General features: G+C 41.9%; 1 protein-coding gene across 2 annotated transcripts; it reads left to right on the forward strand.

Annotated features, from left to right (window-relative positions):
- Window positions 1-49,766: 49,766 nt before the first annotated feature.
- On the forward strand, window positions 49,767-119,619 carry kitlga (kit ligand a; the record flags this gene model as incomplete). Of its 2 annotated transcripts, XM_084334775.1 has the most annotated exons (10): window positions 49,767-50,019; window positions 107,261-107,371; window positions 108,006-108,062; window positions 108,786-108,938; window positions 109,099-109,288; window positions 110,259-110,318; window positions 112,818-112,930; window positions 114,775-114,875; window positions 115,984-116,044; window positions 116,170-119,619. In XM_084334775.1, exons 1-9 carry the CDS (start codon window positions 50,005-50,007, stop codon window positions 116,009-116,011), a joined length of 828 nt encoding a protein of 275 aa, XP_084190901.1. In that variant the 5' UTR covers window positions 49,767-50,004. The 2 variants fall into 2 exon arrangements, with proteins under 2 accessions (XP_084190901.1, XP_084190902.1); XM_084334776.1 differs by lacking the exons at window positions 115,984-116,044; window positions 116,170-119,619 and having other exon boundaries at window positions 114,775-114,879.
- Window positions 119,620-144,179: the final 24,560 nt, after the last annotated feature.

The raw sequence follows: 144,179 nt of genomic DNA on the forward strand, positions 1-144,179 counted from the left end.
CGGCCAGATCCTCCCAGGCGGCGGTATCGAGTACCCTTTGAAACATTGTATCTTGGCCTGTGGGTCGATCTAATGGGTCCGGGTCGTTTTATTTTTTTTCTCAAGCTCAGCGTTTATAACGGTCGGATTGAGAAGAATCAAATACTCCCAATGCATGATGTGTGGTGGATTATGTTGGCGACACGATGGACATCAATACTTGGAATGGCGATCAGATAGTTGGAATATTCTTTTTGGGGTACATCCTAGTCAAGGTAAGGGCTATAATGATATCAATCTTGCGTTGATCCAAGCATGTCTTCAATGCGATCCGACCGTGTGTGTGTAACGTTAGTCCACAACGTATGCTGTTGGTGGCGATCAAAGCATCAAAAAATTACACCCCCCCCCTTTCATGCATTCATGATGAAACATAATACCTATGATATAGATTTGATTTGAGAATAATAGCGGGTCCAGGCAAGAAACGGCAACGGTTTTAGTGTAATACGTGCATAAGGCTATTGCTCAGCATTTCGGGAATTACCCCAGACCAATCTAAAACCATACTCATATTCACCACGGTATAAAACGGGAATGTATGGATGACATTTTTTTTTCTTTTTCACATATTGAATGATAGATACTCAATGTCAAATGGGCCATAGTATTGTATCCATAGATATAATATAGAATATAGTTATAGCTCTACAAACAAGGTGACTCACTCCTATCTTTTAAACTTTAAAGCATCGCAGTGCTACCATAGGGCTAAGGCTAAGCCCCGGCAGTCAATGGTCTCATTCACCAATGGACTTACGACAAAAAGGGCTTTCTCTTAGGGCCATTTGAGACCTTTTCGGGCAAGACATGAATATAGACAATAATTATAATATAATATTAATTATATATGTTTTATTGGGACGGTTGGTGAATCCCAAAATCGGCCCGAAAAGGTCTCAAAGGGCCCTAAGAGAAAGCCCTTTTTGTCGTAAGTCCGTGGTGAATGAGACCCAATTGTGCAACTAAGGGTGCAATTGTCCCCAGACCCCCATGGGAATTATCCAGATCTAGGGTTAAAGTGTGCAAACGCACGGATACACTTCCCAAAGGGCTCAGCTGACCTACCACACATGAATTTCAGACACGGGAGAATGTTTAAGAAACAATAAGAAATACTTTATTACAGGAAATATATATATATATAGCATACAAGTTCATAAACCTAGACAAATAACTACTAACTAACCTAATCTCAAAGACCAGTGCCCGTAGGCCTAGGGTGAATAAAAGAGGAAGCGCTTCTCTACACTGTAGGGCAGGCCAACCCCAAGCTGCTACTCCCACCCCCACTATCTGTTCTGCCCCTGAAGCACTGCACATGTGGGAAATGGTGCCGATACGGCACCCAGGTCTGGAAATGGTCACGAACTAATCCAGAATCACACTGCACACTACACTACAAACATAGCCTGAGAATATAAATACCACACATCTGGTCTCAGGGAGTCACAGCACATAATCAAGTACTATTAGGAACAATACACACTGGTGGCACACAGCAAAGATAAGGGGGCATGTCTAGGGTAGTGGGTATGGGGTGCTATGAGGTTTAGGTCTGGGGCCAGAATGTTCCTCCCACATCCTAGCCTAGGTTGGGGCAGTGAAAAGCGCTGGTTGGTAGACAATACGACAAAAAGGATATAACGCGGCCCGGAGGCGCGTGGGCGGGGAGGGTATTTCCCCCCCTCCCTCTCTCTCCCACGGCCCCGGGCTGAAAAGCGTTCCGACTGGGACCGGGGAATAGGGTACTTCTTAGTACAGAGCAGACCAGGGTAATGCGGGAGTGTCCTCCTGGCAGCAAGGAAATAGCACAGTTAATTACACACGTCGAGCTCCTACGTTCATGTGTTAGTCAAATGGCCGCCCCGTTGTACTGCTCTCCAATGAGTGGGCCCATGTTAATAGTAGCAGCGTTTCAGCATGCGGTGCTCTCAATTCTCTTCAATTGTAATGTCAGTTTGTATTATCCAAAGTTCCTTAGCACAGTTCATACTGTATATTCCTTTTACTGATAGCTCTGGAAACAGTACATTCATTCGGCGCAGATATACCAATACTTTGTGTTTACTCACGGCGTGTAGCATGGCTACAATGTCTCTCTCTTGGTTTCGGCTCCACTCGTTCCCCAGAGAGAAAATGAACACAGCAGGCTTGGAGCAGTAAGTGTCTTCCGTGGAACAAGGCACGAGAGAAGGGTAGCGTGTCCTCGTATCTCCGCAGTTCCGCGTTCCTGGTGTCGTCCGTGCGACTCTATTCTGCCTACTGCCAAACACGAATCCTCCTTTCAACAGCGCCCTGTCCTTCCGGGCACCGCCCCTCCACGCCAGCCAGCCAATCCAGGGAGGGAGACTAACACAAAGGGATTGCACAGCTTTTTCTGACGCTAAGCCGGCACAAATAGCTCTGAAACACAGTTTGCTATTCACAGAGGAGGCGCAACGGATGAAATTAGGTGGTAACTGCGTTCCATCAGCATTGCGTCCGGTGCTATTAGCGTGTATTTAAATGAGGTAATATGGGCAGAACATGTTCCCCTTTCTATGCAAATGAGCCTCGTCCAAAAACACTCCCAATTCATTCCAATTCACAACGGCCGGCACAAATTGCACCACGCAGTTAAAGTGACACACCTAACGTCTTCAGAGATCTGGTGGTAACTAAGGCCATGTCCAGACGAAACCGATTTCGGTCGTATCAGTCAAAGTATTTGATCGTATGCACCTTTCATCCACACGGAACTGCTTTGTGGCAGCCTGAAGACGCTATTTTCTGAAACCGGCTTCCAGAGTGCGCAATTCTGAAGATGCTCCCCTTGTGTGGCCGTCTTTACAAGCGATACGAGTCTTTTCCTGAACCGTTGACACGATAGCTCACCTCTCCCATAACCCGCATGTGCAAACTCAGCCAACATCACAACCACCGTCGACAACAGATTGACATCTCCGTTACAGTGTTACAGAAGCTATTGAGCTTGATCCGGCTTTTACAGCTAAATGTACTTTTTCTGAAAACCCAAGTAGTAGCCAAGCACATACTGTTCCATAGCATACGCCTTCAGTTGATCATGACAAATCCTCTCTTACCTTGACGATTAAAAAGCCTCCATCATTTAGTAAATAGTATTCCCATGGCTGCTGTTGAGCTGTAGCCAGCGAGCTAGCATTGATGCTATGCTATAACCATTAGCTAAATAGCTAACCAACTAAATACAATAGACAGTGGTATCCTGAGGTAACGTTAAATACAGACAACTTTTGCTACAATTACAGTGGTATCCTGAGGTAACGTTAAATACAGACGTTTGCTAGTCGAAAGGACTGGACACAGGGACAAGTTAAACATCAATCAATTAATTTAATACAACACAGGTAGTTTGAGCTGCCTCCGACCGCACCACGGGGCTATTATATTATATACGGCTTTGAGCTCTCTCTCTCTCCTGCCGATTAAAATCCGCAGCTCTTCCTCCTCCTTTGCGCAGTGGTGTCGTCTCTCTCCTATCCGTTGGAAACTAGCGTCAGCTCAAAAGCACAGAACCGGACGACACAAGTTATCGAAAACAATGACAACACTTCCGGTCGGGGGTTTTCAAAATAAAAGAGCGACGTCTAAAACAGGAAAGACATTTATTTTGTAAATTTGTGGCATGCACTTATTTCTTGAAACTATTTCGTTTTTACGGAAACCTAAATGAAAACGAAAAAGATCAAAATCGTTTTCGTCTGGACAAAGCGAAGCAATGTGTAAAAATGTGGGTGATTTTGCGCGAGCTCCCACACGTGCGCCCGTTGTTCAGATCGACACAAGATTTCTCCCTGTGATAGATCTCGGCGGGGGGCACGACTTCCCAATGCACTTCCATCAGCAAAAATGTCGGGAAACGGTCGGGCGCGACGTGTAAAAACCTCACAGATTTTGCGCAAGCTCCCACACGCTCGCCCGTATTCCAATCCGCGCAATAATATTTATGGAGTAGATGTCCTCGTGGGACACAAGGACGGCGATATTAATTGAGGGGCGGATTCGCGGTGATTCTGCACCATGCAAGGTCTGCACAAAATAATTGATCATTTATCATATATTTGTCCATGTTATTCAGCAGTAGGCTATTATGAGCAAACTATATTCGTTAGATTGGACATTTTGATCAATTATTTCAAGCGGAGAATTGAGAAAATAAAGAAAGAAACCCATTATTATTTATTTATCCCAAATTAACATTCTGACGGCCTGTCTGCAGGCAGTCGGCCCTGTGCACGTCGCTATACATTAACAATCGTCTATTATAATCACAATTTAAGCATTTTAGAGCAAACAAAATTCGTTAGATTGGACATTTGAAAACAGTCTCGAATGGCCAAAACATGTCTGGAGATTATAGCTTGCTAACGTTACCACTTCTTTTCACCAGTTAACCTGAAAGGCGTGCTGATCAGCAGTAATGCACCGTCATGATTGTGATAAATAGACTGATTTGTTTATGTAGCCTATATTAACTTATTGACTGCCAGGGATTAGCCTTATCCTGTAGTAGCTACCACCACCTCTGTAACTGATGGGAGTCGCTCACCTTGTTTGCAGGGCTATAACTAAATATTATAGCTATGGATGCAATACTATGGCCCATTTGACATCCGGTATCTATCGTTCAAGATGTGAAAAAGGAATATTTTTTCCATCCATACATTCCCGTTTTATACCGTGGTGAATATAAGTATGGTTTTAGACAGGGTGCGATCCACGAGGGGAGCCCGGACCGCTATAGCTCCCCTAGATCAGACATCAGCTCCCCTGCAAACTTGATTTGCGATTTTTTGGGGGGTCTCTAAATTACTATTATATATTATTCACTGACAGGAGGCGGGAATCGGATCATCTACAGGCGCAATTACACCTGCGGCTGGTGCTGCTCCGGTGGCCGTGGGGACTATTATTAGTTAAATATAAATCATTGTTTTGAGATTCACGTCACTCACAGTGGTGACTGTGGTGGGCGTCAGCGTCACTGCAGGCAGCCAATGTATCGATTCGTCGCAGCCAATGTAAATGCAGCAAGCAAATAAATGTAGCCTATTAGGGTCTTCAAATATGATATGAAATATGGGCGCGTTTCCTAGTGGTCGAAGCAAGCTCAGTGACTCGTCAGTCGAGAAAATAATGCTTGGGACCAGGAGTATTTCATATTGTTAGTAAGTCAGGAGTCTGAGAGATAATCATCTCTATCTAACTAAATAGATACTTTTTTTTATCATGGAATGTGCTGTGGAAGCCCCGTCCAGACGGCCGGACGGTAAGTGAGTTGTCTACTCTAACTCTACTCTACCTACTACAGGCTACAGACTAGTAGCGTCTGCGATTACACAGTCCGACTCCTGAGCACTCCTCGCTGAGAGGCGCGCCGCACCCCCCCGACCCCCCCCCCGCCCCCGACGCGGCTCACCCAAAGATCATGCTATGGGTCGCACACTGGTTTTAGAGCGGTTTAGGGTAATTCATGGGAGGCTAGTAATAGGCAGCGACGCAAATTATACTTAATCCATTGGCACTTTGTCCCTATACATGCTACAATAAAAAATTCAAATGCATATGATCGGTATATTATGTTCCATCATGAATGCATGAAAGGGGGGGGGGGGGGGGGGTCGTCTCTGATTTATTGATTGTCAATAACGGCATTTGTTAGTACAACAGCATACGCTGATCAGGGCGATGGCTATGAAAACAATGCACAACCAAGCTGAAATTGACGTTAAATTGCTCTTACCTGTGGCCGGTGAGATTCCAAAAAGAATATTCCAATAATTTGATTGCCATCTGCTAGATCGTATGTCCATTTGGGCCAAGACATAACCCACCACAGCATAATGAATCGGGGGTCCAGAAAGGTATTCAATGCGATCGGGTGAAGCTCTTGATCCAGGCTACTAGAAATGTCCGCCCGGAGGACTTTCATCGATGCACAGAGAGATAAACTGAATCTCAAAGGGAGTGCAACATCGGCCGCATACCACCAGGCGGCGGTATTGGACATTTGCGATCTCAGACCCATTCCCTATGGTTACACAGCCTTCCTGGATGGATTATGAATGGAAATAGCTAATAAAAGAAATAACAATCAAATAACGAGTATACTCGTTGTTAGCGTCCAACGATTGGCGGCCAATAACGAGTATACTCGTCGTTGGCGGGGAATGAGTTAAGCAGCACATATAAATGATGAACTAACTTAGTTAATTAATAACTAACATAAATAGCATGGTAATAATATGTAGATTATTGATCAATGAATGTATTGATACATTAATTTATATTACAAATGATACACCAGTAGAAGTCCTGTTATTTCCTCATTGTGAACGTGCTGCGTGATTGTCGCTCGAAAATCTCCTGCTGTGTGGGTTCTCTCATTCATAACAATGGAAGCAATAACAGCAATAAAAAGAATAATAAGAGCTTAATTCCCTCTCCCTCATTTCAGGTTTATTTTCCCCCTTCCTGATATCTGCCAACAGCGCTGTCAGGTGCAAACTGCTCCGCGAGCAAACTGCGCTGGAGAAAATCAGGAGCAAACTGCACAGACATATGGGCGTGTTTGCGCTAGTATCTCATCCGCGCAATGTCCTTAGTGAATGGCTCGCAAAGACGGAGCAGATACCGCTCGCTAAACTCTCGCAATTAAGGGTGCAATTAGCACCACGCAATCCATTCTTTGTGAATTTGCCCCTAGGTGTCTCAGCCACCCCTTTATTAAACAACCCCTCTAATCTAACAATAAATACACTATTCCTGTACCTGCTATTAGCCTCGTATTTCTCGCCATTTTAGGGTAAATAGCTAAAGGTAATGCTGCAGGTTCACGCCTTCCCGAATCAGACATAAACAACAGGCTGGTCATTCAGTCATTCAATATCCATGTGATTCTTGGGCCTTCTGTAATGCACTTATAAGCAAATCCTTGAATTAAATCAGGTAATCCTGCTCGGCACCAACTGTAGTTTCCAGACTCGTGGTGCTTCCTGTTGACAACACAATGTAGGTTAGAATTGGGACTGTTTGTGGGTAGCTGTCCAGTTGCATGGTATACATACACAGATTCCACATTACAGTCGACTGCACTGCATCATGGACTCCTCACATGACCCTCCTGACCTCATGGCAGCTTTATGGAACTCCTCCATTGAGAAGAAGATGAGGAAGATCACGTTTTTTAAGTTTCTAACAGAAGGCTTTTGACTTTTGCTTCAAACTGACATCTGAGAAACAAGATTCTTAGTGCGGATACACTGAAAAGAGAAAATATTATTTTGCCCAAGATAGTCAGAATGGGGAATTTGATTTATAATCTAAAAGAGTTTATTCAATAACCATTATGATATTTAAGTGCCATTATTTACTTTAATTTGATTTCAAACCTTTATTTCCACTCGAAAAAAATCATTGAAGTTGCCATAATTTTCAATTATGTCAAGTTACAGGCAAGTAAAAATAAATAGGTGAAACCACAGATAAAAAAGAAAGAAAGAAATCTGTTAAAACAGTTACATATAGAATAAAAGACAAAACACATGAAATATAAATAAAGCTTACATATTGGAGCAGGGAGGTTTGTGATCATGATTTTAAATTGTAGATAGTTTAGAGTATGGGTTTTTAAAGTGTGTTGAAAATCATTCCAAGCAGTTCGGGCATTAAAATAAAAGGCTGACTTTACAAATTCAGACTGTACTCGGGGGACCTTAAGCATACCTTAAACTGAGGAGACTCAGGTCCTTCAATGTGTGCAATAGACTGCTGCAGTAGTTTTACCAATATAGTAGCCAGCATCCTCTTTTTTGCCGTTGTATGCTGGGAGGGTAACATCAACTCAAGGGACACAAAGTGAACAAGTTGGTGAGGAAGGCTAGCTCTGTAGTGGGAGTTGAGCTGGTCAAACTAAAGGTGGTGGCAGAAAGAAGGATGATAAAGAAGCTGGTCGCTAACCTGGAGAACCCCTCCTACCCTTTCTGTGAGGAGCTAGTCAAGATGAGGAGCACGTTCAGCCACAGACTCATACCACCCTGACACTCCTCTAAACGCCTTGGCCAGTCCTTTGTGTCAGTGGCCATCAGGCTCTACAACCAAGGCCATGGACTGCTTACTGCAGCTGGAGAATTAACGACAGTAGAACTTGGGAACTATTAGAAATGTCTGATTCTTAACCACTAAACCCTACACAGACTATAATGTATATTATGGCCAGTAGGGAATACAGACCCTCATCTTCACCTTTGTGTATACCGTTGAATATTATTTATAGTTTATATTCAGATTAAATGTTTTATTGCCTGTATTTATTTTTACATATATATTATGACAGATGGGGTATCAGACCCTCATCATCGTTGTGATATAAGGTAGTAGCTTTCTGACAATGGCTTCATAGATAAACTAATACCTATGTTAATTTTGAAATGCCAAAGCAGAAGAGCCGCATTACAAAACAGGAATGTTTGTGGGTAATTGCATGTGATAAACAACTATACCTCAACAATTAATGGCTCCTGGCCAATGTTCCAAAGCAGAAGAGCAGCATTACAAAACAGGCATGTTTGTCGTAAATTGCTGTCTACAATGATTTATTGCAGGTATTAAACAACTGTACCGCAAAAATGAATGGATCATGGCCAATGTTCTGATGGAGAGATTAAGGCATGACCGGATGGATTCCTTGAAACACGTCAGGAGTGGCAGCTCTGGTTTGGAGTTGGGTGACGTGGTCAAAAGGGCAAAAGTGTAAGGAAGTTGGTGAATAAACGGAATGACTGAACGTGATGAATGATAACGTTCAGAAAATAATGGGAGTATTTCCAGCCACCAAACTTGACGGAAGCAATGGTCAAGTTCCATGAAGCTGCCGTGACGTCATGTGGGTCATGTGAGGAGTTCAAAATGCAACACAGTCGGCTGTACTGTGGATGCCTTCTAGCCATTACCGCCCTGTCTTTGGCAACATTACCGTAAGTACAGCACCGGTAACCAACTAACCATAACTTGTTAGCTAGCAACATCCTGGCGATGTGGCAGTCCTTACATCAGCATTTTATCTGCCTCTGTTCTGTTTCCCCCTCGAAATGCTCAATATGTGTGGTCCATGCTCAAACTATTGAGACACTAGGGCAAGTGTTACCAAGACAGGAAGGTAATGGCTAGAAGGCATCCACATTACAGTCGACTGCACTGCATCATGGACTCCTCACATGACCCTCCTGACCTCATGGCAGCTTTATGGAACTCCTCCATTGAGAAGAAGATGAGGAAGATCACGTTTTTTAAGTTTCTATGTAACAGAAGGCTTTTGATTTTTGCTTCAAACTGACATCTGAGAAACAAGATTCTTAGTGCGGATACACTGAAAAGAGAAAATATTATTTTGCCCAAGAGAGTCAGAATGGGGAATTTGATTTATAATCTAAAAGAGTTTATTCAATAACCATTGTGATATTTAAGTGCCATTATTTACTTTAATTTGATTTCAAACCTTTATTTCCACTCGAAAAAAATCATTGAAGTTGCCATAATTTTCAATTATGTCAAGTTACAGGCAAGTAAAAATAAATAGGTCAAACCACAGATAAAAAATAAAGAAAGAAATCTGTTAAAACAGTTACATATAGAATAAAAGACAAAACACATGAAATATAAATAAAGCTTACATATTGGAGCAGGGAGGTTTGTGATCATGATTTTAAATTGTAGATAGTTTAGAGTATGGGTTTTTAAAGTGTGTTGAAAATCATTCCAAGCAGTTCGGGCATTAAAATAAAAGGCTGACTTTACAAATTCAGACTGTACTCGGGGGACCTTAAGCATACCTTAAACTGAGGAGACTCAGGTCCTTCAATGTGTGCAATAGACTGCTGCAGTAGTTTTACCAATATAGTAGCCAGCATCCTCTTTTTTGCCGTTGTATGCTGGGAGGGTAACATCAACTCAAGGGACACAAAGTGAACAAGTTGGTGAGGAAGGCTAGCTCTGTAGTGGGAGTTGAGCTGGTCAAACTAAAGGTGGTGGCAGAAAGAAGGATGATAAAGAAGCTGGTCGCTAACCTGGAGAACCCCTCCTACCCTTTCTATGAGGAGCTAGTCAAGATGAGGTGCACGTTCAGCCACAGACTCATACCACCCTGACACTCCTCTAAACGCCTTGGCCAGTCCTTTGTGTCAGTGGCCATCAGGCTCTACAACCAAGGCCATGGACTGCTTACTGCAGCTGGAGAATTAACGACAGTAGAACTTGGGAACTATTAGAAATGTCTGATTCTTAACCACTAAACCCTACACAGACTATAATGTATATTATGGCCAGTAGGGAATACAGACCCTCATCTTCACCTTTGTGTATACCGTTGAATATTATTTATAGTTTATATTCAGATTAAATGTTTTATTGCCTGTATTTATTTTTACATATATATTATGACAGATGGGGTATCAGACCCTCATCATCGTTGTGATATAAGGTAGTAGCTTTCTGACAATGGCTTCATAGATAAACTAATACCTATGTTAATTATGAAATGCCAAAGCAGAAGAGCAGCATTACAAAACAGGCATGTTTGTCGTCAATTGCTGTCTACAATGATTTATTGCAGGTATTAAAAAACTATACCACATGAATGAATGGCTCATGCCCAATGTTTTGATGGAGAGATTAAGGCATGATTGATTGATTGATTGAAAACTTTATTAACAGATTGCAGAATGGGTACAATACAGTACAGCTCAATACACACAATTGTTAAGGGGATGCAGACCAGAGAAAGACTTTCGTCTTGTTTACATCAGGGTCCCCCAGGATGGATTCCTTGAAACACGTCAGAAGTGGCAGTTCTGGTTTGGAGTTGGGTGACGTTGTCAAAAGGGCAAAGGCTGCGAGTGTAAGGAAGTTGGTGAATAAACTGAATAACTGAAAGTGATGAATGATAACGTTCAGAAGATAATGGGGGTATTTCCAGCCACCAAACTTGACAGAAGCAATGGTCAAGTTCCATGAATCTGCCGTGACGTCATGTGGGTCATGTGAGGAGTTCAAAATGCAACACAGTCGGTTGATGCCTTCTAGCCATTACCGCCCTGTCTTTGGCAACATTACCGTAAGTATAGGACCGATAACCAACTAACCATAACCTGTTAGCTAGCAACATCCTTGCGATGTGGCAGTCCTTACATCAGCATTTTATCTGCCTCTTTTCTATGTTTCCCCCTCGAAATGCTCAAATATGTGTGGTCCATGCTCAAACTATTGAGACACTAGGGCAAGTGTTACCAAGACAGGAAGGTAATGGCTAGAAGGCATCCACATCAGGCACGTGCACACATAGAGGCCAAGGGGTGCCTGAGCACCTGCCTTTTTGAGCCTCATCAAAAAAGTGCCCCTTTTTTTTTTTTTTTTTTTTTTTTTTTTTTACTGTTACGCATATAGACTGCCCTTCCAACTGAAAAATGTCAGGATAGAATCAAAATATTAGGTAAAGAGAGAGAGATGCCCCATATTCCATTGCAGTTTGCACGGCCTCTTCAGCATGCCTCTCCGCGGACCTATATATTTTATGCATAGCGTGGGTGGTGATGATGATCATGATAGAAACCGCTGTTGAATGCTGGTATTACACTCATTGAGGGACACAAAGAAGTCAAGTCCGATGGGATTTGGGAATCTCAAATACAAATCGGGATTGGAATAAAAAATGCATTTATATTAAACAATACAGAATATACAGCACTTCAAGTTCAAGTTCAAGTTCTTTCAAGTTCTTTGGGGTCTGTAGGGTAAGCACTTATTCCCTCCCCCCTGAACATTTATGGAGATGTATGGGCCTTTTAAGTCAGTGATAAAAGTGTCTTTCAAGGATAAGTGAGCTCCTGCACTGATTATTATAGTTCAATATTCAATATTTGATCACCAAAACCCCCCAAAAAGCATAAAAAGGGGGCCCCCCGCCCGAAAAGGGCCCTTACAAATCGCGCTTGTGAGCTACGCGCGCTCGCTTAATATATACACACAAGTGTAGTGCCCTTTTCAGCCTTTGAGCACCTGCCCCTCTAAAGTCCTGTGCACGTCCCTGCACATACATATAACCGCATGCAATCATTGCTTGGGTCCAAAAATTTGGCATAATGGGCCACTGAAGCATAAGCAATATGGCCTTGTGCATTATGACGTTAAGCATTGTGGTATTATGCATTGGGCATTGAACGTTTTGCATTTAGGCATTGAAGGGGCACTTCACCCAAAAACAATGATGATTTATTTTCCACATAATCTCACACATATCCAAAAACAAACATTAATTTAGTTTGAAAGTTATTGAAAGTAAATTAGTTTGAGTATGGCCACCAGTGACGTCATCAGGGACATTGAATCTTTGTGTTGTGTTAATTACAGCTTAATGAAATGATAAGGGTAGCTGTCCCTATAAGACAAGGTATTGCTATTTTTCATCCTACAGTACATCATTTCACGGAGCTGTAATTAACACAACACACATGTTTTCTTCTTGAGGTCATGAATGTGCACAGCAGATTGTATGGCAATCCGGCCATTACTTTTCGAGATATCTTGTTCTCAGTTTGGCCTGATGGTGGCGCTAGTGGAAAGGTGATGAAATGTATTTCAAAAAATCGACATGTTAACTGATTGATTGAAAACTTTATTAACAGATTGCAGAATGGGTACAATACAGTATGGCTCAATACAAACAATTGTTAACACTAGCACAGCCGACAAGGGGTCAAATGACCCCTAGGCATTTTCAATAAATGTATCCTCGTCACTCGGTCGAGCTCCAGCTCTGTCACTCAATGAAAGTACCCGTTTTATCTGGCACGGTTTCTGAAATTTCAAAATGACTTCAGGAAAATGTAATTAGAATGTTATTCCACATATATCGAATATATATGTGGAAAGTCACAGCACTTTGCGAGCGTCTAGCGCAGGGGTGGCCAACCCATGGCTCGCAAGCTGCATGTGGCTCTTTGCCCGTCAATGTGTGGCTCTTCCATCCAAAAAAAGAAAATAAAATTATAATATTTTTATTTACTATTATTTTATTTCAAAAAAAAAATTGTCACTCAAACCTGTGGTAAACCTCATATTTTTATATTAAGAGGTAATTATATAGTTTACACTGTTTATTTTTCTCATATTTCTCATATAAGCTGTGGGGTCATCTGACCCCTTCCGGCGGGAATCAGTGACATTTTCTCCATGGCTGTGCTAGTGTTAAGAGGATGAAGACCAGAAAACCCAGTAAACCCAGTTTACATCAGGGTCCTCCATTTTCAATTCATCAAGACATTTATGACATACAAGACATTCTTACTGTGTAAGAAAAAGAGATCATACAAAAATATATACATCCGAAGGGGAAGAAACTGTACATTGGAGGGGGTCGGTGGGTATCGGGGGGTGGGGGGGGATTTTGTCATTCACCGGGGCCATTTTCTATTTGCAGCCACCCGTAGGTGCTCTTTGAGAGTGGTTTTGAAGGATGGTAGGGATTCACATTCCTTTACGGCTGTGGGTAGGGCGTTCCACATTATTGTGGCATAATTGCGAAACGTGTTTAGTCCCTTGTTTGAGCCAACTCTGGGTTGAACATGATTTGTGGAGCTCCCTCTGGTGTTGTGGTCGTGGTATTCACTGACCTTTAGGAAGTATTTCGACAGGTACATGGGTATCTTAGTGGTGTAGTGTATCTTGTAGACCAGGCCCATTGCAAGTTGCTGTACTCTGTCATCTACTCTAAGCCATGCTAAATTGTCAAAATGGGCAGGGGTAAGGTGGGTTTAAGGAGTAAGGCCAAGCAGTAGTCTGACCAGTTTCTAATGTGATGTTTGTAGCCTTGTTTTTAGGGCCTTTGAGGTGCTTTGGTACCATGAGGTGCAAGCAGTATGGTTTTCATCAGTTGTCAGATGTAGCATATTAGCATAGCATACCGTCAGATGTTTCATATTAGCATCATAGCATACCGTCAGATGTTTCATATTAGCATAGCATAGTAGCGGATTAGCATTTAATGCCAATTCATTTGTATGTCCTTATTGTAAGCATATTGAGTCCGCTAGCATAACTTGCTGATTGAATTTATCGACTTGAAATTTGTTTTAGAAAAGGAACTTTCTGTGTAGCAGGGAACTTAATTAGCTAAACATGGGAGAGAAAGACAAGACTTTGCATGAGTTAGTGTTAATTTTTCCGCTGTAAACCAATGCAACTGTATGTCGTCTTGTAAGCCCATGTGGGCTGAGCACCTTGAGTCCCATCAAACTGTCAGCTGTGGCCCATCTCCCAATCTGCAATACTGATTGACATTCCAATTATTATTATTATTATTATTATTATTATTATTATTATTATTTTTTTTTTTTTTTTTTTTTTTTTATTATTGCAAAACAAAAATTATTAAAAGTCAGTACTCAACACACAATGCATAATGAAACTAACAATCAAGGTGGCTAAAATGACATGCAAGTACAGAAACAGAAAACAAACAAAAAAGTCTATAATAATATTTTACCGTGTACAGTGTATATCCAACGAAATGACCAATTATACCAATGCCTTATACAGGATATACCCCTAATACCTATTTTCTAAAACCCTACACACATATGCTCCAGCTCGAACCCCCCCCTCCCGGACCCCTCCTTGGATAGTACCTCCATTATCCCTCACTCCTAACCAGACACTACCATTATAAGCTAGCTTTTATTCTCTCCACCACTTCTAACCACATTGACATTTTGGATTCGTTGAGACCCAGAATTCTTGCTGTAGATATTTCTTGATAAATCACATCGAGATATGTAAGAAACCAAACCTTCCGGCACATTTTTTCCGGTTGAAACCAGCGTGATGCGATCAGTTTTTTAGCTACTGTGATACCCGATAAAACCAATCTCTTTAGCTGTGGATTTACTGCAAACTCAAAAACATCATTCAATAGTAATACAGAGGGGTGTACTGGTATATTCCAAGATACGAGTTTTGATAATTGATGGGTCACATCTTTCCAGAATGCCTTAACTGGTGGGCAGTCCCAATACATGTGCATAAATGTCCCTTCGTCTCCATTTGTACATTGGGAGCATTTTGAGTCTTGTTTAAGGGGAGACACTGCAGGTGAATAGGGTAAAAAAATTTACTAATAGATATCACAATGAAACTTCCCCAGTTGATTACTTATATTAAGACAAGACTTTTTTGTATTACAAGTTTTCTGAAATTGTATGTTTAAATATGCAAATGAGGCATGATCTACTTAAATATGCACTAATTTGCATATAATTCCAGGACAGAAATCTGAACATTGGATAAAGCCATTTTCAAAATTATAGTTTCATTTTGTTGACATATTAGAGCCAAAGGTTATTACAGAGGGGATTTTGGATATCTCTTTTTATCACTCCATAAATCAGAAAATACTCCATTCAGTCAATTTTTATGGTAAAATTCCATATTTCGCCATGTTTTTAGGAATAAAATGTGATATAAATCAGGGTATGAATGCGATATCAACAAACCCTTCTGTAAATACCTTCAGAACATAGATATGAATAGAACTGGAAGGTTTGGTGTATCTGAGTGCTACTGAAGTGGAGATTTCTGGCTCAGAGTATGAGGAAAAACTCTTAAAACGAATTTTTGGGAAAACACCTTCAAAGTTCTGTATTGTAAAATGCCATATTTTTTTTTTAAACAGATATTTACAAACACAATGCCTAATCAAACCATTAGTAATAGACAACCTAAACACATGCCTGATAACTGAATAATAATAATAATAATAATAATGATGTTATTGAACTGAACAGAACTACACACAGGCTACAAACAGTGTAGTACAGTGTAGTACCCCCTAATAGGCAAAGAATATTTGAATAGATATCACTATGAAACTTTCCCAGTTTGTTATGTACATATAAACTAAGAAAAAATATATTGCAAGTTTTCTGAAATGTATGTTTATATATGCAAATGAGGCACTTCCCCATTAAATATGTGCACATTTATGGATGCAATAAGGCAAAATGAAGTAAAATAAACAAACTAAATGTGTGTTATTGACGTTTTATTGTCACTAGTTTCATAGAAGACATGTTTAGGAAGCAAAATATAACAAAATCTCAAAATCAACAAAAAAAGTATATTTGACTATTCACCTGCAGTGTCTCGCCTTAAGACCCATTCTGTTCAGTCTTATAGGAGTCAAGTATGTCCTGTGAATATAGTTAAGATTGATTTGTTGATGGTCCGGGTTCCTTGATGTAAGACGGACATTTGCCCATGCTTCTTGCCAATCAAAGTCACTTTCCAGGTCTGGTATATCCCTCCTCCAGACAGAGTCTAGTTGGAGGGTTTCATACGAGGACGTTAGTAATTGATAATAAAAACCTGATACAAAACCTCTCGATGTCTCTCTTTCATAGAAGAATTTGTGGTATCTGTGGTGTTCAACTGGTATGTCTAACATTCCAATTATTACATTGATCACGAATCAGCTTTCCTTCATTCCTCAAGTAGGCCTACCCCACTTCACTGAGCAGGTGATGACCGATCCACTGAATGACAATCTGGCACAATGTGCCACACTGTATTATGTGCAAGTTGTGACATATATGTGACACGTTGCTGCACTTAACCATCCTGGATCTGGGAGGGACTTTGAGATAATCCCCACCCAGCAAGCTATTGTAATTATTACTTTGATCACTAATCCGCTTTCCTTCATTTTTTTGTATCTGATAATGATACTATGTACTAGTGTTGTCAAAAATATCGAAAAATCGATACATATTGATTCTGAATATTTAAAACGGTTTCGATACTCATTTCCCGAAATATCGATATTTAATTATTCATAAAAAATACAAATAAATTAAAAAAGATTTAAGGAAGTTGCATTGTTCATTTCAATACCTGTAATAGTACAGTAGTCCACACACACACACACATGTGCATTCTTTTCTTTCTTTCAATCTCCCGTGTGGCGCGCGGCCGGCAGGTACCCCCCCCCAAGTGCCCCCTCTCTCTCCCTCCCTCCCTCTCTCTTCCTTTCTCTCCTTTCTCTCCCTCTCGGCTCTCTCTTCCTTTCTCTCCCTCCAAAGCGCACGGCCCGCAGCTCCACTCGCTGTCTAGTCTAGGTAGAATGCGGGCGGGCATTAGCTCCAACCACAGAGCCAATCGCATCACTGTGCGCCGAATGACGTGACTCAGGACTTCAAATCAAAATGACCCGGTTTACTAGAGCACGAGAGGGGCTGGGCTGAATCGGAGCAATCCGCCAATATGGTATTTAGACCCTAAAACACATTGATACGAACTCCTATTACTATAATACAATGCTAGAGACTGAAAAATGACATTTATAATGCATAGCCCCTTTAAGTCGGAATATGACTGTAATAACAGTTCAGTTTGTCAGGTACATGCAACACAGATTACAGTGTTTACATCTGTCTGCTTGAGAAAATACCATGTTCTGCAATAAAAATGATTGAAGTGAGATGAACAGTTATTTTTAAATGTGTGATCTAAAGATAAACAAAGGGTTTTAAAAGTGTTATATTTATCTTCTCTTATAGTACCAGAGAGAAGCTGAGGAGAATCAACCAGCAACAAAAGCAAAATTTGTTAAAATATATATATATATATATATATATATATATTTTTGGTATTGATAATATCGATAATATCGATACTTTTCAAGGTATCGTATCGAAGTCGAAATTCCAGTATCGTGACAACACTACTACGTTGTCAGATCAGCAATATACTCTTGTGAAGAAAGGGGTGTCCAGACATGCGCTCCTGACTTTCTTGCAAGTTTATTAACAAAAGCACACAATGACTGCTTCTTAAAAACACTTGCTGTCGCTCAAAAACACTGGATGTTTACAATAATTCAAGGTTTGAATCGGCGTTCTCCAAACTAATCTAACAAGAATGTCCACTGATCGTATCCCGTCATTAGCAGCGTGGATATAGCTTATCCTTTATCGATGGGGCACACCATCTGACGTAATCTTCTTCTTCTTCATCATCATCATCATCTCTTTCAACTCTGATCTAGTGTCTTGATGGCCCTGTATTTGTAGCAGGCCAGGGTCCAGCTGATGACATCACAGCTAGTGACATCATAACAGGTTTTCCACAAACAGTTAGTTTTCAGTTTGAAAATGTAGGAGTGGCTTAACGCTAACTGCCCTGCTGAAGACAGTATCTCTTTACAACTCATTTTAAGACTAAAACATTGTTACTATTACAATTACAACAGATGATATATGAATATTAAGGTACTTCTCTCAAAGACACATAGTTCAACATAACACATTAACTGTTTTGTCCCAGAGTAAATCACAAAGCTGATATTCACATGAGTTATTTCCAGTTCAGTGTATGTATACAGCATTTCATATTATTTGACTTATTCAACTTGTTTACCTAGATTCATTAAAGTCTTACCATGCTTTTCTAAATAATCACATTTATTTAACACTCGTATTAGCTATTTTGAAAAATGATTCTCCCTTAACCCTGTACATTTGGCTATAAACCACTCCATGTTTACTATCAAAATGTTTCCCTGGTTAAACACATCATTTCAGTAATAATTGTACTTTAATCTGGTTTAAATTGAATATGGAAAAATACATTTCTAATGTGTCCTAAGTTCTAAACATTATCTCCTTCTGTGGTCTGGGTCTCAGCGGAATTTGGCTTTTCACACCTCTGAGAGAAACGTTAGGTTATGACTATAACCAAGTTCTGTTAGTAGTGGTGACGCTCGGCGTCACTCATGCACTGTCCTCGCACGTGCACGCACACTGAATAAAAGACCACAATGTACCTTTATATCCCAATATTTGTCTGACCACACCCCTATCAGCTTACCCATATAAGCAGGGGTGGGGCCACCCTTTCGCCTCCTTCCCAAGCTTTCACCACAAGGCGAGATCAAGGGCTGCAGCGGCGTCGGACGCCGAGCGTCACCACTACTAACAGAACTTGGTTATAGTCATAACCTAACGTTCTGTATCGTAGTGGCTCTCGCTCTGCGTCACTCATGCACAAGGGAGGCCGAGCGAGAGCCATCGGCCGACAAATACACCCCGCTGAAGGCCCCCCACAACCATCAGATCAGGGAGGACCGAGCCCCCCCGACCCCCCCTAATGGAGGGCACCCCCCCTATTGGAGGTTCCCGGGAGGGCGACGGACCCGACCGTGCGAAGAGGCACTCAAGCAACTCAACGCACAGGGTGAGCAGACCGTGGCCTGACCCCACGACTACACACACGCACAACCCGCATGCCACCCGGGAACGAACGGAGGGAACAACCTCGTTACTGCCCCCAGAATCACGGGGTCAAGGGCAAATCCAACCCCGTGGCAAGGCCGTAGCAGCGGAGCGCGAAGGAAGACCCAGACCCACTGAAGGGACTGGATCCCCTGGAAAACGGGGGCCCGGAGAGGTCAATGACGCCAGGCATCAAGACCCCACCAGGCGGTCACTTAGTGACACCGCCCCCCACATCGCCAGCGTATTCGGATAAGGCCCCTCCAAGAGCGGGCCCTTTCCCCCCAATAGCACACCGCCTGGTACACTGACCCTGCAAAACAGGCAGTCAGCATGGCCGTAAGCACACAAAAAAGGTTAACCAACGGAAGCAGGCAGCGCACCGGGGAAAACCAGGCAACAGGCTGTAACCTGAGCCTGGAGCACTGCGGATGAGACAGGCGCCAAAGGAGTCAGCTGAGAACAGCCCCCCCGGCGGAAGGGGCGTATGCTGGCGTTGTTGCATGACCAAGCCTCCATTTAAAAAAAAAACCCACCCAGAGGGGTTGAGGCAGAGAAGGCCGACATGATTGGCAGACGTCATGAACGTGCAGGGGCACCCTCAACCGGGTAACCCGGGAGTTGACACTACTCCAACACACCAGGGAATCAACCACCTTGTCATTACCCAATGCGGTGGTTGTTCCTATAACCCCTCAAGAAAAAACTCCAAAACACACCTGCGGGTACACACTGGCTATACCGCAGTACAAGTGTTTCAGTTTTCAAAAAAGGGTTATCCTAGGACTACGGGTCGACGAAACATTACTTCGGACCGGGCCCGGCGATACGAGAAGCACAGGGTCACCAGAGGAGGTCAAAGACCACCCCAACAGGCCCCTCTTCGCCATGCGTGAGAGAGGAGCGAAAAGAATGGAGAACCAGCCCCAAGCACACCGTACTTGGTATTCCCAGGCGGTCTCCCAACCAAGTACTAACCAGGACCAACCTGCGTAGCGGCCGAGATCTGACGAGATCGAGCGTGTACAGGTTGGCATGGCCGTAAGCCATTACGACAGTGCAGAGTACAAAATGTACCCAACCAGGGTCTCCATAGCGCTTAACCCTGTGACACCCGGACCGACCTGGCATTATTCCCCCTGAAAAAAGCCCAAGTCCCTCAGGGTACCAGAACAGCAGATCTGCATCCCCGGCGGACAACGGGTTTAACTGACCTGGACCAGCGTGACCAGAACCAGTCCCGTGCCCTAACCACGCCGACATGCCTACTCCAGGAGAAGGGGCAGATAAGCGTGTTGATCTTAAACATGAAAAGAAGGCGCCACCCAGATGTTCGGTGCGAACCGCGCCCGGTGGCCCACCCCCAGGGCGTGAGACCCCTCTACATGTTCAGATCCATTCCGTCATCATCCCCCAGATATGAACGAGAATCCGTCGACAACCAAAACAGGTCGTCGGAAGAGGAAAAACCTCCATCCCAGTTGCTTTATAAAAACGCTGTTTTAACCTCAAGCAACCAAGGCGTGCCAGTCATTCGCCTGATCTTCAACAGAACACCCCGAGCTAGCACTATGCGTGCGTCGGGACACAACCACATCAATGAACAGGCTATTTAGACCTGTCATTGAATCCCCAAGGCGCCCAGGGGAACGACAAGAGGGGTGCGATGCTTCCTAACTCCAACCCTTTTTAATAGAAAAGAAGGAAGCACCAACAGCATGTATCCCAGTCTACACAGCCGGGGGTAAACATTTTTTACATTTTTACATTCCACCACCCTCCCATAGAGAGGAGACGGAAAACCCCAGAGAGACTTCCCACGCGAGCTGTACAGATTGAAAAGAATATATTGCACCTTGAGCCATGTAAAAGTTTGGTTTTAGGGCTCTCCGGGGAGGAGGCACTGAACCCATACACACTCAATAATCGAATTGAATCGAATACACACACAATAGAGTAGGACTCCTTCTTGAGGTTCCACTCACCTTGACAATCTGAGGAGGAGGCACTGTACTCTGAGGAGGCTCCCTCACATGGAAGGAGAGTCCTAACTCACAGAGAGCCCGAATAGGAGCTTCGTGAGGAGGAGCCCTGACCACCCCCCGAAACAGATCCATCATATGGACCCGAACAGCACACGGAAGTCCTACCAACAGAGACGCGCACAGTGACGTACTCTATGGCGGGGGAATTTCTGCTGTGCACACGCCCAATATTCCAGGGCGTGGGACCAGGAAACCCCCCCCCCCCCCCTCTTACCCTGTAACGTGCCTAACAGCAACGTGACAGGAACCTTGAAGGACAGGAGGTTTTAACCCCTGCCCATCAAAGAAGGGGAGAAAAGGATTACCAGTTCACCCCTTTACGACCCCACACCCATGATACGATGTAATGACAAAAAAGAGTATGACGCAGTCATAGTCAGCTCCATGAAACGTCTAACAGCTTCACACAGCGCATGTGCTAACCTGCCATCTGATTTTTACTAAGGAAAAAACACAGAATAGAGAAGGCCCTCTCAAGAGCCCCGGTACCAGACTTACACATGTGCTTCTGTGGCCAACCCAACCCAGTTGTAGGTCGCACGACACACACAACCCTTTATCACCTACAAAAAATGGCAAAAACACACTACAGAGGAACGCCGTTTTTCATAATGAGAGAATACATAATTCTCGATTAGTATCGGCCACAGGCCTTGCTAAGCACACACGAAAAAGTGACCAATCTTTTCTTTAGGAAAATATAGTTTTTCAAGCGGTTAGCACAACCCCAACAACTAAGCTAAGGGTTACATCGTATCCCTACCACACAGTGACACAATATAGTGTAACAACATGTCTGAGAGGAGGGTGAAGAAGTCCCCAGGGAACCGGGGGGAAAAACACCCCTCCTACTTTACCCTTAATACGGCCAGTTAAACAGGTAAACCTGTTAATATGTGAACACACTGTTCATTGTCATTACAGGCTGAGAAAAGAATCATTCTTTACTCATATGTCACTAAGCATAGCTTTATAGGTTAGTTTAACCCCCTTAGTTGTGAGTACACGGTACATGAACACACAATGTGTCTCAACACAACAAACCAGATCATTTTCACATCTGTAACAAATAACCCGATTTGCATGGAGACCAGTGACAAGACAATTCACACATAACTCGCGTCGTATCCTAAATGTAGTGCAGCAACACTCGTTTTGGAAAACATCGTTATTTACAAAACATTTAGAAGGGAAAGCAAGAAGAAGTGTTCAAGGTCTGGTCAGGACCCTTCCTACCGTGAGCGCAGATCAAGCGAAACTGCAGTCTCTAACAAGGCACCGTAGTAAACACAGCCGTCCTGTGTTGTCGGCATGGGCAGCGTCGCCGCTCCATCCCGCCGCTATGGTCCCCCTTGTTGACGCAGTCCTCGCCGGCTGGCCCCAGGGTAGGTTCGACTAACATCCTCTGTCAAAGATGACGTCGTAGTCAGAGTGTTTAAGCATGTTATAGTCTCAGAACGTTCAACAGTGTAGCATTAAGCTAACGGCCGCACTCGGCCGATAGCAGCAAGCTAACATTACCTAGCCTAGTGACACAACAGGCTCCTGGTAAACACAGCGATCTAGCGCCGCAGCTAACAGCTGACTGGCTAACACAGTAGGCCACAACTAGCACACAACCTAAGCAGCTATCACCTGAACTCGTACACAACGATATAACAAGTCACACTCAGACAGGCCGCCGTTCTGAAACCCTCCTCACCTTTTAAGAGAGAAGAGAAACGAGATGTTAACAAAGTTTTACAACAGTGATTTTACCATCCGGCGGAGACGGTACAATTCCATCTGGGCTGTAGCCGACTTGAACATGGATTTTCCGATAACGATCATCCATGCTCACATTTCCTCGTTTAGGGTATACTCTCATTTGTATATGAAAGACGGGGCCTTATACGGTGACAGAGAAGTACCCACACGTACAGAGATCCTGGGATCACCAGTTACTGGTCGTGTGGCCCACTAGTTGCTATAATGGGCTTCAAACCAGGATCCTCCGCCGTCGCCTAAAGGCTGAACAAAGGACCCTAATCTGGGGCCAGTTTTCGTAAACATTGTCAGCTAGCCCCCATAGCACTAACAGACAAGTGGAGCTCGCAAGCAAAACATTACTCACCAACCTGGAACCCACCGCTTCTCACAACAGCGGCGCGTCCTACAGTCCAGCTGTGTCGCTGGAAGGTTTTACCGCAACCAGCCACAGCAAGGAGGACTGCAGTTGAGAGGCATGTAGCGGCATAAACTCCCAATACGAAACCCGACGGAGGTGTAGAATGATCATCATCTTCCAGACACTCCAGTACAAAGACAATATCGCCGTATTTTCTCGAATATAGTGAGAGAGAAAATAAAGATATGATGTCAACGTATCTCTTGTTTTCCAACTCTTCTCCTACTAACAACATCGTCAAGTGGGGATCTACCGAGGCACTTCCTTGTGGTGAAAGTGAGAAAGGAGGCGAGGGGGTGGCCCCACCCCTGCTTATATGGGTAAGCTGATAGGGGTGTGGTCAGACAAATATTGGGATATAAAGGTACATTGTGGTCTTTTATTCAGTGCGCGTGCACGTGCGAGGACAGTGCATGAGTGACGCCGAGCGAGAGCCACTACGATACAGAACAGCTGATTGAGCCTGCTTATATGCAAATGCATTTGTCTCCCTTCCTCAGTTCCTCCCAGCATGTTCTGATAATTTGCATTAGTTACAGAATGAGTTATTAAGATATATACTTTATCCCACATAATGCTTTGAAGATGTATTACTTTGAATAACTTTTTTTTAAAAGGCTTGATTCAACCAGAAGCTTTATTTCATGATTACATTTTAAGTAATTTTCAAGAGCAGCATAGTATAGCTACTCACACAACACTGTTGATACAGCTGTTCATCACGTATACATGTGATTTGAATGTTATCACCGTTATTGGCCGACTCATTGTTCCGAGTCTTCAGGGGTGAACCACATCCCCCTTCCTTCCGCTGTGCGTCGCCTTGAAGCTCGCTGAGGTGTTCTGTATAAAAAACTGGTTTCTGTGGCGACATCCTGGCTCGCGTGACCTGGGACAGCTGGTCCCCATATTGATCCAGCTGTTTAAGGTCACGGGAATACCCTCTCTAAATGGCTTCCTGAATTCCCACTTGGAGGCAATAGCCATTTAAGAATATGTATAATTGTCAAATTATACTACAATTTCTCACGTAGGCCTACCCCACTTCACTGAGCAGGTGATGCAGCGGAATGGCATTTTAAAATGTTCAATATATTCCAAAAACATTGAAAAGATGTTCCTCATTCTGATAAGCCTCCTCTACTTCTACCTGGATACGCAATCCTACGTCCCACTCTTTTCATTCCGGAGCTCTCAGGTCTGCATTTTCCAGAACAGATGACGGAAAGGAGACCCAACACCTAGGTGTCTCAGCCACCCCTTTAAACAACCCCTTTAATCTAACAATATATACAGTACACTATTCCTGTACCTGCTGTTAGTTACAGTATCTATTATTAGCTATATTGCCATTTTGAGGTGGGCTAGTCCTGCAGGCTCATGCCTTCCTGAATCAGACATAAACAACAGGCTGGTCATTCAGTCATTCAATATCCATGTGATTCTAGGGCCATCTGTAATGCACTTATAAACAAATCCTTGAATTAAATCAGGTAATCCTGCTTGTCACCTACTTGTAGTGCGTCCTGTTGACAACACAATGTAAGTCTCCAAAAGAAGACAATACTAGAACCTTCTGAGGAGAATAGAACTAGACCTCAAGCATTCTTTAGACTTGGCTTTGTATCAAGGACATACAGTACAATGAAAACACTAGGTGGCACCCTAAATCATCGCCAGATGATTTCAAAAAAATTAAATAAAATAATATCCACACAAAAAAAAAATTATGCAGTCAGGCCACTGAACTTAGAAGCAGGCCAGGTCAGTGTTTCTAGTTGCAGCAGTGCAATAGTTAGATAACCTAGGTGGGGAACAACCAGGAGATCACTGCAACTCACACAAGTTGGATAACTATCTCTCTCTCTCTCTCTTGCTCTCACACACACACAAAGGGAGCCGCATGTGATTGGTGGAGGCGGGACCCTTACAAAAAACTGTTGTTGCTAATCATTGACACATGCTAGCCTGTAATAACCCCCCCCAGAAAAATCTACTTTGCATTTGATATATTGCAAATATATGCCATCACACACACTGGCATTTAAAGGGTTAGAATTATAAAATGAATATGTGGTGTTATGATCAGGGCTGAAGTTGAATAAAATGTTGTATTTGTTTCAATCTGACATTACAAAAAAACTGAAAATCCATCAAAATCAGTGTTGTTGCTAATCATTATGCTAGCCTGTTTTTTAACAATAATTTGTGATGCCATCACAAACACTGGCATTTTAAGGGTACAAATTAAAAAATTCCTGCACCAGAATGCAGGAAATTAAGTCTTTGTAACAAGAAAAATCCTGGTGGGGGACCCCAGACCCCCTGCTTAAAAAGTGGCCTGACTGGGGCTATATTTTGCACTATATTTACTGGCCTGAATGATTTCCCCAGTCCGGCCCTGGTTAAAAGCCTCCAATGCTTATTAGTGTGTGTGCGTTTGAACGTTTGCATGTTTCAACCATACATTTCCATTTATTAAAAAAAAAAAAAAAAAAAATATATATATATATATATATATATATATATATATATATATATATATATATATATATATATATATATATATATATATATTAAGGCTGTCAAATATATCGCGTTAATATCGCGTTAACTCCCGATTCTATTAATGCCACTAATTTTTTTAACTCAAGATTAACTAAAAATTTTTTTTTTTTTTTTTTTTTTTACTAGACTTCACTCAGGTGTATTATTGATGCTCTCATTGATACTATGTTTGTTTCTGAAGTGTGTGTGTGTGTGTGTGTGTGTGTGTGTGTGTGTGTGTGTGTGTGTGTGTGTGTGTGTGTGTGTGTGTGTGTGTGTGTGTGTGTGTGTGTGTGTGTGTGTGTGTGTGTGTGTGTGTGTGTGTGTGAGATATAGAGAGAGAGGGGGGTGAGAGAGATGAGGAAGGGGCAAAAGAGAAAAAGATCTGGGAGAGTGTGTGTGAGGGAGAGAGGGGGGTGTGTGATTAATCAGCCCTTGTGTTTGTGAATGTAACAAGTTCCTAACGTTTTCTTTCCCCTATTATTTCATGCACACTTTATTCATTGTTTTAAATTATTATTTTCTTTTAAGTTATTTTGTGCATCACTCTGTTTTGAATTTGATGCAAATTTGCAATGCATGAGGGTCATCCTTTTGTGTTAAATGGCTGCACAAAGCAAGCATTTGTTGACTCGCATGTTGATAAGAGTATTAAAACTTGGAACTTGAAAAAGATCTGTTTAAGGTAAAAAAGAAATTAAAAATAAAAATGCGATTAATTTAAGTTAACTATGGACAATCATGCGATTAATCGAGTTAAATATTTTAATCGTTTGACAGCACTAATATATATATATAATTAAAAAAAAATTACCTGCTATAATAGTGGGGGTCGCGGCTCTCTGACACCGTTATTTGGGGGTCGTGGCCTGAAAAGTTTGGGAACCCCTGAGGTAGAAAACCCCATAGCCTACCTTGTCAAGTGTTTATGTTACCAGAGTCAAATAACAATTTCGAAGCCATGACAAATAGTTGACAAAACATGGCAAAATAAAGTTAACCAGAGAACAGAACTAAAGTATACATACCGTAATTCCTCTAATAGTGACCCAGGCTTGTATTTGTTTCAACTGTAGCGGGTACCAGGTTTTTATTAGGAGGAGGCATGTATAAGAGAGAGGCCTATATTTCTAATTTTCAAACAGATCATAATGAATAAATCAACATTTTGAGTCAGTTTGAACCCAGTAAAATGTACTGGGTTCATTTATTGAAACCAAGTACTGTATGAAATAGTAAACAGTGCAATTACAGGTGGTCACTGGTCATTTCAACGTTTTCAAAGTGAAATCAAGTAACTTTACCTGAGTAACGTTAGCCAGTTAGCAGCTCCGGGTACTGTAGGTAACAACGTTAGCTCTCATAACGTTAGCCAGTTAGCAGCTCCGGGTACTGTAGGTAGCAACGATAGCTCTCATAATGTTAGCCAGTTAGCAGCTCCGGGTACTGTAGGTAGCAACGTTAGCTCTCATAACGTTAGCCAGTTAGCAGCTCCGGGTACTGTAGGTAGCAACGTTAGCTCTCATAACGTTAGCCAGTTAGCAGCTCCGGGTACTGTAGATAGCAACGTTAGCTCTCATAACGTTAGCCAGTTAGCAGCTCCGGGTACTGTAGGTAGCAACGTTAGCTCTCATAACGTTAGCCAGTTAGCAGCTCCGGGTACAGTAGGTAGCAACGTTAGCTCTCATAACGTTTCCACTCGGAATGTAGTGTCTCCATCTCCTCGCTCACTTTTTTGTCCCTCCTCCAGTTATGCGTGCTCTTTTACCGTCAGCTGCTTTCAGCTCTGTTGTTGTGTTACGTGCTGCGCGCGACCCGTGTTCCATACGGAAGTAAGGAGAGGTTCGCTCACGCGTATATTAGTAACCCGGTTTGTATTAGGAGGTCGGCTTATAATTGCATTAAGACTAGTGTTGTGATGAGTAGATAATATACATTAAGAGTGTTGTGGTGAGTAGATCATATGCATTAAGAGTGTTGTGATGAGTAGATAATATGCATTAAGAGTGTTGTGATGAGTAGATTATATATTAAGAGTGTTGTGATGAGTAGATAATATGCATTGAGAATGTTGTTATGCGTAGATAATATGCAGTACGAGTGTTGTGATGAGTAGATCATATGCATTAAGAGTATTGTGATGCCAAAAGAACAAGAAACTCAAACTAACTAAATGGGGGAAATCTGAACCAGAAAGGTCTTTATTGCCAAGTATACTTTGCACATACAAGGAATTTGCTTTGGACGTTACTGGTGCGACATTAACGGACAGACATTAACAGACAGATTGTGAGGTTTTGTCCGCTGCCCACCCACTCGCTCTGTTCCTTTAAGGTATTTTGTTAAATTAATTGCATTCCGCGCCTCACGCTTCTATCCTGTAAGATTCAAGATTCAAGATTCAAGATTCAAGAGTTTTAATTGTCACGGCATACAGGTATACAATGAAATGCGGCTGGTCTTGCCCGCGACGATGTGCAATACAGTGGTACAACATATAATAGAATCCAATAAAAATACAGTGGTACAACATATTAATAGAATCCAATAAAACAGTGCAATAAACAGGTACATGGTGTGCCATCTCGGTATCTGTACATTAGTATTTACAGAGCATATAGGACATGCTAGTTAGCTTTAGTAGTGCAATACACTGTTCCTGATGTTATACTACTTTAAGTGGCCTTTCCTCTGGCCATAAGTGTGCGTGTGTGCGGCATGAGTGTTAAAGTGGCTGCTAGTGTGTGAGCGTGCTCAGCGTGCGTGTCGTGTATGTACTTGTGTGTGGATAGTTCAGTTTCTGTGTCTCTCAATGTTCATTGTTCAAGGCTCTGATGGCCTGGGGGAAGAAGCTTAGCCTAAGCCTCTCCGTCTTAGTCTCTAGAATTCGCAGGCGTCTGCCTGACCTCAGCAGCTGGAACAGGCTGTTATTGGGGTGGTGGGGGTCTTTCATTATCCTGCAGGCTCTGGATTTGCACCTCTTGTTGTATAGAGCCTGCAGGGGAGGTAGCGCAATACCCGTGGTACGCTCGGCTGAGCGCACCACACTCTGTAGGGCCTTCTTGTCCTGTGCCGTGCTGTTCCCATACCAGGCAGTGATGTTTCCGGTCAAGATGCTCTCTACAGCTCCTGAGTAGAAGGACTGGAGTATCTTCCCCGATACTCTGAACTTCCTTAACTGTCTCAGGTGGTAGAGGCGCTGCTTCGCTTTCTTTACTACTGTGCCTATGTGTGTTGACCATGTCAGGTCCTCTGAGATGTGGACCCCCAGGTACTTGAAGCTGCTCACCCTGTCCACGGTAGCCCCGTTAATCCTCAGTGGTGTGTGTGTCTCCCGCTGTCCTCTCCTATAATCCACGATCAGCTCCTTGGTTTTACCAATGTTCAGGAGCAGGCTGTTGTCCTGGCACCAACGTTCCAGTACCTCAACCTCCTCCCGGTAGGCCTTCTCGTCGTTGTCCGAGATCAGCCCCACCACCACCGTGTCGTCGGCGAACTTCACAATGGAGTTGGAGCTGAACTTGGCCACACAGTCGTGTGTGTAGAGTGAGTACAGCAGGGGGCTTAGAACACAGCCCTGGGGGGACCCGATGCTCAGGGTGATGGTGTTGGAGGTCTGACCCCCCACCCTGACCGCCTGGGGTCTTTCACTCAGAAAGTCCAGTACCCAGGCGCTCAGGGCGGAGCTCAGGCCTAGCTCGATCAGCTTGTCCACCAGTCTGGTGGGGACTATGGTGTTGAACGCTGAGCTGTAGTCAATGAACAACAGTCTCACATAGCCCCCCTTCTGACGGTCAAGGTGGGAGAGAGTGCTGTGCAGTACCTGGGAGACCGCGTCATCAGTGGACCTGTTTGTCCTGTATGCAAATTGCATAGGGTCCATATCACTGGGGAGAGAGGCACAAATGTGGTCCTTGACCAGCCTCTCGAAACATTTCATGACCACAGAGGTGAGTGCCACCGGTCTGTAATCATTTGGACATGTTGGGGAGGGTTTCTTCGGTACAGGGATGATGGTAGACATCTTGAAGCAGGCAGGGACTACTGACTCCGCCAGGGATTGATTAAATATGGCGGTGAACACCGGGGCAAGCTGGTTTGCACAGGACTTAAGTATGCGTCCTGTTATACCATCTGGGCCTGCAGCCTTCCTGGTGTTCACCTGCATAAATGCTCTTCTCACACTGTGTTCCGACAACGAGAGAGCGCCCCCGCCCCCCCGCGGTTGCCCCCCCCCCTCCACAACAGCCGGTGCGCCAGTGACGTCACTAGCCAGAGGGCTAGCGGCGACACTGTCTACGCCGTTTGATTGGTGCTCTCCCAACCACACGCTTCTGGAGCAATGATCAATTTCATCCCGCAGCTGTCACAGCTTGTCATTAAGCGCCCCGTGGCTTTAAATACCCTGATCTCCCTATTATTGATGTTGGATCGTTTTGAAACATTCCCTGCATTTGCCTGTTCCTTCCCGTCGCTGCTTTCCCTGTTCTGTTGCTTCCCAGGACTCTTGAGAAATATTCCGTTTGGAGAACCTGCTTCCCCGTTACGAAGCGGCCGCCTCGTTTGATCTGCCCGCCTCGTTTGATCTGCCCGCTTTACGCGTTGCGTTCTGGTGAGTTTTTGTAAACAGTCTTTTGGATCTATCGTTTTTGTGTGTTTTTAAAGCACCGAAGAGATCCCGTTTTTGTTCATACTGTTCTCACCTTTTTGTCTGTTGGAATTCCACGTTTGGATTACCTAATTGTTTTCACTCTGGACACTGCTCACTGTGTGTTTCACACCGAAGATCTGTCACTTGGATTATTTGTTTGGACAATTCACCTCACCAGTCACCTGTCAGTTTCAATTGTGCGCTGAGCTAACTCAGGATCTCTCTCTCCCTCTCCGCCTCCATCTGGAGCATATGCTGGGAGGATCTGCAGAGCGGCTCAGACGTCACGGACTAATTCCACAACATCACCTTCTGGGAGAAGCTGCAGAGCAGCAAACATTCCTCACATGCCTGTTTCCCAGTTTGTTCTGTTCACCACCTAATTCATTCTTGTTACTCAGTAAATAAACACGCCCTTGATTTTGGCTAACTCTGAAACAACTCTCTCTGTGCCGTTTGCGTTTGGGGTCGGTTTCAAACCCTAACACAGATAATACAATAAAGTGGTGGAGTAAAGTTAAATGAACTGGGTAACATTATCACGTCTCATGGCTTCTCATATCATTGTTATGCCGATGATACTCAACTCTTCCTCTCCTTCCCTCCCTCAGATATCCACGTCTCTGAGCGGATCTCGGCCTGTCTGTCCGACATCTCCGCCTGGATGACGACCAACCACCTCAAACTGAACCTAAGTAAAACAGAATTGCTCCACCTGCCGGCCAAATCCTCCCCCCTGACCGACCTCTCCATCACAGTCGAGAATGCAGCTGTGACCGCGTCGCCGACCGCCAAGAACCTTGGTGTTGTCCTCGACGACCAGTTGAACTTCTCTGCTCACATCACAGCGACAACCAGAACCTGCAGATTCCTCCTGAGCAACGTCAGAAGGATACGCCCCTTCCTGACAAAAGAAGCCACCCAACTCCTCGTCCAATCAACAGTCATCTCCCGCCTCGACTACTGCAACGCACTGCTAGCTGGCCTCCCGGCCACTGCCACCAAGCCTCTTCAACTCATTCAAAATGCAGCGGCCCGCCTGATCTCAAACCTACCGAAGTCCGCCCATGTCACCCCACTTCTTAGGGACCTGCACTGGCTCCCCATTGCTGCACGTATCCGCTTCAAGGCCCTCGACCTAGCATACCGTGCGGCAAAGGGAACCGCTCCCGCCTATCTCCGGTCAATGGTCTCTAACTACACACCCTCAAGACCCCTACGCTCTGCATCTTCTGGCCGCCTCAGATCTACTCCTATCCAAGCTCCCGGAGGGTCATCAAAGAGAAGCCGCCTATTCTCAGTCCTTGCCCCACAATGGTGGAATGAACTACCCATCCCAGTTAGGACAGCCGAATCCCGTCCAATCTTTCGCCGTCGACTAAAGACTCACTTATTCAACCATTATCTGAAATGAAAAAAAAAAAAAAATCTAACCCCGACTAACCTTAATGTCATGCACTTGTCCTAATAAACTAACCTACACTGTAACACGCAACACTTTGATGAACATTGTTACTCAGCTGATAGAGTTATACCCTTCTTGCTGTCTTGTCGCACAGAACTTGTAAGTCGCTTTGGATAAAAGCGTCAGCTAAATGACTAAATGTAAATGTAAAATGAAATATGAGCTAAGTTAAGCACAATAGAATAATATATTTATGAAATGAAATATAGGCCAGGGCTGTACGACTGTATAAGAGGTTGAATAAAATTATGTGTGATATAAACTAAGTTAAATATAGCTCAATAGATAGATATAGTACAATTTTAAGTAAAAATAAAGTAGGAATAGGAATAGGCCAGGGCTGTGCAATTGGGCAGATGTGGTCAATTATACAATTATACACTAATTAGAATGAAGTAACAATACAGTGGGCAAGTATAATAGTCCAGTAGGGTGTGTTAATGTAACACAGTCGGGGGGGTCAGTGAGGGTCCCGAGCCTTGTTGATGAGGCTCACTGCAGAGGGGAAGAAACGTTCTTGTGGCGTGAGGTTTTGGCCCTGATGGACCGCAGCCTCCTGCCAGAGGGGAGTGACTCAAACAGGTTGTGGCTGGGGTCGTAGGGGTCGGCCACAATCTTACCTGCACGCTTCCACGTTCTGGAGGCGTACAGGTCCTGGAGGGATGGCAGATTGCAGCCAATCACCTTCTCAGCAGAGTGGATGACACGCTGCAGCCTGCCTTTGTCCTTGGCCGTGGCTGCAGCGTACCATACTGTGATGGAGGATGTGAGGATGGACTCAATGATGGCTGTGTAAAAGTGCACCTTCATCGTCTTTGGCAGATTGCATTTCTTCAGCTGCCGCAGGAAGTACATCCTCTGCTGTGCTTTCTTGAGGAAGGAGCTGATGTTCAGCTCCCACTTGAGGTCATGGGAGATGATTGTTCCCAAGAATCAGAAGGACTCCACAGTGTCCACTGGGGAGTCACACAGCGTGATGGGTGTCTCTCCAGTGTCTTGAGAGTGTTGAGCTCCAGATTATTCTGGCTGCACCAGGTCAGCAGATGGTCAATCTCCCACCTGTAGGCGGACTCATCCCCAACAGAGTCCAATGAGAGTCCAATGAGGGTGGTGTTGTCCGCAAACTTCAGGAGTCCAAAGGCTTCAGGTGTAACAGGTGTATTCAATTCACCAACCAGTGGTTCTTAAAGGAGCATGCCACCCAAACCTTAGCAAACTCCACTCTCTCTGGAAAAACCCCACATCTTGCACATTTTGAAAAATAGTTAAGGGCTTCATACTTCATTCATAATGGCTGCAATTCAGTATGGCAGACATGGATGGTCCCAGCGGTATTTGTAGAGCACGTTCGGGTTCGGCTGCTTATGTGTATTACGTTCCATGTCAGTTGGACCTTAGGTGTGGGAGTTATGGCCTTTTAAGTGTGATTTGTTTTACATGGCCTTGGCCGAGTAGTGGGAATCCACCCACCAAACATGGTTGCTCTGGGACTTACGGTTTATGAGCTGCACACGCTTTTAGCTGAGAAAAATAATCCTTTCAAATACAATAGGATTCCAGTGACTTCGCTGCTTGAACCCCTAATAATTTTATAATAATAAAACATTATACTGAACAGTTTATAGGCTCCGTTAACACTGTGAACAGTCTCCATTAACACTACTGAACAACGTACATGTTTCATTAACACTATTGAACAACCTACACATTTCATTAACACTACTTAACAACCTACAGTACATGTTTCATTAACACTACCGAACAACCTACATGTGTCATTAACACTATAGAACAACCTACATGTTTCATTAACACTACAGAACAACATACATGTGTCATTAACACTATAGAACAACCTACATGTTTTATTAACACTACCGAACAACATACATATGTCATTAACACTACCGAACAACATACACGTGTCATTAACATTATAGAACAACCTACATGTTTCATTAACACTACAGAACAACATACATGTGTCATTAACACTACCGAACAACATACATGTGTCATTAACACTATAGAACAACCTACATGTTTCATTAACACTACTGAAAAACATATGTGTTTCATTAACACTACTGAACAACCTACATGTGTCATTAACACTACTGAACAACATATGTGTTTCATTAACATTACTGAACAACCTACATGTTGCATGTATTCTATTATATTCTATTAACACTACTGAGAACAACATCCAGGTACAGCCACCAGCCTGGGTTCAGATGCAGCCATCAGCCTGGGTCCAGGTACAGCCATCAGCCTGGGTCCAGGTGCAGCCATCAGCCTGGGTCCAGGTGCAGCCATCAGCCTGGGTCCAGGTGCAGCCATCAGCCTGGGTCCAGGTACAGCCACCAGCCTGGGTCCAGGTGCAGCCATCAGCCTGGGTCCAGGTGCAGCCATCAGCCTGGGTCCAGGTGCAGCCATCAGCCTGGGTCCAGGTACTAGTGATGTGACGATTCATCGATTTGCATCGGTGCGCCGGCATATACGTTCACGATGCAAGTGCACCGGTGGAATAAGTCCGCGTCGGCAAAATGTCAGGCTGAACTCGCGATGCATCTTGTTGTAGCGTCTTTGCATCGGTCAAAAACCGATGCATTGATATAATTTCCTCTCATCCACTTATCAGCAGTGCACTGTGACTGCACACACACACAGCAGATACTATTGCTTTGCTACTACATAAGGCGAGAGCCGCGTCACAGTTATCAACAAACAGTGGAAGTCGAGGAGACATGAATAGAATTGCTCAACATGCTAACGCTAGTAGCCTCTGGCTAACGCCAGTTAGCCGTTCAGCTAACGCTAAACTAGTGTCTAACTAAAGTGACTCTGCAACACAGTAACATTAGTGAGGAGGGGGGGGGGGGGGGGGGTATATTGAAGACGCTTGACAACAGGGGTTCAAAGATAACTTCACATTTATTGGTTATTCATTTCTTAATTATATCGCTTCATGCAATCCATCCAGGCTAGCCGGCTGCCTCCGTGTTGTTGACATAATGCTACGGTCGCATCCTAGTGACCTAGCCTAGTGTGTGACATCATCAACTGTCGACGGCCGCTCAGACGGGGAGGGGCTCTCTCTCTCTCAAACTGTCAAAAGACAGTTTATGCAACAGTCTTCTTAGGCACCCAAGAGTTTTTAATTATATAAATTGTCTTACAGTAGATTATTTTATTTTTAATAATAATATAAGCTGCATAAGGAATACAACCAAATCCTCTGTCATACCATAAAATTGTATTATTTATTATTATTATTATTTTGCATCGTGTTGAATCGCATCGTATCGCCCCGAATCGCATTATGTTGAATCAAATCGTATCGAATCGTATCGTATCTCAACAGGGGGTGAATCATATCGCATCGCATCGCCCGGTGCTTCAAATGTATCGTTAATGTATCGTATCGTTGGCACCGTATCGAGATGCACATCGCATCGGCCTCAGTGAGGAGATGCACATCCCTACCAGGTACAGCCACCAGCCTGGGTCCAGGTACAGCCATCAGCCTGGGTCCAGGTGCAGCCATCAGCCTGGGTCCAGGTGCAGCCACCAGCCTGGGTCCAGGTGCAGCCACCAGCCTGGGTCCAGGTGCAGCCATCAGCCTGGGTCCAGGTGCAGCCATCAGCCTGGGTCCAGGTGCAGCCATCAGCCTGGGTCCAGGTGCAGCCACCAGCCTGGGTCCAGGTGCAGCCACCAGCCTGGGTCCAGGTGCAGCCATCAGCATGGGTCCAGGTGCAGCCATCAGCATGGGTCCAGGTACAGCCTGGGTGTGGCACCCCGGAAGAGATCCAACTGAGAAGAGACTGCAAAAAAAAACAATCTCCATATTAAAGCTACAATGTGTATGATTTTTTATCACTGATTGTTTTGTTCTAATTTTTGCTTAGTGTGGCCATACTGGTTTACATTGACCAGTGTAGCAGCAGTGTAGAGATATTCCATTCTTACGTTTCAGAGGGTCGCCCTACTAACCAATCAGAGAAGCTCAAATGGAATTTCCCAATCTCAGTTTTGTTTGCTCTACCGAGGGTCAAAGTTGTGGAACTCTTTGCCTCCACATATTTTGGAATTTTCTTTTCTGAAATTCAAAAGAGCACTGAAATCTCATCTCCTAGATCACCAATATTTCCCATATGGACTTCCTTTACAAACTGTGGTCTGATGGCTTGATGTATTTTGTTATTGTATTTTCGTTTTATTATATATTCTTCCTGTCATTAATTGTTTTCTCTATACCAGAAATCGTATGGCATGGGGTGCCTGCTTCGGTGTCTATGTAGGCCTGCTTGTGTGTGTTTGTTTGTTTGGGGGGGGGGGGTTATATTTTATCTTGATATAATGTAATTTTGCTTCCTGGTGAATGCCACATGCAAGCCCCTTGAGGGTTTTTAGGCAATTCTCCTACACATCGCTTGTGGATTATATTGTATTATATATGTAATTGTTTTTATATGTGTAAATAAACGAACAAAACAAAAACAAATAATGAGCCTCTCTTAGTGAAACTTTTGAATGAAACATCTCTGTACTACTGCTACACAGTGAGTCCACATTAAGATATGTTTTGGAGCTAAATACAACCAAAGAAACGTACACAATTTAGCTTTAACAAGTAATTGTATCTTTTGAGTGGTAAAGTTGACACATATAAGTATCTAGGAACAGTGTTGAACAGTTAAGAAAATCGGATAAAAATGAAATGATGGATACTGTGAACAATTTTAAGAATAAAATATCAACAGATTGGAACGGCATTGACATGACCTTAATTAAGCAAGTAATAATAGCCATAGCAGACCCTTTAGTGCATATTTGTAACCTCTCATTCAAACTGGGTGCCTTCCCCACCAAAATGAAAACTGCAAAAGTGATACGGATCTTCAAAGCCGGTGAGAAAAATCTATTCACCAATTACAGGCCGGTTTCTCTTCTTTCCCAGTTCTCAAAGATAATGGAAAAGGTATTTTCAGCACGATTGGACAGTTTTATTGATAAACACGCATTACTTATAGACAGTCAATATGGATTTAGATCGAATCATTCAACGGCATTGACACTAATGGACCTAGTAGAAGAACTGACAAGCATAATTGATAATAAGAAGTTTGCAATAGGGGTCTTCATAGATCTGAAGAAGGCGTTTGACACTATAAATCATGATATTCTGCTACTAAAATTGGAAAGGTATGAGATCAGAGGAGTAGGGCTCAATTGGTTAAAGAGTTACTTAGAACAAAGACAACAGTTTGTGCAGTTGGGGGAGTACAGGTCCACTCAGTCAAACATAATCTGTGGTGTGCCGCAAGGGTCAATTCTGGGCCCGAAACTATTCATACTGTATATAAATGATATAGGTAATGCGTCTAAAATATTGAAAAATGTAATTTTTGCTGACGATACAAATGTCTTCTGTGAGGGAGAGAACCTCCAAATGCTTTTAAAGAATGTCGCAGCTGAGCTAACCAAGCTGAAAGTGTGGTTTGATAAATAAATTATCATTAAATATTAAAAAAAAAAGAAATCATGATATTTGGTAAACGTGATATACAAGTAAATACACCGGTGGAACTAATGATTGATAGTATTAAACTGGAGAGGGTATTTGAGAATACATTTCTGGGTGTGATAATAGACCACAAACTCAACTGGAAACCTCATATCAAATAATATGTCAGGAGGACTAAATTGGCACGGAGTGTTGGTGTTCTATGCAAGATAAAACACATTCTAAACCTAAAAACACTGTATACACTGTACTGTACACTCTTCCTATATGAGCTACTGTGCGGAGGTGTGGGGTAATACCTACAAAAGCACTCTACAGCCAATATGCACCATGCAAAAAAAAGCAATAAGAATAATCAACAATGTAGGATATTATGAACACATTTTTAAATGTATGGACCTAGTGCATTACAAAACTGCCCTCATTGTATACAAAGCCAGATAGAAACTAATCCCAGGCAACATTCAAAAATGGTTCAGAGACAGGGAAGGAGAATATAACTTAAGAGGGAGAGGGAATCTTAAACAACCAATGGTAAACACCACGCTGAAAAGCATGTGCATATCGGTGTGTGGAGTGAAGTTGTGGAATAATTTACCCGAATACATCAAACAGAGTAAACATGTGGCACAATTTAAAAAGCAGCTAAAAAAATACACATTGGAAAAATACAGAAATGGGTATTGAGGATAAACAAAGTTATGTTATATTGTGTATGTAGTGCTGTACTATATTCACTGCTGTCAAGTGAATCAAGTTTTTTTCTTTTCTTGTAATCTTTTAATATAAGTAAAAGTATATTCTATATTGTAATACACTAAACTATGTTATATCTAGTAAAATTAATGGAAGAACAAATATAAATGTAAGGGGGTAGGGATCAATAAGCTTAGCTTCCCTCTACTCCTTTTTTGGACATGTCTGCTAACCAAATACATTGCTCTTGACCTTTTGTTTATAATTCCTTCTTTTTTTCTTTTTTTAATGTTTTTCTTTTAATGTTTTTTTAATTTGTTGCTATGATTGTTTGGTTCGACGGAACAAGATATTGTGAGTTGTTTGGAGAAATATGGAGAATAACATGTCCAAAAATAAACTTTTTCATTCATTCATTCATTCATTCAGTGTTCGACTCTCAACTCGAGTTTGATTAAAACACAGAGTCATTGTCAAGGGTGGACAACAAAGAATTGACTTAATGCGGAAACATAACTCTTATCATATCTGTGATACTATTTTATGTCAATTTCATCAATAATTCAGTGAAAGTCTTCTAACTTTCTCATCTATTTGATGGTTTAATAGGTTGTCTATGACGGACAAAATGATTGGAGTCCAGTCCAATGAAGAGACTTGAGCTCCCTCTGGGTGAAACAGGTGAACAGGTGGCACCAGAAAGCTAAAGAAATGATCAGCCAATCTGACCACATTCTGTCCAGTGAGTTTACTGTAATGAATGATCAGCCAATCTGACCACATTCTGTCCAGTGAGTTTACTGTAATGAATTATCTGCCAATCTGACCACATTCTGTCCAGTGAATTTACTGTAATGAATTATCAGCCAATCTGACCACATTCTGTCCAGTGAGTTTACTGTAATGAATTATCAGCCAATCTGACCACATTCTGTCCAGTGAGTTTACTGTAATGAATTATCAGCCAATCTGACCACATTCTGTCCATTGAGTTTACTGTAATGAATTATCCGCCAATCTGACCACATTCTGTCCAGTGAGTTTACTGTAATGAATTATCAGCCAATCTGACCACATTCTGTCCAGTGAGTTTACTGTAATGAATTATCAGCCAATCTGACCACATTCTGTCCAGTGAGTTTACTGTAATGAATTATCCGCCAATCTGACCACATTCTGTCCAGTGAGTTTACTGTAATGAATTATCAGCCAATCTGACCACATTCTGTCCAGTGAGTTTACTGTAATGAATTCTCAGCCAATCTGACCACATTCTGTCCAGTGAGTTTACTGTAATGAATTATCCGCCAATCTGACCACATTCTGTCCAGTGAGTTTACTGTAATGAATTATCCGCCAATCTGACCACATTCTGTCCAGTGAGTTTACTGTAATGAATTATCAGCCAATCTGACCAAATTCTGTCCAGTGAGTTTACTGTAATGAATTATCAGCCAATCTGACCACATTCTGTCCAGTGAGTTTACTGTAATGAATTATCAGCCAATCTGACCACATTCTGTCCAGTGAGTTTACTGTAATGAATTATCAGCCAATCTGACCACATTCTGTCCAGTGAGTTTACTGTAATGAATTATCCGCCAATCTGACCACATTCTGTCCAGTGAGTTTACTGTAATGAATTATCCGCCAATCTGACCACATTCTGTCCAGTGAGTTTACTGTAATGAATTATCCGCCAATCTGACCACATTCTGTCCAGTGCGTTGAATGAATGAATGAATGAATGAATGAATGAATGAATGAATGAATGAATGAATGAATGAATGACAACTTTATTTAACAGATTGCAGAATGGGTACAATACAGTACGGCTCAATACACACAATTGTTAAGGGGATGCAGACCAGAGAAAGACGTTTGTCTTGTTTACATCAGGGTCCCCCATTTTCAATTCATATTACTGTAATGAATTATCCGCCAATCTGAACACATTCTGTCCAGTGAGTTTACTGTAATGAGTTATCAGCCAATCTGAATACATTCTGTCCAGTGACTTCACTGTAATGAATTATCAGCCAATCTGACCACATTCTTTCCTGTGACTTTACTGTGATGCCCTCATGCTGGTGCTATCATGTTCCCCCTAGGAGAACAAAGAACTACTCTTATGTCCTTCATTCCTTCTGCTATCAGGCTACTCAATTTTGACAGAAGTCATTTTTAATTACTGTACATTCTTGTATTCTTTTTATTTAATTTAATTGAATTTCAAACCTATATCTAAACTCGAAAGGCAACTGAGGTTTCCCTCATTTACAGTCACGTCGAGTGTACATACAGAAATTAGCGGGGGGAAAGCATATCAAATTACACAGCATATAAAATCATAACAATAAGACAACAAGGTGAGGCAAAAAGGATAACAAATCAGTTAAAACGTTGGAGATCAAGGTTTTAAAGTCTGCAAGAGAGGGGAGAATCTCAAGCTTTAAGGATTGTTGGAGTGCATTCCATGAACTAGGGGCATCATAGCGAAAAGCAGATTTATTCTGTTCCGAGCAAACTCTGGGGACCATATGGACCAGCCAGTCACTAGAACCGGTTCCATAGGTACCAAAATTCTATTCCAATAATGAGGTAGTATAAGGAGGTAGCTTACCAATAAGGGCCTTACAAATTTACAAATACCAGTGTTTGTTGCGCCTCTCCATCAGAGAGGGCTAACCAACCTTCTTATAAAGGACACAGTGATGAGTGTCATTAGTGATGAATCTGAGGGCAGACAGAGTCTGGTGATTTAAGGGTTGAGGCCGCAGCATGTCTATAAATTAGAAGTAGAAGTAGAAGTAGAAAGCTTTATTGTCATTGCACAATACAGTCCAACAAGATTGGTTTGTGCAGCACCTAAAATAACGATACGTATACATACCCACTCTACCACACAACACATCCATGATGTACCCATAGACACACTACCATGCGTTATTTTTTTCCATAGCCGCATTTTGCGGAGACGCTCTCTGATTGGCCACTTCATGTGACATGTGCGCCCAATCGTGTGACGCCTGTTTCTACACCGGTTAAGCTTAGGCACCAGGGGCGGGGCTAGGGGGTGGCTACTTGGGCTCAAGCCCTGAATGTTTTCTGAAAAGCCCCGAATCTATTTTCAAAAAATATATATATATAATTCTTTTTTTCTTTTTTGACAATTAATCATTGTTGCATGAAAATATGTTTGCACCAGATTTAGCAGAAGCTAATTTCCATCTGTCTATCCAGCTGCTAACTGTATTTGAGGGAGTTAAGTCTTGGTGTTATGGTAGACTCAGACCTAAGCTTTAAATCACAATCAACAAGTTGACAAAAACATAATTCTTCCACCTTAGAAACATAGCTAAAGTACAGCCATTTATAAATCAAAAGGACGCTGAAACCAGATCCATGCCTTTATCTCAAGCCGACTCGACTACTGTAATGCACTCCTTACCGGCCTCCCGAAAAAATACGATGATAACTATTTTATTGCAATGCACTATTTGACTTTGTATCAGTGATAATCAAACCGTAAACAAAGACGCCTATTAACACTTTCAGCGCCATTGTTTACTGTTACTGTTGAAAGAAGTTGCCTTTGAGAACCAATGGTTCTCGAGCCATAACGGCACATGGGGCAGGAGCCTATCTCCTGTTTCCGTAGCGTAAAGCAGCTTGATGTACAAGTACACCCCTTGGACATGACGCTAGTATGTCGCAAGGACTTCCCCCCAAACCAACCCTTGATGCTGAGTGTCAAGCAGGGAGGCTATGGGTACCATTTTTTTTAAATAGTCTTTGGTATGACTCTGCCGGGGCTTGAACTCCCAGCCTCCCGAACTCAGGGCGGACACTCTACCCACGAGGCCACTGAGCCTTTTAACATGGGGATACGTGGCTGTGTTTGCAGGCCTAAAGCTATATTATATATTATAGCTATGGATCTAATAATATAGTCGATTGTCATTGAGTTTATTCCGGTCAAGATGCAAAAAACATCCATCCATACATTTCCGTTTTATACCGTCGTGAATATGAGTGTAGTTTCAGGGTGGTCTGGTGTCATTTCCAAAATGACAGACACCAAGCCACATCGTTTCAAATGGAGTGTAATAGCAATAGGTGTTAAGCGGCGGTATTGGACTTTTGAGATCTCAGACCCACCCCCAGTGATAACACAGGCTGCCGGCATGTCTTTATGAATGGAAATATCGAATAAAAAAAACAACGATGAAAACCCGACTATACTCTGGTTTTCGGGGGTCCTGGCGCTCAACGTTCAGCGAGTTAACCCTATATCTTAGATCCTAATATGAAAAACGATGTGATTTAATGTTCTATGTCTTACCTTGACTTTGTCTATTTAGCTGCTATCTATTTTATGCTTTATGTTGTGCTCATTTTATGCCTGTCTTTTTGTACTGCTGTGAAGCACTTTGAGCTGCAATTCTTGTATGAAAGGTGCTATACAAACACAGTGTATTATTATTATAATTATTATAAATTATTATAGTTTGCTTCATTAATTAAAGCGTGTGAATTTAAGTGTTCTCTAGTGCCTTTTGTCTGCTTTAAGGTGGTGGTATAAGTTAAAGGTTGTGGTGTCGAAGTAAAAAAAATCCACCTATCTGGGCTAAGCCTCGGATCTCCTACAATCCTAAATCCGCCCCTGTTAGGCACTCTTTTGAAGTTGGTTAAGGTTAGAGTTTGTCTTAGAGCAGGGCGATAGAACACCAGCCCTGATTCCAAACTCTAACCTTAACCAACTTCTAAGCTTAACCAGTGATAAACTAGGCATTAGGTAGTTTGCAGGCTGTTAGACCCGGAAATGGGCAAAGACACAGCTCGTCACGCGATTGGGCGCACATGTCAGTGGCCAATCAGAGAGCGTCTCCGCAAAATGCGGCTACGGAAAAAAATAACGCCACTACCATACATACATTTGTTGTACCCATACTCACTGACACACCACACATTCATGTACCCACTCATACCCTCTGCTACATGCACTTATTCACCGGAACATTAAAATGGTTTAAATTATAGGTGCGGCTGGGTGGCACAGTGGGCAAGGCGCTCGCCACCAACACAGGAGATACTGATATCGAGCCCAGCTCTCTGCGTTGCTTCCGGCTTGGCCGGCCGTCATACTAACACAATTGGCAGTGTTAGAGGGTGGGAAAGCCGGTGGGTGGGTCCTGGTTGTTGTAAACAGCGACTCCTACAGTTCGGTTGGGGCGCCTGCTCAGCGAGGAAAGGATCTAAGGGGGACAGGCCCGGACTGGCCATCGGGAGCACCGGGAGTTTTCCCGGTGGCCTGGCCTGCACAGATAAAAAAAATATATAAAAAAAATATATATATATATTTTTTTATTATAATCTTTTTTTTTTTTTTTTTTTGCCAGGCCATTGTTTCTAGTTCTGGCGGCGGCACGGCGCGATAGTTAGATAACCTAGGTGGGTGGGGAACAACCAGGATTTCACTGTCTGCGACAGAGTTAGTTAATGTGATCAATATTATTTGACAATTGATGCTTTTTGTTGGAAATTTCAGTCAGTGAGCTCATACTTTGAGCTCATTTTATACTTAAAATGATTGAGACAACGCAATCTTCTGTCTTCGTTGTGCATGCATGCGTGTGCTCACCACACGCGATACATGTGTCACTATTCTGGCAGTGGCTACTGTTATTATAGTATTGTAATGAAAGGTCTGTTATTTAATGTTTGTGTAAAGGGCTATTTTAACTGTTGATGGGTAGTGCATCAGTAAAGTGTATATGGTATTGTGCGCTTGCTCTGTTTGAATAGGTGGAGAGCAGTGGCGGCCGGTGTGAACTACATTTGGGTGGGCGCGGGGGGGGGGGGTGAAGGGGGGGGGGGGCAAGCGGACAGCTGACCAAGCGAATACTGACTCATAACGTTACCCCGTTTCAAACGTTAAGTCGAGTTCATTCATACTACACTAGTACACGTATGATCAATCCAATAATGAACACATATATATATCTTGTCATTTTAAACAAGTTACCATTCATTCATTCATCCATTATGCGTCACCTGCGGCGAAATTAAATTTTATAGTTCAACAACAACACGCTGTGTTGAGAGAGCGAGAGAGAGAGAGCGAGAGAGAGCGAGAGAGAGAGCGAGAGAGAGAGAGAGCGAGAGAGAGAGAGAGAGAGAGAGAGAGAGAGAGAGAGAGAGAGAGAGAGAGAGACCGCATTAACTCACTTTGTTTAGTTGAAACGTGGTCCAGGAGGGCTTGATAAAGTGTATATGTCCACTGTCCCACAGTCCCAGACTGTTGATGTATATCCACTGTCCAGACTGCATCCAACTAGCCAAATAGCTTCTTGTTAGCCAGGTTAGGCACCACAACACAAGTACTGTGATGAGCTGTGTCTTTGCCCATTTCCGCATCAAACAGCCTACAAACTACCTGACGTTCTATCGCCCTGCTCTACGACAAACTCTAACCTTAACCAACTTTGAAAGAGTGCCTAAGCTTAACCGTCGAAAGAACTTGCCGTCATGCTCTAAGACAAACTCTAACCTTAACCAACTTCAAAGAGTAACTAAGCCCAACCAGTGTAGAAACTGACGTCGGCCAATCAGAGAGCGTCTCCGAGAAATGCGGCTAGAGCGTCTCCAAGAAATGCGGCTACGGAAAGTATAGACGCTGCTTGCTTAGATGATATAGATCGCTTGAAAACGCGCCCGGCTTCCATCATATTACATCATATTTCAATGCACAGTGCGCTACGTGCGTTGACCTATTTGATTGGCTGCGAGGATACAGCGATGAAACCAGTGCACGCCCTGCTGTGCGCGATATGTCTCGCCCTGGCCTGAGAGGTAGTTACTAGTGACTTCCTGTGAATGAAAAACTATTATTTACATGCACTAAAATTCACCAGAATGCAGGAAATTAAGTCTTTGTAACAAAAAAATTCCGGGTGGGGGACCCCCAGACCCTCCGCTTAAAAAGTGGCCTGATTGGGGCTATATTTCACGCAATATCTCCCGGTATGAATTATTTCCCCAGTCCAGCCCTGAAGGGGGATAGTGTGATCCTTCCACACGTTACACCCTCTCAGTGAGAGTCCGCGCTGCCAGGTGAAAAGAAGCGGTTGATTGGCTACACATGTGTCGGAGGAAGCATATGATAGCCTCCACTCTCCCAGACCGTCTGTAGGGGGTAGGTGCGCAGCGACCAGGAAGGGGATTTGGAATTGGGAATTGGCATAACGACTAACATTGGGATGGGAGAAAAACGGAGAAAAAAAGGAGGGGGGAAAAGATCACACAAAAAAAAGGTTTAAATTTTTTTTTTTTACACTAGCATAGCCATGGAGAAAATGCCACTAATTCCCGCCAGGAACGGGTCAGCTTATATGAGAAATATGAGAAAAATAAACAGTGTAAACTATATAATTACTTCTGAATATAAAAATATGAGGTTTACCACAATGAAATGTAGGTTTAAGTGACATAAAAAAATATATAGGCCATGTTTTTATATTTTTTTTTTCAAATTTTTTACATGTATTTTTTTGGATGCAAGAGCCACAGATTGACGGGCAAAGAGCCACATGCAGCTCGCAAGCCACGGGTTGGCCACCCCTGCACTAGACGCTCGCAAAGTGCTGTGACTTTCGTCTGTTCCAACGGCCCATATGTGGAATAATGTTCAAATTCCATTTTCCTGAAGTCATTTTGAAATTTCAGAAACCGTGCCAGATAAAACGGGTACTTTTAGGAAAAGTCATTGAGTGACAGAGCTGGAGCTCAACCGAGTGACGAGGATACATTTATTGAAAATGCCTAGGGGTCATGTGACCCCTTGTCGGCTGTGCTAGTGTTAAACCATTGCAAAATCATCACAGTCAAAAAAAAATTATTTCACATCGGCGGAAATATTGCACATTAAAGAATACCATTATTGCATTATTGCACATGTCCCAACATCTGTCATATTGCACATACAAGTATATATTATTGTGAGGTAGATGTAGATGTGGTGGCAATAGGGGGGGGGGGTGATTGTTCAGTTCAGTGATGGCTCTCGGGAAGAAGCTGTTCTGCAGCCTGGGGGTGCAGGCTTTGAAGGCCCTGTATCGCCTTTGAAGGCCCTACATCACCATATCTAAGACTGACAAGAAAACTGCTTCGACAACTTTCGTCCTACTGATCAAAGGAAAGCTGGTTCTGTTTCTGTTACGGTAGACTCTAGCGCAGAGAGATGAGCAAGACAATAGAACCGGTTCCAAGGGTGTTTAATGTATGTCACTCATACTCACACACACACACAGACTAGGAGACAGGGGACATGACAGTTTCAGCGGTCGTCTGGTAATCAGAAGGTTCCTGGTTTAATTCCAGCTCCTCCCGGCAGAGCGTTGAAGTGTCCTTGAGCAAGACACTTAACCTCGAACTGCTCCCGATGAGTAGGTTGGCACCTTGCATGGTCGTCGGTGTGTGAACATGTGAATGTGAGGCATAGGTTGTAAAGCACTTTGAAGTGCTATATAAATGCAGTCCATATATGTGTATGTATGTGTATTATTTAAAGGTGCTATAGATAACATTTTACATAGAGTAATCTTTTCCTTTTTTTTTCTTTTTTTAAGAATACATCCACAGAGCTTTTAGAAAGGTGTGGAATCATAGAATTGCAGGAATATCATAACAATCATAACGACATGACGCAAGGATAGCAAACCAATTAAAACATGTACAACTTGATTGACAAAGGTTGGAGATCAAGGTTTTAAACTCTGCAACAGAGGGGATAATCTTGTGTTTTAAGGACTGTTGGAGTTAATTCCATGAGCTAGAGGCATCATAACAAAATGCAGATTTACCCTGTTCAGAGCAAACTCTGGGGACTTTAAGGACCTTAAGAATGGGTTCTATAGGTTCCAAAAGCCCATTAGCTTACCAGTAAGGGCTTTAAAAATGAACAAATACCAGTGTTTGTTGTGCCTCTCCGTCAGAAAGGGCCAACCAATCTTCTCATAAAGGACACAGTGATGATCTATCATTAGTGATGAATCTGAGGGCAGAGTGATATACAGAGTCCAGCGATTTAAAGGTTGAGGCCACAGCCGCAACCTATAAATTACATCACCATATCTACCATATCAAAGACTGATAAGAAAACTGCTTCGACAACTCTCGTCCTATATCAAAGGAAAGCTGTGTCAGTTTCTGTATAGGAAGCCAATTTTCTGTCGCAACTTGGAGGCAAGGTTGTCCGCATGGAATTGAAATGTAAATGTCTCATCGAGCCACATACCAAGATATTTATATTCAGTGACTCTCTCAATGCCAGAGAGTCCCATGCGGGTGGTGGGACTGGGTTTCCAAGTTGGATGCTAGGCCTTGTTGTTGGGGCACAAAATGTATTTTTATTACACATATTTTAATATAATATATATAACAATATATAATATATAGTTTTTTTTCTTTTTTTTTCCTACTGCTTGTTCCCTTGATCTGTTGCCTCTTACAACTATCTTGCCTGAGAGTGAATTTTGAAGTTGTGTGCATGGATCCGACAAGCTGCACATTAATAGCCCTTCTTGGGATCAATTAATTGTCTGAATCTGAATCTGAAACTAAAGGGTAATTTCAGAATTTTGGACACCTAGCCCCACTTCCTTCTTACCAATGATGTTATTGATCAGTAGAGTCCTTCCAGAGCTCAGTCCATGCATGCATGCTTCCTACTGGATAACCACAGCTCAGTGTTGTAGCTATACTCGAGTCCAGGACTGATTTTCAGGACTCGTGACTCGACTTGGACTTGAGCACTGATGACTCGGACTTGGACTTGGACTCAAGCATTGACTGCATTTGGAATCTGAAAGGTGCAGACTAGGACTCTGACTAGTTTATGATTCATGATTTTATCATTTATGATTTCCTATTTATCTATCTATTAATCCTATTTAATTGATAAATAAATAAAATGTTGTATACATCTTTTTGTAATAGGCCCTAATCATTTTATATTATATTGATGGCTAGTGCATTTGTTTGAATATTGTGTCACAAAGTAAATAAACTCCCTTTGAAAAGATGACCGCTGTGTCATTTATGTTTAATAGACCTTTTTTTTTATATGTATGTCAGCTCAGACGCAACCTTGATGACTCGGACTTGGATAATGGGGACTCGACTCAGGCTCTTCTTTGGTGACTCGGACATGGACTCGGACTCGAACACTGGGGACTCGAGACTGATCGACTCGGACTAGTGACTCGACTACAACACACACCGCTCAAGTTAGTTTGCCACAAAACGAATGTAAAGTAATGGAATCACTCTTCACTATATACCAAATGCCCTGAAACATAATCCCCATGCAACCAAAGCAGTTTGTGGGTGAACTATACGACATTAAGGGTCTTTTTCTCTGCAATTCAATAATTGTATTATGCAATTTCCTTTAGTCTGTGTGGAATATCTTTACGTTTTTTTTATCTGAGGAAAATAGTCTGGTTTTGGTGACGTCATCCAGAGGAGTTCCTCAGGGAGCGATGCGGCTGAGCTCGCGAGACACAGGACATACGTTTCATGTCCGATTATCACATGTGCTCCTCACAACATGACCATGACGATAGGATTCTATTTTTTTTTAATCTGCGAAATGTCTCTTTAAGTTAAAATAAAATAAATAAATAAAAATGGTGGTCCCACTCCCATGGCAATATGTGGCAGTGCCATGGTCAGTTACTTATATACAATGGCACCATGGTAAAAGTGAAATTACCATCAAACTTCCATGATACCTTTTTTTTGTGAGGGAGCGATTCATAAATTGAGAGGTCTACAGGTATTCACTTAGCTCTCCTGAGTAGGAGCGCTGTCCGGGGTCTGCAGTGCGCAGGAATATCCCTATTCATATTTACTTACATTCTTTATTCAAACGAACAAGACAGAAGCTGACTCTGTTTGACAGCACAGTCAATACGAACCTACTATAGTACGTATTTCAGATTACTCATGTGTAGCCATACTACGTTTATTTCCAAAACAAGACATCCCCCACTACAGAAATGTAATAAAACGTGATTAAATAAGTGGTCACCTAAATCTATACCCAATCCACGGCACCAAAGATCGCTAGACCTTCAAGTTCTGACTCCATGGAGAAAACGAGTCTGACGGCCGGACAGCCTCCCCCAGAGGGCGTCACTCGGAGGAGTGGGTTATTATAAAGGTTGTCCTGTGATAAGGCGCAACTCACTCCCACAGTCCCCCGTCTCCGTTGCGCTCGGTATGGCGTGTGAGCGTCTGTGTATGGATCTAATAGAATAGCCTATGGTCTGAATACCAATCACAATTAGATTACATTTGACGAGGTTTAACTTTTGTTTTTATTTTTTCCCTGCTTGGATACTACTAATTTAGACGTTGGATATGTGCACGCGCGACGATGAGAACCCCTTTCCTCCCCGTAGAAGTAAGATAAAATAGGGTTTCGCATTCGGAATTGGAATTACTCTTCTCGTTCCATATGAAGAAGTCAACAGTAAGTTAATATCGCATTATTGTTATTATTATTTATGTATATTTATTTTTAATATTTAACCATTTTATATTGTGGCATGGCGGAGGACAGCATGGCTATCTTGAATAGTCTAACATGCTAATTTTGCAAGTTTGCAAGAAAATAATATATGAACTCATTTAAAAAAAAATGTTTGCATTCATCTTTCGGCTTTATTCAGCCAAAAAATGAATCGCATTTTGAATCGTTTATGAATAATATGTAATGCATTAAAACATTGTTTTATTATATTAATTCGAATTGAGACATGCCAACTGGGCACCCAAGAAATATGGATCATTTTCTGTTATGGTCTGTGGATTATAGACTATAGATGCATATTATCGCCAAACTCAATCGGCTGAGACTGAGACACAGTAGCCTATGCTCGTGCTTCCTTCGTTCACAGTGTTTCCAGATTCTGAATTAGCCCGTGTTGAAGGAGCATGTCCTAACTCCGTCCTATACACATGACAGAGTCTTAATAATGCCAATCACAAATCAATACATTTATTTTGCGGCGCCAGTCTGACACTGTCCACTTCTGACAACTGTCGTGCCAAATCGTGCCCATTGGATTAAGTTATTGGAGATGATAGCTAGAATGCTATTTAGAATGTATACATGAATGTATATCTTTGACTGTGTATTCTTAATTTTTACTACCTCAATGTTTATTGTGAGCGATCTGTGGTGCTGAATTTCCCTCGGGATTAATAAAGTAGGCCTACTTCTATTCTATTCTATTATTTTTAAGTTATACAATTACAATGTTTACAAATGGCTCTTTGGACGATCTTTGTCTGGGCTGCCTGTCTGCAACACCCGAGAGCGACGCTCGCAGTTTGTTAGTGATACAATGATGATCTATTATGTAGCGCCATCCCTGCACGTCACTGGAATAAAACGCTTAATAAATACGAACAGGTGCCTCCATCCATCGTCTCGTATACGATGTACACGTATATCACGCCATACGTACCTTTTGTACACTTACTCGCAGTATATATTTAGATTCTAGTGTCTGTAACCATATTTATTGTAGTGTATAATATAACTGACAGGGCATACAGACCCTCATCTGCACCTTGACTGCCTACTTGCTCATTATGCGTACTCAGAGTTAATTATATTGTTATATATTGTTTACACTGCATATTTGTACTTTCTGTACTATAATTGTATTACCTGTATTATCTCTTCTTTACCATGTACCTGTACCCCCTCCCCCATGCTGCTATGATGCCTGAATTTCCCCAAGGGGATCAATAAAGGAATAGCTTATTATCTTATCTATTTAAGAAGTGGGCTGTCAGCCGTATGCTATCTTTAGCCGTGGCGCGATCGTGTTCTTTTTAAACTAAACATTGCGGCGTGCAGTAGGTCGGGCCGCCTGGGAGCGGTGTGAGCGCACTTTGAAGAGCGCCTTTGAAGTGAGGAACTGTGGATATGTCTGCGCCACTGTGGTCCTAATTGGATTCATTGCTAGCCTATATGTCCGTTATCATCAATGCTGTGCCAGGCTATACTTTTAGGCATTTCCATCCACCTTTTTCTGATTCTCTTGTTTCTATTAGCCACGGTTTAGGCTATTGGGCAATCATGCCGCTGTATTTTCATAGAGATGTTTGGATATATTTGGCTGTGAAACTTGGACATTGCCTGTCGTACTCCAGCGGAAGTAGGGTACTCCACTACTACTAGAAAGTTCTACTTTATCAAGTATTTTAATCTTTAATGTATGCTCAATATTTCTGAAGGGATTGTGGGCACGCAACAGGTGACAACGGAGATTAATGTTAAATGGCCGAAAACAGAGTTCTCCATAGATATATTGGTTTCCTTTTATAAAAAAAAAAAAAAAAAAAAAAAAAAAAAAGGCATGACCGTGACTGTTCCGCGAGTCTCTGGGTAAGGGATCCGGGTCGGACAAGGCATGATATCGGTGTGTGTATATATATTCATATTATATATTATCTTCTTATACGGTGTATAAGAGAAAGTGCGGTTCACTCACTAATACATTTAGTTGGATGAGAGGAGAGTGGATGATTCGATCCCATGTCAGGAGGGGCACACATGGTTCAATAGGTGTGTGGTTATGCATGGTCTTGGGAGGGTGTGTCAGAGCAGCAGTACATTCATGTGGCAAAAGACAAGATAAGATATTCTTTTATTGATCCCCTTGGGGAAATTCAGGCATCATAGCAGCATGGGAGAGGGGGGTACAGGTGCTAATAGTATAAAGACATAATACAGGTATACAAATAGTTCAGTAGAAAAGTAAAAATAGGCACAGTGTAAACAATATAACAATATAATTAACTCAGAGTATACACATAATGAGCAAGTAGGCAGTGTAATCAAGCTGCAGATGAGGGTCTGATTGATTGATTGTCTGTATGCCTATATCAGTTATATTATGCATTACAATAAATATGGTTACAATAGACACCTAAATATATACTATGAGTAAGTAAGTATACAGTATACACAGGTGCAGTATGCATAATGATAGTGATATACATCATACGCTATACGTTGTATAGTCTGTTTAGGTGGGAGTCAGACACACAAAAGCCATGTATAGGACACTGCTTTGGCACTATGCTGGAGAGAGTGGTTAAGTAGGAGGCCTTACTCCAATCTTTTTGGAAGCAATCCTCTTTAGGGAGGCATAGAGACACAGAAGAAGCAGAGGGGATGAAAGCCACATCCCCTGCCTCCTATGGCTTTATGGTGGTCTCTTTAGGCATAGAAAAAACTATGGAGTAATCCTCCAAGGCAGCCTACAGAGACTGTAAAAGATAATGCAATTTATCGGGGGAAACTCCTTGTCAAATGCTTGCCTTTCAGGTCAGGAGAAAACATTGAGCAGGGATAGCCTGATATAACCTGATAACCTGGTGGCCTCTGATCTGATTATTATTAATTAACTAATTATTTGGTTAATAATTTATTTTGCATAATAAATCAGCCTGTGACCCTCGCCTGTTCACAACAATGTATTGCAGCCAAGTCCAAACTCAACAAATTACTTGGGCTGCCAGTAGTATAATTTTATATCATATATATTATAATATATGTATGTGTATAATATAAATTCATAAAAATTAAAAATGTATAGGGCTAAAGATTTTCAAAATGTTAGGTCTTCACACTGTAAGTTGCAGTAAAACTATTTCTATAGTCATATTTCTTGAATCATTATTATTTATTATTTTATTATTTAATAATTTGGTCATTGACCTGTGTTTACCACACACTGGCGTCTATAGCTGAGATTATCCTTAATAAAAAATAATCAAATGATAATCATCCTCATAAATTCAGTTGAGCCAAAAGCCATTCAACTCAAACACGCTTACTGAGGTAATAGAACAAAGACCAATCACATACTGTAGAAAAAGAATACATGCATGATTCAACAGTCTTTCTGATTGCGTCTGAGCTTACACAATTGAACATTGTTAAGCTAGGGGGGGTGAGCTCCCAATGGCGGTGCACTGATGGTAGACGTGTGAAGTGGACGAGATGTATTGTGGCTGATTAGAGTGGCATCCTGCTGTGTATTAACCCTTTCACTGCTACTCAATGAGTTTACAACTAGAGGGGCACCAATGCCACTTTACAAGTACAAGTATGAGTACTTTGTTTTACTGAGTACTGAGTAGAGCCTTCTTTGTGTCATATTGACTTTTCTGTCAACAATTGTGTGGGAAAACGTACTTCAGATCCAAATCAGTTGTATTTGCCACACACACACACACACACACACACACACACACACACACACACACACACACACACACACACACACACACACACACACACACACACAATGACGAATTTGGCTTGGAACATTAGATAAATATAATTTCATTATCACCAAATACCGTTATGCATACTGTAGTACTCAGTTCTTGGTACTGTATGTCCTTCATTGATACAGAGCACTAGTGTTTTAGCCTAGCATTGGGTAGATACCAGACAACGGTATCATTATCGGTGCACCTCTAATTACAGCGATGGAGTATCTCGTTTATGCCGCGGCGTATGTGCACAGGGGAAGACAGGAGACAGAACACAGACACAGACTGAAGAGTGCCTTGAGGACCTGAAGAGTTTAAAGTCAGATCTAATAACATTTCACTGCCACATGTTGTGGTTTGTCAAAGAGAATCTCCTTAATGTAGTTTCATGTTGATGCACTCCAGCCACGGAGTTATTGCGAGCACCACGGCAAACGTCTCCGTCTTTCCTCAGTGAAACTCTTAGTTGGGTTAATAGTCGTCTAATCTAATCAACAAATCTGTAAAATTGTGGTTCCCGCCTTACTGAGATGAATGCAGAAGACCTTCTTAAATATAAGACCTATAAATACCTAAGCATATTTATGAATGGCTAATAACCCACTCAGCATAAAAAAAAACATAAAAACAATATAAATATGATATATTAAATATTTTATACAAAATTTAAACTTTTAGCTAAGACCCCAATTAATTGGCCAGGAGGGGGCAGCGCTACAGTTTGCAGCCATGTGTTTGTAATGATAAATTGTTTGTCATACAATACATACTTTGTCATAGCCTTGAGTTACGTCCCCGTCCCCCCCTCAGTATAAAAGGCACAGCGAGCTTGTCATGTGAAGAGGATCATAATAGAGGAAATTACTGTCAGATGGTTATGGAACAAGATCAGTATAGTGGCATTGGGTCTGTTCTACGGGGTGACAGGGGGTGTTCACTGAAGCGATTCGCTAAAAGGTTCACGCGAGGTCCAATGGGCTTAAGGTTAGACTTAAAGGGATGGATCTGATTTGGGTAGGGATGGCCTGACTACTTTACTCTTCCTTACATGGTCATGCCCTAGAGCGGTCGTCTGGTAGTTGGAAGGTTCCCAGTTCAATTCCTGCTCCTCCCGAGCAGCGCGTTGAAGTGTCCTTGAGCAAGACACTTAACCCCTAATTGCTCCCGATGTGCAGGTTGCCACCTTGCATGATCGCCTCCGCCATCGGTGTGTGAATGTGAGTGAATGGGTGAATGTGAGGAACAAAAATTGTAAAGCGCTTTGGATAAAAGCTGCTATATAAATTGACAATTTCTTTTATAATTTTGCATAGTTAAAAAACCAGCATAGACAAGCACTGCCCATATAACATATTAATAACAGAGGCTACATGTGAGCTTAGGAGTGCTTTTCTCCGCATCCTGTTACAAATGTGTTTTCATTATGCCCCCAAAGTCCAGACAGTACAAATCAAATTTGTATGGTTATCCCGTTTCAGCTGTGTTTTACTTTGATGTATTTGAGGCCGGAAATTCAGTAAAAATGCCCACTTGACCTGGCTTTACTTACAGTAGGCCTGTTAGTGCCGTTCCAGCAGTCGCCATATCACGGATGAAAATGTAGACAGGACTGAAAATCTTAGCAGAAAAGATGTCTACTGAACCAAGATGTCTAATGAACCAAGCTGTATTCCTTCCCCTTCTGCATGACAATACATAATTGAATTATGACGGACAGTGGACACACGCTGTAGTTATAGATCTGCGTGCCGCACGCGTCCATGAAACCGATGCCCCAGTTGTTTTCTTAATACATGCAGCCATCAATTCACATAATGAACAGGAACTTGAGATCGGTTCCCCTGAACACAAGGGCATCTTAAGTGAATTATCAGACCAACACAGTACGCTACTGTATTATGGGAGGCTGAGGGTACAGTAGCTGCTCGATACAGTGCCTAAAGGGGTTCAATTTCAATTATATTTATAGAACCCTCTCTCGTCTAGGAATATATATATGAAATTTCTAATTTCTAAATGATTAACCGGATGATCTAATTTTCCCCCGAGGAGGTGTCAGAAGACACTTTGGACATGCTATAATCTTATCTCGATGAAGAAGACAGTGCTGTGTTCATAGAATTAAGAAAAGATTTGTGAGGTTTTGGCACTAACTGCTATACTTGTCAAACTGGAATACTGCAGTTCACTGGACATGTTAGAATGGCCTTTACTTTCTGTGAAAATGCTTGTACAATGATGCTCATTCTGCAAATTCTTGTAGTTTCACAGGGGCTGTTGAAAACACTTTTGGTCAGTTTTGGTGTGACCGGTCTTGTGAGTTTGTCCCTCTCTGTGTACAGTGTACCCTCTGCTAGAAATACGCTGCTTTCCATCGCTGGCAATGTTGGAAAGTACTCCAGCACTGTACTTAAAGGAACACGCCAACTTTTTGGGAAATTAGCTTATTTGCCATCTACCCTCGAGTTAGACAAGCAGATACATACCCTTTTCTCCTCTGTGCATTAGGCTTAAGGAACAGCTGCACCATTAGCCTAGCTTAGCATCATTCACTGGAAGTAGGTGTGCCAGTGTAGCCTAGTTCCCAACAGTCACGAAATACACTCCAAATACAACTTCAAAACTTTCCTGTAAACATGTTGTGACCTGTGTATTTAGTTATTTACCATGTGGAGGGGGGAAAATTGACATTTTAGTTTTCTAAGCAGATATATAATCGGAATTCTTTTTTGCCGAACCACTGCTGCCGGGGCGCAGTGATTTCATCACCTCAAAAGCCCAGTTTTTCAAAAAGCAACAGCCTTTGAGGTGATGATAGTAGATTTTCAGTTGTAAAGGAGAATTCATTTTTTTATCATGGCATGACGTAAATATTTGAATAGTATTCGGGAGGTTGCATTGGATCCTTGCAAAGTGCATATGGAATCTTCCTTTGCAAAGTGCATGGTGAATCTTTTTAATTATATCATTGGAATATAGCTACCTTATGACTGAATTATAGTTCTTACGCTAGCAAGCCTTCTTGCATTACTCAACACATAGAAGACTCATACTGCAATCTAATGGATTATCATTTATCCCCCTTCTCTCCTCTACCGACTGTCATAACACAAAGCAAATGCTCAATAAGCAATATTAAATTGAGGCTGCACCTATCTGTCTAGTGATAATATTGATTGATTGAATACATATCCATATAACAACCTGTCTGCAAAGATGGCAGCCTAATGTTTTATTGAATGATATTCTGAATGAGCTTTAGTGGTTTTCTCATTGCTCGGTTGTAAAGTAGTTGTGCCAAATTCCAGTTAAACGCACCCTATCTGCAGAGTGCATGCTACAGTGCATTTATAGTTTCACCCAGAAGAATACCTTCCTTGGAACTCTAATCAAGAGATTGCCAGTAGCTGACGTGTCAGCTTGCTTTAGTTGAATCAACAGCAACTCCCTTGCGGGTAAACTTGCAGGATCAAAGCAGACAGCTATACTGCTACTACTGCACTGCAGTGGGATTTGTATAAGCAGCTCACATTTCGATTTCCCAAGATCCCCCACAGGTTCGTTAACGTCATGGGACCAGTTGCCATCAGTCAAAATGTCACGGATGCATGCAGGAGTGAGTCGAGAGATACATCAACGGCTCGTAAAAAAGAAAGAAAAAAAGAACAGCCCAACTACACCCTCATTTCCTTGTAAAACAAAAATTAACCGCTGTTGTGCAACTGAGGTTTTACAGAGGAGGACGTAAGATAAGAATGTATGCAGGTACCAGGAAAAGTGTTTCATTTTCTCCACTACTAAGGGTTACCTGGTAATTCACATAACGTGATTATTGCACAACTCGACTCGCTCCCTCGTCACACAAGTCAAATTACCCTTCTCCACTCAGTGTGGAGTCCCAGTGTGGTCTGCCGTTATTTATTGACTCAATGAGCGGGGTTCACATATCTAAAGGGACAGTAATGGGATATTAAAATGTTGCCCTTGCTTTCCAAAGAAAACACGCGAGTGTGAAGACCGTCTCCAAAATGTATTTGTCTTTGTCCTCCCCGTCTCCGACTTGTGCTCAGTAGCCAGATCAGATTTCCCCCGGACCCCGCTGAACCTCTCTCTCTCATGTAGGGATTTGTCGGAAATTAAAGGCCAGTTGCCAGTGAAAGACCACCACCACACACAGATAGGATGTGAGAGAGTCGACTTCCACAGTCTTTTAAGAGTCAGAGTCGACTCCTGGTTACTAATAGAATAGAATAGAAGTACTTTATTGATCCTTAGGGAAATTCAGCACTACCGATCGCTCACAATAAACATTTAGTTGGTGAAAAATCACAAATCACAAATAAGAATAAAAATACAGTCAGGGATATACATTCTAAAATATGTATATACATTCTAAAATATACAGCCAAAAATATACAGTAATATACAGTCAAATGTACAGTAATGTAAAAAATGTATGTACACATTTTAAATGTCGATGTAAAAAGTTAAAAGTCCAGGAAGATATGCCAGAGTCCGAATGCAGTCGTGACGCGAATTCATGGCTGACCTAGAAAGGAAATGGTTTCCAGAGGGTATATAATAATCATAATGAGGAGGCTTGTGACAAGTGGAGGCCCTCTCCTAACACATCACTGGTCGAGTCAGTAGCAGCTAGGTTATCAAATTGGCCAGTACTCACTCAGAGGAGTCGACTCTGCTTGACTCCAATAGACCTATAGGCACCGTAGCATATCTAATCTTTCCAAATTGACACGACCTTTTCATCAACTGTAGTATTGCATTATGCCGCCACAATCATGGAGCCGCAAACACCTCTTGAGTTCACTTCAGTTTAGTTCTTCAGTTTGTGGCCTTATAGTGCTAGTGTGTGTCTTGTATCCTTGTTAGTTTTCTTTATTCACAATAATAATAATAAGAAATATGATTTATATAGCTCAAAAGTTATTTTACACTAAGGAGCAGGGTGTAGTGAGACAAACAACAGACAAACACAAACACAAGGATGGATGGGGGGCTAAGAGAAGGTGGTGGAGAAGAGATGGGTCTTGAGGTGGGATTGGGAAACTGCGAGGGACTCTTGAGTCTAGCTAATGTTTTGAGGGAGAGATGTTAAACATCATATTCTGTTTAAGATGCCGACAGCATCAGCCCAGTGTTGGATGTACGGCTGTTCCTCTAGCATCACCACATGGATTTATAGCCTAGGTCTGTAGAGACTGGCACTATCTGTCATCTACTCAGTACAATTTTGCATGTGAAAGTAACGGCAAAGTGGGGAGAGTTACCCATGGTGCACTGAGTGCATTCAGCAAGCGATCTCTATTTTTGGGTTAGGGTTAGTGATGAAGTCTCCAGCGAGGTTAAGGTTAGGGTTAGATAAGGGCTAGGTTTATAACAGATTATTGGCCTCAAAAATCTCACATTTACCGACCTGACAGGGAATGTGCATATATTCCCTGGGAAATGTGCAAAATGACAGTTTTCCACATTTACTTCACAACATTGTTATATTATTGTAGTAAAGAACCAGTTATCTTTTAATAGACATATAAGAGTACAAAAAACTGTGAGTAAATGATACATACCGTATATGTTTCTTTTAAAACTCTGAAGGCAGAACTATATTGTATTAGAATCTCTTTTCCACACGGGAGGTTCATCAGTTTGTACTGAGCTGGCAAGCATTACCGCTTCCTCATTGCTCTTTTAATCCTTCACGACACACAGTTCTTCCACCTGCATCAGGATAAATGCGCCCTGCTCCTTGTACGCCCCCCGAGAACCAGCTCAGGCTCATAATACACAAGTGCTGCTTAATCTACTCTCTGTCCACTCATCAGTTCAATCCTGTGTGACCTTGAGTAATGGCCTGGTGCCTCTCAGTGTATCCCACGCTGTTCACCCCGGTGTTTATTTTATTAGCGCTTGCCCCTGTAAGTGCACCTGAGTAGACGCCGGAATGTTCTCAGATGGTAATTTGATTTCTGGACGTATAAAGTGGGCATCGGTCGCTTACTGGGCTCTGGTAATCTATCACGCTTCCTGTTTCGCATCAAGGCCATATGAAGTATGTTTTCCTCTTCTTTTTTTCTCACTGCTTCTGGCTCACAGTTTTTTGGACTTTTGTTAGTTGGAAGGATATGGACCGCCCGACACACACAAATGCACACACAGTACAATAGACCTTATCATTGCTTCCTGTGATGTACTGTATATTATATTGTTAGAGATGTTGGTAACAACCTCCCTATCTTAACGGCTTGTCAACAGCCAGGTCTTTGTGCCATTAACAAAGGGCTTCTCAACATAAAACTGACAGAACATACAGTAAATGCCAAATGGAGATAGAGGAGTACGAAGGGGCCGGTGATGTGGTGGGGGGACGGCCAGGGGTTCACGGTCGTTAGCGAGGTTGAAGTCTACATGACAGTAGTATAAATTCCCGCTGTTTCCATGAAACGGTGAACGGTGAACGACCGGCAGCAGCTTGGACGTATCTCGCAGCAGCTTTTATCTGTCATCTGTTCCTTTCTAATCCCCACGGCTGGACCCAAATTGTTATCACATGGGCAAAGTAGAAAACAAATGATTTTTTTCTCTCTCTCTCTCTTTTTTTATTTATTATTCAAGCGAGAGCTTCGGGGAGGGGGCGGGGGTGGTTGGGAGCTCTGACAAAACAAAACAAAATAAAACAAAAACAAGGCTGTAACGCTGCGTTCGGGTTATGCAAGGCTGTTCTGCTCAAATGAGATTATGTTGTGAAGAGGCCTGGCGAGTCTAGAGGCCAGGCCTGCTCGAGGGGTGGCAATGCTTCAGGTTCAAAGTGGTGGTAGATAAAACGGGGGTAATCATCCTCAGTACCACCATCATCATCATCATCAGCATCATCATGAGGTAAATCAGGTCCACGGAGCTCCAGGGGCGCTCGGCGATGGCGGATGAGAGGGCTTTTTAAATCCTCAGTCTGAACAGTGTACGGATCACGTCGGGTCAGGTGTGCTGCAGAGTGGCACTCAGATACTTAAAACACACAAACCCGCCGTGGCTCGCTGTCTGATGATAGGTTTGGTCTTACGTTCCACTCAATGAGCACCTAAGAGCATTTGACCACCCGCTGTCCCTATTTGAGTAAAGGAAATCCGTTATTCACACACACTGGCGTCTAGGAGATACTTTCCATCTGTATTTTTGGTTCATCAAAGTGCATGGAGTCCATTGAGGTCAATGGAGTTCCTTTATTTTTCCACCTGTTGAGAAGATCTGTTATTAATCCCCTTTGGGGGAAATTCAGGTGTCATAGCAGAAGGGGGGGGGGGGGGGGGTGTACGGGCAGGGAAGTAGAAGTGACTATAAAATATGGACGAGGGAAATGATTAGTAACGAGAATAAAAAATAAAGGTCAGCCGGCATGTGAGACATACCAGCGCTTTTCTCATAAACTAAACTAAACTAAAACTAAAAATGTGAACTACTCCTCAACGGCTCAGTTGAGAAGTCCGTTGGGGGATATACTGTACGTACCTGTGAGCTGTGACCGACAGTGGCACATGGAGCAGTTGCAAGACATTTTAGGCATGTGCCCGATCAGAGTTCCCCCACGAGTTCTAAACAAATGCAGCCGTATCCATATTTGAGAATGATTAATTTTCTCTAATGAAAGAAGCCATTATACTGAAACATGATGTGTGTCCACGGCATGACACATTCCAGACATGTGGCCAAAAGGGAAACGAGTATAGCCAACAGTCAAGTGAGTATAGTTATTCAAAAGCTTGATGTGGAGGGGGAGGGGGCTTTGGTTGGTTGAGCTTTTACAATAAAACATACATTTGTCTGACAACAGTCACAAGATGTTTTTACTGTATCAGTCAGACAAAGCATCATTTGTCAGAGTGAGTGGTCCAGATTAGGGATGCCCCGATCACGTTTTTTGCCACCGATACCGATCACCGATCGTCTATGAGCCATATCGGCTGATACCGATATCGATCGTTTTTAGTTTTATAAAAAAAAAACATTTAATATATATATATATTTTTTTTAATAAAATATATATATTATATAATTATACTTGTAGTTGTATTGTCTGCGAGACATCGCCACCACGCAACAAGTCAAAATGCTCGCTATCTGCAAACAGCTCCACTGTCTGTGTGTATACTCTGCTTTGGTCAAATCACATTCAGCGTGGGGCCTGAGAGTGCTGGGGCTGACGTTCTGCAGATGGATACTATTGAGTCAGAGCGATAGTTCAACAGGGTCTGAAACGTGTTATGAAGCATGATAGCTAATTAGCCAATGTTCAGCTGCAAAAATGAATAATGTCAATTATGTTATAAGTAGAGCTGGGCCGTTAACGGCGTTAACGTGCTGCGTTAACGCTATACTAATATCGCGCGATAATATAATTAACGCATTAATCTAAATTTTTTTTTTTTTTTTTTTTTTTACATTTTTTTTTTTACCTTTATTTACCCAGGGTAGGTTCGCTGAGCACAGATGCTCTTTTTCAGGAACGCCCTGCTTCACATTCACACAGTTCCATTCACACCTGGGAGCTGCCCAGTACAACCACAGTTGACACCATTGGCCACTGAGCAACTCCACTGGAGCAGTTGATTCAAGCCATGTCACATTTCAAGTTTGAAATGATTCTTTCTGTTTTGCTCCTGAGAGTGCTAGATACTGTACTGTACTGGTAATATTATTTATTTGTGTTAACTTCTGAATAAAACAACTTATTAAACACAAGTACATCTTATTGAACATTATTTTGATATTTCATTACCAATTATCATAGCAAAACAGCTTTTTCAAACAGTCTGTAATGCATTTTGGAAACAGGAGATGGGCTCATGGTGTAATGGGCCACCTGGCCTGAGAAACATAAGGAGGAAAGAAAAAGTAAGGACTTACTTCTGGTCATTATTTGGGTAGAACACACATATTTTGAATGCCTTCGGCAGTTTTTTTTTTTTTTTTGGGCCATTTTAATCTAGATTAATCTAGATTAAATCCAGGATTGCAGATAGATTAATCTAGATTAAAAAAATTTATCTATGCCCACCTCTAGTTATAAGACATTGATATAAGGAGCTATCTGTAGCTACTGCTAGCCGGCTAGATGACGTTAGACAATGCATCATGTATTCAAATAAAGTGAACTATTTAGCTCACTAACGTGAGCTACCTAGCTAACGGAGGTCTCATGCTGGTGCATCCCTATCATTCTTAAACTGAAATGCGCATTTGTTGATATCAGGAGCTATCAGTAGCTAGCCGGTTAGACAACGCCTCATGTATTAAACTAAAGTGAATAGTTGACTGTGTAGTTTTGTTTAAACAGTAACGCTAGCTCGGTAGCTAACGTTAGCTCACGAGCGATAGCTAGTTAGCCAACGCTAGCCAGCGCTTGCGAAAACGAATGCCAAACTGTCACGTTGATAGCAGGAGCTATCAGTAGCTAGATAACATTAGACAACACCTCATGTATTAAACAAAAGTGAATAGATGACTGGGCCATTTTGTTTAATGCTTCAGTTATGTTGAAAGAGGAGCTCTGCGGTGCTCATGCACTCGACTCTTGCTGAAGGGTTTGTTTGTTGACATGAGATGGGTCTGGGAGGGGGAGAAGGAGGAGGAGGGGCAAGACGTGCAGCAGCAGTGTGGCTGTGAGCGAGTGAGAACTCCGCAGAGAATTGGATCATGTTTTCCGTGTCATCGATCGGTTTTCACGATCGGCGAAATTAAAGCATTATCGGAATTCACCGATCTCATATTTATACTGAATATCGGCCGATACCGATCGCTGGCCGATCGATCGGGGCATCCCTACTCCAGATATTGCTGCTATTCCCATATTCTGGGGTGCGGGTGGGTGTGCGACTACTGTCAACACATCTGAATACAATTGACCTAGCTCAAACCCTCGCCCTTCTTTCTTGATCCTCCAAGTCGATTAGAAGATCAAGGAAATAGGTAAATTACCCATTCCAGATAGCTCAATTACCCTGTTTCCAATCTCAGTATGAGACACATCACTTCCACGCTCCCCTGAGATACAGACAGTGTGGCAGAACTCAAGGCGCATACAGTACATGTAGCGTAGGTTAGAATCTGATATCCTGGGGGGGGGGGGGGGGGGGCGATATCAGTGAGACATGTTTGTGGTTCTAACTTCAGGTCACTAAATAACTGGTACGGTCCTTTACGCACCGATGGTTGCGTTGGTAAATGCAATCTGGTGCCCCAATTAAAATAAAGAGCATTGCGATTCCATTGGAACAGAGCGCAATATGCCTGAGGGAAATGTTTAAGGTCCTAATCCCTCCTGCAAGCACGTACATAAAAAAAGAGTTTGTGATCTGACAAAGATCAGCTAGCATTAAGCCAGTTAGCTTGATGCCATTAGTCTAACTACCGTAGTAAACACCAGAATGCTTCACTTCTCCTTGTGCTGTGTACTGCTTGCTCAGAGTGGCTGGAGTGCGCTTTAAAAAGATATATGGGAATTTGTATCCAATTGTGGTACAGTTTGTGCAAGTGAGTGTCAATAAACAAGACTGTTGGGGTCTTTGAGCACCAAAGACTCAGCTGGGGCAGATCCGTAAAATATCCTTCTGTGTTCCGCCCATCTCCAACTAGGGTCACTGTTTGTGTTGCCCTCAACCAGCAAGGCTTTGGTTTCTGGGGGGAATGTAAACACAAGCCTCTGCTCCCTCTGGGGCACAAATGGAAGTGAAGTCATCCCGGTTTTCCCCATAGGAAGTGACGTCTCCTCTCATAGGAGATCGGAAATGGCTAATTGTACAGACATGAAATTTCGTCATAGACTATGTTTGTAGACAGGATGCTTCTTCTCTCTGGGGCAGAAATGGAACTGTGAAGTCATCCCAGTTTTCCCCATAGGAAGTGACGTCTCCTCTCATAGGAGATCGGAAATGGCTCATTTATGTTGAAAGCGGAACATATTAAATGTCATAGACTATGTTTGTAAACAGGCCGCTTCTTCCCCGCTCTAGGTGGAGCCTGCATTGATCAAAATATGTATATTTTTTTCATTAACACATTGGACGCCAGACCCGAGTCGGGTTAACTCGCCATCGCTTGAGCGCCAAACCCGAGAAAAGTCGGGTTTTGGTCGTTATTTCTTTTATTCACTATTTCCATTCATAATCCATCGAGGGAGCCTAATGTTATCATTGGGAATGGGTCTGAGATCGCAAACGTCCAATACCGCCGCCTAACGCCTTGCGGCCAGTATTGCACATCCTTGGAATCTCTCTGGCTTGGCCTGTACGTCGATCTAAAAAGTCCGGTCCGGGTTTTCCTTGTCGGGCAGTAGTAACGTTTATAACACATGGATTGGGGAGAATCAAGCACCGCAGATTCATGTTCTTTGGTGGATTATGTTGGCAACACGATCGACATCAATACTTGGAATGGCGATCAGATAATTGGAATATTCTTTTTGCAGTACATCCTAGTCAAGGTAAGGGCTATATGGTATCAATCTTGCGTTGATCCAATCATTCCTTCCCCGCAATCGGAGCGTGTGTCTGTAATGTACTGTGTAACGTATTCCGTTGATGACGATCAAAGCATAGAAACCCCCCCCCCTTTCATGCATGCATGATGAAACATAATACCGATAATATAGCGTTGATTTCAGATTGATTGTTGATCCAGGTGAGGAATGGCACAGTTTCTAGTGAATGCACTAAACGCTGCTTAGCGGCGTTTCCTGGGATTACACAGAATTACTCATATTCACCACGGTATAAAACGGGAGTGTATGGATGCAATTTATTTTTTTCACAAATTGAACGATAGATACTCGATGTCAAATGGGCAATAGTTTTATATCCATAGCTATGATATTTAATATAGTTTTAGCCCTGCAAACACCGGCATGTATCCCCATTCATTAAAGCGCTGGCACACACGGCCATACGGACCACAGCGACCTCTGGCGCTGAATGTGTTAATAGTATGCTTTGCCTACATAGAGCTTGAGAATACCAGGATTAATTTAAACCATTTTTGATGTCACTTAAGTTTTTAAGTGTAGGTTTTTTAACAGGAACAGTGGTTTCATAGGTAAGTGCACTAAAACAATCACCCCAGTGGTTATGTAGTGTGTGTGACTACAGCTTCTCAGAGAAAGGGGTTGGGAATAAAGTACTGTGGAAGTTTTATCTTAGTGAATTAATTACTTAGTAAATAACAATAACTTGATACACTGGCAAGTCCAACGGAATTGGTAGAAGCTAATCTGAGCCAATGAGGATATCTACTGCATGTACCGTATGTTTCCTGTGATACGTAAGGGAAACCCATGAAGTATTGTCTGTGCCCCGGCTGATTCCTCTTCTGAGCATGAGCTAATGTCTGTAAATGGACGTTCACACTATGCGCTCCAAAGCAACAGGAAATCATTCATTTTCAGTGGAGGTCAGCGACACAGAGCTACATACGCACATACAACACGGTGCTCTGTGATGGGTGTGTCACAGGAAAGCTACATGGAGTATATTTGCGGTGCAATGCGTCTACTTATGGAGTGCAGTTAGAGAATGCTTCCATTACAATCAATGAAAGCAAGCTGTGCAATATTGTACTGGCTGGGTAGAAACAAGTGTTGCCGATATTGCCCATGTATATGTCAAAATACTCATATTCATGTCAGTGAATACCACGACCACAACACCAGAGGGAGCTCCACAAATCATGTTAAACCCAGATTCGGCTCAAACAAGGGACTAAACACGTTTCGTAATTACGTAATTACATCAATGTGGAACGCCCTACCCACAGCTGTAAAGGAATGTCAAAGAGCACCTACGGGAGACTGCAATTCGAAACTGGCCCCTGTAAATGTCCAAACCCAACCCCCTCCAATGTACAGTCCCCCCCCCCCCCCACCCCGCCCACCCAACCACCTCCAATGTACAGTTTCCCACCCCACCTTTATTCTCCCTCAAGAGGTAATCACTGTGGCAAATGCTGTGACTATGCGACGAATGTGTCAGGAAATAGGCCCATTTGAAAATGGAATGTTTGGCCTGATGATGGCGCTAGATCAGGGGTGGCCAACCAGTCAGAGACTAAGGGGCCTTTCTCACTCACCCATTCGGTTCTGTTCCATTCCGTACCGTCCTCATTCCGGGTTGGGTGCGAACTTCCCCCCTCCCTCTCCCCCCTCTAGTTTGTGTACACACTTCAGTCTTGGTTTGCTCCGGGTTCTGTTTACGGTTTGCGTTTTGAGCGTTTACGCTTGCCGTAGGCGATGATGTCACGCTCGAAAATGTAAACAGGAAGTGTGTTAACACGGAGACTGGAGACTGGACGCTGATATAAAAGAAACAAATAACCAATAAATATGAAGTTATTTGAACCTCTGTTGTCAAGCCTTGTCAATATAACCCACCCCCCTTTTCTCACGAATGGAACTCTGTTGTAGAGTCCGCTTTTGAGCGTTTTGCAGGGTTAACGATAACGCTAAGCTAACGGCTAACGCTAGTTAGCTTAGCCTTTTACTAGTAACATTGCTCGCATCGATTATATTGAATGTCATTGATCTACTGGTCGACCACGGCCGACTGGTTGGGCACCACTGGTCTAATAGAAATAAATGCATTCGAACAAGAAAGTATAGTAGACAGCAATGGCTAACGCTAAGCTAACGGCTAACGCTAGTTAGCTTAGCCTGTTCAGAAGCTAACATTATCCCATCTCTCGTGGCAATTATATTGCATGCCATTGATCTACTGGTCGACCACGGCCGACTGGTTGGGCACCACTGGTCTAATAGAAATAAATGCATAGACATAGCATGGCAAACAAAATTGCCAGGCCTAATGCGAGCCAGGGAAGTGCTGTGCTTTGTAACGCGGCTTCATGTTTTCATCCACTGAGCTGTGAGGCCCCACATGCTTGTTTTTGGTTGAGGTCTGAACTCTCAAATTGCCCATAAATATAGTTTTTGTGGGTATTGTCCAGTTGTTGCTGTGTGGTTTTATCTGCCCAAAATTCAAGCAAGCATGAAAAGCATTACAGTAACGACGTTGTGTGTGTCACGCCCCCCGCTCCCACTGGCCCGCACCCGAGACCACCTATTTCAAGCGTCCCAGGTTCAGCGGGGGGTAGTACGAATCAGCGCCGCTTCGAACCCACAAGGGGTGTGTCCGTCTGAGTGAGAACACTCCCCCCCGTCCCCGGGGGCGCTGATTCGACCCCGATTGGTGAGTGAGAAAGAGCCACAAAAATTACTGTGGTACCACAAAGAGCCACACCATATGCCAGCGTTTCTCAACCTTCACGGCACCCTTCATGTGTTTATAGGTCTCACCCTCTGGCCTCTAAAGTTGCTAATGTCTTTTTTATTTGGGCCTCACAGGGTTAAAAGTACCCTGTGAGACCCACGGTTGCAAAATTACAAAATCACTTTTAGCCATTTAAAAAAATAATGTTTATAGGGCGGTCAGGTGGCGTAGCGGAGATTGCGCTCGTCACCAACGCAGGAGATGCTGGGTTCGAGCCCAGCTCTCGGCGATGCTACCAGCTTGGCTGGTCGTTCATACTAATACAATTGGCAGTATTAGGGGGTGGGAAGCTGGTCGGTGGGAATCTGGCGTTGTGGACAGCGACGCCTACAGGTCAGGTCTCGGCGCTTGCTCAGGACTTGGTGGAGATAGTGTGCCCTCCCACGCGTTACACTTCACCAATGAGAGTCCTCGCTGCCAAGTGAAAAGACGTCACTGGCAGTCGCCACACGTATCGGAGGAAGCGCGGGGTCGGCTTTGGGACGCCCTTGTACCGACTCGTAGGAGAACATGCATACAGCAGCCAGGTAGGGGGGGGGGGGGATTGGCACGGCGACTAAATTGGGACGGGGAGAAAAACAGAAAATTGGTGAAAGAGAAATAAAAAAATACATTTAAAAAAAAAATGTTTATTTAAAAAAATTTAAGCACATGTATAGTCAATTGATCCTGTTGTTCAGCCTCACAATGCTATTTGATAGTAAATGTGTTTATATGTCCCACCCTCTGGCCTCTGAAGTTGCTAATGTCTTTTTAATTTGGGCCTCACAGGGTTAACCTCTTAAGCCCGAGATATACTGTAAAAGTGTATATTTTCAGCATTACGTTTGTTTACCAATTATTTTAACTGTTATTAGTGAAATATAAGATTATAGAAATCTCAGGGCATTGAGTCGGAAACCGGCGCATATTGACAGGAGGAAGTGACACAGCCAAAAGTGAGTGTAGTCTTTTGAAGGAAGAGACTCAGGGCTTTCGAATTTCGAAAAACTACCCTACTCAGCTCACACCAGCCCCTATCATCTGACTTCTGGATTTACTTTTTTATTTCTCTTATTTTTTGGGATTATCTCCCACAAACCTGAACGTTATTGCCATAAAACAGAACGCAGTTAGTTTCTCTACCTTTCTGTGAACGTCTTGCAAAAAACGGTGTTGCAATACGATGAAAAATGGTGGAGAAATTTACATTATAAAAAAGATGGCAGAATTCAGTACTGTATCTACAAAACCTTCTGTTTAATAATCTTCCCTTTATTCATTTGCTTAGATTTTTCAGGTCTGGTCAATTTTAGCATGGTGTTATTCACAGTCAAAGATAAAAAAAATTAAATATAATTGATATTCTCTTTTGGTTCATTACAATTTACTCAAGCCTAGTAACAGACACACTATTTCTGACACTGATCTATTATGTCCCTAGATTCAGATCCAAAGAACATGCCAATGGACCATTTACATTTTTTTTGTAAATGTTTATTCTATGTCCTTATGGAATGAGTGACATAAAAAAAAAGTAAATAAAAAAAGTAAATAAAAAAATATATATATAATTTGTATTTATTTATTTATGGATGGAAGAGCCGCACATTGACGGGCAAAGAGCCGCAAAGGTAAAATCAATAGGTTTGTTTCAATAGACGTTGTGAATGTTCACAGCAAATGTTGTGACTATACAACAAATGGGTCAGGAGATGCGCTCATTTGAAGATTTGACCTGATGGGGGAAGTTATGGGGTCACCAAAATGAACCCTAACTTCTTTGTCATAGGGTCATGAATATGCACATCAAATGTCATTGCAAATTGCATTGTTCTTCTGACAGACAGAAAACAACCAAATAGACAGCTGATTACATATGGTAACCTCCGCTCAGGCAAAGTAAAAAGGGAGCTAACAGATAGCTGTAATTGTTGGAGATCCATGTACGGCATATACGCTACATTGGGCAACTTTTCATGGCTAAAAATTGGTTTGTGAAAATATGTTGTGATCAGTGAATGTGACAGACGTTACAGAACTACGTTAGATGTAATTGTCTTGCTGTCGATAGTTGGTGCCTTTATGTCTTCATATACATGTGTTGCAACAGTATTTCTGGAGGTTTAGCATCACTTACAGACACACACACTGTGTAGTACAATACCTGGCTGCCTGCCAAGCTGATTCAGCATGGTATAGCTCTGTTTGTACTAGAATCATTATGAAAATAACTTTTTACTGCAGTTGATGCAAGATTAAACTGCTACTAGAGGGGAATATACAATATCCTGCAAGATCCGTCTGCTTATTTATATGGAACATCATTGTATAGACCCCCTTTTTCATCGTCATCTTGAAGCCAAAACTCTTCTTCTGTTTCCAAAATCTTTTGAGTTGAAATCATATAATTAGCTCTCAGAAATTATCTCCACGGCGCTCGTTGTCTGTTGCAGTGAGCATTAAAGCTGAGTCGGGATCTATGGTGTTTAATAGAATAAGACCAAAACATAGCCTACAAAAAGACCAAAACATACAAGGAGATGATTGTGGACTTTAGGAGGTCGGGGGTCAGGGACTACAGCCCCCCCAGCATCGACGGGGCACCGGTTGAGAGCGTGAACAGTTTTAACCTGTTAAGCTGTAAGGTCCGCCTATAGGGGGACCCTGCTTTTTTGTATCATAGATTGATCAATAGAGACCGTATTAGATCCCCAATTATCATATCATGGGGTATCATTGGAAAGCCACACTCATTGGCTACATCCCTGTGCAAAGATTTTCGAGATCGCCAAATGATTGACGGAGCTAGAGCCCTGGGAGTCGGGGGTGGTAATGTGTACTTTTGCGTACTTTGGGGCACGCCTCACATATCGGCATGTAACTCGAGAACCGCTGAACGGATTTTGTCACCTGACAGGGAAATCGACAGGCAACAAATAGGGCTTTAATCCTATCTATATATTGTATTAAAAGAAATGCACACCCGAGCCACTAGAGGTCGGCAAAGTGGCATCGCGAATCGTCCTCATGAGGGCCCACATGTGGGCCCTTGGATGTTAAGAGTTTAATGTTTTTTTATTAATTTTTTTGTAGCCAAGAGTAAAGACCATAACCCTATCAAAACAGTAGTCAAAGTGTATATTTTCATTTTTACCGACGTTTTATACGATTTATCGGAAATACGAATTTATCGAAAGAATTCTAATTATATCGTAAAACTGCAAGGAAATGAATAAATCCAGATTCAACCCTGCCATTGGAAAGAGGAGCCTTTTCCCCATACATAGATGTATGATTTGGCCATAATAAGGTCAAGGTCAAGTTCAAGGTCAAATATGAATTCATAATTAAAATCGATTATCATTTATTACTGTATCTACAAATCTTTCTGTTTAATCATCTTCTCTTTATTCATTTGCTTAGATTTTCTTTAGAATTGATCTTAATAATGTGGTGAATGAGCTCAGTGAGCGAAATCTCTTACCTCGCAGATTTAACATGGTGTTATTCACCATCAAAGATGCAAAAATAAATCATAATTTATATTCTCCTTTTCTTCATTACAATTTACTCAAGCCTAGTAACAGACACAATATTTCTGATACTGGAAATACATACCCCCAGGTCCCTAGATGTTTCTAGATACCAAGAACATGCTAATTGACCTAGCAGAAGTGGAGCAATCTACCATTTACTTAGGCATGTACCTTTAGGCGAAATTTCTGAAAATAGGGCTACCACTTAACAGGTTAAGTACCTCGGAGTCCACATATCTGAGGACTTGACATGGACCACACACATTGACAGTGTTATCAAGAAGGCACGACAACGCCTCTACTTCCTTAGGCGCTTAAGGAAGTTCAACATGAGTCAGAAGATCCTCAAGAACGTCTACTCATGCACAATAGAGAGCATCCTGACTGGCAATATCACCTCCTGTTTGGGAATAGCACTGCACAAGACCGTAGCAGACTACAGAGAACGCACAATTGGAGGTGGGCTTCCCACTCTCCAAGACATTTATAACAAGCGGTGCATGGGCAAGGCTAAGAGAATAATCAAAGACTCCAGCCACCCAAACAACTGCCTCTTTGAACTGCTGCGGTCAGGCAAGCGATACCGGAGTCTCATGGCAAGCACAGAGAGACTCAGAAGGAGATTCTATCCCCAGGCCATCAGGATGCTCAATGAACAATGAACAATAACAAACCATCAACACACCCACAGCACACACACACTCACTTTAAATAAACAACACATTTTACCACTTTAGACACTAACACACTTTACACTTTATATTTATATTATTGGTAAGGAAATTGCACAGCATTCTCATTCCTTATTCCTTATTGCACCTCATTGCACCTCACCACCACAAGCTAAGCTATACCTCATAATTTTTGTACCAGCTGTACATACTGTATATAGGTATACTGAACAATTTTGTAGTTCACACTTGTTTACGTACTTGACTTCTTGACTTTCTATTTTATACTTATATTATACTTATTTTATACTATCTTGTTATTATCTAGCACACTCTCAGCAGCAAAACAGAAAGAAGCATTTCATGCAAAGTATTCTGTATTTCTGTATGACAACTAATAAAGAAACTTGAAACAATGCATCTCTTCTACTTACAAGTATGATCCATCCAGGCAACACCAGATTATAGCTCACATCCAGTAGCCGAAAACTGTTGAGACAAATCACGGAGCTGTGTTCTTTTGCTTTGGTCAGTATAATGCATCATAGTGATGAACACAGGCATTGTATTATTTCCTGGAACTACTTCACGAAGTGACAGCGATTGTGCCCCGAGTCTGTCCGAACCGGAACTACTTCCAAAGCAAAATCACATAGAGACTACTTCCAAAGGAAAAAGTACGATGCCTGTGTTCATACTGACCAAAGCAAACAGCACGGCTCTGTGACTTGTCTAAATGGTTTTTGGACAAACAAGATGATGAAGGAGACATTTGGTGGGGGTGGGGGGAGGTGGATGACAGTAACGAGTGTTGATGATGGAGCTCTGGCTCACCTTCAGTCGGGAGGCAGGTCATGGGGTAGCAGACGTGTCTTTTCTGCATCTTAGATGTGTCTGGATTTCAGACACCCACGTCACAAAGTGATTAACATCAGCCTTTTCACATAAAAATAACAGCCTCCAGATGACGGAGCATGCAATTCATCTGACTGCGGTATCAAAGGGGACAACGTCCAAATATGGGTACTACTACTACATTATTACATGTGTACTGTCAGAATGAATATATCATCTTTGCACAACAGCCCCCCCCCCCCCCCCCCCCTCCTCCATACCAGGTGCATTTATCTTTGGCCCCTGAAAGCAGGCGAAATGACAAGAGCTGCTGAGGAGCATCATGTGACCTGTAGCCTCACTGCCATTGGCCCAGACAAGGTTGCTAGTGGTCTCCTGCTCTGGGCTCCCGCTGCTACCCTGATTTCAGGGGCAGTGGATCTGTCTCGTGAAGACTGAGGGAACACACCATATGGCTCCCATCACATGTACATCCCACTTAGTTGCACATATTACTCTGCTAACCTTTGTAACCTTTAAATAATTTATGACACTGGGATGGCCATAACCTATATACTCTGTAGATGTAAGAGCGTGTGTGTGTGTGCATGCATGACTGCACGTGTGCGTGCATGCGTGCATGTGTGTGTGTGTGTGTGTGTGTGTGCGTGAATGCATGTGTGTGTGTGTGTGTGTGTGTACAGTATGTGTGAGAGAAAGAGTCTTAGCCAAACAACCCATAAGTTGGCAGTGCATAAATTAAAACAAATATTGGTATACTGTATTACATGAAAAACAAACACAATTTGAGATAAGCGATATGTGCCTCAACCTGAGCACTGTAGCCATTATCTTTATACAATTATCTACAGTAGTGGTAAAGTTATTTTCAATGTTCGACACGCCAATATCATTGATTTCCTTTAATAACACATACTTGGTCTTTATTTTATGATTTCTGACCATTAGAAACATGCTGGCTAACCGGCCATGTCCGCTTCCATTCATTGTGCTAAGCTAAGCTAACATGCAGCCAGATAGCTTTCTACTGAACGCACAGAGAGGAAACTGGTATCTATCTTCTTGTCTCTCTCTGGAGAAGACGGTAAGCTAATTTCCCAAAATATTGGAGTGTTCCTTTAAGATCAAACTGGTGAAAGTTTAGTTTAGTTTAGTTTACTCAGTTTATTTGATCAGGGACAGTGCATATCAATCAACAATTTATACATTTATAAATTAATACAAATTAAAACTGTAAATATGCCAACATTAGCAGGGTTGCTAGTTTTCAGTTGTAGTCCCTGGGCCAGAAAAGAAACTGAAAAATAGAAGGATATTAAAGCTAATATAAAAACAGTTTAAAACATATTCTGTACATTCACTCTCTAGGCATCCGTGCATCTATAAAAAATATAATAATAAAAAAGAATAAAATAAAAAATAAAAACATTGTACAGGGACAAATCAAAGCTTGATGAAACAGCCATGATTTGAGTGTGTGAAGGACCTGAGTGTATTAGTACTGCGGATGTGTGATGGGATGGTGTTCCAGAACTCTGCAGCTCTGATCGAGAAGGCTGATTTGCTAAATGCGCTTTTTCTCCCTGGGATGATGAAATTTCCCTCTAGCACTGTTCTGGTGAACCTGCTGCTTTCTGTTAAGAACTGTGAGAGAGGTGGTGGGGCTAGACCGTGTTGGATTTTATATATCAGGCTGGCATCTTTTAGTTTCAGCATGTTTTCCCAGCTTAGCAGGGCATGTTTTTGGAGGATGGTACAGTGGTGGTGGCGAAAGGGGTTCTTGTCCAACACCTTCATGGCCTGTTTATGAACTGAATGAATTGGTGTCAATGTGGTTTTGCAGGTCTGAGACCAGCTGGTTATACAGTATGTCAGATGTGACATAATTACTGAATTGAAGTAGAGTTTGGCTGTTTCCATGTTGAGGCAGTCTCGGATGTAGGTGATGTAGGTCAAGGTTATTCCAAGGTATTTAAAATCTTTGACTACTTCAAGCCTCTCCTTTGCTGCAAACACGTCTGGGTCAGGTGTTACAGATGATCTTTTTTTGAAGAACATGCAGACTGTTTTCTTTGCGTTGAGGTGGAGACAGTTTTCTGAGAGCCATTTTACTGAGCGTGCCATTATTGCATTCAGTTTGTGTGCTGCCTGGGTTTTGTTGTTTGCATGCATGTAAACCACTGTGTTGTCTGCATACATCTGTATCTGGGCTGTTGTACGAGCACAGACAGAGAGGGCGAGTTGTTTATGAACAGACTGAACAACAAAGGTCCCAGGATCGATCCTTGAGGTACCCCGACATCATATTTAAAAAAGCAAACAACCTCAGAATCTTTATTGAAACAATTGCACAAATAGCGGGTAGAACCCATTCCAATTGACTCATCTACTGTAACACCCAGTATATGCATCAATACAACATCGACACTGACCAAAGGTCTTTTGAATTTAAACATAGAAGAAAAGGACAACAGAACAAAATGTGCTACGGGGTGTACTCAACACGCCACAGCGGAGGAGGGTGGCGCAGGCTTTACTAGCAAGATGGGTCCAGTAAGGTTCCCAAGTCGAGAGGCGGGTCCTCGAGGGACTTATTACCATTAGAGAAAAGCAGATGGCTGGCTTCATCCACTCGACTGGAGCACACACAGCTCTTGCTGTACGTGATGATGGCAACCATATGCTCCGGCCTTTGGATGCGGACGTTTGGGTTGACCCGTTCAGGCTCCAAGGTGAGGTAGCCAGGGTTTTCTGTGGGAGCCGGTGTCGCCTGCCAAGCTGCCGGTGCACTTCTTTCCCCATAGCCCAGGAAGGCTGATGCAGTATTACATCCTGCGCGGAAGAACGCTAAAGCCAATGCCTTCTGGGGACCGAGACAATTGCCGATCACGTGAACAGGAATGTCCCGGTGGTTCTTTCCCCATGTGAAGCTGATCCAGAGCTCTGTGTCAAAGAAGCGGATTGCAAGCACTACAACATCACTGTCGACCATATTGACTTAATGCCTCGATATGGTCATTGTCCCCGGCATGTGCCAGGTGCAGAATCATTCTTGTGTCTGCTTCAGGATGGTTCCAAGGCTGAAGGGCAGAGATGTCATAATGCAGGTGTGTTGGAGAGTACAACATCCTTCTTGGTAGAAAGGAGAAGTTTACCCTACATGTCATACTTGGTGAGCTCCTCACTGAAGTGCAAATAGTTCTTTCTTGTTCTCTTCATTCTCCAGAAAGTCGCAGTTCCAGTTACGCTTTGGAATAGGATTTCTGCCATCTCCAACTTTAGATATGTATCAAAGACGATATCCAAAGCGTTCGACAGATTCACGGCATGCGACCTCACAAACCCGATATCAGTGTTTACATCGTCCAGGAACGTTTTAGCAGTAGTTGGCTGAACCATTTGGACCTTTACTGCTCCACCAAGCACAACTACAGTGGCATCCCTGTCAAATACCAGTAACAAAACATTGCCCATCTCTAACTGTAAAGTTTGTAAACACTATAAACTACTACTGTAAAAGAATAAATCTGGAAACCGCCATCTTGGAAATATGCAAATTAGGGCTCCAGACACACCCAATCGTAAAGATAAGCATTCCACCAACATTCGTGTTCCTGATGGTCAGAAAACATAGAAAAGCTTGCATTTGTAGCTCACCTGGTTCAAAAGATATTTTCTCGGGTGGCGGCCATATTGGTGTCGCTGGCTCTAGAGCGCCCTCGCTAAATCACTCTGCGTGCCCTGGGCTCCATCTGGGCCACATTTGGTGTTTCTGGACTGATTTGCATGAACTTATCTCTTTAAGGCCCTTGACTACATTAAAAGTCCAACCAATGCAGTAGGATTTCCCTTTCGGCTGCCAGGGAGAGTTTGCATGTTGGATCGAAGACACGCAAGTACGTCCGTGGTGGTTAGAGACCCATGGGAGCCCCGGTCCACAACAGAAAAAACATGTTGGCTCTTAAATGAGGGGACATGGCTCAGAGACATTTCATAGACAAGGACATTATTTCACAGGAAATGTGTTATCATTAGGGAAACCAAATGCAATCTCTGAAAAGATGTGTCTGGGGGTTATCAGATTAGACACACGTACATACACACACTTGCAACGCATGGTCGGTTAGGTTATGTTTAAATAGGAGAGAGGCCACTCTCAAATGGATTTGCACAAACAAAATCTTTCTTCCGTTAATCTAATTTGGCCCAAAAATGCCCCACAGCCCGGCAGACTCTGGCCGATTCCACTCCAGTAGTCTCCGCCAATGGCGGGGGGGAGGGGTTGACATTTCCAACTTTACAGCATTAGCTTGAAATTGATTTTGGAAATGTTGTCACATCCTGCTTCAGACCCCACTGTCTACTGTCCTCCCCACTGATGAGGCTCCATCACATCTTCCCTTTACTGTCTCAAAGCCCCCATGCTCCAAGCTACAATCCAATTTCACTACCACACTACAGATGGTTAACCCTTTCACTACCACACTACAGAAGGTAAACCCTTTCACTGCCACACTACAAAATGTTAACCCTTTCACTGCCACACTACAGAAGGTTAACCTTTTCACTGCCACGCTACAGAAGGTTAACCCTTTCACTACCAAGCTAGATACGGTTAACCCTTTCACTACCACACTGCATACGGTTAACCCGTTCACTACCACACTGCATACAGTTAACCCTTTCACTACCACACTACAGATGGTTGACCCTTTCACTACCACACTACAGAAGGTTAACCCTTTCACTGCCACACTACAGAAGGTTACCCTTTCACTACCACACTAGAGACGGTTAACCCTTTCACTACCACACTACAGACGGATAACCTTTCACTACCACACTACATGTGGTTAACCTTTTCACTACCACACTGCAGATGGTTAACCCTTTAACTACCACACTACAGATGGTTGACCCTTTCACTACCACACAACAGAAGGTTAACCCTTTCACTACCACACTACAGACGGATAACCTTTCACTACCACACTACAGGTGGTGGTGAAAGGTTAACGTTCTGTAGTGTGGTAGTGAAAGGATTAAAGAGTTCCAGTTATAGATGGAACATTCGCTTTATAGAACCTCATAACTCGATACACACGTCTGTCCGACTTGGACATTAATAACGTAAAAGGTCATGTGAAACCCATGTCTAGCCATTACAGTCAGGACTTGTATCAATGGCATTTTAAGACAAAAAAAATGTATCTTCCATCCAATAAATCGCTATGGAAACAAAGCAGTAATGAGGTGATAATGTTTTATTTTGCCAAAGGTTGCATACTGTAATCGCAGATTGCGCCATTACAACATACTATTGTGCGGCGTGAACCAAATACCTACCTCTTTATAGGAACCAAGTAGCTATAAAACAGTGGGAAACAGACAGCGATTTGTATTTAGGTAATTTGCAACTCCCCTGAACTTAACGACCCCACTAGGGGCTAGATGTAACTCAGATTGTAAAACTGATTTGCTGATTATCAGTGTCTGAATTTATTTTCCTTCCTTCTGGGCCCAACACTGGCCTGACAGACCCAAGGAACAAGTATAATCGCTCCGTTGTCCTCCCCTTTGCGTACCTACGTTCTCAGTTTCACATAAATGGTAAATAAATGGTAAATGGTGCATTTATATAGCACTTTTATCCAAATCGCTTTACAATTTTGTTTCTCACATTCACACACCGACGGGGGAGGCAACCATGCAAGGTGCCAACCTGCTCATTGGGAGCAGTTAGGGGTTAATGTCTTTCTCAAGGACACTTCGACATGCTGCCCACTAAAACATTCATTTAACATACATGTTCACCCAGATTGAGTGTAGAGTTGTAGGAGCGAGTTAAGATCAAACTGGTGAAAACAAACATCCTCAGAATCTTTATTGAAACAATTGCACAAATAGCAGGTAGAACCCATTCCAAGTGACACATCTACTTTAACACCCAGTATATGCATCAATACAACATCGACACTGACCAAAGGTCTTTTGAATTTAAACATAAAAGAAAAGGACAACAGAACAAAAGAATAAAAGTGCCATAATTCATACAAAGAGTTTAGTTTGCCTCTTTTCTCAGGCTAGAAATAAATGTATTTCACTCCAACATATCCGTTTAGTCAGACAACTGTATAAAAGAAAAGGATTTGTTTATTTATTTTGCCCCAAGGGGATCAATAAAGGAATATCTTATCTTATCTTATTTCTGCTTTGCCTCATACAAAGGTGTCTTCAAGTCATCCTATTCATTCCTTCTTGAATTTCCCCCAAGAAGATTAATAAAGGAACACTTGACTTGAAAATACAATAAAACATTAATTGCAATTAATTTTCAATAGCTCCATACATACACTACATTCCTCACTTCATTATTAAACCTGCCCACATGTACTGCCAGGGGTAGGATCCCGTTAGCCAGTAAATACCGGCCAATGGCCGTCTAGAATCTCAATTGGCTGGCAAATATACATCTTGTGAAATGTGGAAAATGTTGATGCAGCAGTAGCCGTGAAGAAAAACGGAAAACAAACTAATATTTCAGCAGGGCAACATGTATGAAGTACACAGGACAAGCTACACTACTAATTATGTTAGCATTAAGCTATTGACGTGTATAAGAAGTCTGTATGCCAACAAAGATATTGTTACATGAGAGAATTAATTCATTTACAAAAGGGATCACCATTCAACATTATTGTGACCAATAAGTACTTTATTAGGCTGCAGCTAATGTTAATTGATCCGTTGTGTCTGTCTGTCTACTGTTGGTCGGTTTTTAATTAGTTACCAATCCGTATCTGTTTGTCGGTCCGGGCGCTGTGTCCATCTCTGCCAGATCTGTGTCCGCGGATGAACTCTCGGAAGTGACGGAACAGCAAAGCTGTTGTTTCTGCAAAGGCACAATTATGTATGTCGTTTGGAACTTTAGACCACTGTATACACCCGTCATGGACAATATGTACACCATTTGAGTAGAATACGTGAAAAATATTTTAGAAATACCACTGTGGTCTTTTCCTAATTGTTTGTACAAAGAAATACTAATTATCTTCCACATTTCAAATAAAGGTTTCATTTGATTAGTCCACAAGATTAATTCATTTTATGAAGCATTTCACTTAGCTGACACTTTTATCCAAAGCGACTTACAAGTTCTGACCTGACCCTGAGATACCCTGAGTAATATTCATGAACATACATTGTCTCTATCAAATAGTCTAAACAACTAAAGAAATAAAGAAATAGATACAACCACCCACTGCAGTCCTCCACTGTGATGTCACCCACAACCAGGCACCAGCACGTATGGCGTCCAGTAGAGAGAGCTGGTTATGGTGATCGTACATCTTCCACCTCCACGCTGTTACAGTAATAATTCCTTCATTGGATTGGACAGCATGTGGTGTCCGCTACTCCTCTCTCCAATCACCCACCATGCTGGCCTTATCTACATAGATTCAAGAGTTTTACATACATACATTTTTATTACATACTTACCCAATGAACAACCGTGTCAATGCGAATGGGAAATTTACATAGCCAATTGATGTGACTGGAATGTCAAAGTGGAATGAGAATTGCATCTACACTGTGACAACTGCGCCTGGTATTTTGCATTCTGTGTGAACGACAATGAGAAGTGAAACGGCGTATTGGGCAATTGTCTTATTAACGGCAGTTTTAAACGACAACATTATATATTGTCCCTTACCTTAGATGCGCCACGCCTGATGCATGCATCCCACAACTTCATCTCCAAATGTGGCCTTTCTCTCCGGGTTGGCGCTGATGAAGGTCTTTATTAGCGCATCAATGTCGAGGCGTGGCGGTCACATAATCTTCTTTTGTTGAGGCTTCCCAAAAAAGTCTGACATTCATTTTTGCCTAATTTGGAGAGGTGGTCAGCTTTGTGTGAAATGTCTCTCTCTAGCTTAAGTTGTAGCTACAGAGCCGCTGTGTGTTACGACAACAAAGAACATGTTAAAACCAACAGATACAGGTGATTAGTAGGGATGCCCCGATCGATCGGCCACCGATCGTTATCGGCCGATAATCAGTATAAATATGCGATCGGTGATCGGTGATAATGTTTTATTTTCACCGATCGTCAAACCCGATCTCACTTGCTGTCGCTGAGTTCTGTCTCAGACACCGGTGGTGCGGCGTCTGCTCTCGAGTCCAGCCCCTCCTGCACGCATGTAAACACGGGTCTAGTCTAGTGAGACACGGGAGGACGGCGTGTCGGCGTCTCCCTGAGCTAACGTTAGCTTAGCTACCGTTACAAAATGACCCAGTCAACTATTCACTTTTAGTTTAATACATGATGAGGCATTGTCTAACCGAACGGTATCTAGCCGGCCAGCTACCGATAGCTCCTGACATCAACAAACGCTCCAGCAAGTATAGTAGGTAGGTATGATACCTGTTAGCTGTTAGCTGTTAGCTCACGTTAGCGCAAGTTAGTTCACTGTTAAAAAAAGGAAATGTCCCATTGAACTAAATAATTCACTGAGGCGTTGTATTAACGTTATATATCCGGCTAGCAGTAGCTACAGATAGCTCCTGATATCAATGTCTTATAACACTGATTCGATGCGTATTCGAGCTGAGGGCTTGCTGAGCACAGTTAAGTAACGTTATACCAATAGGGTCCAGGTGCAGCACCGGAGAATCCTGGCCGTAGCTCGAGGCTACTCGAGTATAGGTCCAGCTGCAGCTCCGGAGAATCCTGGCTGTAGCTGGAGGCTACTAGAGTACACACAGACAGTGGAGCTTGTTGCGTGGTGGCGATGTCTCGCAGATAATACAAGTACAAGTCTAATTATATAATATATATATTTTATAAAAAAAGAAAACATTTATATAAAATACATTTTAATTTCTTTTAATCAAAAACGATCGGTATCGGATCGGTATCGGCCGTTATGGCTCACGACGATCGGTGATCGGTATCGGTGGCAAAAAACGTGATCGGGGCATCCCTAGTGATTAGTTCCTCCCTGACGTAGTGACCTTACAATTAATGGGTCTCATTCCCGAAAATTTTTCAAAGATATATTCTGGAAGACTTATCTTGGAACCACTGAGACATAATCAATGACAAGTTCACTCTGAGTCCTGAACGTGCTGGTAATATGTCTTAAGTGGCTGAAAAGGTTGCACAAATTATATGATCTGATATCTGCTTGGAGAATGGCATTCTGTCTTAAACTCGAAAGCGCGTTCCCGTTCAGGTCATTTGCATACAAAACACCGCCTCCAGAGCTCCTTATAAGGCAACTAGTGACGCAGCTGTGTGCAAATGGAATGGCGGAAGTGCTTTGCGAGTCTTGCGAGCCGCGTGATTACGAAACCTAGCGTCAGTCAGTGCCAATCAGAGAGCGTCTCCGAGAAATGCGGCTAGGTTTCGTAATCACGCTTGCGTGCCATCAAAACTAGATTAGATTAATGTATTGGCATTATATACAGCTCGCGGTACACCTGCCGCAGCGCGCACGCACACACACACACACACACACACGTGCGGGCGCACAGTACTGTATATGAATGAATGAAATATAATATATATAGCCAGGGCGGTTAGGTGGTGTAGCGGAGATTGCGTTCGTCACCAACCCCGGAGCTGTGAGCTGGATTCGCCTGTTCGAATCCAGCTCACAGCTCCGGGGTTGTCACCAGCTTGGCTGGCCGTTCACACTAATACAATTGGCTGTATTAGAGGGTGGGAGAAGCTGGCGGGGTGGGTCCGGGTCGTTGTAAACAGCGACTCCTACAGTTCGGTCGGGGCGCCTGCTAAGCGCGGATAGGACCTGAGTGGGATAGTGTGATCCTTCCACACGCTACGCCCTCTCAGGGAGGATCCGCGCTGCCAGGTGAAAAGAAGCGGTTGATTGGCTGGACGTGTGTCGGAGGAAGCACGTGATAGCCTCCACTCTCCCAGATGATCTGACTGTGGGGGGTAAGTGCGCAGCGACCAGGAAGGGGATTGGGAATTGGCATACGACTAACATTGGGATGGGAGAAAATCGGAGGAAAATGGAGGGGGAAAAAGATAAAAAAAAAATATATATATACATATATATATATATAGCTTTGATGGTTCAAGGTATACTAAAGAAAGGAAGATCCGTGTGTCTTAAATTATAAGTTGAACTATATGGTGTTAAGAACTGCTTTAGATAGGGGGGATAATTAAAGTAAATACATTTGTAAACTAAAAGCAACCAATGAAAATGTCTTCTGAATTGGGGAGAAAGCCAGTTTAACAACTCAAACATAAGACAGTGATGGGTTCTATAAGGACACCTCAATATAAATCTGCAAACACTATTATAAGTAACATTTAAAGGACGGAGATTTGTTAGTGTGGTGTTTTGATAGACTATGTCTGCGTAATCCATTATTGGAAGTACCAGCTGTATAATGATTCTTTTCCTAACCTGAAGAGAAAAACAGTTAATAGAACGATACAATATTCTCAGGCTACAATTTGTTTTCTTCATCACAGCATCAATATGTGACTTGAAGGTGAGTTGAGAATCAAGCCAAAGACCCAGATACTTATATGCATCGACATTTTCAAGAGGAGCATCATCTAAAAACTTAATCGACAACTGATTTGATATTTGCACTAGATTTGATCTAGTACCAAACAGCATACTATAGGACTTCTTCTTATTTAATAAAAGTTTGTTAATAGATAACCATTTCTGGACAGCATCAAAATGAGTCTGTAAAGAGTACTGAATTTGTTGAATATCAGACTTAGAAGAATAAATCACTGTATCGTCAGCATACAATTGAGTAAGACAGTCAGATGGTATCAGGGTGAGATCATTAACAAATATAGAAAATAATAATGGTCCTAAAGATGATCCTTGAGGAACACCTTTATCCATAATCAAAAAATCAGACTGTTTACCCTGATATGATACACACCGACATATAAAATATGAGAATCATTAACATAATGGGATAATTGATTAAAAATTAGTTTTTCAAATACTTTTGCTATACTATTAATAATTGAAATTGGTCTATAATTATTGAGATCAGAAGGATCACCACCTTTATGCAATGGAATGACTTTTGCACATTTCCAGCTTAATGGAGTTTCATTAGTTGTTAAAGATAAATTAAATAAATCAGACAAAGGATATGATAATACATGAGATGCAAGTTTGATGAATTTGATCTCCATACCATCTGAACCACAGCTAGTACCCAATCTTAATTCATCAATGATCTTCTGAACATCAAGCGGACGAATACTTCTAAAGGAAAAAGAGCTGTTGCATCTGGTGTTATTAAGAGGCACATCGGAATATGAAGAGTCATTAAATTTGAGTCTGCAGACAGAATTAAAGTGCTGATTAAAGGCAAGTGCAATTGAGGAGGGATCATTGACAACTTCATTATTAATTCTAATATGAGTGGGATTTATAGATGACTTCTTAGTAATGCTGTTGATTCTCTTCCAAAACTGTTTTGGATTGCTAAATTCATTGCTTAAACAATCTTTGAAATAGTTGGATTTAGCATTTCTTGTTTTAGTTATACATAAGTTCCGTATTTGTTTATATGCAATGAAGTCGGCAGAATCCTTTGTCAGACGATGCTTTTCCCAAGCCTTATCTCTTTGTTTATACAGATTTATAAGTTCACTATTAATCCAGGGCAAGTGTCTAGTTCTTATTTATTTATCCACTGTCATTTCAGTGTTGGTGTATAGGCTATATAGTGTATTTCATTATAAGTTTAATTGATTAATGATATATTCGAAGTAATGCAGGTTTATAGCTATATCAACCCCCTCCAATGTACAGTAAATGACCAAGTATGGTTTTGTCAATATTCCAATGTACAGTTTTGCTTGTACAGTGTAAGTCTATCCCCCACCCACCCCTCCTACCCAACCTCCTCCAACAGTTTCTACGTCAAATGTACTCTCTTTTCTGGACTCTTTTTGTATCACAAACAGTACTGTATTTGCAAATCTGGTATGTCATAAATGTATAGATAGTAGCAGTACTGTCTATCTGTGTCGTGTGTGTCATATATGTTATGATGCATTGAAAATGGGGGACCCTGATGTAAACAAGACAAAATTCTTTCTCTGGTCTGCATTCCCTTATGTAATTGAGCTGTACTGTACTGTACCCATTCTGCAATCTGTTAATAAAGTTTTCAATCAATCAATCAAACAAAGGTCTGTCCCATTGTATACCAATCAATGGGATACATTGCATGTTGACCTGCATTCTTTCAAATGTATATAATTAATCATTAAAACAGATGTGTAACAAATAAGAAATACAAATTCCACAGAAGGCATTAAATAATTATTATTTTCAATCATTTCACAATAATTGCATAATTGTATTTGACTATCTGAGTAATTAAAGTAATTATACATTTGTCCAAAATAGCTGGTTCAGATATGGTTAAGCAGCTGCCCTGTGATCAGATGAATCCATATTATTTATTTTTCCGACATCAAATGCGTAATTTCTTATTGTACAAATATTGTCATATTTATTTTAATTATGATTAAGTAATTAATTCCAAGGAGGCCTGTAGCGTTGACGTGAAGGAATCACTATGAGAACACAGTCTGTCAAGTTATAATGACATTTTAAATTAGTCAATCAATCATGAGATTTGATAGTGGCTGAGAGCAGATTTAAGAGTGCTCCTCAGCACTCTTAAATCTGCTCTCAGCCACGATCAAATCTGATCTCAGGAAAATTTGGGGACTCCCACTCCCAGCCCTAATATGTCTTAAATGGGCAGAAATCTGGCGAAGACGAAATTTTTTGTCGTAACTTCGTTCGTGAATAAGACCCAATGTTTACAATGTTTCTTACATGTTGCTGTTTTATTTTAAATGTTTATCTTTTTATTTGTTTCCATTAGTGTCTCAATTGAAATAAACAAATTAATGAATTAAATTAATTCGTTTTTGGATAACTTTATTTATTCTTGGGTAGGAATGCTAATATGACGTTACATGTTACCTATTTGTTCACTATAATAGAATTCAACATTGCCTACATAACTGCAAGTATAACAGGAAAAAGTTAAAACAAAAACAAAACATGCAACTGTAGAAAAGCTTCAAATCACAGCTAACTTTATTTAAAGAAGAGTGCTTCATATTAGTGTGTGAACTCTGTGGAAAGGTGATGGGCAAATCCTTTACTCTCTTTTAAAACTCTTGAACTAAAAAAACAAACATCTGGGCCCTCATTCATCAACGTGGACTTTGACCTTGACCTACTTCCACACGTAAGCACGGAATTTAGAACTAGCGCACGCACAGGGAAGTCGGCTTTACTATTCAATGAGCAGAAATAAGAAAAAAGTAAAATTGTAATTCGTTTAATTACAGCAACCAACACTGTCTATAGCTAATTTCACTGTTCATAACAACTGCAGGGGGTGCATTTGTATATAACTCGCCCATTTATACAGTCAACAGCTGCAAAAAGAATTCTGATTGTATACAAGTCAATAGGAAAATGACCCAACTTCTCGATTTCTTAATCTTTATGCTTTCTTTCTTTGAGTTAATGCCTGGTAGGGCTGGGCGATATAACGATAACGATAAATATCGCGATATATTTTAATAATCGATATCGAATATCGAAATAAAATAAAAATCGAAAAATCTTTTTTTTTTTTTTTTTTTTGTGACCTGCAACAGTCTGTCCAGGACAGTGGACAGACTTGTCTTTCTTGCCTGCAACTTAAAGTAATGGCTTTGCTTGTCCAAATGACAATACTGACCAAATTGAGATTTATTTTTCTCTTGTCCATTTATTTTGTTTGCTTTCTAATTTAAAATACAGTTTGAAACCGTCTGTACACAGTAGGCTATGTGTGCTAGCAGAACTAGACTCCAGTCACGAGTCACGGTGCACATGTGCGGTGGTTTGTCCACCAAAAAAGCGCCAAAAGATCGGAAATAAACTAGCAGAGCCAGAACTGTTCAACTCCCCTGGAGCCACAGCCAGCAGAGAAGCCGGTTTACTTTCGCTTTTAAACCAGCTGCAGCCTGAGAACTGGAGTGTGAGGGGATGTAACACTAAAGATGGCGGCAATGACAAAGAATTGCTGCAAAATAAACATACATCTGTTGCTAAAAAAAATTTAAAAATTAAAAAAAAAATGATACTATCGATAATTATCGATATCGAGAAATATGATAACATTATCATATCGTTATCGTGATATGATTTTTTTCCATATCGCCCAGCCCTACCTCAATCGCTAGTTCCAAGTCTTCTTCGAGTCATAGTAGATGATAAAAGGACTGCTCAAATTATTTTTTAGCAGCATCTCTGACTAGTGCCTTTTTTTTGTGTCTTTCCCTCTCTGCACCACCCTTTCTCTTCATGTTGGAAAGCAGTAGGGATGCACCGAATGGGAAATTCTTGGCCGAAACCGATACCGAAAATAGAAAACAGTTGGCCGAAAACCGAATGCCGAAAATGATATAGAATAGAATTTTTTTTACCAATGTTGTGGAACATTATGATTATGGAAAAATATATGATTATGGCAAAACTTAACTTAAATAATAAATAATCACTATTATGGGTCCATAAAACATTTATTCAGCACTTCTGAATGCATACAGCACGTTAATTCCATCTTTTCTCTGGCTGCCGCGGCGGACATATGTGCTCTACTGAGCGCACCTTTCTAGTCCCCAGTTGAATGTGCTCTCTTGACTCGGCACAGTAGACGCGCGACGTGTATGCTCGAGAAAGATTATATTATCAACGACAGACAGCGTCAATGTGAGAAACACTATCCCCCCCCCCTCTCGCTCTGAATAATATGCATATTAAATCACTCAGTGATGAACCGCGACGGGCATATAGTAAATAAGGATGTTAAAGACGCATTTATTGGATGCATTGCACGCAGAGTTTACATAGAAACAGCGCGACTCCCGACAGCGCGACATCATCACAACAACACGCGTTAGGTTACAGGTTGTTTCTGTTTCGGTATTATATTTTCGGTGAAAAAACTCTTTGGTTGTTTCTGTTTCGGTATTATATTTTCGGTGAAAAAACTCTTTCGGCCAAAAGCCGAAAGGCAATTTTTTGCCATTTTCGGCCGAAAACTTTCGGTAGCCGAAATTTCCGTGCATCCCTAGAAAGCAGTGCTCTACGGAGGGTTATCTAGCTACAAACATCAATCTGACATGCCTGCGCAGGCGAGCTGCGCTGCCTCGCGCTGGGTGACAACAGACAAGTTAACTCATTCCTGCCTGCGGAACAAACGTATATTAGAGAGCACATCTCCGTGCAACTAGAAACACTTATACTGACCGTGGCCTGCTTCGGATTTCAGTGGCCTGACTGCGGGCAACAAAATAATATAATATACAAATAAATAAAATAAAAAACATTGCCAGTCTGACAGGGCCAGGCCATGCCAGTCTGCAGGCCACCGGGAAAACTCCCGGCGCTCCCGATGGTCAGACCGCTAGCGATGGAGGGTTAACCCTTTCACTACCACACTACAGATTAGTGTTGTCAAAAATATCGAAAAATCGATACATATCGATTCTGAATATTTAAAACGGTTTCGATACTCATTTCCCGAAATATCGATATTTAATTATTCAAGGAAGTTGCATTGTTCATTTCAATACCTGTAATAGTACAGTAGTCCACACACACACATGTGCATTCAGTTAAGTCGGAATATGACTGTAATAACAGTTCCGTTTGTCAGGTACATGCAACACAGATTACAGTGTTTACATCTGTCTGCTTGAGAAAATACCATGTTCTGCAATAAAAATTATTGAAGTGAGATGAACAGTTATTTTTAAATGTGTGATCTAAAGATAAACAAAGGGTTTTAAAAGTGTTATATTTATCTTCTCTTATAGTACCAGAGAGAAGCTGAGGAGAATCAACCAGCAACAAAAGCAAAATTTGTTAAAAAAAATATATATATATATATGTATATATATATATATATATTTTTTTTTTGTATCGAAAATATCGATAATATTGATACTTTTCAAGGTATCGAAGTCGAAATTCCAGTATCATGACAACACTACTACAGATGGTTAACAGTCTGTAGTGTGGTAGTGAAAGGGTTAACCTTCTGTATGGTAGTGAAATGGTTAAAACCCGGGGTTTTGAAACTACAGAGTTATATCGTTTGGGGACCGTTTATTTTGAATGAGTGAAAGAGATGGTGGGGGAGTGAGTGAGTGAGTGAGTGAGTGAGTGAGTGAGTGAGTGAGTGAGTGAGTGAGTGAGTGAGTGAGTGAGTGAAATGAGTGAGTGAAATGAGTGAGTGAAACAGATAGTGAGTCAATACATTTTCAGATTCAAACAAGAATCAGAAGAACCATCCTACATTTCATCCTAGAATGGCCACATGGTATGCATTCAATTTGAAATCATAATTTTCTTTGCATTAATAGTGTAAAGATTGTGATAAAAGAAATCTAGCATTAAAGAGCAACAAATACAAAATTTTAAAGAATGTCAGAACTTGCCTGCTTTTGAACCTTCAGAGGTGTGACATCACTTCCTCTTTGTGCAACAGTATCAATTATAGATTAAACTAACGTTAGTAAGGTTGGAAAGTCGAACTGAGGGATGCACACAAATCATGAAACTGTAACAAAAGATACTGTTTTTATTTATATATCTTATGCAAACAGGGACACACATACTCCTGAAAATAATAAAGTTTGATAGAAATATACATTTATTTGATGATATTTTAGATGTAAATGTCATGTTGGTCAATACAAAAATATGGCCATGTTTTTCTTTTTTTACATGTTAACAAGAACAACACTTGAATTAATAGCTTTCAGCTTTGAGAACACACATTGGCACCACATCAAACGGCGCGGACCCAAATGGCTCTTGTTTCATAGGGTGTTTTCAAGTTGGTACATTTCAGCCTCTCAAGTGCACTCAGATCCTGACTCAGCATTTTTCTGTGCATACCTAATAATATTTGAACATATTATGTGAACACTAAACACTAAACTCAGACCCCATCTCGGGAGGTGGTCCGAGTGGTTCGCTTTCAAGTCCGTTTGGTGGTGCGTTTCATGTGTGTATTGTTAACACTAAGCGCTCTAAGTTCATTAGCAGGGGCTCCGTGTTGGGAGCTGTTTATTGAAGAAATTAAAGTACTAGTTGGGTGGTCACCATGGTAATTTTGGGTGGTCACAATGGTCATTTTGGGTGGTCGCAATGGTCATTTTGGGTGGTCACAATTGTCCTTTTGGGTGGTCATAATGGTGTTTTTGGGTGGTCGCAATGGTGGGTGGTCATAATGGTCATTTTGGGTTTGATTGATTGATTGATTGATTGATTGAAAACTTTATTAACAGATTGCAGAATGGGTACAATACAGTACAGCTCAATACACACAATTGTTAAGGGGATGCAGACCAGAGAAAGACTTTCGTCTTGTTTACATCAGGGTCCCCCATTTTCAATTCATCAGGACATATATGACATACATGACATACAGATAGACAGTACTGCTACATCTATACATTAATGACATACCAGATTTGCAAATACAGTACTGTTTGTGATACAAAAAGAGTCCAGAAAAGAGAGTATATACATTTGACGTAAAAACTGTACATTGGAGGAGGTTGGGTGGGGTTGTGTGGGGGGGGGGGGGGGGTTGGGTAGGGAGGGGTTGGGGGGGGGGGAAACACTGTACAACTGTACAAGCAAAACTGTACATTGGGATATTGACAACCATACTAGGTGATTTACATTGGAGGGGGTTGGGGGGGGGAAACACTGTACAAACAAGCAAAACTGTACATTAGAATATTGACAAAACCATACTAGGTAAATTACTGTACATTGGAGGGGGTTGGGTTAGGACATTTACAGGGGCCAGTTTCGAATTGCAGTCTCCCGTAGGTGTTCCTTGAGAGTGGTTTTGAAAGTGGGTAGTGATTCACATTCCTTTACAGCTTTGGGTAGGGCGTTCCACATTGATGTGGCATAATTGTGAAACGTGTTTAGTCCCTTGTTTGAGCCGAATCTGGGTTTAACATGATTTGTGGAGCTCCCTCTGGTGTTGTGATCGTGGTATTCACTGACCTTTGGGAAGTATTTTGACATGTACATGGGTACCTTGGTCGTGTAGTGTATCTTGTAGACCAGGCCCATTGCAAGTTGCTGTACTCTGTCGTCTACTCTAAGCCATCCTAGGTTGTCAAAGTGGGCAGGGGTGAGGTGGGTTCTAGGAGTAAGGTCAAGCAGTAGTCTGACCAGTTTGTTTTGAGATGTTTGTAATTTTGTTTTTAGAGCCTTTGAGGTGCTTTGGTCGCAATGGTCATTTTGGGTGGTCACAATGGTCATTTTGGGTGGTCATAATGGTCATTTTGACCTTTGGTGATGCCATGATGTAAGTTTGATGCTGCATGATGTATAACCATTACTAAAGGAGATTACCATGATATACTGGGAACGGACCTCTCGTTTTAAACTTGGTGCAGTCATGTGTTATGTTACAGCCAATCACAGCCTTTCTTACTAAATAATAAGACCTAAATGTGAGATTGTTTTTCATTAATTATCTTCTGATATATTTGCTCAGTTTGCATAAGTCAATACTGACGGCTCAGTATTTAAAAGGCTAGTGTTTGAAAACAGATTACACATTGTACATTTGACAAATAAACTTTGATTTGATGATTATCCAAACATATTAAACAACAATAAACCTGATCAAATTCAATAATAAAGGTTTCTTATGTTATAGTATCTCCTTTCAACACGGTGAAGCACAAACCGCTGTCCATGACAGCCGTAGCGGGTTTGAGTCGAGAGGAACGGTGTACAGTAGGTGTGAACGGAGTGCGGACTGGGATCTCATCAGAGCTGAAGTGAACCTGAAAAGGTTCACTTTCAGAGAAAGGACTGAATTAGTTTATTCTCTGTCCTCTGGTTCTCTGAGTCTGGTTTGTTTAAAAAGGATTATATGTGAAAACACCCATAGAACGACTCAGCGTGGCAATTTTTACCATCAACCTCACTGTGTCACAGTGTTGTAGTCGAGTCACTAAATCTTGAGTCCGAGTCGAGTCTCGAGTCCCCAGTGTTCGAGTCCGAGTCCAAGTCCAAGTCATCGAGGTTGAGTCCACTCCACTCTGGCAGTCAAAGAGGTCTACATTAAACATAAATGACACAGCGGTCACCATTTCAAACAGAGTCAATATTTTATGAAAAATTACTAGGGCCTATTACAAAAATGTTTAAAAATAAATAACTACTGTATTTATCAATTAACAAGTCCGAGTCCTCGTCTGCACCTTCCGAGTACGAATGCAGTCAATGATCCAGTCCAAGTCCAAGCATGGACCGCGGAACGCATTTGGAATGGGTAGGGCCAATTATGTGACGTTACTCCCTCCGCCCAAACCAAGCCACATGCGCATTTGTTTATTGATTATAGCCTACATTTAGTTACAATCAAATAGTATCATAATATGCATTACTTAACCAGTATGATTAGAAAGCGTAAATAATGTGACACAGCGGTCAACCAATTGCATAATCAAATAGTATCATAATATGCAATACATTACTTAACCAGCCAGTATGATTAGAAAGCGTAAATAATTTTGACACGGCGGTCAACCAATTGCATAATCAAATAGTATCATAATATAATAATAGGGTTTTCCCTTGGAGCAGCATTCATCGCCGATTTTACTGATGCTACTGTTGTGATGGTAATTCCAGACGTTCGGATCACATCTGGCACTGGCAGCATGCCCAACTGTGTGCGTAAACTGTCAAAGTCTAAATCCTTCTCGTAGAGTGACACTGTGGAAGACGGGAAACTGCGCATCTCCCCTTTAGCCGCAGTTACAATTACACGTTCCACACAAAACAGAATTTGTCGCTTGTGATAGGCTAGTTCAAGTTTTTTTTGTATTTTTTTTACGTAGGCTTACAGATAGTGGAAATTAACCCGGGAAGCGCGCGGAAGTGCAATACATTAAGAACATAAATGTATTTGCTGATATACATTTGACTGTTAATGTTAATTAATGTTATTATTATTATTATTATTATTATTATTATTATTATTATTATTATTATTATTATTATTATTATTATTATTATTATTATTATTATTATTATTAATGTTATTAATGTTTACATAATGTTTGATGTTTGATACACCCCAAAGTTGGTAGGGCCATGGCCCTACTGGCCCTACCGGTTCCGCGGTCCATGAGTCCAAGTCATCATTGCTTAAGTCCAAGTCGAGTCACGAGTCCTGAAAATCAGTCCAGGACTCGAATACTACAACACTGCTGTGTCACGACTGGATTAGGCGAATAACTGGATTCTCCCACTGCAGCCCAATCACAGAATTGAAGGGTGTGCAGAAACAGAGGCTGCTGTACTGGAGCCACCACACCACAACACTGATATGGCTGCTGTACTGGAGCCACCACACCACGACAACACTGATATGGCTGCTGTACTGGAGCCACCACACCACAACACTGATATGGCTGCTGTACTGGAGCCACCACACCACAACACTGATATGGCTGCTGTACTGGAGCCACCACACCACAACACTGATATGGCTGCTGTACTGGAGCCACCACACCACAACAACACTGATATGGCTGCTGTACTGGAGCCACCACACCACAACACTGATATGGCTGCTGTACTGGAGCCACCACACCACAACACTGATATGGCTGCTGTACTGGAGCCACCACACCACAACACTGATATGGCTGCTGTACAGAATCATGAGATTCCCATCCCTACTTATAACTTTGCTACATTCTCACAGGAAGCTTGTTTTACTCTTGGAAACAAATGGTCACAGAAAAGCACCAGTACCTGTGTGTGAAATTAACCACAAATGTTATTTGATGGACCTTCCCTTAAATACACCCAAAAGGCACCCTGACCCCTGATTCCTTAACCGTGTGACTCACACATGGACTGGAACACTGAACACCAAAGACTCGGGATTTAGAGATTATTGTGCAATGATGTACTGTACAATAGATGAAGTCTAGTGGGGCGGTTTTGCTTGGAAGGTAATGAAAGAAAAAACTGATTTTCAAGAGCGAGCATCATCCCCTCTTCTAATAAATGTTGTGCTCATCCAACTCGGTCATCAATTTTGGACTGTTTCTCTCCTATCTGCCTCCAAGACCTCAGTGATGAGTATGAAACCCTCCTCAAGCCCTGTAGATATTTTACCAACTTCCATGCATAGAAATGTTATAGGGTCTATTGTTTCATGCCTGGTCTCTATTATAAATAGCTCCCTGCAATCTGTCCCGGCGTATTTTAAACATGCAGTTTTGATCCATCCCTTCCTAAAAACGACAGGCCTATATCTAAGCTGCCTTTTATTTCAAACATTTGAGAGAAACTTGTTTTAGATAAATACCAATCTGGTTTCCGTCAGAAGCATTCCACTGAAACAGCTCTTCTCAGAGTGTCCAATGACATAATGATGGCTTCTGATGTGGGTTAATGCTTTGTTTTGGCACTGCTGGGATACACTGTATCCTGACTGAAAGACTGAAAAATTTAGTCGGTGGCAGTGGGTTCTCTGAGAGTGCTCTGGACTGGTTCTCCTATCTCTCAGCCTGGAGTTTTTCTGTGTCGCTTGGTCCCTACATGTCTGGAAATGCTGCTCTTTCCTGTGGTGTGCCTCAGGGTTCTGTTTTAGATCCTATATTATTTGCTTTGTATATGCTCCCCATAGGTTATATTATTAGCAAATGTAAAGGTATCTCATATATCACTCTTACGCTGATATTCAGCTGTCTGTCTCTTTTAAGCCGGATGAGAAAGAGTCTGTTTTGCACAATAGTCTGACTGCCATTAGCATAGCTTCCAAGGTTGCTCTGTGTATTGGGTTCCTTTCTTCAGCTGTACAGTCTAAAATCTCTGTCATATTTGATCAGGCTATGTACTTCGATCAACATATCAAAGTGTTGACCCATACATCTGTCTTTCATTTAAGAAACATTTCCAAACTTAGGTCTGTTGTATCACAACCTGAGCTAGAGGTGATCATCTATCATTCAAAAAGTAACTAAATTACTTACTCAGTTACTAATTATAAAAGTAACTAGTTACTTCAGAAAGTAACTATTGCGTTACTTTCAAGATTTTTTTTTTACATAAACAACATACACAAATCTAAACTATTTTAATGTTGCTGTGGGACGAAGTGAGACTAGCCTCCAATCAAATGCCATGTATGTAGATATTATAATTACTATGTTTATATAGTGGATCATACAAATACAAACACAATAGATGTTTTTGAACTTTTGATATGTATTGCCCCTCAACAGGCCACAACTGGGCAACATTAAATTATGCTTGTTAACACTTTGATTGCCTAAGGCTAAATTCATGATATACCATAGGTTGCCAGCTCTATTTGTCTATGGATAAGTACCCCTTCTTTGCAGGGCTATAACTTTTTAAATTCTATTGCTAAATTGCCATTATTATGGCCCATTCAAAGTCCTATATGTATTGTTCATTGTGTAGCAACGTTAAACTTTTTCATTCACATATTCATAGTAAAATATGGTCTAATGTATAAGTATGTTTTCATCTCTTTCTGCAGCTTTCTCCAGAACGTGATCTATAGCCCCAAATGCATTATATTGATGATGAAATACAGTTTGATGGCAATCGGCGCAATATAAAAAATTTCAATTGGACGTACTTCTAGAAGTTTCTACGTATCATCTGATGTTGACCGGATGGGCGGGGGATCGATTATAATTCCGTGGGCAGCGTTATATCATTCATCTAGTGTGGGTCATATGTTCATCAGAGCAGTTTATATCGAACACGTTCAAAAATAACGCTGAATCTTACCGTATCTTCCTCGCGCCGTTGGACGATCAGCGTGGTGTAGACCGTTTTCGATTATGGGATGTTTATCCAGATGAACCATTTTCAGGTTGTATAATACTATAGGTCCAAATAACGTTGTTTATTGAGTTAGGGCGAGCGATTGATCATCCAGTGTGTTGAGATGGAGTCCGGCTACCGATCGCGAGTGCCCGGAGCACATAGGATGAGCACTTCCTGTTTGGCGAGCCCCTCCCTCTTGGCCGATCTGCCGATCGGCCACCAGATGGCGCTCTCGAACCGTTAAACAGTTGATGGGAGCTCACCAGTACATCTCAGGGCTCCGGAAAGAAAATATGATTTCGATCACAGATTTTTGAAATATTGATATCAAAGACGAGTTACGGCGTCTTCGGCAACTTGAGCATGGCGGGGAAGGACGCCTAAAAACGTCTTCCGGCAGCCAAAGTGTTAAGCACTATACCAAAAATAAATAACAAATATATACTGATTGATTGAACATTTTAATTTTAATTTTAATTAACAGATTGCAGAATGGGTACAATACAGTACGGCTCAATACACACAATTGTTAACACAATGGGGACGAACAACGGATATATACGTGTTTCGATTCCACCCGTTGTGGACAGAAGCACGGACATATCCGTGGCAAGTTGTTTTGGCTTTTATTCCATTTTAATAACCTATTCAAGGTCGCCGAGCTGCACTGCAGATGCAATACCGGCCAGATCCTCTTAGGGGCGCTATCGCGATAATGGCTTGGATTTATATAGCACTCTTCATGACACCCAGAGCGCTTCACAGAGTCCATTATTCGTTCATACACAGTCATACCGGTGGTGGTAAGCTACAATTGCAGCCAGAGCTGCCCTGAGGCAGAATAGAGTATTCCCTGTGGCAGAAGTTGTCTTTTTTTTTGAAGGGACGGTTTATGGACTCAATTGACAATGAGAATGGACAGATAGCAATACTATAAAGTATAGATTTAGCTCTACAAACAGCCCCACGTCTGTTTACATTTGCTGGTCCTCTAGAGATTTATTAGACTCATCCCAGTGGCCCCGAATGTGTTAAGGGGATGCAGAGCAGAGAAAGACTTTCGTCTTGTTTACATCAGGGTCCCCCATTTTCAATTCATAACATTTATGACATACACAACATACAGATATAAGAATCTAATCTAATCATCTAAACTAATCTAATCATGACATTTAAGACATGCATGACATACAGATATACATAATATATATCTCTGCACACCAGACTGTGCTATTAAACCATAAGTGCAGCACTATGTTGATAAGGCTGTCAGCAGGAGAACCACTACTGTATAGTGCCCTGCGCTGCAACACAACAAGAGTGAACAAAAAGCGCTCATGGACCCGCGGTCTCACACTGACTGAGTCGCTCGCGTTGTTCGTTGGATTCGTTTTGGATTATTTGGGCTCAAAACGTACACTACACGGACCCGCGGTCTCACGCTGACTGAGTCGCTCGTGTTGTGGCTGTCTTTTTTTTTTTTTTTTTTTTTTACATTTCTATAACCTTTATTTACCAAGTAAGTAAGAACAAATTCAGATTTGATTTATTGTCAAAAGTATGCATAATGTTGTGTTAATTCCACAACAAGATATATGTAATGTTAATTACCTGAAATTATTCCGTTTTTTGGGGGGGAAACCCTGCATATATTGGTATCGGTTGATATCGGTATCGGAAATTAAGAGCCAATATCGAGCATCCCTAGTTAAAATGTCTAAAGTGAGTGTCAAGGTGAGTGTTTGTTTAAAGTGAGTCTGTGCATGTGGATGTGTGTGCAATGAGTGTAGATGATGGGTTGTTACATAGTCATTGAGCATCCTGATGGCCTGGGGATAGAAGCTCCTTCTGAGTCTCTCTGTACTGGCCATTAGGGGTGTAACGGGGGAGGGGGGGGGGGGGGGGGTTAATACAAAACAAAAAATGGCTTTTCATTTATATATTTATTTATTTAACTGTATTAAACAATATAAAACGAATTGGCCATAATTTACTGAGCAAACTAAGGCTTACTGATGTAACCTACTAATAACACTTAAAGTAAATCTGAAGATTATTATATAGCAGATGCCTTGGATAAGTCGTGGACAACTGTAGCGTGTGCTTTTTTATACAGAGCTGGTATAACTTGCTGCTGGCTGAAATACGGACGAGAGGGAACTAGGTAGCAGGGCTCTATTACTTTTAACATGTGCTTAAACCCTGTGTTCTCGACGACGGAGTATGGTCGCAGATCTGCTGCTATAAAAACACCTATGGCGTTTGTTATTGCTTTGGCCCGGTCTGAATTAATAGCAAGATGCTGCTTGAATGCCACAGGGAGCTGGGTTTGCACTAGGGTCTGTTTCTTCCTTGTACCAGTGATATTCACATTCGGGTGATGCCGTTTCAAATGCGTGATAAAGTTTGCAATAAAGTTGAACAATGCCGGCACGTAGCCCCTTTCGTGACTGTGATGCAAGGCTTGCATCAGTCACGAAAGGGGCTAGCCGGCATGTAGCTTTTGTGCGATCCACCCGTCTTTGTCCATTACTGTCGTTAACTGGGAATCCGAAATTATGTCAAACGGGAGACTTGAATGTTGTGGGAGCATCTTCTAGCTCTGGCTTGTCAGTTAGTATTGCACCCGCCATACTAAGGCTAATATGCTATGCTGAATTACAGCTATCGTTCAGTGTAGCTGCGTGGCTGTGTGGGATGAACAAACAACATCCGGTTAGTTGTGCACGTTATATTTGGGACGGGGGATTTAAGTTCCGCAAAAAAAGGTTCCGTACCGTTGCAATCGTTCGGTGCACAGCGCGTACTGTACCGGAGGACCACATTGAGGCGGTACAGTACGTATTCGCGTACCGTTACACCCCTACTGGCCATGATACTCCGGTAGCGCTTGCCTGACTGCATCAGTTCAAAGAGGCAGTTGTTTGGGTGACTAGAGTATTTGGTAATTCTCTTAGCCTTGGCCCTGCAACGCTTGGTATAAATGTCCTGGAGGGTTGGAAGCCCACCTCCAATTGTGCGTTCGGCTAAACGGGCCACTCTCTGTAGTCTGCTGCGGTCGTGTGCGGTGCTATTCCCAAACCAGGAGGTGATGTTACCAGTCAGGATGCTCTCTGACTCACTTTGAACTTCCTTAGGCGCCTAAGGAAGTAGAGGTGTTGCCGTGCCTTCTTTATTACACTGTCAATGTGTGTGGTCCATGTCAAGTCCTCGGATATGTGGACTCCGAGGTACTTAAAACTGTTCACTCTCTTGTGTTGAAAGTGATGGATGAGGAGGTGCAGTTGCCTGCCCTCACCACTTGGGGTATTCCTGTCAGGAAGTCCAAGACCCACTGGCAGAGGTCGTAGTTCAAGCCCAGGTCTCTGAGCTTGACTATGAGCTTGGAGGGGAGGTATTGAATGCTGAGCTGTAGTCAATAAATACCATTCTCACATAGTTCCCCTGCCTCTTGTCCAGGTGTGATGCTGCTGTGCAGCCCAAGGGTATGGCGTCCTCCATGGACCTGTTGGGGCGGTATGCAAATTGCAGGGGGTCAAAGGTGTTGGGGATGGAGGAACAGATGTAGCCCTTTACTAGCTTCTCAAAGCACTTCATGGCTATGGAGGTGAGAGCTACAGGGCGATAGTCATTGAGGCAAGCGGGCGTGGATTTTTTGGGTACAGGGACAATAGTGGACTTTTTCAGACAGGTGGGGATGACAGACTGTTCTAAGGACAGGTTGAATATGTCAGTGAATACCAGGGCCAGTTGTCGGCACAGACTTTTAGGACGCGACCGGGAATGCCGTCCGGTCCTGCTGCCTTCCTGGTTCAGACTACTGCAATCACCTTTTCACCTGCCCCAGCAAGTCCCTGACTTGTCTACAAATGCTCCAGAACGCTGATGCAGGGCTATTGATCAGGTTCAGCGGGTCAACTCACATCACACCCATCTTATCTTTACACTGGCTTCCCATTGTGTTTAGGGTTCATTTTAAGGTGCTTGTTTTCACATAATAGAGCCATGCCTGGTCAGGTACCTGTGTACATCTGTGACCTGATCAATCCATGTATCACCAGTAGGTCATTTAGGTCCTCTTACCAGAGCTTACTGGTCGTCCCTCGCTCTCCACTCAAAACTAAAGGTTGTGCCTTTGAGGTTGTGGCTCCGACAGACACTGTGGAACTCTCCTCCTATGGGCATATGATCTGCAGTCTCGTCTTTTCTATTCTTTGTGAAACACTTTGTGACATTCTACTCTGTGAAAGGTGCTATACTAAATGAACATTAGTTACTTACATACTTACTGTAAGCTGATTTGAATAAGAGTGTCCACCAAATTGCTCATGTCATGCTCATGTCATGCTGTCAAATGTCAAATATATAAACCTTTATTTAATCAGGTATGTCACATTGAGATTTAATATAAACATGTAATATATAGATATCCTACTCTTACTAGTTACGCTGCTGGCCAGTAGTAGTCATACTGTCTTTATTTATTATACTACAACTCTGTACATACATCTGATTAGCACTACATTCATGTATATTTTGTACCCAGTTTAATCACCTGTACATTGTATATTGCTGTTGCACTCTGCACTCTGGTTGGATGCCAAACCTATTTTCATTGTAATGTGTTTGTGCTGTATAATGACTGAATGAATACATTTTAATCTAATCTAATCTAATAATTAACAATAATGTTCCTTTCTCACTATTTTTCCCCTTCTCTCTACTAAAACGGAATTCGGAAAAGCGCTATATAAATCTGATGTATTATTAATATTATTATTATAATAGTAACAATAAGAATACAAAATGATAAATGTAATATATACAAGTCAGTTAAAAGAGTCACAGATGAAATCAGTCATGTTTTTTTTTACTAGATTGCTGAATTGGCCCATTGGAAGCAGAGTATCAAGCTTCAAAGTGCACTGCAGGTTCATTCCGAATGTATGGTGTGAAAAATCTAAAAGCAGTTTTTCTCAGATCAGTGTTAATTCTGGGAACCTGCAGCACTAGCCGGTCCTGTGAGCAGGTGTTACGGTGTTCCAACTCTCTAGACAATAAGTGATGTCAAATTTAAGCCCTTTTATAAATAAATAGAAACAAATCCAGGTCTCTTCTAGTGAAAAGAGAAGGCCAAATGTTGTTTTTGGAGTAACAACATTACCGGCCATTTCACAACTATGAAAGGCGTCAACCCCCCTCCATACAGTACCATGATCATGCAACACCCCCGCCCCAGCCCAATTCTACGCTGACCCTTTGCATTCCTATGCACATTCCACAGTTCCAGTGACTATAGTAAGGCAACCAGGCCTGCACAGAGGAGAAAATGGTATGTCAGGCAGTGCTCAGTTGAGGCATGGTTTAGCACTGCACGTTCCAATATCTGTCATTTAGATTAATGTCACCTCTTGGTCGCATTACAACTCATTCCCCAAACGTTATGTGCACTTGAGGAAAATGTAGCCAACAATACATTTACATTTTATTTTTCCATTTAAAAGCTGCATTACATAACGTACAGAAGAAAACATCAAAGGATTAGACTTTGGCTGTTGAAGTAATTTTTATTATACAATTACATGCGAATATGTTGTCTTTAATGCCAACAAAATGAGCACCACCTGTTCTTGAGAAAATACACAGCCGGTACAAGCACATTTTTGAAAATGCTGATTGATTGGTAACATGAAAGTATACTCCTCCTGTACAGTATGAGAATACCTGGAGAGAGAGAGAGAGAGAGAGAGAGAGAGAGAGAGAGAGAGAGAGTTGGTAAGGGATGGGGTGCATGAACCCTGACTCAGAATATCGGCCGATATTGGCATACAAATGTGATATCGGAAAATATCGGCATCGGTTTAATTTTTTTTTACATTTATTTAACCTTTATTTACCCAGGCAAGCTAGTAAGAACAAAATATTATTTTATTTATTGTCAAAGTATGCATAATATTGTGTTAATTCCACGATAAGAGATATGTAGGGGAGAACAGGGATAGTTGTCACACTTTTTACTCTAGTGTGAATTGCTCATCATTAAAACATCTTTCAATAGTCATCCCTACATTAAATTGAAGCTTAAGATGTTGGCTTTAAATGTGTATCCCTCTCATTTTCCAACATATTGTAACAATGAGTTAATCACCTATCAAAGACACTCTGACACATTGTGACAACTAACCCCATCATGGGGATGGTTGTCACACACTATGGGGTTGGTTGTCACCATGTGTTTTAATGGGAACATCTTAAAAAGAAGACAAGAAGGCAGAACTAAATTTGAAAGTTTAATTGCATTGACAAGTTGACAAATACATAACTTAATGCATCTTAACATGAACATAAACAGGAAACACATCTTTAAGCCATCCTATATAACAAAATAAGAACACAATAAATAGGCCTAACAATAATAGCCTACACAACATGTGACAACCAACCCCAAATAAAATGTGACGACCAACCCCAACTGGAATGTCTTGATAGCATCAAGGCTAACAGCCATCTAACAACTAGTTAGCTAGCTAACAACAATCTAAACTATAGCTATCCCTTCACACTTTTTAAGGGTAATAATTGTTTCATTATAAACCAATTGTGTAAAAGCCTAGAAGAATACTGAGGAGCATAATATTTACAAATGGACATGAAAAACACCAAAAGTCCTCTCACCTCAAATTCAGCTGTTTCACTCCAAAGATGACAATGTAGGTGAACTCTGACCCCAATTCTGGACATTTAAATACCAAAGTATGGGAGACAGGACCCTCTGGTGGTGAAATATAATGAATGTGACAACCTACCCGTGTGACAACGTCCCCCGTTCTCCCCTAATGTTAATTACCTGAAATTATTCAGTTTGGGGGGGGGGGGGCTGCATATATCGGTATTGGTTGATATCGGTATCGGAAATTAAGAGTTGGACAATATCGGTATATTGGATATCGGTAAAAAAGCAAATATCGAACATCCCTAATAATAAGTATAAAAGTATAAATTATTGTGGCTGGTTTGAACTTGAGAACACTCCGTGTTAGCATAACACGAAAAACAACAGGGCTCATCTGCAGACTGCAGGTCATAGAACTTTATCGGATTTCCCAGACGTCCAGCGATTTGGGAATCTCAGGATTCGATTCGATTTTGAGTCTTGGGGTCACGATATGATTCAAAATCGATTCTTGATTCAATACATACACAGATTTGATCCTGGGTTGCTAGTTTTTAGTTACTTTTCCTGTTCGACTGATTTTCAGGACTCGTGACTCGACTTGGACTTGAGCACTGATAACTCGGACTTAGACTTGGACTCGAGCATTGACTGCATTCGGACTCGGAAGGTGCAGACGAGGACTTGTTAATTGATAAAAAAATAGAGCCGTGCATGGTCAAGCACCTGTGACCTGATCAATCCATGTATCACCAGTAGGTAATTTAGGTCCTCTTACCAGAGCTTACTGGTCGTCCCTCGCTCTCTCTCGACTCAAAACTTCGACTCTGGCTCTTCTTTGGTGACTTGGACTTGGACTCAGACTCAAACACTGGGGACTCAAGACTCGACTCGGACTCGAGATTTTTTTAAAGAAAAGAAAGCATAAAGGAAATAAAAAATGAATGCTCAACATTGAAGATGTAGGCCTAACACATTCCCCCAAAAAACGAATATCTGAAAGGGTAACTTAAATAATTGTTTTAAAAATACAATAAAATAGTCAATCACATCTCTACTACATAAGGGGGCTTTCACACTCAGCCTTTTGTACCGAATCACCGTCCCGGAGCACGGGGGGCAGTGTTCTCACTCACCACTTTTGGGGTGCGAAACGGCGCTGATTCGTTTCACCCCCCGCTGAACGGGAGTCTCATTTACATCAGTTCCCGTTTTAATATCTTTTAAAAACGGTATTATTTACTTGCCTTGTGGATACTGGTAGCCAGTGGCGGCCGCTGTGAACTACATTTGGGTGGTCGCAAGTTCATTCATACTACACTAGTACACGTATCATCATCAATACAATAATGAACACATATATATCTTGTCATTTTAAACAAGTTACCATTCATTCATTCAGCCATTATGCATCACGCGCTGCGAAATTAACACGCTGTGTTGAGAGCGAGAGAGAGAGCGAGAGAGAGAGAGAGAGAGAGAGAGAGAGAGAGAGAGCGTGCGTTTGAGTTTGAGCGTAGTGATGTGCCATAGCCCATAGTTTACCAGACCAGATTTTGTCAATGTCAACACAGTTGGAACCTGGAAGCGATATAAAGAAACGAATTGCCAATAAATGTGAAGTTATCAACCTCTGTTGTCATGCCTCCTCAATATCCCCCCCCCCCCCCCTTTCCTCACTACTCACTAATGGAACTGGTATCGCGGAATCACGTTAGTTTAGCATTAGCTGAGTGGCTAACAGCGGCTAACGTTAGCTGAGTGGCTAAGAGAGAGAGAGAGAGGGAGAGAGAGAGAGAGAGAGAGAGAGAGAGAGAGAGAGAGAGAGAATTAACTCACTTTGTTTAATTGAAATGTGGTCCAGGCGGAGGGCTTGATAAAGTGTATGTCCACTGACTGTCCCACAGTCCCAGACTGTTGTCGATGTATATCCACTGCCCACTGTCCAGACTCCAGACTGCATCACAATACACAGCATCGAACATCCTGCAAACTACCTGGCATTCTATCGCTCACTTCTAAGCAAAACCGAGAAATGCGGCTACGGAACAGTACTGTCGGCGCCGCGTCGGCCAATCAGAGAGCGTCTCCGAGAAATGCAGCTACGGAAAATACTGGCGCTGCTTGCTTAAATGATAATAGATCGCTTGGAAAAGCGCCCGGCTTCCATCATAATACATCATATTTCAACGCACAGCGCGTTACGCACTGATTGGCTGCGACGGATACAGCGATGAAACCAGTGCACGGCGTGCACGCCCACTGTAAGCGCTATTGCGTCTAGCCCGAGAGAAATGCGGCTACGGGTTGCCCGAGAGAAATGCGGCTACGGAACGTATTCTCTATCAGACAGTCACTTCCTGTTCATGAAAACAATTATTTATATTTGATATATTAACGTTATATTGTGCATTAGAAACACAAACATACTTAAAATGAGTAAATATTATTCATTTTAAACATGTTTATATTATTTATAGGGCTATAAAAAAAATTAAAAAATATATATTTCTTCTTCTTCTCTCTTTTAAGCAGGGAGGGCGGCGCTCTAGCGCCCCCATTGACCAGCCGCCACTGCTGGTAGCTTGTTCCAGTTGAATATGGCTCTATAGCACGGGATTTAGAATTATTAGTCGTAGGTCGTGGTCTTAGAGGAAGTACCAGGTCGCAGGTCGTGGTCCTAGAGGAAGTACCAGGTCACCACTTAGCGCCCGTCTGGTGACTGTTTTCAATATAATTTTGATCAGCTAAAGATATAGGAATCCTTGAGGCAACTTTGCTGCCCATAGGTGGCTATCGTGAACAATACCCAGGTCAAAGGTCAGAGACCCAGGTAAGATGGCGGACGCCTACCCTACGATTTATGACATCACATCTACTGTTTTATATCCATGGTTTCAGCTTGAGGGTATGTGTTGGAAGAGTCCAGCCGTTCGTTAGTTGTGAGAGAAAATTGGACCGAGTTCTTTTCTTCACCTCATTCCAGTTGGCTGGAAGTTCATGAAAGTGCTGCAGGGTGCGTTGATAGGACTACAATGTCCGCTACTGGAGGTTGCTGCTCCTTTGCTCTCTGGGAGATAGCGTACGATGCCAGTCCTCGCGTTAATAACGTCAGTAGGCTGTTCCCAAAATACTTGTTCTGTTGATTGACAGATGACCGCACCGTTATAGTGACATTATAAAATGCAGGAAGTTAAAAAAATATATATATATATAATCACATTATTAGGAAAACAAGCCATCATGAAATAATAATACATGATAATAGGTTGATATTATGCGATTATTTCTAAATTAAAAATTATTTATACATTTGTATTTAATAATTTAAATACATTTCTACATTTAATTATATAATTATTTATTTCACCATTTTATAATAACATAATTATTAATTGTGGCACATTTGATCCTCCATAGACTTATTATGTGTGCCTCCACACAATAGGTCTGCTTCATTCCTGTGTCCTGTATAATCCCTGTCATATAGAGATTATTAATTTTCCTAAGCGAAAGAAGCCACAAGACTTAAACTGCCTTCGTCTGCTCTTTAAACTAAATCCTTTTTTCCTTTTGACACAATCTGTATTATTAGTAGTAGCAGTAGTGACTGTGAAACCAAGAACCAGGGTTTAAGTACCATACTAATTGAAGGGTGTTAAAAGAGGAGACGGTTGCCAACTCAACGGAGCCCATATCGACTATCTTTTGATCCTGTAGTCTCTAATCCGCCTCCAGGTTTATTCAGCAGGAGGGTTCATTCTCAGGCCTGCTGGGAAGCAGCATTGTGGGGTGTCTTTACCGGGCCCTAGCTAAGAGGGAGACATTGCGTAACGGACTCAGGCGGCCACAGAGACGGGGCGGTGGCCAAGGGGAAAGAGGCAGCCATCAGTCCATAAGACAATGCATGGCTATGGTGTTGGCCAAGGGAGCTGCAGCCATCAATATGTAAGACAATGGACCCCTATTAGGCAGTGTCTGTGTTATTCAGAGCGCCAGAGCGACACCCGGGTCTGGAGGATAACCGCTATGTCACACACACACACACACACAAAACCCAGTGAAGTGGTCCAATTACTGCAGATTACAAAAGAGTCTGCTGACCACATAATGGCGGTTTGTGATTATGTCCACTCATGACTGGCGGGCTAAATCGCTTGTTGGACGAAGGACAGTCTGTCTTTTTTCTCATGGGAACAATGTGAAACACTTTAATTCGGCGGTCCTAAGAATAATAGCTCCGATACGTTAATGTTATTCCTTTGAACGCGCTCCTATGCTCTCCCCGAACACTCAAAACATGCCTAAATGATATTGTGTTAGTAATGGCAAACGTGTATGGCGGTTGAGAATGTAACTAATTGTCTCCCACTGTTCTGTGTTTTGTCTTTTCCGTGTAGAGTTGGATACGTGTCTGTGTCCATATACTGCTGTGCATCACACTTGAAGTCCATTCAAGTGAATTCGACGTGAATCCTGTGACAGATGACATCTCCAGACTCTCTGTTTTGGTAAGACCTTTGTGTTTTCAACTAAAGGCCCAATCTGCAATAAAAGACGTAAACAAATGAGTAGCCACACTAGTCCCAAACTATTTAAAATAGGTATGGAGACATGTTGTTTCCATTCTGAGCTCTTGATACATGGACTAACACTAAATATTGACAGTTTTTACCTTTTTTTATTTCTCCTTTATTTAACCAGGGTAATCACATTGCGATTTCCATCTCTTTTTTCCTTTTTCCATCTCTTATTCATTTGTTTTTGCTGAATACAAATAGCTTGTTTGTTTATGTTAGTACTTGGTAATGCAGGTTGGTAATGCAAACAACAGAAATCTGCTCAGGTGGGGTTACCTGGGATCAAATCAGATGAGGGTCCACGGTTTATGCAGATACATTTTGGGACCCTTGACATGAAGAATATTGAGCACCACAGTGCTAGCTTACACTTTAGATGGGTTAAGGACTGGGTCATTATGTACATTTTATAGAGAACATTTAATTTCTTTGTTCAAGCGTTTGGGGCTTATGAATGGTATTGAATGGCTTATGAACATATTGAATGGCTTATGAATCGTATTGCCATATTTATGGATTTCAATAAGGTTACCTTTAATGTTGTTTTACATTCTTTTTCTTACAGAGACAAAATATTCCTAAAGATTACAAGATTCCTGTGCATTACGTTCCTAAAGAAGAGGTGAGATGAGGTGTTAAACCCTTTTAGGTGTATGATCAGTAGGGGTGGGAATCACCAGAGGCCCTGTGATGCCATAATTATCATGAGACCAGAGTCACAATATTGTAATATCACAATGTTGAGACATATTGAGACATATTGTGATTTATTACCTTTTTTTCAACTGCAAATTATGTCCCCAAAGGAAAACTTTGTTAGCATCTGCAGTCAAAAATATAGTGTTAGATAATAGTCTGTATTATCTAATAATAAGATAACATGTAAAATGAATGTTAAAAATAATTTCATTGTAGTAAAATGGGGTTGTCAAGCTAATAATAATAATAATAATAATAATAATAATAATATATATATTTTTTTATATATAAAAAATAATTATTTACTTGGCATCACTATCTAATATCGGCAGGCAAAAAATTGCAATATATTTCTGTATTGATTTCCCCCCCCCCCCCCCCCACCTCTAATGGTCAAACTGGTGTGGTTAGAATTTGGGGTAATGAACATGTTAATGATCTTGTCACAATGGCTACTGGTCATTTAAAATGTCATTCCAAGGAAGCATTTGGGGGTGGGTGGGGGGGACTCGCAATAATCAAAGGGTAATTGTGTTGGTAATTAACATCACTAAGTGGTTGCTTACATTGCATGTATTATCATGTAAACATCCCAAACAGTAAATTAACTCTAACCTCCACACCCATGTCTATTGTTTCTACCCAGGGAGGAATGTGTTGGGTCAAGTTAAACGTTTTCTACTTGGAGGAGAGCTTAAAAGAATTAGCACATACTTTTGGGAACATTTCATCGAACAGAAAAGATATCAGCATTTTCATCCAAATGCTGCAAGAAGTGCGACTCTACATGGGGTCTGTGGTGAGTTGACCTTTCACCTGTTTGCTGTAGGCCTACAGCAAAGTACTGTGCACATTGATAATGGACAAAACAATAGAGAATTTCAGAATTACACCTTCTGAAAACAAACAGCTAAACTTTAAAAGTGAATTTTAACAAATTCCATTTTTTGTTCTCGCAGGAGCCGACAATGTATGACTATGAGTGCCACTATAGGATAGAGAGGTGGCAGACAGCGCGATACTTTGACTTTGTGGAGGATTTCCTTAACTCTGCGAAGGTTCACATAGACTCTGCTGACTGTGATCCGCCTCCTTGTCCCTCAACAACATACGCCACAACAACAGCAGCATCAACGCAATATACAACAGGTAGATGTTTTGTCATTACTACATTAATACTGTTGTTATGTAGCATCTATCCATCTACACGCTGGGCTGTGGTGGCCATGTGGCAGGCTATGTAGCATCTATCTATCTACACGTTGGGTTGTGGTGGCCATTGAGGGCCATGTGGTAGGCTATGTTGCATCTATCTATATACATGTTGGATTGTGGTGGCCATTGGTGGCCATGTGGTAGGGTAATTTCGCTGAGTAAAATGTTACTCACTTGGGCTCAAATGGACTCAGTTTGAGTAAAATTTACTCTGCGAAATTTACTGTGTAGCATTGACATTGTCAATACCTGAAGCTCATATTTTAACCATTTCTTTCTGCACCCACACCCCTTACCCTAAACCAGGTTCATATCCTATTCCCTAACCCTACCCCCCTTACCCTAAACCGGGTTTAGGCTGCCTCCATGGTGTGCCAATCTGCTGCAGCCGTTTATTTACAGTCGCAGTCGGCTCCTGTCCTGATTTACCTGAAGGTGAATAGGCCCTTTTTTAGGCCAGCTCTCCTGTGGCAATTTTAGATGCTTTTTATCCAGAACTATGCAAGATAAAAAAAATCAAATGGACCAGGTGCTCTGGACGGCCTATTGTGACATTGCCACTGCAGCTGAGTCAGAGGACCAGGGGAAAATGTCCCCTGATGCACCCCATGTGAAAGGAAGAAAAAGGCCGAAACCCAATTGTATAAGTGTTGATTACAGAGCAATCTTCCAATCTTCCCAAGCGCTTGGCTTTTCTTCCCTCTAGAGGTCGGCTCAGATCTTTTGTCTGAGGGGAAGAAAAGACAGCGGTAAGGTGATGTCCGACGCACCCGACAATGAGCTGTTTTCATCATTCCACCCTTCTCTGTCTCGTCACTCTCTCATCTTCTCTTCCTCTCTTTATCGACTACCCTGTGACTCGCTCTAAACGTCCTCTGTCTTTTTTCTTTTCCTTTTTTTCCAGAATCACCCTTGTCCGCCAAAGGAACAGGCTGTGATCCCACATCGAGAGACTGCAAATCATGTATGTTTAAAAAATCCTCTTGAGGTTTCAACTTCAGGCAATGAGTGTCCGGGCCGTTATTTTGTTGTTAAACCAGCTTGACTGCCTCGGTAATTTGCAGCATTTTACAGTATGTTTGTCATCTTTGTCAGTTGATTAATGATGCTCTTCGGGGCAAATTCCCCATTAGAACCAGTGTCGTGACTCAAGTCTTGTCTCGTTTGGCTCAAAGCTTTTCTCTACAGTGACACATGCAGAAACAAAGAAACAAAACAAAAAAAGACACTTCCACGGCAATGCAAGGGTGTCTGCAAGCATGCTCTCTCTGGGACATACTTGTAAATAGAGAGTAGGAAGTACATGTAAATATTATAATTTCACTTCTCTAGTGTCTTTTGACCAAATTAATTTAAACGATAGTCTTGCTGTTCACGTTTTTAGGTTTAAATTCCTATGGTACAGAAGTCAAAACATGTACATTTCCCATTTAGGTGAATGACCCATGCCCACTCTAGTCACCTAAGGTGGGCGGGACAGAATTGATTAGTCTCCCTTTTGAAGCGTCTCTGGTCAAACATCTTGTAAATGCTCTAGAATTATAAAAAGAGGATTTGTCACATGATAGTGTGATTTGTTACCGGCGGTAACAGGAAAGCTATTGATTGATTCATCCTCTTATAGTAAACACTAAGTCTCAATTAATAACCCATTTGTATGCTTGGATGCACATTCCAGAATCTCTATCTGAGAGGGGTAGGAATAATAAAGAGCTGCAGTGAGTGTCATAATTGTACATTATTACCGTACAGTCATGAACTTGTGATAGACTAACAACATTCGTCCCTCATTTACATATAAGAGATCCCCTCAAGCACCTAACACATCATCACTGACTAATAATAAAAAAAAGTGACATGAGGATGATCTATAACATCATAATTTTCTCTGGCCCCACTTCGCGGTTGTCAAGGGAACACTGATGGGTGATTACACATTCATTGCAAATAATGGGCCACCTAAGGGCTCACTTGGCGTGTGAAAAATCACGGCCTCAGAATGGATTGATTGAAACAAAGTGAGTGTGTTTGAATCAACAGTTGAAGGCTCCACGCAGATTAATTCCGTGTCACCTTTGTTCTTTATGTGTTCAGGAGCAAAAATCAACAATATGTGTGTGTACAGTTTATAGTTGTGCCCAGAGATGGCCTAATGATTAAGACCACTGTCTCTGTGTCTCCGTTACAGCCTTCCTACTTTCTCAATATTTATATATAATATTTACATTTATATTTGTATATTTACTACATACTTTTTACTATCATGTATCCTTTTTTTTTAAACATTTATTTATTAGTCATCAAAGGTACAGTTGAATACAGTACACATTGAATGGCACATTTTGTATTTTCGCCCCCCCCCCCTCCCTCCAGGGTTCCCACAGACATTGCAAAATTAAATTCAAGGACTTTCTCAAAAAATTTAATTAAAAAATAAAAGGAAACAGTTCACTTTTAAGTGCTGTTTTCTATAGCAAAAATGTATAATAATAATTAATAAAGAGGAAAAAAATACACATTTAATCGGATCCAATATTTATGGCTCAAAGCCAATCTCCGACAATTAGTACTACCTTGTGTCAAAAACAAGCACTAAGCATTTCAAGGACCTTGTACGAACCCTCCCCCCTCCCTCCCATTTTCCCTCCCCTATCCTGCCCAATCCTACAAATACACAACAGAAAACATAGAACATACAAACCCATATCTCTCTCACTCATCCTTCCTTCTCATTGTCCTAGTGTCTTTAGCTTGGCTATGTAACCAATAAAAGGGCCCCATACTATTTTAAACTTTTCACTAGACCCCCTTAGGTTGTATTTCATTTTAATTTCCACTCTAGCAAGATCCTGCTGCGTGCTAGTAGGGATGCAAGGGCAATTCTATCTATTGTTTTTCTCCTAACCCTTTGGTGATCCGGTCTTGGTAAGACTCCAGAGATGGCTATTTCTGCACTGGGAGTTAGCTCCATGTCGAAGGTAATTAAAATAGCTGTCCAGAAGCTGTGTAGGCGGGTACCTCTAGGGATGTCCTCTGAGTCCTTTGCTATTTGCCGTAGCAATCGAACCTTTATCTATTGCGCTCAAATCCGCCAACTCCAATCAAGGAATCTTTAGATATGGTTCGGAACATATACTCTCCTTGTATGCAGATTACTTATTATTATTCATTTCTGATCCACTGTCTACCATCATGTATCCTAATACTATGCTACTACTCTTATACTACTACCTATCTTGCTAATATGTCATTACTACTATGCACTCAGAGTGTAATACTAATATTTGACGAACAAAGCCACTGACCCAGCTGCCAGAGATGTACCCCTCCTGGTGACTTGTTGTTCACAATTTGTAAGTCGCTTTGGATAAAAGCATCAACTAAATGACTAAATTGTAAATTGTTGTACTGAGGTCAAGGGTATGGAATCAGTAGAAATGCTGACCGGTCTCCTCTCTCACAGGGAACGTCTCTGAGCGGGAGTCTCTACGGTTCCTGCCTGAAGTGGTAGAAAGATGCCTTCTGTCGCTACTCTTCATTCCGGTCGCAGCCATTGGCTTCCTGCTGGTGTGGAAGGTGAGATGACCTTTGACCTCTGGCACTAAGGTGCAACTTCCACAGACTCTCTTGTATCCTTGACAATGGTAGATTGTTATGTCGGGCAGACAGCGCTTAGTTCCACGGGGATGGGCGGGGCTCCATAAGGCATATCTATGCATCTATGAAGTAGGCTGTTATACGGGTATTTATGTCCTACTGTATATCAATTAACAAGGCAAAATTAGAACCATGATGGGCCAGTTTCCAATCCAATTCAAGAAGAAATGACCTTTTTACACAAAGCTCTAACTATCATTACCCAATCAGAACATATTGTATCGGATATGACAGTGTGCCCTAAGTGAAGTGCTACCAATTCCCATTGCAAAAATGCAAAAATGTATTTAGTAAAAAGCCAATGTTCAAGTTTCAAGTTCAATTTTGTTTATTATTTGTCATAATAAAATACAGAATACTTTATGATGAAATGCTTGTTTCTGTATGAGCCCATGAGAGTGTGCTTCATACAGTAAAAAAAGTCATTAAGAAGTAAGTAAAGAAAGGTTCAGTCAATAATATACATGCTGGCATACAATATACAATACAGAGTAAAATGAGTAACAGTGAGGTACAATGCAGAAATGAAATGAGGTACAAAACTTAGGGTAAGGTGCAAATGAGGTATGAATGTAGTGCAAATCTCTTTAATAATAGATCAATATAAAGTGTGTTAAAATGTCTAAAGTGAGTAAAGTGAGTGATAAGGTGAGTGTTTGTTTAAAGTAAGTGTGTACGGGGTGCTCCAGTAGCACACCATATAGCGCACTGAGTCGCGAAGCGGTCGTCCCGGGTTCGCTTCCCACACCCGGTGACCATTTGCCGCATGTCTTCCCCTCTTCTCCTCCCGTTCTCCCCCTCCTCTATCGGTCCTGCTTGACCAGGAAAAAGCTGTAAAAATGCTAAAAAAGATAATTTAAAGTGAGTGTGTACATGTGGATGTGTGTGTAGTGAGTGTAGATGATGGGTTGTTGTTTCTTTGTTGTTTCTTTGTTTTTGTTTCTTTGTTTGTACTCTTGCTCCCGACTACTGTCAGCGACTTCGGGTTACTGAGAAGCGCTATATAAATTAAATTAATTATTATTATTATTATTATAGTGTCATTGTCATTGAGCATCCTGATGGCCTGGGGATAGAAGCTCCTTCTGAGTCTCTCTGTACTGGCCATGAGACTCCGGTAGCGCTTGCCTGAATGCAGCAGTTCAAAGAGGCAGTTGTTTGGGTGACTAGAGTATTTGATTATTCTCTTAGCCTTGGCCCTGCAACGCTTGTTATAAATGTCCTGGAGAGTGGGAAGCCCACCTCCAATTGTGCGTTCGGCTGAACGGGCCACTCTCTGTAGTCTGCTGCGGTCTTGTGTGGTGCTATTCACAAACCAGGAGGTGATATTGCCAGTCAGTATGCTCTCTATTGTGCACGAGTAGAAGTTCTTAAGGATCTTCTGACTCACTTTGAACTTCCTTAGGCGCCTAAGGCAGTAGAGGCATTGCCGTGCCTTCTTCACTACACTGTCAATGTGTGTGGTCCATGTCAAGTCCTCGGATATGTGGACTCCGAGGTACTTAAAACTGTTCACTCTCTCGACCGGTCTTTCGACAGGTGAAGCCATTTCAATCAATGCTCTGACGAAGACAGCTTCGCCCCTTAAAACATCGGCTTCTTAATAAATCGATTAGTTATTTTCCATTGGAGTTCGGAGCACGTGGGCACTTTTTGACAGGCACCTATTTAATCCAGGCGAGTCTTCTCCACATTTCCCGTGTTGAATTGTGAGTATTAATGGGATTTATTTTGACATTGGCTATAACTTTGTAACCTGACAGGTCAGATCAAGAAGGAACCAGGGAGACCCTGAGCAGAATGCTGCAGAGGGAGGCCTCTTCACAGGGACTGCACCCGCGCTAGATGCCGATATATCTGAAAAGTAATCTGTCCTCCTTGTATTTCTCTTGTATACATGGTATGAGGCATAGACTGAACGGGCGACAAGCCTCTCTTAAAACTGTCCTTATTATTAGTATTATTGTTATTATTATTATTATTATTATTATTATTATTATTATTATTATTATTATTATTATTATTATTATTATTATTATTATTATTATTAATAAATTATTATTATTATTATTATTATTATTATTATTATTATTATTATTATTATTATTATTATTATTATTATTATTATTATTATTATTATTATTATTATTATCATTATTATCACCATTATTATTATCATTATTATTAGCATCGTTATTATTATCATCATTATTATTATCACCATTAGTATTATCATTATTGTTATTATTATTATCATTATTATTATTATCACCATTATTATTATCATTATTATTATTATTATTATTATTATTATTATTATTATTATTATTATTATTATTATTATTATTATTATTATTATTATTATTATTATTATTATTATTATTATTATTATTATTATTATTATTATCATTATTATTAGTAATAATAATGATAATGATAATAATAATAATAATAATAATAATAATAATAATAATAATAATAATAATAATAATAATAATAATAATAATAATAATAATAATAATAATAATAATAATAATAATAATAATAATAATAATAATAATAATAATAATGATGCTCGATATTGGCTTTTTTACCGATACCGATATACCGATATTGTCCAACTCTTAATTTCTGATACCGATATCAACCGATACCGATATATGCAGGGTTCTCCCCCCCCCCCCCCCCCCCCCCCAAAAACTGAATAATTTCAGGTAATTAACATTACATATGTCTTGTTGTGGAATTAACATAACATTATGCATACTTTTGACAATAAATAAAATCAGAATTAGTTCTTACTTGCTTGCCTGGGTAAATAAAGGTTATAGAAATGTAAAAAAAAAAACTATACCGATATTTTCCGATATCACATTTTAAAGCCAATATCGGCCGATAATATCGGTAGGCCGATAATATCGGACATCATCATCATTATTATTATTAATTATATATAATTTATTCTTTTACAGAAACAAATTGAACATCATTGATGAGTAATTCGCCCACCCTTCACCCTGTTCAGCATCATTGGTGAGATTTATCATACTCATATTATACAAGAGGAGTGGACAGAACTATTCATTTGCATGACCGATGGGAAAGCAACATATTCAGGTCTAATAAACAATTTCCTCCCGTCCCTCTCTGTTCCACAGGCCTCCACGCTTCCTCTCGTCGATGTCCATTGGAGATCGAAAAGACAAAAACACAAGCAACAAACACGCAAAGCCGAATTCCCTTGTGATATCTGAAAAAGGTGAAGGAGGCCTTCGACTTCTCGTCCACAGACATGCGCTCCAGATTGACAATGGCGCTGCCATTGCAGAGATCTATCCGGTTTTAGATCACACCAGTTACAATACGGATACGGTTGCCTTTCTTATCTAAAGACTACATGAAAACCCTGTTGTGCTTCTCAGAAAGATTGTGAAACGTAGCAGCAGAAAATGATGATGACGTCTTACCTTTCCACCACCCCTCCCCCACACCTCCTGGATCGTCCCAAACCTCCTCAAAACCATCCCCACCTGCTGTCTAATGAAATTCATTGGGAAAACATTTGCCTCCAGAGCACTTCCCATCAGCACTTTTGCTGGAATCTGGCTGTATTGTGCCCCCTCGTCTTCTTTCAACAGCAGGGCAGAGAGACTTGGACCATTCCTTGTGTGACTTGGACCATTCCTTGTGTGACTCACACTCTTGTGTGTGGACTGAGGCATGAATTACTACCTCTAGTCACCCCCACCCCCCCCACGTGCTAACATTACTCTCCACAGCTCTGCATTTTCCCCTCTCGTTCCATGCCCCCCCCCTCCCCAAAGCGCATCATGTTAAAACATTGTAGAAAACCCTCCCTTCATGTAATCGCATTGTCTGATTTATATGAGATGGTATGATGTATTTATTTATTGCTGACAGCATTGAAACACGCTGGGTGTCCTCAAGCTCAAAGCCACATAGCCCTGCAATGACATTTACCTGTATGATGGTGTGATTATATGTGTGTGACTTGGGTAATGTAGTAGTGTGAATGGATTATGTAGAGAGAACGAAAACACAAAAATGTGCTGCTTTGACTAACTTTACATTAAGCCCATTAACAAATAGTAACATTCTACTAATGAATTCTACTAAACTAACCTCACAAGCCGGAAGAGATCTCGCAAGTTAATCAGAGCGCTGACAGGCTCAGGAGGCTTCTATTGAATATCAGGGAAGAATTTTATGTAACTTTTTTCCTTTTCTTTATGAAGCAACAGTCGAGGATCCGGAAAGTGGATAGTGAATTTGTGGTCATGGTACACGTTAAAGACAGCAATGGGTTTCCCTGAACATTTGTAACTAATTAAATTCTTTGTTTCCCCATCATGCCGCTTTTATGACTGTAAAACAGAAACTATTCGGAAAATGTACGCTTGGCAAGTTGTTCCTCTTCATAAGAGGAAACGCTTTTGTATTATTATCAATCGCAGTTTAAACTAAAAAAACAAATCTGCAAATGCCTTGGGAAATCTGCGCCAGACTTTTCATCCTCCAGTGATCCACCGATGCTTCTATTTGAAGTTGAAACAGATACATAAGCAAACAACCCACCAGCTTGTTCATTCACTCAAACATTCTGTATATCATTGGCCAAAATGCTTGTTTCCTTTCCTTAGTAGTTTGGCTTCACCGGATATCACTGCTGTGCTTGCACAATAAGATATTTATGTAGATGTCCGACAAGACTTTTGGGTTAGTTTACTCAATAAACAAACATTCCAGCTAGACCTTTATGTATCGTTATACTACCAGACCCTTACAGGACAATACCACTATTTTTGTCATGTACTGTACTGTAAGTCCAAGGAGGTGTACCTTAAATGCCTCAAAAACAAAAGAAAGTATCAAAAAAGTATTTTAATTACCCAGATAAAATGGTATGCTAAGCTAGACATCGTTTTCAGTAAATCTTTTATACATAATTTACATTTAATCATTTAGCTGTCATTTTATGCAATGGAGACGCATCTTCCGACGATTCTGCATGAAATGGCTAAGTATCTCAGTAACGGTAAATAAATATGACCTGATGACCTCCTATCAAATTGAGGATGAAATTGGATCCATCTGGCAAGAATGGTGCTATTGTCTTAAGGTGTTTATTAATAAAAGTGCTTTGAAAGAGTTTCCTTAGAAATGACTTCAAAAGCCAAAAAGAACTTGTGGGGCGGGGTTTCTTAAAGTACATATACTTTATAGACAGGGTTTTCCTGTTCACCGATATTGTTGTGGTTCTCGTGCCTTGTTTTGGATGTTGTCATCGACTCCATTTTTAACTTGTTGAAGCCTATCTGTGATTCTATTGTGGTATCAGACTGTGGAGATCCTGCAGGGCAGATTAGGACAATCTCATTGTGATAACACCATTCCATGTGCGTTGACCCCACCCTCCCTCTCTCATCTCCAGTGGAAACAGGTCCACACTGTGATTATGCTACATCTATCACACTACATCTGTCACAACAACATCAACAATTCATTCATACATACAGTAGCTATGTTTTTCTTTACCTTTTTTGTTATTTTAACTCGTTTTTTTTGGGGGGGGGGGGATTTTATTTCACCCTGCTTCTTTTTGAGCGACCGGTCAAATCGAGCGCACCTTAACTAGTTCAAAGATCTATTTGAAATGATTCTCATGCATATTTTCACCCATGGTCCTATTCATATTCAGTCAGGTTTTTGGAAAAGCAGTGCTAAGATCAGAAGACCTTCTGCGACAGAATAAATTGCTGTGACTGTAAGATTTCTGTCTGCATGTTATGTTTAGCTTTTTGTAACTTTTAGGAAACAGTTACACCGGTAAGCCTGTTTGCTTCATGTGTATTTGGGAATAATACCGTTGGGAATTTTCTACTAGGGAGGAGAGTGTATTTATTGTGCAAAATTGAGTCTGTGTTTTAAAAAGAAAAAAATATATACCACATTGGTGTTCATATAGTTCTGAGCAACAGTCTACTTCAGCATGAAAAGCTGAAAATGCTTGATGTGGTTACGTGTTGTTTGTCGTGTTGAATCTGCGAGAAAATGTGTATTTAATTCAAATAAGCATTTTTTTTAACATTTGGAAAAAATCTTTTATGGACGTTCTAGACCTGACACTTTCCCCCATTGATCAACTGGTTATACGTTTTTAGTTTTTTAAAGATGTTTTTGTTTCTGCACATGAAGAAAACTGTATGCAGTAGTGCCCAGCGTTCCGATACAAAAAAGGCTTGAATAGCTACGACCCAACGAACCGTCAGATGTTTCTTATTATATATATAGATATGCTATATTAATATCATGAGCTGCAACATAAGCTGTGAACAGAAACGCCCCCCCCCCCCCCCCATTTTCCTGTCTGTGTGAGAGCCTTTGAACGCAGCCTGTCGAGGCATGGAATCCAACAGCCGTGTAATTCCCCAGTAAAGTGAACATTTGCCCTGAAGTACTGTTCGCATATGGGTTGACATGTGAGGTCTTTGACATGTCGGAGGGCGGGGGGGTTGCATCCTGAACAGTGCTTTTGGGCTCGAGTAAGCTAATGTGTCCCACTTCAGTAGGAGGAATGTAAGGCTCTAGGCAGGAAATAAGTCAGGGTGCCAAAAAGATATGTAATTGTATGCCTGGTTAATGTTGCTGGGTGAAACTCTACTGTATTCTGTATTTTTGTATAAATGTAAACAAACATATATGAGATATGAATAAAGTACACGTATCCAACTTTATTGAAGGCACTTCTTTTGCTAGCAGTTAGCTGACAATGGAGACGGTAAAAAGGGTGCTAACATTTCTAAGAATAAGGATGTGAATTGTACAACTTCAAGGTGCTTTTCAAGTGCCGCATAGAGCAATGGGAAAGACAGACTGGTTTAGGATCTGCTCTATGAAACAAAAATATGGCGGCGTAGAGACTATACTGTGCAAGCGTCCATCCAAATTGTCAATAGCGGCACAGTTGTCTTGATTACAGGCTAGATTATAGGCAGCTCAGAGCTAGCTGGCTGTGCGGCGTGAATACTTTACCCAAGGCAGTTGTCCTTCCGCGTTCGGTTTGCGCGCCCTGATTGGCCTCTCAGTGCCCAATCGCATTAGCCCTACTACTCGCTCAATATACTATCACTTCAGTTCCACAGCCCCATTTCCTCGTATTGTTTTCGCCTCCGCCGTGCATCATATACTAAAACTAACTATCACTCAACTTCCTCGTATTGTTTTCGCCTCCGCCGTGCATCATATACTAAAACTAACTATCACTCAACTCACTATCACTCAACTCGCTACCGCCGTGCATCATATACTAAAACTAACTATCACTCAACTAACTATCGCCTAACTCGCTACCACCGAAGAGTCTCACAATATACTAACTCAATTGTTAAGGGGATGCAGACCAGAGAAAGTCTTTCGTCTTGTTTACATCAGGGTCCCCCATTTTCAATTCATCATAACATATATTGATTGATTGATTGATTGAAAACTTTATTAACAGATTGCAGAATGGGTACAATACAGTACAGCTCAATACACACAATTGTTAAGGGGATGAAGACCAGAGAAAGACTTTCGTCTTGTTTACATCAGGGTCCCCCATTTTCAATTAATCATATGACAACACGACATACAGTTAGACAGTACTGCTACATCTATACATTTATGACATACCAGATTTGCAAATACAGTACTGTTTGTGATACAAAAAGTGTCCAGAAAAAGAGTGTATATACATTTGACGTAGAAACTGTACATTGGAGGAGGCTGGGGTGATGTGATGTCGATTGATATGAATGGCGCGTTACGTTAATAGAGAGATGAAAACAATACGTTATTTATATTGATGTGAGAGATGAAAACAATACGTTATTTATATTGATGTGATGTCGATTGATATGAATAGCGCGTTACGTTAATAGAGAGGCGAAAACAATATGACGTTAACTGAAAGCTGATGCACGGCGCTTGAGTGATAGTAGTATATTGAGCGAGTAGTTAGGCGATAGTAGGGCTAACACGATTGGGGCGCTGAGAGGCCAATCAGGGCGCGCAAACCGAACACGGAAGGACAACTGCCTTGGGTAAAGTATTCATGCGGCTAGGCTAGCTGTTTCAGCATAATGTCAGTGAAATCATCAGCTGTCTTCGGTATATTTTCCATGTCACTCAAACTGCAGGGAATCAATGACAGAGTCCCCAACGCATGATGGATCTGTAGCACAGTAGCCATCTTCGTCTTCAGGAGGGAATCCTGAAATCAGGGGTGTTCTTAAAAAGTGCAATTTTAGTGCTAAAAGATTGTAGTTATGTAACTGACAGGCTCTGTAACTTATGTTTCTGTGGTTCACACCGGTTTGGGCATGCCGTCTCAGATGTTTTTCGTAAAATACCTACTAGTTATCCTCTGGCAAAATAACGACACTTATTTTGCTACGTAATCATTTACATGCCTTTGGAAAAATGAAGGTTAGTGTTAATTGATAAAGGTTGGTTTATAAAGACCGTTTTAGGTGAAAATGATGACGAGTTCTGCCCTGGAACCTGACATTACTGGGAAAGTGTTGGGACCTTCAGTGCTTCAAGGCCACAAACGGGCAGCTAATCATTATGATACTTGGATACATTATACCAATACTGAATCTATGTATTCTATACATCCTATATGGTCTGGCTGTGATGAATCTAGTCTCTTCATAGCTACATTTTAGAACCATATCAGGCCGAACTACGGGAGAAATTGCAGGTACCCAAGGATAGACCCACTTCCCTTCATCAGACTGAAATCACCTTGGAACCACTGGATAGGAAAATACGTTTAGTTCTGTTTCTTCATCTTTCTGATTCTTTAACACTAAAACTGAAAGCATTGCCTGTTGCAAAGGAACACTTTGAACACTTTGAACCATATTTATGTTTGCTATAGATGCATTTATGTTGGCACAACTGCATTATGTATTCTCAACAGAAAACGTAAATAAAGTCAACCACATGAAAAAAGGTCCATAATGTATGTTATGTTATAGCCATAAGTAATATATATATATTTTTTATTGGCGATAGTCCTAAACAAACAACCAATGATTGTGGTCGTGGGCGAGTGCTCTCACCAATAGACTAAGGCCATGTCCAGACGAAAAAGATTTTGATCTTTTTCATTTAGTTTTCATTTAAAAAAAGTTTTCCGTAAAAATGAAAACGTCTCAAGAAATAAGTGCGTGCCACAAATGTACAAAATAAATGTCTTTCCGTCACTCTTTTATTTTGAAACCCCCCGACCGGAAGTGTTATCGTTGTTTGTTGCTAGCAGAATAACTTGTTGTCCGGTTCTGTGCTTTTGAGCTGACGCTAGTTTCCAGAGACACACACCGCGGCGCAAATGCAGCTACATGAGGAGGAGGAGGAGGAAGAGCTGCTGATTTCAATCGGCAGAAGAGAGTGAGCGCGTCAAAGCCTTATATAATATAATAGCCCTGTGGTGCGGTCGGAAGCAGCTCGACCTACCTGTTGTATTATTTGATTGATGTTTAACTTGTCTCTGTGTCCAGTCCTTTCGACTAGCTCCACCCGTGCATTGTAAACAATGAATGATGATGATACTGTGTGTTGTAGCTATGTTAATAAATTCTGAATGGCATTAACGTTACTTGGGTAACGTTATGTTAGTGCTAATGTTGATAGCATTGAATAGCATCAACACTAGCTGGCTGGCTACAGCTGGCATCGTAAAATCTCATGGGAATGGGAATGCTATTTACTAAATTATGGAGGCTTTTTAATCGTCAAGATAAGAGAGGATTTGTCATGATCAACTGAAGGCATATGCTATGGAACAGTCTATGTGCTTGGCTACTTAGCTTATTTGGGTTTTCAGAAAAAGGCCTGTTATGTGTATTTATTAATCACAGTAGCCTCCCGGTGTTTAACCTGTTAAGCTGTAGCCCTATTTTCAGAAATTTTGCCTAAAGGTATATGCCTAAGTAAATGGCAGATTGCTCCACTTCTACAAGGTCAATTAGCATGTTCTTGGTATCTAGGAACATCTAGGGACCTGGGGGTATGTATTCCCAGTGTCAGAAATATTGTGTCTGTTACTAGGCTTGAGTAAATTGTAATAAAAAAAAGGAGAATATAAATTATGATTTTATTTTGCATCTGCTGGTGAATAACACCATGTTATAATTGCGCCGCAAGAGATTTCGCTCACTGAGCTCATTCAGCACCTTCTTGAGATCATCAAGTGTACAAAAAAAATCTCCTTGGAATTAATTACTTAATCACAATTAAAATAAATATGACAATATTTGTACGATAAGTAATTACGCATTTGATGTCGGAAAAATAAATAATATGGATTCATCTGATCACAGGGCAGCTGGATTAATATCTGAACCAGCTATTTTGGACAAATGTATAATTACTTTAATTACTCAGATATTCAAACACAATTATGCAATTATTGTGAAATGATTGAAAATAATAATTATGTAATGCCTTCTGTGGAATTTGTATTTCTTATTTGTTACACATCTGTTTTAATGATTAATTATATACATTTGAAAGAATGCAGGTCAACATGCAATATATCCCATTGACCTTTGTTTGATATAGCTATAAACCTGCATTCCTTCGAATATATCATTAATCAATTAAACTTATATTGAAATACACTATATAGCCTATACACCAACACTGAAATGACAATGGATAAATAAATAAGAACTAAAGTTAATCGCATGGAAATAGACTGCATTAATATTCCATAACAAGTCTTGTGTGCGCCAGTATGGCCTACGTGTCTAATGAACAGTATAGGCTTAATATATTCTAGTTACTTGTTTCATTAGGATTTAGTAGATACTATATATATATGCTCTGCCTCTGCCCTACATACAGTATAAGTACAGACTGTACCTATACTGTACGTAGGGCAGAGCATATAGTATCTACTAAATCCTAATGCAACAAGTCATTAATGGAATAATAAGCCTATACTGCGTTTATTCATTACACCGTAGGCATTAATGGAATAATAAGCCTATACTGCGTTCATTCATTACGCCGTAGTACAGTATACTGCGCGTGTGTGTGTGTGCGTGTGCGCTGCGGCAGGTGTACCACGTCCACGAGCTGTACTATATATGATGACATTACATTAATCTAATCTCATTTCGATGGGTCGCGCAAGACTCGCAAGGCACTTCCGCATCCATTTCCACACAGCTGCGTCATTACTTTGCCTTATAAGGAGCTCTGGAGGCGTTGTTTTGTATGCAAATGACCTGAACGGGGACGTGCTTTCGAGTTTAAGACATAATGCCATTCCCCAAGCAGATATCAGATCATATCACAGGTGCGACCGTTTGAGCCTCTTAAGACATATTACCAGCACGTTGGGGACTCAGAGTGAACTTGTCATTGGGTCTCATTCCCGAACAAATTTACGACAAAAAATTTCGTCTTAGTCAGATTTCGGCCCATTTAAGACATATTAGGGCTGGGAGCGGGAGTCCCCAAATTTTCCTGAGATCAGATTTGATCGTGCTGAGGAGCACTCTTAAATCTGCTCTCAGCCACGATCAAATCTCATGATTGATTGACTAATTTAAAATTTTATTAACTTGACAGACTGTGTTCTCATAGTGATTCCTTCATGTCAACGCTACAGGCCTCATTGGAATTAATTACTTAATCATAATTAAAATAAATTACAATATTTGTACGATAAGAAATTACGCATTTGATGTTGGAAAAATAAATAATATGGATTCATCTGATCACAGGGCAGCTGCTTAACCATATCTGAACTAGCTATTTTGGACAAATGTATAATTATTTTAATTACTCAGATATTCAAACACAATTATGCAATTATTGTGAAATGATTGAAAATAATAATTATTTAATGCCTTCTGTGGAATTTGTATTTCTTATTTGTTACACATCTGTTTTAATGATTAATTATATACATTTGAAAGAATGCAGGTCAACATGCAATGTATGCCATTGATTGGTATACACTGGGACAGACCTTTGTTTGATTGATTGATTGATTGATTGATTGAAAACTGTATTAACAGATAATATTTTTACCAGAGACATATCAATGTCATCCCCATCTGTGGAGGTTTTATTCATGCATTTGTTTACCATCTCAATAATGTCCTCTTTCTCCACAGATCCAAGAGATATTGAAGCAGGGTTTCTTTCTCCACAATCTTCCACCGCAAAGCTCTTCCCAGTGTTGACTATTTCATTGGCTAGTTTTGGTCCCACATCAACAAAAAAGTTGTTAAACCCATCCACTACCTCATTTATAAGAGTAATCTTTCTGTCCTTTTCTGTAAAATAGTCAGGGTAAGCTAGGTTGGTTGGTTTATTTCTAATAATACTATTTAATATGTCCCATATTCCTTCCCAATTATTTTTATTTGTATCCAATAATTTGGTATAATAATCCTTCTTGCATTTCCTCATAATACTAATTAGTTTGTTTTTGTATTTTTTATATTTTAACTCGGCTTCTTTTGTTTTGTCTTTAATAAATATCCTACATAAAGTATAATTTTTTTGCATGCATTTTGTATACCTTTTGACATCCACAGATTTTCTGCCAACTTGTTCTTATTGCTACACTGTTTCAGTGGGCAGTTTTTGTCATACAGGACTTTAAATGTGTCTAGAAATAACCCATAAGCTTCGTCAACATCTGATTCATCACATATACTCTTCCAGTTGCATTGCAATAACTCATTTCTGAAAGCAGATATTGTTTCGTCAGTTCTTATTCTCTTGTATTTTATTTCCTTCCATCCAGGGATTATTATCCATCCAGGGAGCCTGGTGTTATCATGGGGCTGAGTCTGAGATAGCTAAAGTGCAATACCAGCCGCATCCTACCAGGCGGCGGTATCGAGCACCATTTGAAACCTTGTGTATTGGGCTGTGCCACACACTAAACGCTCTGGGCGCTCTTTTCTAGTAACCTGAACCTAGGGCTTCACTCGATCGCATTGAATAGTTTTCGGGACCCCCGATTCATTATTCTGTGGTGGGTTATGTCGTGGGCCAAATGGACATACGATCTACCAGATGGCAATCAAATAATTGGAATATTCTTTTTGGAATCCCACCGGCCACAGGTAAGAGCAATTTAACGTTAAATCTCAGCTTGATTGTGCCTTGTTTTCATAGCCATCGCCCTGATCAGCGTATGTTGTTGTACTAACGAATGGCGTTATTGACAATCAATTTATCAGAAACTACCCTCCCCCCTCTTTCATGCATTCATGATGGAACATAATACCGATCATATGCATTTGAATTTTGTTATTGTAGCGTGTGTAGGGACGAAAATGCCAATGGATTTAGTATAATACATGTCGCAGGCTATTACTAGCCTCCCAGGAATGACCCTAAACCGCTCTAAAACCATACTTATATTCACCACGGTATAAAACGGGAATGTATAGAAGGAATCTTTTTTTCTTTTTCACATGTTGAACGATAGATACTCGATGTCAAATGGGCCATAGTATTGCATCCATAGCTATAATATAGAATATAGTTATAGCCCTGCAAACAAGGTGACGGACTCCATTGGTTTAATGCGTGGCAGCGCATAGCCATATCCCGGAAACAGCGTGACAGCCAATGAGTTAAGCTTGTATTAAATGCAAGCAAAACTAAATTCATGGTGTTCTCCTTGGCCAGAAATATTGGTCAAAACAGTTTACTTGTATCGACTAGAAATGGGTCTGATATAGAAAGGGTAACTGGATATAAATATCTTGGAATCTGGCTCGATGATACATTTTTGTTTAAATATAATATAAACAACCTTGCCAGTAAATTGGGCCAAAAGATTGGTTTCCTGTAGGCCTACAGGAATAGATCTAGTTTACCAATGATATGTAGAAAGAGGGTTATTGAAGCAGTCTTTCTATCTGTCTTGGATTATGGAGATGTGATTTATAGAAATGCTGCCCCTTCGACTCTTAAACCACTAGATTCTGCTTATCATTCTGCTCTTAGATTTATCACTGGTGACAGATATGATACACACCACTGCATCTTATGAGAAAGTGGGTTGGTCTTCTCTGGCAGATAGGTGAAATCAACACTGGTATTTATTTATCCTTAAGGCCATTAACGGGAAATTACCTCCTTATCTCACATCACTATTAGTTTGAAACACTAGACCCTATATGACACGCTCAAATGATTGGCTTACACTGGAGGTCCCCCATGTACAGACCCAACATGGAAAATCAGCCTTTCATTATAGTGCCCCTACTACATAGAACTCTCTTCAGCTCTCGCTAAAGATGAAACTACCTATAACGCAGGGGAAGTTTAGAGGTTTACTTGCAGTCCTGCCTGCAACAGTCTGTAACTGTTTTTGACTTAGCCTACTTATATTAGTTTAGGGCAGTATATAGTCTTTCAGGTGTTTCGCACATTGGTCTTTGTTTGTCTTCATTTGGGACGCAGTTTCCGGTGGGGCGTGTTGTGTTTGGAGGGGGACACTGGTAGTTTGAGTGTACTTGGATTGTTTGTGTGTAGTGGTGGGGGTGTCATTTCTGTGGGATGCTTTGTTGCCTCTGGTCCTGGTGGCCTTGCCGGTGCGGGGGGATCGGTGGGTTCTATGTTTTTACTTTCTGATTCTGTGGGGGGGGGGGGGGGGGGGGGTGGCGGGTCGAGTGCTCCATGGCCTGTAGTTGTGCTGGGGGGGGGGGGGGGATTCTGGATGTTCAGGTAGATGGACATGGTGATGGTTGGATGGAGGGGCGTGTGGCATTGTGGGTGGTCTGGGATGGCGCTGAGACCTTTGGGACACTTTAGGGTGCTGTGGGGGTTGTGGTGGGTTCTTCATGCAGGGGTGTTGGTGGGTTTGGGGGAGTTTGGCGATGGGGGCTGGCCGGGGTCCATCGGCTGGTGTTCGACTCTGAGGGAGTTCTGGGGGGGGTTTGGTTGGAACCTATGGCGCCTATGGCTTCGGCTGGACCTTTCCCGGACCTTCCTTGGAGCTGTGGCTTCTGCTGGACTCGCTGTGGCTTCTGCTGTGTTCCGGGGTGTCCCGGGGGTCCCGGTGTCATCTCGGACCATCCCGATCCTGCGTGTCTTCTCATTTGGCCGCTGTTGTGTCTGTCTGCTTTTTCCCTTCGGTCATGGCGTGCTTTATCGGGGGGTGCGTCTTGGATGGGGATGTGGTAGGAATTGATGTGTGGGGTGTTTTGGGGGGACTGACTGTTCCGGGGGGGGGTTCACATGCCTTCAAGCGACATTGTACTTTTGTACTTATTTTATGCCATTATTACGTCTGCACGTTTACATTGCACTACTTTTATTGTCTTTTATACCTATTCTTATGTCTGCAATTTATGCATTGTTTTTTTATTCTGTCAATCAGATTTTATGCCTATGTTCATTTTATACTATATAGATAGTTATTCATATTTATTGTTATATTGTAGAAATGTGTGCATTGAAATGTCTAAAGTCTCTACGACATTGAGAATGAGGGTGACCTCAATTGTCTTTTCGAGTATAAATAAAGGTTGATGATGATACAAGAATTGCAGCCAAAAGTGCTTCACAGCAGTGATGTAGACACAAAATAGACATCAGAGAATTTATATGAAAAGCTCCTGGAATTTTGTTTATACATTTCTGTCATTAAAATCTAAATCTATAAAAGATTTTATGAAAAAATATTGTAATAGATCACAGTCTGGATGCAATGAGGCCAAGCAGCAGAATGTATTAAATGGCTAAGGTGAAGATGTACGTTTTTAGCTTACTTTTGAAAATATTTAGTGATCTAGCCTCCCTAATTTCCATAGGTAGGGTGTTCCATAGCTTTGGTGCATAATTCGCAAAGACTTGCATCCCCTCTTTTGGCTGTAGTTTGGTACTTTAGGATGTCAATCAAATGTCAATCAATTTGAACTCCGACCCCACCTCAAAACTCTGTTGCATTCAGAAATAAATCAAATCGCAGAAGCTCAGGCTGCCGTGACCTCCGTTTTTCGTTGCTCTCTATGCTGTGAGTTGTGTTGACACAGTTGATGGGCCGCTACTGAAGAAGATATACTAGTAGGATGTGACTTCAGACCTCCGTATGAGTCCATGCAAGGGTATATAGTTTACATTAACGGCTCATTTGCTGGTGCTACGTGTGAAGGGAGTCCCTTCTGGAAGACCAGAGCTCCAAGGCAGACCTTCTTCATATGTCAACCGGAGAGGAAACAGCTCTGCCCCCCCTCTGTTTTGCAAACATGGCCTGGAGACCCTCTCTTAGGTTGTCGCTTCTCTCTCCCCCGGACAATCTGACTCCATACATCCCGGTCAGGAGCCAACGCTTCCCCATCCTCTCGGCAGACGGGCCCCAGCTGCACACTGCGGAAGAGCATGTGGCGAGTTGAACTTTCAGCACGATGTTGGCTCTTTATATAATGAAACTGTGTGTGTGTGTGTGTGTGTGTGTGTGTGTGGTGTGTGTGTGTGTGTGTGTGTGTGTGTGTGTGTGTGTGTGTGTGTGTGTGTGTGTGTGTGTGTGTGTCAAGGAAAGTCAACTCTATTTACATAGCACTTTAAAATATAAACCCGGGTTTGTTCCAAAGTGCTTTAGGGAAACATGAAAAATCAGGGGGAAGACACGTACAGTGTCTTCAGAACAGAAACAAAATGGGAAAAGGATTATTGTAATAAAACGTTTATAAATAGATAAAACAAACCAAAAGGACGAGCTGTTAAGACTGTTAGACGTTTTGAATTCTGAATTGCAATATTACGAGGAAGGAATATTACAGGGAGAAACTCCACGATCAACAACTATGTGTAGCACAGTGGCGGCTGCTGACCAAATTTCTGGGTGAAGCACAAATTATTAAATTATATTATATATTAAATAATATTTTTAAAACATCCCCCACTGTGTGTGTCAGTGGTCAGTGGACACAGATGAAAACATATTAACATTAGGTGACGGTGCACCTGACCAGACAGATGCAAAAAATTACATATTCGGTGACGGCGCACCTGACCAGACACAGATGCAAAAAATTACATATTCGGTGACGGCACACCTGACCAGACAGATGAAAACATATTAGGTGACGCGTGACGGCACACCTAACCAGACACAGATCAAAACATATTAGGTGACAGCACACCTGACCAGATCAAAACATATTAGGTGACAGCGCACCTGACCAGATCAAAACATAATAGGTGGCAGCGCACCTGACCAGATCAAAACATATTAGGTGACAGCGCACCTGACCAGATCAAAACATATTAGGTGAAGGTGACAAGGAAAAGGAAAGATGAAATTACCTACCTGGGTTCCATCCTAGAGGCAAATATTTCCTGTGACAAAATGGGATCCAATGTAATAAAACTAAGTCAACCAACAAACTGGATTCCTGTACCGGATCTCCTCTCTGGTAAACAAGAATACCTTGAAGACTCTAACAGGAGAACTCATTCAAGGGTACTACGACTATGCTTGCACCTCATGATACCAAAGCACCTCAAAGGCACTAAAAACAAGATTACAAACATCACAAAACAAACTGGTCAGACTACAGCTTGACCTTAATCCTAAAACCCACCTCACCCCTGCCCATTTTGACAACCTAGGATGGCTTAGAGTAGACGACAGAGTACAGCAACTTGCAATGGGCCTGGTCTACAAGATACACTACACGACCAAGGTACCCATGTACATGTCAAAATACTTCCCAAAGGTCAGTGAATACCACGATCACAACACCAGAGGGAGCTCCACAAATCATGTAAAACCCAGATTCGGCTCAAACAAGGGACTAAACACGTTTCGCAATTATGCCACAACAATGTGGAACGCCCTACCCAAAGCTGTAAAGGAATGTAAATCACTACCCACCTTCAAAAACACTCTCAAAGAACACCTACGGGAGACTGCAATTCAAAACTGGCCCCTACAAATGTCCTAACCCAGTTGTACAATAAAGACCAAGCATGGCTTTGTCAGTATTCCAATGTACAGCCCCACCCAACCCCACCCCACCTACCCAACCTCCTCCAATGTACAGTTTCCATGTCAAATGTATGTCAGTATTCCAATGTACAGTGTCCCCCCCCCCCTACCCAACCCCCCCCCCCCCCCCCCCCCCCCACCTCCAATGTACAGCCCCACCCCACCTATCCAACCTCCCCCAATGCACAGTTTCTATGTCAAATGTATATACTCTTCTTCTGGATTTTTTTAGTATCACAAACAGTACTGTATTTGAAAATCTGGTATGTCATAAATGTATAGATGTAGCAGTACTGTCTATCTGTATGTCATGTGTGTCATATGATGAATTGAAAATGGGGGACCCTGATGGAAACAAGACGAAAGTCTTTCTCAGGTCTGCATCCTCTTAACAATTGTATGTATTGAGCTGTACTGTACTGTACCCATTCTGCAATCTGTTAATAAACTTTTCAATCAATTAATCAATCAATCATCATTGTGATGTTAAGGAAGTTCAGAGTATCTGGGAAGATACTCCAGTCCTTCTACTCCGGAGCTGTAGAGAGCATCTTGACTGGAAACATCACTGCCTGGTATGGAAACAGCACGGCACAAGACAAGAAGGCCCTACAGAGAGTGGTGCGCTCAGCCGAGCGTACCACGGGTATTGCACTACCACCCCTGCAGGTTCTATACAACAAGAGGTGCAAATCCAGAGCCTGCAGAATAATGAAAGACCCACAACACCCCAACAACAGCCTGTTCATGCTGCTGAAGTAGGCAGACGCCTGCGAACACCAGCTACTAGGACAGAGAGACTTCGGCTCAGCTTCTTCCCCCAGGCCATCAGAGCCCTGAACACTGAACTCTCCACACATGAGCACACACACAACCAGGGACGTGCACAGGACTTTAGAGGGGCAGGTGCTCAAAGGCTGAAAAGGGCACTACACTTGTGTGTATATATTAACCAAGCACGATTTTTAAGGGCCCTTTTCGGGCGGGGGCCCCCTTTTTATGCTTTTTGGGGGGTTTTGGTGATCAAATATTGAATATTGAACTATAATAATCAGTGCAGGAGCTCACTTATCCTTGAAAGACACTTTTATCACTGACTTAAAAGGCCCATACATCTCCATAAATGTTCAGGGGGGAGGGAATAAGTGCTTACCCTACAGACCCCAAAAAGTGCTGTATATTCTGTATTGTTTAATATAAATGCATTTTTTATTCCAATCCCGATTGGTATTTGAGATTCCCAAATCCCATCGGACTTGACTTCTTCGTGTCCCTCAATGAGTGTAATACCAGCATTCAACAGCGGTTTCTATCATCATCATCATCATCATCACCACCCACGCTATGCATAAAATATATAGGTCCGCGGAGAGGCACGGTGAGGAGGCCGTGCTAACTGCAATGGAATATGGGGCATCTCTCTCTCTTTACCTAATATTTTGATTCTATCCTGACATTTTTCAGTTGGAAGGGCAGTCTATAATGGTAAAAAAAAAATCAAAAAAAAATCAAAAAGGGCACTTTTTTGATGAGGCTCAAAAAGGCAGGTGCTCAGGCACCCCTTGGCCTCTATGTGTGCACGTGCCTGCACACAACACACACACTGTACACGCTCACACACTAGCAGCCACTTTAACATGAGCAAGCACACACTCATGCTGCACACTAGGGCTGCAACTAATGACTATTTTGGTAGTCGACTAATCTGCCGATTATTTTCTCGATTAGTCGACTAATCGAAAACCAATGTAAACAACAACAAAAAAAAAAGGGGATTTTTTATTTAAATTTTTTTTTTAAACTACCTATCTTTGTGAAAGTGGCTTCTCAGCTCTGGTCCAGCTGAAGACAGAGCAGAGGAACAGATTGGACATTGAGCATGACCTCAGAGTTGCTTGTCTACCATCACCCCAGACTTTGAGACTCTTGTCAGGACCAAACAACAACATCATAACATGATGATCCCATAGCAAATTAAAATAATGACTCATGAAACATTTGAATTTGGATCTTGCAACTTTAAATGAAATGTATTTGAAATGTTGAAGTCAAGAACAATACAGTCAGTCAGTGCATTGAGTCAAGTGCAATTGGAATGAAGTGCGTTTGTTTTGACTAAAGTCTCCTCCCGTTTTTTCAGTACTGTGCTACGACTGACAGCGTGTGGTTTAGGAACAGGGCGTTTTACACAAATCCAGCGCTCCCTTTCTTGGCTGTGACGTAGCCACGCAAGTTAACGTTAACAACAAAGATGGCCGCATCGGTACTCGGAGTTTCAGAGTAAAAAGATCGCTTGCTATTTGTAATAAATGCAATGCAGACATTCCACAAGACAGACAGACCGGCGCATGCAGTTCAGCAGAGCATTTAGCCTGCTGGCTACCTAGCTCCACTTCAACCAGCATCGGGAGCTCCAGCAGCTTGTCGATGTGCTAATTAGTGATGGCGAGATGAAGCTTCATGAAGCATTGAGGCTTTCCATCCAATTGTACCACACATGTGTCGAAGCTTCATGGTGCATTTGCTCTACTGTGCCATCAAGTGGACAATAAATGTAGAACAGGCAGAGTGATGATGATGCCAATAAACAAATAATAATGTGTCTGTTTTTCTAACAGAATGATGGCAGGGACAGAGGAGAAAGTGCTTGTGTTACTACAACATTCTATAATTTAATATAGTGTGTTTTTCTAACAAAATGATGGCAGGGACAAGTGCTTGCTTCATTCATTTTTATTCAGAAAAAGCAACTCAAAATCGACATGCCATCCTGCATTTGGATCATACAGATGTGATCAGATTAGGCACAGCAATTTAGACATTACAGCAAGTTTATATGTAACGGAGATGATATCATATGGTCACCTTTTTTGCGTTGTGTTTAACTTTCTTCGATGCCCCGAGGGAGTTTAGAACCCGGGTCTGCCGTGACACGGGCGACAGGTGACAGCACAGACCGCTACACCAAGGTGAATTCACTCTTCATGACGTGTAAAGTGTGTCTTTTTAAGTGGAGTGAGTTTAACTCGCAGTACCGCTACTCGCCAGTCACTTCACAACGCTTGAAGTCCATCGTGACTGACAGTGCCTCGCGCTACCATCTGTTATATATATATATGTTGGGATTATTAGGATACACATTTATTTGTCTTTCCCAGTACTCCACGGGATTCTCCAACGCAAAGAAACTCGTAATGAATTCCTATGTCGACACTTGTGTTGCGGGGATGTTCCGGGGAACATAGGGATGATCCCGTGTTGGAGACGCGTTGCGCACCAACCCCGAAGCCATTTCCTGAATCAGTGACGCGGAGTGGGGCTTCGGGGGCGGTACCCCCCGGAGTGGGGCTTCGGGGGCGGTACCCCCCGGACCGAGGCTTCGGACGTCATCAGTACGTCACCTGATACGCGCTTCGATACAGGCTCCACTTAAAAAAAGCTGGATTGCTCGACACAAGCTCCGGAGCCTCGCTTCAAACGTCACATCACTAGTGCTAATAGCCTCAGCAAGCTAACGTTAGCTGGCTCCAGCAGCTTGTCGATCTGCTGGAGCCAGCTAACGTTAGGTTGCTGAGGCTATTAGCACATCGACAAGCTGCTGGATCTCCCGATGCTGGTTGAAGTGGAGCTAGGTAGCCAGCAGGCTAAATGCTCCCGACGACATCAACAAGCTGCTGGAGCCAGCTAACGTTAGCTTGACTGGTTGCTGGCTAACTAATGAAGCTACTCGTCCCGGGAGATAACGGCGCTGGTTGTTGGCTAACTAATGTAGCTACTCGTCCCGTGAGATAACGGCGCTGCCTGGCTGGTTGTTGGCTAACTAATGTAGCTACTCGTCCCGTGAGATAACGGTGCTGCCTGGCTGGTTGTTGGCTAACTAATGTAGCTACATTTGCGCATTGCAGTTACTTATTATTAATTGTTATTGTTTTTAATGACTAATCGACGCAACAATATCTCGTCGACGATTTTTCATAATCGACATCGTCGATTATGTCGACTAATCGTTGCAGCCCTACTGCACACGCCCACACTTATGGCCACTAAGGAAAGGTCACTTTAAAAATAGTATAGTATAACCGGAGATTGTATAAATTAGCATGTACAGAAAGACACTACCAAAGGACCTAGCATGTCCTCCATGCTCTGTAAATAACTTATGTACATATACCAATATGCCCTAACATGTTACTTGTTTATTGCACAATGTTACTTGTTTATTGCACAATGTTGATTCTATTATATGTTATTTGCACATCGTTGCGGGCAAGACCACCCGCATTTCATTGTATACTTGTATGCCGTGACAAATAAAACTCTTGACTTGACTTGATGTAATAAGCTAAGCTAAAGGTAGCTAACAAATTGGCTAGCTACTGTTATCATACAAGCTTTTACAAACACTGTACTTACTTTTTCATCCTTAACTTTTTTTCTGATCCAGATGCATAAGTCCTCTCCATGTTGCTGATTTATACTTCGGTCCTTTGGTGCAACGTTTCATTTAGCCTACAGTGCTACTGCCTACACAGTAATGTTACTGACTGTACAGGGCTCTCCAAGCCCTCTTAAAGCATGGGATAGGAAATGGTGTTCTCTGATTGGTGTAAAAAAAGTGTCAGAACTGTCAATCATTCAAGCCCCATTCAAATGAATGAGTGAGTCTAAGCCTCACGGGTGTGCACTTAGACCAGGGGTGGGCAACTTTGTATATGGTGAGGGCCACAAAATGTCCACAATCAATCTGGGGGGCCGCATTGTTTATCGGCAGTCCCGCCAGTAGTACCCCATCACTCAAATAGCCCTAATAGTCACAAGGTATATAAACAATTATAATTTGTTGTAACTTTGTTTTTATTCCATTTCAAATGCATTTAGTAATGCAATTTTAACTTTATGAATTTATAAACAGCTGAATTTAAAAGTATTGCTGTGTAACCCCATATATATACAAAAATTATCAATTATAATTAAGGCTTCTAATAAAATAAATGTATGAACTTAAAGCCCACTGCTCAACAAACACAAAGCAGCATTCCTGCTGCATTTCACTACAACAGTAAATCAAAAGTGCAATAATAAATGATTTTGTTAAATGTATAAACTTTTATCCTGCTACTAAACAAAACATTATAACACTGAAATGCATGTTATGGATATGAAGCACTCAGGAATGTTTTGTTTAGTAGCAGGATAAAAGTGTATACATTTAACAAAATCATTTATTATTGCACTTTTGATTTACTGTTGTAGTGAAATGCAGCAGGAATGCTGCTTTGTGTTTGTGTTATTAGTGTTATCTGAACACTACAAAAGTAAACAAGTAAAGTGCAAGTAAAGTAAAGTGCAATACTACATGCCTCCCATTGACCCTTTATCAAACTGGCATGACATTCACCCTCGCCCCACAGTGGGTCAATAATGGTTATAATAATAATAATAATAATAATAATAATAATAATAATAATAATAATAATAATAATAATAATAATAATAATAATAATAATAATAATAATAATAATAATAATGGTCCCCTCTCTACACCTCTCCATCATCTCCCCCCCCTCTCTACATCTCTTCATCATCTCTTCCCCCCTCTCTACACCTCTTCATCATCTCCTTCCCCCCCTCTACACCTCTTCATCATCTCCTCCCCCCCTGTCTTTAATGAGACACTTGTGGTCTCTCCATTTGGCGCACAATAGCAGGAATGTCAACTTCAATGTTTGTGCATGCAATCTGCATCAGATGAAATAATGTTTCATCCGACAGCCTGTTTCTCTACTTTGACTTGATGTGCTTCATGTTTGAGAAATTGCTCTCACATATGTATGTGCTCCCAAACATACTGGCCATAGAGAGGGCAAAGTCCCTGAGGAGTGGGAAGCGGGGCTCAGGTAGCAGTTTCCAAAACGAAATTCCCCTCTCATTTCTCTTTGCTTGAAAAAAAGGATCTGACTGTAGCTCACACAGTTCAAGCTGCAACGGTGGGGGCTGCTCTGACACCGTAGCGGTGAGGGGGCCGGCAAACAGCGCTATCCGTGACTGCATGCCGTTGAAATCTTCAAACCGATCATTGAATTGCATTTGCAGTGTTTCAATGTCGCTCCTGTACTTTCCGACGGCTCAGCCATTGGATTTCTGTGTGTAGCTGCAAGTCGCCATAATCAGTGTCCATCTCTTCCAAAAAGGAGACAAACTTTCTATGGTTTAGTGACCTGTTGCCTCCACGAATTAGATTGGTAACCTTGGTAACCAAATCCATAACATGGCTGTAGTAGTCAAGCTTCTTGGCACAGAGAGCCTCCTATATCAGATGAAAAAAAAGAAAAACGATTTAACGACTCTCGCATATAATTTGACTACACTCGACTCGCATTGGTCATTATAGTGACCCACAATAGATGGAAATTATGTTAGCGAACTTACCTGATGTATAATGCAGTGCAGCATTGGACACTCAACGCCACTCTGCCATAGAAGCCCGGCGAATCCTGTGTGTTTTCCTTTCATTGCCGGTGCTCCATCGGTAACAACAGCCGACAGTTTATCAAAACCCCCATATTGCTGCACGGCACTTTCAACAGCGTTTCATATGTCCACACTAGGGCTGACCCCTATTAGTCAAATAGTCGACTAATCGATCGAAAAGAGCCATAGTCGACTGCCAACTCTTCTTAGTCGAATACAATACAAAAAAATAAAAAAAATAAAAAAAATAAAAAAATAAAAAAAAAAAAAAATATTATAATTTTTTTTTTTTATATATATATTGGCCTGGGGCCGCATGGAACGTCGGTGAGGGCCGCATGCGGCCCGCGGGCCGCCAGTTGCCCCTCCCTGACTTAGACCATAGTTACTGTCCAATCAAAGGTGCTATTTCGCTGCCATTCACTTACATTAGCTAGTGAGGCACTTGAGGAATGTGCCTCACTACTAGCCAATGTAAGTGATTGGGAGCTGTGTATCACTTGAAAAAAAAGATAAATCTCTGGTATTTTTTTTCACAGAAGAAAACATTTCTAATAAAAAAAATATAAAAAATATACAAAAATAAATGGTAAATGGTAAATGGCTGCTTTTTTATATAGCGCTTTTATCCAAAGCGCTTTACAATTTGTTACTCACATTTTTACCCATTCAATCACACATTCACACACCGACGGCGGAGACAACCATGCAAGGTGCCAACCTGCTCATCGGGAGCAATTAGGGGTTAAGTGTCTTGCTCAAGGACACATCGACAAGCTGCCCGGGAGGAGCGGGAATCAAACCGGGAACCTCCGGATTGCCAGACGACTGCTCTACCTCCCGAGCCACTCTACCTCCGGAGCCAAAATATAAGAATATTATGTATATTAATAATAATATATATATATTTCTTTGTATACTAGTGAAGCACTGCCTCACTAGTAGTCATGCAATAACCTACTGTAGCATAATAACGTTAGGTTATGTATATAACCAAGTTCTGTGAATGCTAGTGACGCTCAGCGTCATATTGCATAAATCTTGCTTCAGTGGATTTACACTGAATACATTTCAAAATGTACCTTTACATGCCAGCATTCATCTGGCCACACCCTCATCCGCTTACCTACATAAGCGGGGGTGGGACCACACACTCATCTCCTAGTAAAGGGCTACATCTGCTCCTCCCTCCCCATCAACATGGACCCCCTGCAATTTGCATACCGCCCCAACAGGTCCACGGAGGACGCCATAGCCCATGTGCTGCACACAGCAGCATCACACCTGGACAAGAGGCAGGGGAACTATGTGAGAATGCTATTCATCAACTACAGCTCGGCATTCAATACCATAGTCCCCTCCATACTCATAGCCAAGCTCAGGGACCTGGGCTTGAACTATGACCTCTGCCAGTGGGTCTTGGACTTCCTGACTGGCAGACCCCAGGTGGTGAGAGCAGGCAACTGCACCTCCTCATCCATCACCCTCAACATAGGGGCCCCCCAGGGCTGTGTTCTGAGTCCCCTCCTCTACTCCCTGTACACACACGACTGTGTGGCTCAGCGGAGTAGCAATACAATCATCAAATTTGCTGACGACACAGTGGTGGTGGGCCTGATCTCTGCCAACGACGAGAGGGCCTACCTGGAAGAGGTCAAGGTCCTGGCGGGATGGTGCCAGGAAAACAGCCTCTCCCTGAACATCAGCAAAACAAAGGAGATGATTGTGGACTTCAGGAGGTCGGGGGTCAAGGACTACAGCCCCCTCAGCATCGACGGGGCACCGGTTGAGAGAGTCAACAGCTTTAAGTACCTCGGAGCCTACATATCCGAGGACTTGACATGGACCACACACATTGACAGTGTTGTGAAGAAGGCACGACAACGCCTCTACTTCCTCAGGCGCCTAAGGAAGTTCCAAGTCAGTCAGAAGATCCTTAAGAACTTCTACTCATGTACAATAGAGAGCATCTTGACCGGCAACATCACCTCCTGGTTTGGGAATAGCACTGCACAAGACCGAAGCAGACTACAAAGAGTGACACGTTCAGCCGAACGCACAATTGGAGGGGGGCTCCCCACCCTCCAGAACATTTACAACAAGCGTTGCAAGGGCAAGGCTAAGAGAATCATTAAAGACTCCAGTCACCCGAACAACTGCCTCTTTGAACTGCTGCGGTCAGGCAAGCGATACCGGAGTCTCAAGGCGAGCACAGAAAGACTCAGAAGAAGCTTCTATCCCCAGGCCATCAGGCTGCTAAACGAACAATGAACACTACACAACAACAACCACCAAACGCACATAGCACACACATCCACACGCACACACTCACTTTAAACAAACACACTGTAGCACCCACTCCACACACTTTATAGCACACACCCACTTTAAACAAACACACTGTAGCACCCACTCCCCACACTTTATATTTATTGATGAAGGATTGCACTACAACCCGTACACCTTACTGTAAATTGTACCTAAATTGTACCTCATCCCATTTCTGCTTTGCACTATATAGTACTGTACATTAGTACACTGCATAGTATTGTATATTATTATATGGTAACTCAGAACATTGTACATATGTCTATACCGAACACTGTGACCTCATTTTCTTCTTTTTTTTTCTTCTTCTAAATTACATGCACTATGTTATTTGATACTATCTTGTCTAGCACAGTCTCTGGAGCGTAACAGTAAGAAGCATTTTGTATGAAAGTATTCTGTACTTCTGTATGACAACTATTAAAGAAACTTGAACTTCCCAACAAATTTCACCACAATGAAAAATCAAGGACCGCAGCGGCGTCTAGACGCTGAGCGTCACTAGCATTCACAGAACTTGGTTATATACATAACCTAACGTTCTGTTTCATGCTAGCTGCCGCTCAGCGTCATATTGCATAGCAGGAGCTGAGCGGGAGCTAGAAGCTCGACAAATGAACCCCGCTGAGGCCCCCCACAACCATCAGACCGGGGAGGACCGAGCCCCCCCGACCCTCCCTAATGGAGGATACCCCCCCTATTGGAGGTTCACGGGACGACGTGCGAAGAGGCACTCAAGCAACTCAACGCACAGGGTGAGCAGACCGTGGCTTGACCCCACGACTACACACACGCACAACCCGCATGCCACCCGGGAACGAACGGAAGGAACAACCTCGTTACTGCCCCCATTAATCACGGGGTCAAGAGCAAACCCAACCCTGTGGCAAGGCCGTAGCAGCGGAGCGCGAAGGAAGACCCAGACCCACTGAAGGGACTGGATCCCCTGGAAAACGGGGGCCCGGAGAGGTCAATGACTCCAGGCATCAAGACCCCACCAGGTGGTCACTTAGTGACACCGCCCCCCACATCCAAGAGCGGGCCCTTTCCCCCCAATAGCACACCGCCTGGCACACTGACCCTGCAGAACAGGCAGTCAGCATGGCCGTAAGCACACAAAAAAGGTTAACCAACGGAAACAGGCAGCGCACCGGGGAAACCAGGCAACAGGCTGTAACCTGAGCCTGGAGCACTGCGGACGAGACAGGCGCCAAAGGAGTCAGCTGAAACAGCCCCCTACCCCCCCGGCGGAAGGGGCGTATGCTGGCTTGTTGCATGACAAAGCCTCCATTAAAAAAAACCCACCCAGAGGGGTTGAGGCAGAGAAGGCTGACATGATTGGCAGACGTCATGAACGTGCAGGGGCACACTCAACCGGGTAACCCGGGAGTTGACTCTGCTCCAACACACCAGGGAACCAACCACCCTGTCGTTACCAGATGCGGTGGTTGTTCCTATAACCCCTCAAGAAAAAACTCCAAAACACACCTGCGGGCATACACTGGCTATACCGCAGTAAGTGTTTCAGTTTTCAAAAAAGGGTTATCCCAGGCCTACAGTATCAACGAAACTTTACTTCGGACCGGGCCCGGCGGCACGGGAAGCACAGGGTTACCAGAGGAGATCCAAGACCACCCCAACAGCCCCCTCTTCGCCATGCGTGAGAGAGGAGCGAAGAAAAGAGAACCAGCCCTAAGCACACCGCACTTGGTATTCCCAGGCGGTCTCCCAACCAAGTACTAACCAGGACCGAACCTGCGTAGCGTCCGAGATCGAACGAGATCGGGCGTGTACAGGTTGGCATGGCCGTAAGCCATTACGATAGTGCAGAGTACAATATGTACCCAACAAAGGGTCTCCATAGCGCCTAACCCTGTGACACCCGGACCGACCTGGCATTTTTCCCCCCGAAAAAAGCACAAGTCCCTCAGGGTACCAGAACAGCAGATCTGCATCCCCGGCGGACAACGGGTTAACTGACCTGGACCAGCGTGACCAGACCAGTCCCGTGTCCTAACCACGCCGACATGCCCACTCCAGGAGAGGGGGTAGGTATGCGTGTCGATCTAAAACATGAAAAGAGGGCGCCACCCAGACGGTCCCCATTTAGACCGTGATCAGTGGCCCACCCCAAGGGGCGTGAGACCCCTCTACCTATGTTCAGATCTATTCCGTTAACATCCCCCAGATATGAACGAGAATTCATCGAGACAACCTAGTAAACTGGCGCTCGGAAGAGACAAAACTCCATCCCAGTTGCCCTATAAAAACGCGGTTTTAACAAGCAACCAAGGCGCACTTAGCCCCTGTGTGATTCTGTCACAGAAACACACCTGAGCCAGCACTATGTATGCGTCGAGACCCAAACACATCAATGGATAGTCTAGCAAGACACCAAACATTGTTCCTCCAAGTCGCCTGGGAGAACGACACAGAGCCGTCGTGCTTCATGTACCTTCCTATTTTTATTCAAAAAAGAAAGAACACAGACTGACGTGACGCCGCTGGGGGTACATTTTTTTTACATTTTTACATCCCACCACCCTCCCATAGGGAGGAGACGGAAATCCCCAGAGAGACTTCCCACGCGAGCTGTATAGATTGAAAAGAATATATTGCAACATTGATCCATGTAAAATTTTGGGTTAGGGCTCTCCGAGGAGGAGGCACTGAACCAATACACACTCAATAATCGAATTGAATCGAATACACACACAATAGAGCAGGACTCCTTTTTGAAGTTCTACTCACCTTGACAATCTGAGGAGGAGGCTCTGAACTCTGAGGAGGCTCCCTCACAGGGAAGGAGAGTCCTAACTCACATAAGGCCCGAGTAGGAGCTTCGTGAGGAGGAGCCCTGACCACTCCCTGAAACAGATCCATCATATGGACCTGAACAGCTCACGGAAGTCTTACCAACAGAGACGCGCACAGTGACGTACTCTATGGCGGGGGAATTTCTGCGGTGCACACGCCCAATATTCCAGGGCGTGGGACCAGGAAACTCCCCCCCCCCCCCCCTCTTACCTACCCTGTAACGTGCCGAACAGCAACGTGACAGGAACCTTGAAGGACAGGAGGTTGTAACCCCTGCCCATCAAAAGGGGAGGAAAGGATTACCAGTCCACCCCTTTACGACCCCACACCCATGATACGATGTAATGACAAAAAAGGGCATGACACAGTCACAGTCAGCTACATGAAGTGACTAACAGCTTCACACAGCTCATGTGCTAACCTGCTATCTGATTTTTACTAAGGAAAAAACACAGAATAGAGAGGGCCCCCTTAAGAGCCCCGGTACCAGACTTACACATGTGCTTCTGTGGCCAACCTAACCCAGTTGTAGATCACAAGACACACACAACCCTTTATCACCACAAAAAATGGCAAATACACTCTACAGAGGAACGCCGTTTTTCATAATGAGAGAATACACAATTCTCGATTAGTATCGGCCACAGGCCTTGCTAAGCACACACGAAAAGTGACTAAACAATCTTTTCTTTAGGAAAATATAGTTTCTCAAGCGGTTTGAGCACAACCCCAGCAACCAAGCTAAGGGTTACATCGTATCCCACAACACAGTGACACAATATATTGTAAACAACATGTCTGAGAGGAGGGTGGGGAAGTCCCCAGGGAACCGGGGGGAACACCCCTCCTACCTTACCCTTAATACGGCCAGCTGAACAGGTAAACCTGTTAATATGTGAACACACTGTTCATTGTCATTACAGGCTGAGAAAAGAATTCATTCTTCACTCATGTCACTAAGCATAGCTTTATAGGTTAATTTAACCCCCTTAGTTGTGAGTACACGGTACATGAACACACATGATGTTTCTCAACACAACAAACCAGATCATTTTTACATATGTAACAAAAAACTTTGCATGGAGAAGCTAATACCAGTGACAAGACAATTCACACACAACTCGCGTCATATCCTAATGTATTGCAGCAACACCCGTTTTGGAAAACATCGTTATTACAAAACATTAGAAGGGAAGGAAGAAGACGCGTTTTAAGGTCTGGTCAGGACCTTTCCTACCGTGAGCCCTTGTTGACGCAGTCCTCGCCGGCCAGGCTCCCGGTAGGTTCGACTAACATCCTCTGTCAAAGATGACGTCGTAGTCAGAGTGTTTAAAGCATGTTATAGTCTCAGAACGTTCAACAGTGTAGCATTAAGCTAACAGCCGATCGGCTGATAGCCACAAGCTAACGTATACCAGCCTGGTAAACACAGCGAGCTAACGCCGCAGCTAACAGCTGCGCGGCTAACAGGTAGGCCACAACTAGCACGCAAGCTAAGCAGCTATCACC

The sequence above is a fragment of the Notolepis coatsorum genome (genome assembly GCF_963971535.1).
Source record: "Notolepis coatsorum genome assembly, chromosome: 18".
Classification (NCBI taxonomy): domain Eukaryota; kingdom Metazoa; phylum Chordata; class Actinopteri; order Aulopiformes; family Paralepididae; genus Notolepis; species Notolepis coatsorum.